This window comes from Ascaphus truei, chromosome 1 (genome assembly GCF_040206685.1).
Source record: "Ascaphus truei isolate aAscTru1 chromosome 1, aAscTru1.hap1, whole genome shotgun sequence".
Lineage (NCBI taxonomy): Eukaryota > Metazoa > Chordata > Amphibia > Anura > Ascaphidae > Ascaphus > Ascaphus truei.
This window is the reverse complement of record NC_134483.1, coordinates 143016937-143161115: the sequence shown is the minus strand read 5'-3', so window position 1 is coordinate 143161115 and position 144179 is coordinate 143016937.

Here is a 144179-nt window from a genome sequence, read left to right as displayed (position 1 = left end):
AGCTAAGTGCCAGTGGTTTTCTTTTCAAAATGGCTGTTAACTAGGCTGTCTCTGAGATTTCTAGATCTTATGCTTGTCATCTCAGGGAAATGCTGTAGTACCTCTCTGAAGTCCTTGTCTGCCCTGTGGACATGCCAGTGTCTCTGGAGTATTGATCTCACCTGCCCCCATTGTGCATTGAATATTCCAATGAACTTGATGGACTTTTTAGTCCTTCAGGAGATCCTCCCTCGGGGTATTCTTAGCTCTCTTGTAGGCTTTTTAAAATCATATTCTGACTGTACTCATGTTCATAGAATCTGCATTTCATCTGCTCTGCCTGTTTTTCAAACTCGGCAGCACTGGAACAGTTATGTCTGCTGCTGAGGAATTGACTGACTGGTATCCCTGGATAAGGCCATTTGGATGATGGCTATTAGCCTTCAGGATACTGTTTGTTGCTCTGGGGTTTCAAAAGATGGTTATGGATAGTTCTCCACTACTGTAGCTTTCTTAGCGATAGTCAAGTCATGTTTGTTTATCTCATAGGTTAAATTAAGGTTATAATTATTGGATTTTAAAAGTCCAATAAACTCATTGAAGAGGCCCGCTGGTCCATTCCAGAGCAGGTGCTTCCCACCACCATAGATACAGAATCACATAGGTGAGGCACATGTGGTCCCCATCACTGTTCACTGTATCTGGTGGTAGAGCTTGTTTTGGAACAGAAAATATTTTCTGGTCAGTATAAACCTCAAGAGGTTGGAGACAAAGACATTGTGTGGCCCAAATTGTAGCCTTCTTGTGCTGAGGAAGTATGAGACTGCCTGTATGCCTGTCTCTTGAGGGATACTTGCATATAATTCCACTACATCCAGAGATATCAGAAGGGTGTTATCATTAACCATAACATACTCTAGTTTTTTACTGTCTTTGCGACCTTTTAGATTGGATGGTAAATAAATAACAAATGGTATTAGCCCCTTATCAACATACTGATTTGCATGTTCGGTCAAGTTAACTATCCCAGATACAATCGAGTGACCTGGTGGCGGCTATGTGTTCTTGTGTATCTTTGGTAAACTGTAGCATGCAGCTATTTTAGGTGTTTTAACCATAATGAAATCTTTTTCATGTGGGATAATTACTTTAGAGCGTATGCCATTGTTGAGAATGATGTTGAGTTCACTACTATAGAGAATGGTGGAATCTTGGGTCAGAATCTCATAACAGCCTATGTCAGATAGTAATCTTTTGTTTTCTTTTATATAGTTGTCACTTCTAAGTATCACCAAATTGCCTCTTTTATCGGATGGTTTGATCACAATATCACCATCTCCCTCCAGGTCTTTGAGGACTGTGAGTTCATCTAGACAGGTTACTGTTGTGGTGTTGTGTAATGGTAAATGTAATTTGTTCCAAATCTTTGGTTACCAAATCAACAAACACCCTAACATTGGGGCTAAGTTCAGGCCATGCATCCATTAGGACTGGGGAACTGTACCAACCAGTGCCCTTCCTGGTTGGGGAAAGTTTCTCTCTGCAGGCAGCTGCCTGCCTTTGAAACCCCTGATCATTCAGGAGTCCAGTCTTCTTAATTAGCTGCAGGTACAGCTAGCTCCTACAGGGGAATGTAACCTCCTGCACGCTAGAACATACACACAGCAAGCAGCCTCCAGAGGCAGTGACTCCATCACAATGTTTACACTAAATGAAAATGTTTAAACATTATACTTAACAACATTTCATGAACATTTAAAAATAATATATGTTATGGGCGTATGTAACAGTTACATAGCAGATTAAATGTGAAACAGCTGAAATCTTGAAAGAATATAGAGCGGTAGCGGTTTTGAGAGTGTCTGGTACAGTAGACTGTGAGGTGCAAGGTAATAGAAAGAGGGCCGGCCAGATACTATGTTGAGCCTTGATGTTCTAAATAGTCATTTGGTGTCATATCTCAGGTGATATGGGCTGCATGTACTGTAGTATGGGTCAGGAGTTTGTTCAGATATAGTTGGTGGGTAGTGTATTGTATTGTATGTATTGTATGTATTGTATGTCTTTATTTATATAGCGCCAAAAGTGTACTCAGCGCTTCACAAAGAATACAGTACAGGGAATTATAATTATACAATAAGTGCAGCAAAATCAGACAATAGGAAAGGAAATTCCTGCCCCGAAGAGCTTACAATCTAAGAGGTTTAATGGGAAACTTACACAGACAGCAGGTAAGGGAGTAAGTGCTGTAGATCGCAGTGCTTGGTCACAATGGGTGGTAGGAGTGACTGAGTGTGGGACATTAGCCATGAGGGCAGGCTATTGGGATGCTTGATTTGTAGGGTAAAATGTAAGGACGGTCAGTGTTAAATGAAAAGGTTAACACCATTTACAAGGGAAATGTGGCAGGGAGACATGAGTGAGATCAGGTGTGTATGTCTGGCTTCAGGCTTAGGGAAGATCCCCAGCAGCAGGAAGGAGTAGCTAGAGGGTGTGAATAGAGGATTTGTGTGGGTGTTTTTTAATGAGGGGTAAAGAAGTTGTTGGGAGAGAGGTGTATAAATAATGGTGCAGTGGGGAGTGAGGATGTTGTAGAGAACAGAAATGCTCACAAAGGAGTGAGGAAACAGTAAACAGAAAAAGCAATATGGGGGGCATAGTGAGATGCAGGAGGAGAGAGTTCCAAGGTACTGGAGGATAAGTGTGTACAAATAAATCACAGATGTTAAAAGTTAATGTCTCACATTGGCAACGTTGTAATGCAGAGTCCAGATGTTCCTCCAATCTTCACCTCCAATTTCAACTCCAAAATTAACTCTTGTAGACACTTTTGATGTACACTTATGATAGTGTTCTGACTCATGCACAATGTGTCTAGTGAGTAGAGGCAGACAGATTAACTCAATCCATATTCCAAAGAAAGGTAGGCCTCTTTTTCTCAGAAATGTTTATTGGGGGAACAAAACAGATATAAAAGGGGAAAAAGTACTGGGGAAATACAACACTAAGGCTGCGCTTATAGTAAGCGTGAAATGACGCCGCAATGGATTGGTCGCGATCACTGGAAGTCTTCTCTATTTGATTTTCCAGTGACCGTCGCGTCGCTAGCACTATAAGCGTAGCCTAAGGGATAGAAACATGTAAAAGAGATAGGGATAGGTAAATGACAAAGCGTCTCACAGAGAAGTAGTGGTAGAACTGTGCACCATAGATGAAAACTCTTTAAAGGAAGGAAATTACCCAGAAGGGGGTAGGACTGCACACATGACAAAGGGAGGCGGGGTTGCCCAAGTCAGGGTTGCAAGGGTATCAGAATGAAATCAGGAAGTGATAAAAACAGGAAATAGAACACTCCCTGTGCTCTGTGCAGCAGAGAGGCAAACTCTGAAAAGGAAGGAAATCACCAGGCAGCCAGGAAACAGGGGGTAGCCAAGTGACAAAGGGAGGAGATAATATGGGCACGGTGCCAAGCTTTCTTCTCCCAGGTAATGCCTCGTGATAAGTTATATTCTGCCCTAAGCAGAAGCTCTCATCGCGATGTTTTACCTGCAGAACTCAGTCCCACACCCTTTTTATGTCAGGGTATTGTGAGATTATTATAAAGAAAGGTCACTCAGAGTTTGTATAAGATAAGGTTTGTTGTTTATTGTAATACAACAAAATAACCAGAAAACATCATAAGCAAAATTGCAAAGAAATTAGCTAACAGTAAGCTAACAGCTAACAGTAAGCTAACAATCCATTTCTACCTATGCAGAGATTATTTAGTTAGTATGCCTGTCATACTCACGAACACAAAGATATTATGATAGGTCACGCCAGTCTCATCTAGGTCTCATCTCAGTGTGGCTCGGCACTTGTTTCTAATTTAACATTGCGTCATGCTAACCTTTTATTGTGTATTTCGTATGTGGCGTACGTGATGTACGATTGACACGTGAACATCTTCTGTGGCTACTGACGTGTCTTACTGGCATTACAGTTTAACCACAGAGTGCTTACAATTCAAACAACTTCTGCTTTTATGCTAAGTACCTGCCTCTCAACGACATATGTCACAACAATATATCCTGGCCATTTCTCAGCAGATCAAAGACATTCTAACTGCAAAAAAAAAAATTCTGGTAACTGATATTATTTCCAAGGCAAGAAAAATAGCTAATATTCTGACAGTATGCTCTAAGTTGTACTATGACATATAATTATACTATATGTGTACCTTATGCTACCTGTAATCCATAACAGAGGGACTGCCCCAGTCATAGAGAAGATAAGGGGAGGGGGGTTGCCAGGGAAACAGAATGAAACCAGGAGGTGAACAAACAGGTAGCTTGTTCAGAAAGTATTTGAAAGCAAAAATGAGCTTTGCTCTTAGACTCAAGCGATAGCCATACTAGTTATTTAAGCATTTCACAGTGATGTGTGCTGTAGTTACATTGTAAGAGAAAGCAGCATATTGAGTTGTACTGTAGATGGTGTCTAGCTGCCTAACGTTAGTTTGGGGTGCTGTATAAAATACTATGATCCCATAGTCTATATTTGGCTTTGGTATCATCTGTGTGATGCATTTTCTGACCAGCTGGCCAAGGGAGAATTTGTTGCTATAAAGCACACCTAGTTTGGCATAGGTTTTGGATGTCAACGTATCAATATGCAACCCAAATGTTAAACGGGAGTCAAACCATGTGCCCAGATATGTTAAACTAGTGACAAGGGCTAGAATGGTGTTAGAGTTTGTTCTGATCTGTAGCTCTGTCATTTGTAGCTTTAGAAATATAGCCTTAGTTACATTTTTGTCAGTGTTTAAAAACAGTTTCTTTTTACAAATCCATTTTTGCAAGTCTTGAAAAATCAGATTGAATTATGTGTCAAAGGTCAAAGAGACTAGGGCTGTGTGCATATACAATGTTGTCATCTGCATGTATGTGCATTGAAGATCCCTTACAAGCTGTAGGTAGATCATTAATGAAGGCTGAAAAGATTAGGGGCCCCAGAACAGAGCCTTTTGGGACACCATAGGTAACACCCAATGGAAACTACTACTGAAAAAACGGGGAAAAAAGCAACAAAAAAACACAAAAAGATATGGTGGCTGTAACAGGGAAGTAATCCCTGTTCAAGTAATGTGCCTTTAATCTGACAGTGTGGTGGTTAACTGCTGGTAGTCAATTAATAAACACCACCTGCCCGATTGCTTACAAAAGCCTGTCTGTTGAGACAGGAAGTGACTCCTTAGCTCTGACTGAGAGCTGACCTTTGGAGAGACAGAGCAGGGTTCTTGAGACTCCCAGGAGAGTCTGACCAGGAGAACACACATCTCTGGAGCTGACCGGTCTTGAGCTCTGCCCAGCATAGCTGATTGCAAGACACCAAATAAGACTTCTAAACCTGGATGCTGATGTTATGTGCACGCACGGGTGCGGTTCCAGGAGAGCAGAGAAGCTTAATCTACAGCAAGAAACAGATAAGACTTTCATAATTAAGAGACTGCTTATATCTGCTTATTTCATGCTATATGTTTTGGGGCTGCGAGACATGCTTGACTTATGGAGTTGTGAATTAATTGCATGGTATTTTCACTAGAGATACTCCCAAGTGAATAGAAGCTTTGTTCCCCCCCCCCCCCCTGTGTTTGGATGATTTCCTGATGAAAAGGAAAAGGCACAATAAAGCCTATTATAATTTCACCTTATAAATATATATATATATATATCACAAAGTGTAATATGGTCATTGAAATAGGGGTTTTGCCTTTGCAGCACCGGAGGACATACACGGGATGAGGACAACATTCCTCGTGGCTGCCTGTCAGGGGTAAGTGCAAGATGTATTTACTTTATTTCTGCTGTTTATTGTATTTTAAATGGGCAAATGCACTATTATCCACATGTGGATAATAGCAATTTTGCACATTACTGTACTGTATGTGTTAGAGTGCAGGGGGGGGTGTATTTATTTTAAAGTATTTATGTATTTGTTAATTATTTTTGGGGGGCACAGAATTTGTACTGCAAGCAAGCAGGGACCCCGGACACCCGCGGGGACCACCCGAGGGCCACCGCTGGCCTATAGTATAATTCCTTTGAATTAAAAAAAAACTGATATTTGATGTATATTAGGGGGGTATAGGGGTTGTTGGGGGCACATGGGGTGGTGTATTAGATATTTCTATATTTATTGGGGGCCTAGGAGGTGGGTAGTGGGGCTGTTGTATGTATTGTTTTTATTGTGGTTAGCAGGGGTGGGTGAAGGGGGTATTAGCCCCAAGGATGGGTGTTTAGGTCTTGCGGGTGGGAAGCTGGAGGGGTTAACCCCTTCATTACCTTAGCGGTATTAACTGCTAAGGTAATGAAGGGGTTATGTCCACCCACAACCACCCCATAAGGCCTAAACACTCACCAAGGGCCAAATACCACCTTCACCCACCCCAGCTACCCACAATAAGCCTGGCACAGGCAGTTAACCCCTTCATTGCCGTAGTGATTAGCCGCTACGGTAATGAAGTGGGCTGTAAATGCATTTTTCCTGCATCTGATTCATGCCGAGGGTCTCCGGTGCTGTTATTAATGGGTATCAGCTCCGGAGACCCCCGGCATCAATCCAATGCAGGAGAAAGGCCTGATTTTTTCTAAGTGCCGCCATGCCACTCATCTGCCGCTTCTCCCCACCTTCTTGCCAACTTTTTGTGGCGGAACGATTTTGAGAGGAACTCTCAATTCTAGAGTGGCGAACAGCTGTGAACAGCTGCTCGGGGCTGCTAGAATTGAGTGAGTTGGAAAAGCTGGCGATGAGCGCGAAAAGTGGCTTATAGAAGCGCGTCTGCCAAAAACAATTTACGGCAGCTTCTCGGGGCTTACTGAATCGCAGTAGGCATTTTTTGCTAGAGCTGGTGAAAAGTGGCTTTTCGGCGCTTACTGCATGAGGCCCACAGTGTCCATCTTGACTTAAAAGTGTACCAGTTACTATTGCACGAAAGAATGCAAAAAACTGAGAACAAGAGGTGATTTTGTAGAAAAAAGAGGTATGTTTTCTATCAAAGGTGCAATTAAATAAAAAATAACAGAGGATAAAACTGAATCTAAAAAAACTGTGGGGTAATGAAACCTACATAGGAAAAAGTTACCCGGTGAGTTGTATTCAAACAAAAAAGAAACAATGTTTCAATGTTTATATACTGTATCTATATTGTTTAAGTGCGAGTGGCCTGAGCTCAAAAATGGAACCTAGTGAGTTATGTGCAACATTGCATTGGAATTTCTAAAATCCACCAGCCTGTGGTGGACTTAAAGAGCCTAGGGAGCATCACTGCTGACTGAGCTATTCAGACAGTTATGCGGCTGGGATTTGATGCCGATTTCGGTTCCAGAGAATCGGTGGTAGCTCGCGGTCAAAAGAGTCCAAGGTCTCAAAAGAGAAGGGAGCGGTGGCGTGTGGAACATCACACCGATTTGGGAACCAGGAGATTCCGGGCTAAGTCCCGGTCAGGGTAAAACTCTTATTTATAATTCCCTGCACCTAAAGAGTCTAGTTTTCGACCCCCAGTAAGTGTGTTTTTCATCTGTATTTTGTATTCCATTGTGTGTAAGCAAAATTATGCGATTAAATTACAATGTATTTAATTATCTTCTTTTGCCCAATGAATGATACTGGTAAAAAGGTGTAAACTGCCTGGTCTCTAATGACACCACTTTTCTGACTGTGTGACAGACAGCGAACTACCGGATCTCAGTGAGTGATACCGGGAGTTGGTGCAGGCAGATGCTTATTTGCGTGCAGGGATAAAAGAATGGTGTATATAGCGCTAACAATAAAATTATAGTGAATAATGCACAATATAAACACAATGTGACAAGTGACTAAATACAGGACGGCTGCCAAGGAAAAAACCTAACCCAAACACAGTTAGTAGAAACACGCAAATAACAATACAGACCGGCGCCTTAATGTCCAATAACGAAAATGAGTCCAAAGATGTACTGCAGGGTCCAATAACGGTGCTTCAGTAGTTAGACAGAAGACTCCACAGCAGCAAACATGGTGTTATGCAGGGGAGATAAAGAGAGAAATCATAGCGTAATATTGCATAAGATAAACATATAACTTACAGACAAGACATACACCACTAACAACACTGACAGAAAGGCTGACAATAAAACAGAGATTTATTAGACAATAACTAAAAAGGATGAGAACTAGGGAGCAGGTCTAGGATCCGGTGTGTAAAACCGGAATCCTACTTACAGCAATCCACAATATTCAAGCGGTGTTTGCAAGGTGTGCAGTGTTGTTTCAGCTTTTCTCTGGCGCATGGTGCTTCTGTAATGGCCGCCGGCGCTTCCTCCGATTCCTCTCGGGCTCGGAGTCCCTGCAGGCCAACCCTCGCGAGATTTTTCGTCTGCACTGACGTCACTCGCTGGGTGTAGCTACTCGCCGCCGCTTACTCCTGTCAATAACACAGGCTGAAGATCTCTATGCAGCAGGGGGTAGGCAATGTGAGGGGGGCACAGGAAAAGGGACTGTGTGTGTAGTGACGTCTGGTTATCTGGTTATCACAGCACAGACACACTGAGGAATAGGCTCTGCAGCCTCTAAGTCCCTTTTCCTGTGCCCCCCTCACATTGCCTACCCCCTGCTGCACAGAGATCTTCAGCCTGTGTTATTGGCGGACGGCAGAGACGTGCAGACAGGAGTAAGCGGCGGCGAGTAGCTACACCCAGCGAGGAGGAAGCGCCGGCGGCCATTACAGAAGCACCACGCGCCAGAGAAAAGCTGAAACAGGACTGCACACCTTGCAAACACCGCTTGAATATTTTGGATTGCTGTAAGTAGAATTCCGGTTTTACACACCGGATCCTAGACCTGCTCCCTAGTTCTCATCCTTTTTAGTTATTGTCTAATAAATCTCTGTTTTATTGTCAGCCTTTCTGTCAGTGTTGTTAGTGGTGTATGTCTTGTCTGTAAGTTATATGTTTATCTTATGCAATATTACGCTATGATTTCTCTCTTTATCTCCCCTGCATAACACCATGTTTGCTGCTGTGGAGTCTTCTGTCTAACTACTGGAGCACCGTTATTGGACCCTGCAGTACATCTTTGGACTCATTTTCGTTATTGGACATTAAGGCGCCGGTCTGTATTGTTATTTGCGTGCAGACCATAGTAAGCGTTTTGCCTTGGAACCAGCCTCATGAGCTCCGGCTAGTTAACAGACAGCAAGGGACCAGGTAGTTGTTTCTTAGAGGATTAGAGAAGGCTCTGTGAAGAAGGGGGAGACAGCTCCCCAGCTCGCGGCTCCCCTGTGGGAGTGGAAGTGAGAGACGTTAGGGAGACAGAGGGTCCCTGCTATGAGTTAGCAAAGCAGGACCCAGTGTTGTGACCGCCTGGTAGACCCTGGGGGTCAATAGCCCCTCTATAGACTGATTGCAGTGTCTTGATGGAGAGGAAAAGGATAGAGAGGGAGATTAGGGTCATGCAATGGTACTATAGGGATTTAGTGACCCATAACAGTGTTCTGACTGACCTCCTGATGAAGGTGACTGACCAGAGGTCACTGGTGCTTGCAGCCTGGTTCCCAGATTATGGACAGGCATCCACAACTCTGCAGATCTGCCTTGCTACACTCAGCACCCCAAAAGTCTAGCAGACTTTTGTGACCCCAGTGGTCAGAGTCCCAGCCCAAAGGGTGGCTACTAAAGGTGGCAGGGGGAGACAAATGTTTTGCTCCAAAGGACCCTGGCCCTGTTGAACTTGGACTATGGAGTGGGCAATGGTCCAACCATGCTGGAGAACTTTACCAGCCAGAGAGACTCGATTTACTCCCTGCAACTTCAATTCTTTTCAGGCTCAGCAAGCCACCTGATATGGTAACTATCCTGGAGCCTTCAACTTGAGGGGGAGAGTGGCGATGAAAGGGTTAATCAGGCCATTAATAAAGGCATTATACCTGGCTGATTAACCCTAAATCACATTGACAGTGAAGGGGTTAAATATATGTGCATCACACTGATATGTTTGCCCCTACACCAGCCTTCTTGTCCCCATTTTGCAGTCTATTCCCTGACTGTAATAATAGGAATGAATACAAACTGTGCCCGTTGGTTTTTAGACACAAGATGGTGCTGTGAGCGCTTAACCAAGCGCTGATTGAAGATGCGTGGTTATGTACTGGTGGCCGTGCTGAAAGTATGGGTATCTATTTCTGAGCTCCTGACCTCGCAACCGCAAGGTTAAGTGAATAAGTGGTTTGCGTTTTAAACTGAAGTGGTTTCTGACAAAATGTATCCGTTGCCTTTTTAGCTTCTTAACTTGAAAGGGGGAAAGTATATTGACGTGGGAACTAGGTTAACCACAGAAACCACAGCAAAGCCCATCAATTAAGTAAGCTAACTTGCGAACTGAGTGAGCTAGCACTTTAATTTTTGGAGTGCAGCTCGGGATAAAGAAACCATACACACACATATGAAATTTACAGTTGTGGCACAGACAGAACATATTGTTTTAATCAACGGTTTTGTACTGTAAGGTTTTAAATGTACAGGCAAGGAAACTTTTTCTGTAAGCTCGGGAAAAATCCTTTAGCAATGCAAATATGCTAAGGGTGAATGAACTGAGGGATTTCTCAACTCTGTACTTCAAAGGCACCCTGCAAAGAGGGCACCTTAGAGTCTAGTGAAGTCCAGAGTTGAAAAGCCTCAGAGATCCAAAGTGTGAAAGTGGCTGGGATGTTGCTGAGTGCAAGATACCTGTACTCAGCATGGGCCATTCACACTTTTTGACCAAACCCCAGACTGAGCATCTCCAGGTAAGGGATTGACCCCGGTATGGTAAACCGCCTAGGTGTCAGGCTGACACATGCCCTTTTTGCCCATTCTGCAAACTCCGGGCAAATTGGTGATAGGTGAGTTAAATGTTCCGATGGAGGGGATTGGGCACGCATGTTAAGGATAGGACTGTCAACCCTATAAACCTGCCTGCTGAGCTATCCCATGTGTGATTCAGGATGTATCCAAGAGTGGTTCAAGATTCCGTCAAGTACAGCGGCAGCGGTTCTGGAACGCAAGGGGTTAAAACACCGTAACCAAGGATTTACCCCTACTTCAGGAATTCGTTAGCGCTGGGGATCTCAGAACAAACCCAAATGAACCAGAACAAACTTTTTACATTTGGTGGAAATATCGGGCAGGCAAGTTGCGCCCTAACCAAAAGGATTGTAACCCAGAGACTTTGTTTCTTCATCTTTCGTTCAATGGACAATTTTTTTTTTTTACCATCCCAGTAAGTGATTATTAAGTGTATTCTGAGGTTGTCGTGTGTTTGTCTGCAAAGAACAATATGACAATTTATTTTGCCCGCCTTGTTATGCTCAATCGAGAATCCCAAAAATATAAAATTGTTAATAAGTACTGGCTTATATTAACTGGTGGCAGCGTGTGGAATACTGATTGAGCCTATGCTATAGTCTCCTGCGGGTTTCTGTAGTATAGTGGGGGACCTCTTGGCTTGCGAGCTCCCCAGACAAGTGGCAACTTACACACACTTCTAATGAGCATGAGATATTTCACTGTCCCCTTTGCCCATACCCCGATAGCACCATGAGTCACCAATAAAGCCTACACTTGAGTGTCATTGTCCTGGTCTGTGTCCTTACCTGCATGGGAGTTGCACCGCTTCGTTTTTCCTGGATCTTTTGCTACTCATCTAGCAGGAGCACACCAGAGCAGCTAATCGTCTCAGTATCCTAACAGTTAGTACTTCATTTACTCAGGTCCCGTACCCCATACAAGACTTTCCTCACTCCAGAGGCTATTGGGGGGACTGTAATACTGTCTTCTATGGATATGTGGATAATTGATATGTGACGCCGATGGCTGTTCAACAAGCAGTTTCAGATTTCATTATTGCTATATCATTACACATGGCCTGCACTGGGAAGTGCGTACAGTTGCTGGCAACAGTGATTGGAAGAGCCCCCCTCTCAACTTGTAAATGGGGAACAGGAGCTTCCCTGTGCAGACCACTAGAACTTCAGCAAGTTCGTGGATGGCACAGATGACACTGATGCCTTTCTCAATTACTTTGAGACGCAGTGTTCCCGGTTCCGAATTCCATGCAGGGGCTGGGTGGTCCGACTGCAACCACTGTTATCTTGTAAAGCCAAATTGACTGTGCAGGGTATTCCACGAGTGGGTGCCGTTGATTACAGTCATGTGAAAAGTAGATTGCTGACCCAGTACGCCCTGACCCCAGAAGCATACAGGGGCAAGTTCCGGACGGGGGAAGTACTCCCGGGGAATCCTTTGCTGATTATGCCGGCCATTTGGCCTTACACCGGACTCAGCGGGTGGAGGGAAATGGGGTTACAAATTTCCATACCTTTCTCGACTTGTTCTTCCAAGAGCAGATGCTGCAGCAGCTTCCCTCGGACATGAGGGCATGGGTCTTTGACCATGAACCTCAGACCTATGAAGACACTGCGAAAATGGCAGACGAGTATGTGGCCAGCAGGGTTGTGATGGATGACCCAACAGCTACCAAAGGAATGGCCTGTGTGGCCAAGGGAGCTAAAACTACCCCTCAGTGGACACAGAAACCTGCAGCAGCCATCAACGCACCCAAGGCTGCAGAGTTTAAACACAAGAGGCAGTGTTTTTCCTGCAATGAGGTCGGTCATCTCAGGTCAGACTGTCCGGACCGTATCAAGGGACCCCATCAGGGGCAACGATCATCAGCTGCGAGGCCAGTCGCCCGTGAGTGACTGGCACACAGAGGAGCCAAGTACAGCCATGGAACCAGTCCACAGAGGGATGTCCAGCAGAGAATCTTCACTTTCAACCTCGGGACCAGCAGTGGAGATCGGAGGACATCAGGTTGCTCCAGTCGGGATGCAGCCCAATGATGTCCGGCAGAAGCATCTGTGGAGGTTGACCATCAGAGACCGGCAGGTGGATGGCTTGCTAGACTCTGGTGCCACCGTTACCCTGGTTCGCCCTGATATGGTGCGGCCAGAGGATTTTCTCCAGGGCACCCAGATGCAAGTGACCATGCCAGACGGAGGACCGCGGTCACTCCAGGTTGCCCGGGTTTTTTGGATTGGGGTGCCGGATGTGGTATGAGGGAAGTGGGGATTTTCCCCCGGTTAGACGCCGAGGTCCTACTTAGCAATGACCTGGGGCATGTAACCTGCATTTTAGGTACCTAGTTTAGGGATGCAGTGCGATCAGACCCCAGCTTAGAGGGCATGAGACTTCGGGCGTCCGAGTCTAAGTCAATTTAAGGGCCTGATTACTTCTTGTGGCACTGCAGGCTCCTGTATAGAGAAATATAAGAAAAGGAAACACCCTTTAACATGCACTCATTGTAATGATTGATATGATGAATAAAGATTAATACGTGAATACTTTATTATAATAATTAAAATAAAAGGTGATACAACTAAACAAATACTATTGGTAAACAACAGTGACACAACGTATAAAACAAACCGACAGACATTTACACGTAAACTGGAACAAGGGGAAAATTGGCTAACAGGTAAGTACTTATTAGTAGTGAGAAAGCTCACAGTAGCTTATCAAAAGATCCCTAAGTCCAGCACTGAAAAATTTGTTAAAAACCTGTATTATTTAGACAGGTACAGTACTAAGGACTGACCATCACGACGCTTTAAATACAAAAAACACACATATATATAGATCCTCCCACAGAAAACCACAATCGGTACAAGAAAAATATCCAGCCGAATATATCAATCTAGTGCGTTAAATCAAAAACTAGTAACACAATCAATGTTTACACAACTTTAGCGAAATAATCACAATGGCTATGAAATATACATGAATGTGGTGCATCACAGTGCAAAATAGATGTAGAATGGCCCACAAAGTGTGTTAACGTGGCCCTGAGGCTCGGGTCTTTGCCCGTATCAAATTATAGCCTGCTATGCTAGACTAAAGCACTGCACTGTTACAAAATCACACAATGGTTACTGAGGAGCAATCTATCAATGGGTGGGGTGAGGGCCGCATGAGTAACAGATACATAGTATCTAGTAAACTGCTACTTTGAAACCAGCAGTTACAACATACAAAAAGCTTCTGCTCATAGCACGAAAATATAGTGCCAGATGGCTAATATACTTAAAATACCGTCGTCACGATGTAGTAATCAGAAGCAGAAGACATGCGCATATAATGCCCTGAGATCGTTTTAAGCTACAAATAACAGTTTAGGGAGTATGTGTAAATCAAACCTGCAAGGTAGCGGCTCAGACCGGCACTCAGCAGTGCCTCTCACTCACAACCCGATGGAGATGCGTCATGACGTCATAACGTCAGCCTTATGGTCCCGCCTCCCACCTGACGCACGTTTCGCGGAGGCTTTTTTAAAGGTGGTGACGTGGGATACTACAGGGGGGGTTTTATATGCAATCGGTCACCAAAGGACAAATACAAACCGACGGCAAGAATTTACCTCTTAGTTAACTTGACAATACATGGCAATACAGACTAATGGTTGCTATGCAAATATTACAATATGAAATGGTGGGAAATAGGTCATAGTAGGAAAATATACAAAACTGAGATGTAAAAAACTGAGATGTATAGACTGTAAAGTATAGTCATGATAGGGATACACCGTAAACAAGAATGTATGCAGAAATGATGAAAGGGGTGAGCTAAAAAAGCCACAATAGCATTCCTTAAATAAAGGGGGAGAACAGGAAACCCTCATTTATGCCACCTGGTGTTAAAGTGCCCAGAACATTAATCCATTTTGATTTCTTCTGCAAAATAAGGCGATTCCAGTCACCACCCGAGAGTTAATTGGATAAGCGTGGCACGGTCTCTTTGTTACAATGAGAGGCATAGGTATCCATTACTGAGGCTGGAAGCCGTAACCGCAGAGTCAATTGAATCAAAGGGTTGCGGTTTTCAGACTCAATTGGTTCTCGGATACAATGTATCTCCGTCCCGGTTAGGGGAGTAACTTGAAAGGCAACCGGCAATTGGCATGGGAACTCGGTCAATTGAAGTGGGAATTCCGTAATCGCAAGTCAATTGACGTGAGAAGCCCATATCCTAGCATTGCCAGCTCAAGGAGAAGCCATAACTCGGGAACGGAAAGGGCTAGCAACCTGAAATGTGGTGTGCAGCCCAATAGTAACACCCCAAGCATACACATATTAAAAATATAATTTTAGGACAAGTGAAACATGTATTTTTAATAAAGTGTATTTTTTGCTGCAGTTTTAAATGTACAGGCAGGATGAGGTTTTTTCTACTGTCATTGTAATGCACCCAGGGACCAAATGTTTTAACACCCATGAGCTGGGACACTTTCCTATGTAGACTTCATAGACCCCACGCTGATGCAGTGTCTGTGAGTCAAGGGAAGTATTGAATATGAAAGCCCCAGAGTCAGAATGTGTGAATTAGCCGGGATGCCCGCTGAATAGGAGATCCTGTTTGCCATCTCGGCTAGTTCACACCCTGAGTTCCCCTCCAAGCCTGGGAGACACCAGGTAAAAAGGAGAGTACACATAGGGTAAGCAGCCAATGTGGCAATGTTGCACAGACACTGTATTAACCCGAAATCCCTATAGTGCCCACTCTGCAAACTATGGGCAAGTTGGGGATTGGTGAATGGGAAAATTCCCACGAGAGGGATTGGGTGGGTATGTTGGAGATATGATCTCAGACCCTATATACATGCCCCCTGAGCTATCCCCGTTGTCTTTTCGTTTTTGTTCAACAATGTGAACGAATTTCCACTTTGCTTCTACAAGCGGATGAGAGCAGCAGCAACGATTCCTGAACGCAACAAGTTAATTACAACGGAACCAAGGACACAACTCTGCTTCAGGATTTCGTTAGTGCTGGTTTCTAACGAACCCCAACGGACCAGAACGAACTTTGCAATTTTCACGGACTTATTGGGCTGGCAAAGTGCACCCCTTGTAACAGGACTGCATTTTAAAAGACAATATTCCGGTGCTTTCTTTTTCTTCTGGACAATCTATCCCGCTCTCTCCCTCAGTAAGTGTTTTGTCAAGTATAATCTAAGGTTGTCTTGTGTCTGTCTAGTAAGGAAATATATCAGTTTATTTTGCTCAAATTGTGTGCTCAATCTCGTACCCCAAAATATAAAATTGTTGATCAGGTCAGTCCACCGTGACAGACGCGAGCCCAGCTGTTGCAGCATTACTACTGGCCGGAGGCATCCAGTGCAGTGGCAGAATTTTGCCGGTCCTGTGATGCCTGCCAGCGAGTAGGTAAGGCGGATGACCGTTTGAAGGCGCCCCTGAACACGTTACTGGTAATAGGGGAACCCTTCCAGCGGGTAGCCATGGACCTCGTGGGACCCCTCATGGTTCCCTGCTGGTCAGGGAAGCGGTACATCCTCACGGTGGTGGATTTTGCCGGTACCCTGAGGCGGTAGAGCTTGCCACTATTGATGCTAGGGCAGTAGCGAAAACCTTGCTAACCATTTGTCTAGGGTAGGATTCCCTAGAGAGATCTTAACCGATCAGGGGTCGCATTTCATGAGTAAATTGCTCCAGTGTCTCTGGGATGAGTGTGAGGTGAAGCACCAGAGCACGACCCCTTACCACCCCCAGAGCAACGGATTATGTGAGAGGTTCAATGGGACCCTGAAGCAGATGCTTAAGACTTTTATACAGGCAGAGGGAAAAGACTGGGAGATTTACCTGCAGAACTTGCTGTTAGCTTACCGAGAGGTACCACAAGAATCTGCAGGCTTCTCGCCCTTTGAGCTGCTATGTGGTTGCAGGGTACAGGGGCCTCTGGACCTATTCTGTGAGGGATGGGCAGGGGAGACTACCAATACTGATGCTTCTGTGCTTCAGTATGGGATATATCTCAGAGACCAGCTACAGATGCTCATGGGATTGGTACAGGACAACTTTAGGGCTGCTCAGACCAAGCAGAAGACTTGGTATGATCAGAATGCCAGTAGCAGGGGATTCATCCCAGGATATAAAGTGCTTGTTCTCAAGCCCACTCGGGAAAACAAATTAATGGCTGCCTGGTCGGGACCATATCCGGAACTCCGAAAGCTGAATGAGTGCAACAATTTGTGTACAGGTAGATGCTGAGGCAGGAAGGAATAAGACATTTCACATAAATATGCTCAAGGAGTACATAGCACTGAGTGTGGCATCAGTGCAGGTCATTTGCAGCCCACCGATGGGGGATCCGGCGAGCAATGCTCTGTCTGATTTCCTGTGGGAGGCTAGGCAGGGGGGTACAGTAGAGCAGCTGAGTTTCAGGCAGAGATCAGAAGCCAGGGCTATTCTAGAGAAGAATAGGGTTCTGTTCACAGATAAGCCAGGCAAGACACACATCAGATCACCCAGTGCTTACAGGGGATCTGAGACCTCTGCATAAGCATGCTTACAGAGTGTCAGCCGAGATTAAGGGCAGTATAGAGAGGAGGTAGAAGAGATGCTGGCCCTTGGGGTATTTGTACCGTCCCAGAGTCCTTGGGCTTGTCCGGTATTCCTGGTACCTAAGAAGGATGGGACCACCCGGTTCTGTGTGGACTACAGGCAGCTCAATGCGGGAACGATGTCAGATGCCTATCCCATGCCCTGCATGGATGAGTTGTTAGATGAACTCGCGGGGACAAGGTATCTGACTACCATGGATCTCAGTAAAGGTTACTGGCAGATCCCCTTGACCCAGGAGGCTAGGGAGAAGTCGGCATTTATTACCCCAAGTGGCCTCTATGAAATTCTAGTGATGCCATTTAGGATGAAAAATGCACCGGCTACCTTCCAACGCCTGGTCAATCGCTTGCTGGAGGGTATGCAAGGGTTTGCAAGGGCATACCTGGACGACATTGCCGTCTTTAGTAATTTGTGGGACTCACACTTAGTGCATGTAGCTGTGGTGCTTGCCAGGATTAGGGGAGTGGGACTCACCTTAAAACCCACCAAGTGCTTAGTAGGGATGGCAGAGGTACTTACCTAGGGCACCGGGTGGGTGGCGGGCACCTTAAGTCAGAACCAGCTAAGGTGGAAGCAATAGTGAAGTGGCCCATTCCCAAAACCAAGAAGTTGGTTATGGCTTTCCTAGGCACCGCCGGCTGCTACAGAAAGTTTGTCCCTCAGTATAGCGCCATTGCCAAACCCCTGACTGACTTGACAAAGAAGCGACATTCTGTGCTGTTAGTCTGGTCTCCTGCCCAGCTTTACAATACCGGCAAATTGGTGATTGGCTGGCAGCGAAATTCCCACGCTCTGATAGGCTGTAGAGGTTGGTGAATGAGAGCCTGAAACCCTTAATAGGGTTGGCAGCCAATCAGGAGCGCAGATTCCAAACGCCAAACCAACAGCGGCAAATTCAAATATGCTCTGTACTGAACAGACGCGAGCCGGCTTCAAGGATTTTCAACTCAAAAAAGTTTCTAAGTCCTGCTTTTGAGAAGGTAGTGGTCGCGGTTTGCATTGCATGCCGAAATCAGTTCCAGGACTTTCGTGAGTACCTACCGGCCAATGAAAAGGGCACCAACAAAGGTCATTTTTGTGAATTTCATTAGGATAGATTTATTTATTAGCCGCGTTCCCAGTAAGTGTGTTAACCTTGTAAATTGTGTTACATTGTGTGTATGTCTTTTCCTGAAATAAATTTCAATTTATTTTACAACCTTGCTTTTCTCAATCAATGGTCCCGGTATAATAAAGGTGTTAATAAACCTGGTCTCCCGTGATAATGTCTCTCTGCGATATCATCCTGGATGGCCCTCTGCCGACTTAAACTTAACATCGCAAAAACAGAGCTCCTCATACTTTTTCCCAAATCTGGCCCTACTACTGTACCTCCTTCCACATTTATGTTGGAAGTACTATCATTCACCCAGTAGCCCAAGCACGCTGCCTAGGAGTCACACTCAAATCCTCTCTCACATTCTCCTCTCACATTCTCCTCTCACATTCAAAACGTATCTAAAACCTGTCATTTTTTCCTCCGCAATATTACAAAGATATGCCCTTTCCTCTGATGCTCAACTGCTAAAACTCTGACTCAGGCCCTCATTCTCTCCCGTCTCGATTACTGTAACATCCTGCTGTCTGGCCTTCCTGCCTCTCACCTGTCTACCCTACAATCTATCCTTAACGCTGCTGCCAGAATCATTCTAATTTTTCCTAAATCTATCTCAGCATCTCCCCTGCTGAAATCCCTCTCCTGGTTTCCCATCAAATCCCGCATCTTGCACTCAATTTTCCTCCTCACTTTTAAAGCTTCAGACTATTCTTCCCCTCCCTATATCTCAGCCCTGATTTCTTGCTATGAACCATCCCGACTCTTGCGTTCTGCTCAAGGATGCCTTCTCTCTACCCCCTTTGTATCTAAAGCCCTCTCCCGCCTTAAACTTTTCTCACTTTTTACCCCGCACCTTTGGAATGCCCTTCCCATCAATACCCGACTAGCACCCTCTCTATCCACCTTTAAGGCCCACCTTAAGACACACCTGTTTAATGAAGCATATGAGTAGCACAGTGGCTAATAATAAACACATGATACATAAAGCTTGGCCCCCTGCAGACGCACTTACCAGAACATCCTCCTACTGTCTCTGTATGTTCATCCTCCCTATCAATTAGATTGTAAGCTCTTCAGAGCTTGGACTCCTATTCCAAAATGTTACTTTTATCTGAAGCATGTAATTCCCATGATCTGTTATTTGTATTATTTGTTATTTATATGATTGTCATGTATACTGTATTACTACTGTGAAGCGCTATGTACATTAATGGCTGAATATAAATAAAAACATACATACTGTACATGCATACATGGGTAGAGGGTGGGTATAGTGGTCCCAGGGTTTTTTGGTTAGGCCTCCCAGGTGGGTATCAAGGGAGGGTGGGTTAACCCCTTAATTAAATTACTAAAGCGGTTATTAACCACTAAGGTGATTAAGTGGTTAGGGGGCGTTAGATTGTATTTTTTCTCTCCCTCTCCCGCCTTAAACTTTTCTCACTTTTTACCCCGCACCTTTGGAATGCCCTTCCCATCAATACCCGACTAGCACCCTCTCTATCCACCTTTAAGGCCCACCTTAAGACACACCTGTTTAATGAAGCATATGAGTAGCACAGTGGCTAATAATAAACACATGATACATAAAGCTTGGCCCCCTGCAGACGCACTTACCAGAACATCCTCCTACTGTCTCTGTATGTTCATCCTCCCTATCAATTAGATTGTAAGCTCTTCAGAGCTTGGACTCCTATTCCAAAATGTTACTTTTATCTGAAGCATGTAATTCCCATGATCTGTTATTTGTATTATTTGTTATTTATATGATTGTCATGTATATTACTACTGTGAAGCGCTATGTACATTAATGGCTGAATATAAATAAAAACATACATACTGTACATGCATACATGGGTAGAGGGTGGGTATAGTGGTCCCAGGGTTTTTTGGTTAGGCCTCCCAGGTGGGTATCAAGGGAGGGTGGGTTAACTCCTTAATTAAATTACTTAAGCGGTTATTAACCACTAAGGTGATTAAGTGGTTAGGGGGCGTTAGATTGTATTTTTTCTTGTACTGTTGCTGCCCACGGAGGACATGGACCTGGAGTTTTGTAATCAAGATGCCCTTCATCATGGCAGGAGTAAGTAGAAGTTTATTTATGCTGGTTGGCTAATGTTTGATTTTATATTTGGCAAATGCACAATTATCCATATGTGGATAAAAGTAATTTTGCCCATTACTGTACTGTATGTGTTGGGGGGGGGGGGTGTTGGGGGTAGAGAAGTTTGGTATTAATGTTGTTTTTTTTATGTTTCTTGGGGGTAGAAGGATTGGGTGAAGGGGGTAGTTCCCTCAAGGGTGGGTCTTTAGGCCTAAGGGGGGGTAGAGGGACTGTTAACCCCTTCATTACCATAGTGGTTCCTACCGCTTTGGTAGTGAAGTGGTTAACTCCTTGCGCAACCTTCCAGACAGGTGTAACCACCCAACCTTAGAAACAGGCTATTGAGGTTGAACCCGTTAATTGCCGCTAAGATAATAAAGCAGTTTTAATAAAAAATGTAATACTAGTGTGCGTGAGCAGTGTCTCCGGAGCAGAATCACGTTGATTTCAGGTCCGGGGGCCCCCTAATTCTCGAGATACAGGCCCTGTTATGGGATGCCAGTATCTCCTATGCATTTAAATCCTACGGTCACATAACGCGAGACATTCAAATACATAGGAGATACCGGCACCCCATAATGGGGCCTGTATCTCGGGAAGCAGGGGATCCCCGGACCTCAAATCAACACAGTTCTTCTCCGGAGACTACCTGCTCCCGTACACTAATATTATATTTTATATTAAAACTTGCGATCGCTGGTGACATATGTGCAGGGAGCGGAGGCTCTCTCTGTGCAGCTGGCCCACCCATATCGCTGCATATCACCAGATGAGCCCTTTGGAGAGAGGCGAACATCACAGCACTGGTTACTTTCCAGTTTTGTCATTTAGCTATCGCAGGTCTCCGGAATCTTTCTGTTAACCATGTTAACTACACTGACAAAACTGGCGGCGTAACCGGCCCAACATTTCTTTTTATGAAGGCTACTAGAATAGGCCCCTTAATGTATACACGTAGAACAAAAAAGCAAACAGTGCACTGCCAGGGAGTCAGGTGGTGAGAAAATAAAATCCATTTATTTCAGAACAAATCTGATAAAAAGCATCACCCCATCTGCCAATTTATGGTACCCTCAGTCCAATTTGAAAGTGCTTCTTCTGGGCATTCATTTCCGATCAAAACATTTATTAATTGTGACACACAATACGTGATATATCTTCTAACGTGCAAATGGGGAATTAATTATGTAGGAAGAACAACGAGATCCCTAAAGGTTAGGATATTAGAACACATAAGGTTAATTAAAAAACAAAACTGTTCACACCCAGTTTCAAAGCATTTTTCAACTTGTGATAAAGGAGGGATAAAAGGACTAACAGTGAGAGGTATTGAAAGGGTGTTTCTGAATGAGAGGAAAGGTGATTTGCTCAACCTTTTGGACCGCAGGGAGGCTTACTGGATATTTATGTTACAAACTAGAGCCCCCTGCGATCTGAATATTGAGTGGAATCTGAGCCACTTTTTGACCTAAATAAATCTGTTCATATATAGTTCTGCTTAAGACTGAATCCTAGCCTTTATATTGTCTAGATCATAATGATTGTGTCTATTTTTCCACATAAAGGTCTATTTATTATCAGTCAACACTAGGAGTTATTCTGATAAATTGACTTAATTAATTAATGGTGTATTTATTAACATTATTCATTTTAAATAACATTGTGGGTTCACTATTGCATCTTCCAGGGAGGATGTACACATTCCTGGAGCAGTGTGATATCCATAGAATTTTTTCATTTATTGTATTATTAAGGTGTTTAAAAACTATAGGGATATCACTCTGCGCTGGTTAGAATTCATGTATATGTTTTTATGTAAAGCTAAGGATTTTTTGATGTATATGTTTAATGTTGTTGTATATGTTTCTTTTGTGGAACGTGAGGCAACAAGGGGGTTTCCTGCCCCTAGTGTTTACAGTATTTGCGCTTTTATACCCTATGTATATTTATTAACATGGGTGTTATGTTTATATTAAGAGCGCTAGTATATACTTTCATGTATCCCTGACCTTTCAGGGCCGTCAGGAATGGCGCTGAGTAGGGGGGAGTGTGCTTCACTCATTACAATCTTTGATTGGTTAAGGAGTGGCATCTCTACACCTATGGGTAGCCTGTAGGGGCGGGCCTTGGGGGCGGAGCATTTTTCTGTCTACATTAACTTATGTATACACCCATTGGGTGTCCTTCCCTGCTATGCGCATGTGCGTGGCAAGCGGGGGGCGTGTCCATCTGCCGATGCTTGGCTAGCGACGGTGGCGCCTCGCGTGATGTCACGCGCATGCGCAGTGAGGAATGGGCCGAGTCCTTTAGATTGCTACATAACTTAGGGCTTTTTTAATCTATCTGAATGAGCAGTATGTCTATTAGGTGCTCTTCTCGTGGGTGCACATGCACGTGACGAGCAGGGGGTGTACCTACCGATGGAAATTTGATCGCCGACGGTGGCGCCCCTCGTGACATCACGCGCATGCGCAATGGGTTTTGAGACGATTTTTTGCAGGTGATTCATATTTCCTTTTCTAGTGAGGGGTATATAGGACACCCTTATTGCCATATGTTCCACATTCCTTGATAAAGGACCTACCCGTCCGAAACGCGTAGGAGGCTGTTTGTTACCCCCTGGGGTGATGCTTTTTATCAGATATGTTCTGAAATAAATGGATTTTATTTTCTCACCACCTGACTCCCTGGCAGTGCGCTGATTGCTTTTTTGTTCTACGTGTATCTGGATTACCTCCATGGCTGGAACGACACAGTGGACCCCTAGAGACAGCAGAAGTGGGTAAGGATTATATATCTTTATGTTTGACCATTATAGTTGAGTACTCTAACTTGGACTGTGTAAGCTACCATGAGGCAATAATTTTACATATGGTTATGAGTGACTCACAGGCCATTTCATTTAAACCCACTCTGCTATATTGGGGTTCTTGAAGATTTATACTCTATGAACTAGTTGTCACAAGATTGGCGCACCCCTTGACTGTCTACCCCTTAATGTATACAGTATACTGACTGTGTGTATTGGTATTAACTTTCCCATCCCATATGGAGTGCATGCCCTATTTGTAGTCTCTGTCTTAATTAAAATGTAAGTGAAATTAAGAACATTTTTTAACCTTTTGCCTGTTCCCTGAACTCTGTTGACCATTTTGAGCATCTCTACTCCATCCCCTCATCCAGGTACATAAAAAAAAGTTTAAGTGCCTTCCTTTAATAATATTTTATACTCAAATTAGATAACCAGTTTTTAACTAATTGTAAATCATGCACCCAGGTTCAATCCTGTTATGACATGAGCTGAAATTAACTGCAAAATAATCAGCTTTATAATTTAAACATACAGTAGACATCTTAAAGTTTTGGCTAGACTCCACAAAAAATAAATATCAATAATAAGTAAAGAGTATATCAAGTAAAAAAGTTGTATTAAATGCCTTTTGGCAAATAATACCTTAAAATCCTGTTTCATGTCTATTGTGAACAAAAAAAAAGAAATCCATGCTAGTTATTAACCATTCTAATAACTTAAAGGATCATTATAGCTATGAGAAGGAGAGTGTCTATAAAATCTTGATTTCCAGAAACGAGAACAGGCTTTAATAAATACACACTCCTGAAAGGGCAGCCAGATAATGCTTCCAACCTTAGTTGTGCCAGCGTGCCATTACACAGTAATTCCAAACTGATTAAATTGTTAGAGAGGAAATAAACAGGGTCATACATTTTCTGAGAATGCCTCTTTTTATTATTCCCTGCCATTCCGTGGAAATTGCTTTTGCAACTAATGAATATATTGGACATTGAATATTGTGTCTCCCATTCATGTGGAATCCCAAAGAATAAAAACTCTACTTACACACACATATATTCAAATACTAATCATTGTGCTCGCCACCTCGCCCCCTCCCTTCTCTCCCTCACTCTCTTTCTCTGTTTCTCTCTCTCTATCTGCAAACTCATATGAAAAGTTCATGAATATGTAATGTTGCCATTTCCATATGGTTTGGACCCGTGATAAGGGATTAATGAATACAGTGAGATGCAACATCTTATTTCAAACATAAATGCACTAATTTGAGGTGAATGAATATGCTTTTGTGTATTTTACAGCAAACATTTCAATCTTAACTTTATTAAATTAATTCTTACAAATGAAAAAGTATATTGTATTATATATTTTCACAGACATAATTCATTAATAATAAAAGGACAAATGTTGTTGAGCAGAAATCATAACTCAAAAACAAAAATGAATTGTTGTTTTCTAAATCATCATAACCACGTTAGACACTTTATTAGGTTGGGTATTAAACCAGGTCTCTTGAAATACTATGTAAAGCATAAATACTTGCTTTCTTAGTGCACTTGTATTGCAGAAAAGTACATTAGATGTACAGCACTGTATACAATTATAAAACTATATTTAAATAAATACATCTGTGATAATGCTTTGCAGTAGAATTTCACCAGTTTTTGCACCAAATACATTTTGACACCTGACTTCATTGATGTGTATTTTATTTTGCTGATACAGAATGGCACTACAATAGTTTGAAAATACACAACAAGCTGGGCATATTCTAGTAACCTAAGGTGCACCAAGGCAAAGACATACTAGACGTTGGTTGGTCTTCACTTCTTCCAAATGTAAAACATATTAAATACAAAGGAAAAGCTTAAACATACCCAAAATCTCAACATAGAAAGCTTCAGCAGTTCTCTATAATTATGACATATGGTTTGGTGAATTGTCAGATAAAGGGGCCTACGCAGAATGTTCTTCTCAAATAATCTGCCGCTTGTTTTAATTCGTAATTTTTTGCCGTTTTTTCACGTTATGCAGAAAGGCACGAATCCCTGTAAGAGTAACATTGGTAAACATGGCGATTACTCAGCGGCATGATTCGCGTCAGCGGGAACAGGAGGAAATGGCGTTTTATGTAAATGCCGTATTTTTTTGGGGGGGGGTTGCATTGTGCGCGACTCTCGCGAGAACTTCAATTAGTTGAGCGGCCTATTTAAATTGTTTATTTTGATTAATCTTTCTCTGCGTTGTTTGGAGTAGTAAGTGAGAGGCAGACAAAGCTAGTATTTGTGAGAATTTAAGATTGTTGTTATAGTTGGATTGAATTGGCTTGAATTGTGATAGTGTTGTCTTGTTTATTGTACATTTATTTAATCAATTTTTTGTCTTGTTAGGTTGAAAGTGTTTGACAGTGTCATTTTATTTATATTTGTGTTCTTTGTGAGTGTTAGATTTATGGAAGAGAGGAGTGGAGTAGGCATGGGAGTGATGGTGGTGTGAATGGTGGGGTGAGTTGTACTGCTGGGGTGAATGGTGGTGTGACTGGTGTGGTGCGGGGTGCTGCTGGGGTGAGTGGTGGTACTGGGGTGAGTGGTGGTGTGACTGGTGTGGTGAGTGGTGGTGCTGGGGTGAGTGGTGTGAGTGGTGGTGTGACTGGTGTGGTGAGTGGTGTGAGTGGTGGTGGTAGGGTGAGTGGTGGTGCTGGTAGGGTGAGTGGTGGTGGTAAGGTATCTGGTGGTGGTGAGAGTGCAATTCTAATTCAGTCTCTTGAATTGGATGAGGGAGAAAGCAGTCAGCAGCAAACGTCAGTGGTTGGATCTGGCCAGGCAAATACTATTGCCAAAAAAAGGAATTTAAAATTTAATGATGAGGAAAACAGAGTGCTCCTGACCTGTATTTTGGAGCATTATGATAGCCTGTTTGGTCATTTAGTAGGTATGAAATTAATTCTCAATGAATGTCACTGTTTATCTTCGAATCAATTATATTTTTTGTACTCGTTCACATAGAACTGACATTAACATAACTTTCATTGGGTATATGTACAAACATGTTATATTATAGTGTTAGCAGCCATGTTACAAATAGATGCACTGTTTTATATTTGTAAATATTATATTTACATCTATATTGATTGTAGACGTATGCCTACAAATAGTTTATAGATACATGTATTTAATATACACTCTGTTAAACATCATCTATCATAAATTGTAGCTGAGTTCAAACATTTACATTACAAACAAACAGAGATAGAAAGATATGTTAATGATCAAGGTTATTTTATTGTATATTTCAAGGCAAGACATCAGCATTGGTGAAGATGGTATTGTGGAAACACATTAGAGTGTCTGCATCTGGCTGTGGGAATCAAGTTCGAAGTTGTGATAATAACGCAAGAGGTTTGACGATATAAAAAGGAGATTGAAAGAAAAAATACAAGCAATACATTTACATGCTTCAGGCACAGGGGGAAGCCCACCTGCAGCCAATTTAAGCCTCATTCCCTTGAAGGAGCAGTTGAGTGCGAAATTGCCGCCCATCCAGGTTGAAGGCTTGCCAGGGGATCTGGATATCTGGGTGTATGATCATCAGTTTCCACAAGTTATTATTAGTGTTGATAAAAATAAAGTGTTGATTCTAATATAGTTTGCTTGTTCTCAATACTCTTTCATCAATTAGTTGAATTTGTAGTCATAACATGTAATTTATTCATAATACAAGGCAACATTAATTTATGTCATCATTTTATATTTATTATGTGATTATAAATTTACACTATTGCACACACGTTATTAGATATCAATTATTATATCATAACATATTTACATAATTAGAGAAACTTAATTAGTTATATACAAACATTCTTGCTACAATGTGTAACAAAAAAAGGTGATGATTTTCCCAATTCAATTAATGTAAATATTTGCATAGGTGATACTTTAATTATATTAATTTCTCACTGTTTCAGAGAATTAAACGTTCATATACTTGCTTAGTAACAAAATACTAGGTTTGGCTCCAAGGTGCGAATGACTCATGCTGGGTGCCCGGATATAGCACTCCGCAACATCCATGCCATTTTCACACCTTGGATCTCTGAGGCTTTCCATCTTAGAGGCTCCCACTTAGCGGAACCTCTTTGAAATGCAGGTAGGAAAATACCCTCAGCTCATGCACCCTTAGCATATTTACATGCCAAAGGATGTCTTCCCGGACTTACAGAAAACAGTTCCTACCTGTACATTTTAAATTCACAGTATTACACACTTATTAAAACATCGTGTTCTGGGTGTACCACAACTGTAATTTTTATGTGTAGCCTGTCATGGTGGACCAGAACTTATCAACACTTTTTATATTTTTGGAATTCTCGATTGAAAACGACAAGGAGGCAAAATAAATTGTCATTTATTTCCTTGATTGACAAACACACAACAGTTTCAGAATACACTTAATAATACACTTACTGGGATGGGAAAACAAAATAAATTGTCCTTTGAAAGAAAGCACAAGAAATGCAGTCTGTTTAAAGTCCGTTTCGCTAGATCGCAAGTTACCGATCTAATAACTCCACCAAATAAAGGAATTTTGTAGAAGTTCATAAGAATTAGTTCGGGAGTCACCAGGGCTAATGAATTCTGGAGTTTGGTGTAAATCCTAGGTTGCGATGTTATTAACCCCTTGCGTCCTGGAACCGCTACCGCTGTACGCGAACAGAATCTTGTGCATAGCTTGGTTACGTCATGAATCACACTGGGGATAGCTTGGCGGGCAATTTTATAGAGTTCACAGACCTATCTCTAACATGCCTGCCCAAACCCCTCCGTGGGAACACTTAACACTACAATCTCTGATTTGTCCGTAGTTTGCAAAATCGGGCAAAAAGACTTTCCTGTTTGCACTGTGCATGTGTTCGCTTGACACCCATGTGTCTTAGCATACCTGGGGTACACCCCTTTCCTGGCGACCCTTGTCTGGGGTTTGGCTCCAAGGTGTGCAGGGCTCATGCTGAGAACCGGGATCTGGCACTCAGCAACATCCCGGCCACTTTCACACTTTGGATCTCAGAGACTTTTCATTCCCGGCACTTCACTAGACTTACAGTCGCCCACTCGACAGGGGGTCTTAGAAGTGTAGGAAGGAAAATACCCTCAGCTCATTTACCCCTGGCATATTTACATGCCAAAGGATTTCTCCGGGGCTCACAGAAAAAACTGTTCCTGTCTGTACATTTTAAACTTACAGTATTATACACTTTATTAAAACCATATGTTCTGGGTGTACCACAACTGTAATTTTTATATGTCTGTGAGTGGTTTATTTATTTAGACTTGCACACCAAAAATCAGGCTTCTAGCTGTCCCCATTAACGAGTTAGCCTGCTTAATTGAAAGGCTTGCTGGTGGGAAGCCAAGTTCACCTACTTCCCACGTCAATTGACCGACTTCCCATGGCAATAGACTTTCGGCCTTTCAAGTTACGGGAGCTAACAAGGTATGGATAAATTTTATCGGTACACCACTTCAACCCTATCTGCAAGCCACTTATTGAACTGACTTGCGGTTACAGAGTCGAATGCTTGGAAATGGATACCCATACTTCAAACAGACCTCCCATAGCCAGCCACGCTTATTCAATCAGCGCAGGCTCCAGCGCTCACAACGCCATCTTGTGCCTAAAAACATTATAGCACACTTTGCATTTATTTCTATTACTGCAGGCAGGGAGCAGCCAGCAAAATGGTGATAAAAATGCTGGGACAGGGGCAAATACATTAGTTTCATGTATATACTTTTAACCCCTTCGCTCCCAATATGAGTTGGGGTTAATCAGCCGGGTATAATACCTTTATTAATGGCCTGATTAACCCCACTCTCACCACAATGTCCACGGAACGATTGACTTGAAAACAAATCTCTGGACACCCCTTCACGCATGCAAGAGGGTGCATGATTTGAGCCGTGCGATAGTCCTTTACTAGTGGCGCAATTTGCCACCACTATATCTCCGCCAAAAGGAATAATTTCGTTAAGTCCTTACATGATTCGTTCAGGAATCCTTACCTGAAACGAATTCTGAAAGAGGGGCATGATCCTTGGTTTCGATGTTGTTAAACCCTCACACTCTGGAACCACTGACGCTGGAACTTGGATGTTTCTTAGACGAATCTGAGATGGAACTAATGGGGACTGGGCTGCAGGCATCTTTATTAGGTTAAGGGTCCTATTTCTAACATACCTAGCCAATCCTCCCATGGGAACAACTTTTCACACCTATCCCAGACTTTCCAAGAGTTCAGAGTACGGGCAGAAGTTGCTTCCCGGTCAGCGAAGAGCATGCACTGACCTAACACCTGAGCTGTTTAGCATACCGAGCCCAACCTCTTACCTGGCGACAGCAAGTCTGGGGTTTGGCTACCAAGTGTGAAGCACCCATACTTTGTGCCGGTATCTGATACTTGGCAATAATCCAGCCACCCTAACACCTTGGGTCTCTGAGGCTTTTCAACTCTGGACTTCTCTAGACACTGGGGCACCAACTTATCTGGGTGCCATTTGAAGTTGAAGATGGAGATGAAAAATCCCTCAGCTCATTCATCCATAACATATGGGCATGTTAATGGATTAATTGCCGGGATGACAGGAAAGGGTTCCTGCCTTTACAGTTAAAACACCATTGTATTACAGTGTATTTTTATATGTGGGTTCTGTATATGCAACAAATATAAAACCCATATGTATGTTCAGGTTAGATTTTTAACTAGCTGCACTCCAAAAATTAGAGTGCTAGCTCTTTCCTAGCGCAAGTTATCCACTTAATTGAATGGGCTCTGTGATGTGGGTTGCGGTTTGACCTATAATCGGTCTTGGTTACAAGACGGCATACAATGTATCCGTGCTGGCTTTTATCGGTAACCACAGACGCGTGGCACCAATTCACCTCAAGTGGATTACGAGACGGCTGGATACAATGTAACGAGAAGGTACTTTAGCTAGACCGCAGACCACGTATTCAATTGACTTTGCGGTTTCGACGTCTGCGGCTTAGAAAGTAAAACCCATCTTCATGGCAGCCCTTACTCGCAGGCATGCTTATTCAATCAAGGCCTGGCACAGCGCTAGAAGCTCCCCCTTGTGTCACGAATACAATTTGCACAGTTCACATACATTCACATAACTGCAGCTAGCTTCTGGGCTGCAAAACAGGGACAATAAAGATAGTGTAGGGGAAAACATGGCATTATGATGACCATAAAATTTAACCCCATCAGTCCCAACAAGGTTTAGGCTTAACCAGCTTTGCATAAAAGCTTTATTATTGGCCTGGTTAACCCTTTCACAGCCACAGAGACCCTGATATTTCCCGAGCTTCGGGAACACCCGAGTGCTCCCATCATATTGGGGACCAATGCCGATGTGGTATGGGCCATGTTCCAGGCATATCTTCATAAGGCAGGTGAACTACCCCTATCCGCTCCTCATATCCACCCGGCATTCAAAGATGAGTGCTATAAAGTCGCTGCCCAAGAGGAGTATGGTGAAATCTTCAATCATGAGAGAGTGTTGATCGAGATTCCACCAGGGGGAGTGAGACACCTGACAGCAGTGGTCAATTACCTAGGACGTGATGAAGCAGATCATTACTTTTCTCTAGAGACCACACACGGAAGACATCAAAAGAGGGTACAAGATGCAGGGGCAACCAGCATTCATTTAAAGTAGCATGTTTTAAGTAGAATACAGTGTAAAGTTTAACAGGGAAGACCATTGGAGGACTGGACTGATCTCTTACCCTAACAGACATCTTTTTCTTCTCTTCTCTTTTGGGTATAGCCCAAATTTGATTCTGCTGTCTCTTAATCACCCCTTAAGTGTCCATTTGACTACATTCAACTTATAACTCTCTGGTAAAGCCCACATTTGATTCTGCTGTCTCCTAATCAACCCTTAAGTGTCCATTTGACTACATTCAACTTGTAACACCTAGACAGGACTACACAATGCTTAAAAATGTACCAATAGTTTAAATGGGCGTCACATGTGCTAATTGAGCTGGTTGGGCTGAAATTAATTCAGTCATGTGATTTGTAAGACATATATAACTAAAGACACAATGGGGAAGCAGCAATGCAAGCAGCATTAATTTAAAGTAGCATGTTTTAAGTTGAATACAGTGTGGAGTTGAACAGGGAGTTCAACAGGAGTGAAACAAATGGACAACACCTACTGGCCCTGATTCCTGGATTTTGAACGGCGCTGGAAAGGATCACATTATCCATCCCAGTCTGTGTTTCTTGGCACTAAACTATTGCTGCCATGCCAACACTACTGTTTTTATTTGCTTTGACCTCACTTCTATTCAACATACGCACCTCCTTCTTCGAGCCACTTTATGTCTCTAACTCTATTCATATATCTCCATCTCTCTTTCCTTCACCACTTATCAGTTCACATGAACTCCTTTTTTACCTGCACCCTCTAACACCACACAGCTATATCCCCTGCACTAAAACGCACCCCTACAAATCAGCCTCACACTTTCTCTTTCTATCCATGCTTCTCCTTCGCATTTCTGTAACGTGTAGCTCACCACAAACAAAGTGCGACCATGGGGCTGAGGTAGGGATTAGCGTAGAATAAAAAAACAGTTTTAATAAAAAATATATAATCCAATAACAGTAGGTAAAAAACTCACACTTTGTGAGTATGACAGCTTTTTCGACCTTAATGGGTCTCATCAGTGTGTGTTTTTTACTTACTGTTAATGGATTATATATTTTTTATTAAAACTGTGTTACACTATTCTACACATCTTCCTAATTCTCCTCCTGCATTCCTTGACTTTTTATCCGCTGTCACGGAGGAGGATGTGTCACTGCTGATCTCCTCTTCACCCTCTACCACATGCTCTCTTGACCCCATTTCCTCCCATCTCCTAAAACCTCTTGCTCCTACTATAATCCCTACGCTCACACACAATTTAACTCCTCCCTCTACTCTGGTACCTTTACATCCTCCTTCAAGCATGCAACAGTTATACCACTACTCAAAAACAGCAAGCTTGACCCTACCTGTCTTTCTAACTATCGACATGTATCCCTCCTGCCTTTTGCCTCTAAGCTCCTTGAACGTCTTGTATTCTCTCGCTTGCTCCAATTTCTCAACACCTATTCTCTCCTGGACCCTCGACAATCTGGCTTCTGCACTGCTCACTTTATTGAGACAGCCCTCAGTAAAATAACGAATGACCTCTGCCAAAGACAGAGGTCATTACACTCTTCTCCTATTGCTCGACCTCTCTGCAACATTTGATACTGTGGACCACTCTTTTCTCCTTCACATTCTCAATACTCTTTGTATTCGTAACAAAGCTCTTTCCTGGATCTCCTCTTACCTCTCCCAGCTTACTTTCAGTGTCTCTTTTGCAAACACCTCCTCGTCTATCAATCTCTCTGTGGGGGTTACCCCAGGGCTCTTTCCTGGGACCTCTTCTCTTTTTTTCTTTACACACTCTCTCTAGGTGACCTAATCACTTCTTTTGAGTTGAAATATCACCTCTATGCTGATGACACATAAATTTACTTTTCTACCCCTGACCTTACACCTGCGGTACAGACTGAAATTTTTGAATTTCTGTCGGCTATATCATCCTTGATGGCCCTTAAAATAAACATGGCAAAAACAGAGCTCCTCATACTTTCTCCCAAACCTGATCCTATTCCCTCCTTCCACATTACTGTTGGAAGTACCATCATTCACCCAGTAGCCCAAGCACGCTGATTAGGGGTCACACTCGACTCCTCTCCCACATTCTTTTCTCACATTCAAAACGTGAAATCTAAAACCTGTTGCTTTTTCATCCGCAATATTACAAAGATACGCCCTTTCCTGTGCTGCTCGAATGCTAAAACTTTTACTCAGGCCCTCATTCTCTCCTGTCTTTATTACTGTAACCTGCTGTCCGGCCTTCCTGCCTCCCACCTGTCTCCCTTACAATCTATCCTAAACGCTGCTGCCAGAATCACTCTGCTCTTTCCTAAATCTGTCTCAGCGTCTCCCCTCCTGAAATCCCTCTCCTGGCTTCCTGTCAAATCCCGTATCACACACTCAATTCTCCTCCTCATTTATAAAGCTTTACACTCTTCTGCTACTCCTTACATCTCAGCCCTAATTTCTCGTTATACACCATCCCAGCTCTTGAGCTCTGTTCAAGATGTCTTCTCTCTACCCCTTTTGTATCCAAAGCCCTCTCCCGACATCAACCCTTCTCACTGACTGCCCTACAACTTTGGAATGCCTTTCCCCTCAATATCCGACTAGCACCCTCTCTATCCACCTTTAAAATCCACCTCATACATTAACCTTGCCCCCTTGCAAACACACTTGCCAGAATGCCCTGCTACTGTCTCTGTATGTTCTTTCTACCAACCAATTAGATTGTAAGCTCTTCGGAGCAGGGACTCCGTTTCCTAAATGTTTCTTTTAGGTCGGAAGCACTTCTTCCTTTTGTGTTATTTATATCTTTATTTATATGATTGTAACTATTACTGCTGTGAAGCATTGTGTACATTAATGGCGCTATATAAATAAAGACATACAATACAAGATGGTACCAGAAATACGGGAGTGGAAATCCTCTATTCCAAAGAAAATTACGGTGTCCATCCAAAATATCTTGCCGTTTGGAGTCGGTCAGAGACTGGGAAAGATATACTCGGTCACCACCGTAGAAATTACAGTGCACGTAAATGCCACTATTGCGCGAGATTAACCTGCTGGGATACAGTTTTATTTTGGAGAATTGACCCTGTCAGAAGACTGGAAGAGACGGATAAGTGTCCAGTTCTAGGAACACCGAGAGGTGTTCTCCACTAGTGAGATAGACGTAGGCTGCAGCAAGAACGCCAAGCACACGATTCGTCTGAATGATACCATGCCTTTCCGGGAGCGGTCCAGACTTATAGCCCCCAGAGATATGGAGAAGGTGAGAAATTTCCTAAATGAGATGGAGAAAGCAGGCATTGTAACTGAATCCCGAAGTCCCTACGCCTCTCCGATTGTGGTTATGCGAAAGACAAATGGGTCCGTTCGCTTGTGCTTGGACTACCGGACTCTGAAGAGGCATACCATACCTGATCAGTACACTCTGCCGTGGATAGAGGATATCCTAAATGCGCTGACGGGAAGCCAGTGGTTCAGCGTGCTGGACCTGATATCTGGGTACTACCAGGTACCCATGAGGTCTGAAGACCAGGAGAAGACGGCGTTCGTCTGTCCCCTTTGGTTCTATCAGTTTACCCGAATGCCCCAAGCAGCTGATGGAGATGGCCATTGGGGATATGAACTCTCGCGAGTGCCTGGTCAATCTCGATGATATAATCGTGTTCGGAAGAACTCTCAAAGAGCACGAGGAACATCTCCTGAAGGTTTAGATAGACTGGGCAAAGAAGGACTGAAGTTATCCCTGGACAAGTGCTTGTTCTGCTGAACATCCGTCACCCATGTGGGCCACATATTGTCCACCAACAGAGTGGCTAGCGACCATGTCAAGGTTGAAGCCATGGTGAGCTGGCTGACACCAGACAACGTGATGGAGTTTCAATCCTTCCTACAGTTCTGCGGATACTACCGCCGCTTCGTAGAAGGATACTCCAGTAAAGCCAAGGTTCTCAATGGAAACTTGGCAGAAGGCTACATTCCCACGAACACCCTACGGTGACAAGTGGAAATCTGCCTGCGAAAGGGCCTTCACCGGACTTAAGAAAAGCCTGAAAAAAGCCCCGGTCCTGGCTTACGCTGATCCGGAGAAACCATACATTCTGCATGTGGATGCCAGTTTTAATGGGCTGGGAACTGTGCTACACCAGAAGTATCCTGATGTCCTCACCCAGTGGCGTATGTGAGCTGAAGCCTAACTCCCAGTGAGAAAAACTACCCGGTTCACAAACTGGAGTTCCTCGCTCTCAAGTGAGCAGTAGTCGAAAAACTCCATGACTACCTATACGGAGTCACATTCGAAGTAAGAACAGACAACAACCCGTTGACATATATCCTAACGTCAGCCACACTGGATGCCACCAGTCACAGGTGGATAGCGGTACTCTCAAATTATTAATTCACCTTGAAATACAAGCCAGGGCCTCTAAACATAGCAGCCGATGCTTTATCCAGGAGAACTGGACTGAGTACGACGCAGGACGATGGTCTGTGGGAAGAAATCCCTGCGCCTGAGAATCGGGCGATGTGCTCCACCGCTATAATCGTAGAAAACAAAGTCGCGTTCTCTGAATTGTGAGTTGCCAATTCCTTGAGATGCTGACCCCAGGCACTCCTCGCAGCCTACTGCCATCCAGACGGTCTGGAAATCCTCCCAAACACTCTCCTGGAGTGGAAGGAGATAGTACAGGCGCAGATACGAGATCTAGTGATTAACGCTATCCACAAGGCCCTACATTAGAATAATCCATCCCTGGTGAAACGGGCTCCCATCGACACTGTCGCAATCCTCATGAGAGAGTGGAACAAATGCGAAATAGAACATCGCCTCCTCTATCGGGTCATCCCTGTCATGGGAGACCAGGTCTCATTAACACATTAATACCGAGATTCTGGATTGAGCACAACAAGGAGGGTAAAATAAATTGTAATTTATTTCCTGTTAAGACAAACACACAATTCTTCACAATTACACTTAATAAACACTTACTTGGATGGAGAAATGAAATAAAATGTCCACAGAACGAATTACTTGAAAACAAAGTCTCTGGGCACCACTGCATGTGTACAGGTTGGTGCACGAATCGAGCCATGCGACAGTCCTTGGCTAGGGTAGCGAGCTGCAACCCCTATATCTCTGCCGAGGGAAAAATTTTGTTTAGTCCTTACAGGATTCATTCGGGAATCCTTAATTCAAACGAATTCTGGAAGAGGGGCATGATCCTTGGTTACAATGTTTTTAACCCCTCACACTCCGGAACTCCGCTAAAGATGAATCTTAGATGGAACTGGTGAGTCTGACTAAAAATCGGCCTGCAGGCATTCTTATAGGGTTAAGGGTCCTATCTTAAAGCTACACAGCCAATCCCCCCTGGGAATAACGTTTTCCACCATTTCAGACTTGCCAGTAGCTCATGAACATGGCAGAGGTGGCTTACCGGTCTGCTAAAAGAATGTATTAATTTGGCACCTATGCTGCTTAGCATACGGGACCCAACCCCTTACCTGGTGACAGTAAGTCTTGGGGTCAGCTACCATTTGTTGATATCCCATACTTTACACCGGTATCTGGTACTTTGCTATATCCCGCCCGCCCTAACACTTTAGGGTCTCTGAGGCTTTCATCACCGGATTTCTCTAGACACTGGGGAACCAGCTCAGCAGGGTGCCCTTTGAAGTACGGAGATGGAAATCCCTCAGCTCATTAATCCCTGTAACGGATCGAGGGACTCACGCTCCCCAGCGTGTCCCCGTCACCTCTGTTCCCACATCTTCTAGCTCTCCCTCTTCCCTGCGTCCTCACTTTCTCTCTTCCTTTCCTCGCGGCCGATCCTCTGCGGCACGGTTAGCATACCCTGATGCGCGTTTGGCTCATGTGCGCGGCCCCCGCACTGTGCACACACGTTCCCGGTCACTCACACCCCTCCGCGGCACCCGCATCCCTCCACGTGCCTCTATTCCCCCAGCCTCTACATTACCTTGTCCTCCGCCTCTCCTTCCCTCTCACCTTCGGTGCCGAGCGTTCCTGCGGCGGTACGTCCCTCTGTGACACGCGTGGTGCACACGCATAGTACTCTTACAGAGAGCGCGCGCAACCGCTCCAGTTATCTGCCATCCCTAAACTCTAGCTCCGCCCCCCGTGGCTTACAAGCCATCTCTCTTGATTATTTCCCCGTCTCCTCCCCTGATCTCTCAGACCTATACCTGCAAACTCTTACTCAAGCTTCTGCTCCTCCTCTCTTCCCTATTGGTTCTCCTTCCTTTATAACCCCACTCTGTCCTCTTACTCATTGCTCTGCATAGCTTTCCTGTGGCTCCTGTATGCAGTGTCTATGCCTAGCTCCCTTGTTTGTTTCAGCGCTTGTTCCTGTCCCTACCCCTGTTTGAATTCCCCTGGCTTGAACTTGTGTACTGCTTTGGATTTGACTACTCTGCTTTCTCCTGCCCTTGAATCTTGGCTTACGGACTTCCCTATGCTGCTTTCTCCAACCCTTTGAATGCTTACGGACATCACTACTCTGCTCTCTCCAATCCTTGAACTCTGGCACACGGACATTACTATCCGATCTCTGGCACCCCGGACTCTGCAAGTATACGTTAACCCTTTCTTATCAGGCCCGGCAATGCATTACCACACTCCGGGCACGCCCTCACTGTTGTGTGTGTGTGTTATACCCTTACCCACCTCAGTACTGGGGACTGGCCAGGTCTGTGGGCATACAGGCATTACATTATGCAGAGCCCAACAAATGCAGACCCCCCTGAGGTGGGCCAAGGTGTTTCCGTGGAACATTTGCAATTTGTAAGTAACCAACATACCACTGTGTCACAACAACTTGCCAATTTGTCTCTCCGGGAAATCCCAGTTGCCCCGTAACCATCTGTTCCTGTAGCTACAAGTAATCCAGGACCACGTATCCCAGCTCCCAACCGGTACGATGGGGACCCCCTTGCTTGCCGAGGATTCTTGAATCAATGCGAAGTTCAATTCGAGATGTCGCCCTCCCTCTTTCCTACTGGTCGTACCAAGGTGGCCTACATTTATGCATTTCTGACTGGCGACGCACTCGCTTGGGCTTCTGCCCTCTGGGAACACAAACCTGAGTTAACCCAAGACTACCCCAAGTTCAGGCATGAGTTTCAACAGGTGTTTGATACACCAGCACGTAGGGAAACTGCTGCTTTTTCTTTGTTCCATATCACCCAGGCTCGGAGGTCAGCTGCAAGATACGCGGTGGAGTTCTGCACCATCGCCGCAGAGACCCAATGGAACGACGAGGCTCTTGCCGCAGCATACTGGCACGGTTTGTCCAACACTCTAAAGGATGATCTCGAAGCTCATGCTCGGCCTTCTTCCCTTGAAGAACTCATTGCTCTCAGCATCTGAATGGATCAACGCACCCAAGAACGACGACACGAGCGTCACTGTTCTCGTTCTCTCCCGCCTCTGTCTGTTTCTCATAGGTCTCCTCCTTCGGCCTTCCCTGCGTTGGATGCCCCTGAGCCGATCAAATCGGTAGCCAACAACCTCGGGCTGATGAGAAAGCATGATGTCGTGAGGAGGGCCTCTGCTATTATTGCTGTTCCCCAGAGCACCGGCTCCGAAACTGTTGCCTGAAGCCGGGAAACGAGAACGCCCAGTAAAGGTACAGGGGCTTCTACTGGGCACTATCTCTCCCTGCCCCTCTCTCCCTAAGGAATTACCTAAGAAGCTAATGCTCCCTGTAACGCTGGCGGGTCCTGATCTTCAAATAGAAGTGAAAGCTTTTATCGACTCCGGGTCTGGTGGTGACTTTCTTGATCACACCTTCGCCTGCAAGTACCGAATTCCACTGGTCAAGAAGAGATCACCCATTGGCCTGGAGGCTATCGACGGACGCCCGCTCCAACCAGCCTTCATCATTTGGGAGACTATTCCTCTTACCCTGACCACCGCGGATGGTCTTCGATATTTTTCACTCCCCTACTGTCCAGGTTATTCTAGGATTGCCATGGCTGCAGCTTCATAATCCTCGTATAGATTGGACCGATGTGTTACTCATCCAATGGGCTACCACCTTAGAGAAGACAGTTACTCCTCCTCCTGCTGCCATTCTCGCTGGCCTCGACACCACTTCCTCTAACTTTTCTGCTCTGCCGACAGTGTATCACGAGTATTTAGATGTCTTCAACAAAGTACAAGCTGAGGTATTACCTCCCCATCGCCCCTACGATTGTCCTATTGACTTAATTCCTGGAACTATTCTCCCTAAGTCGAAGTCGTATCCCTTATCTGTGCCAGAGACAGAAGCTATGACGTCTTATATCCAAGAGAAACTGGCGAAAGGGTTCATCAGCAAATCTAAATCCCCCGCCGGGGCAGGCTTTTTCTTCGTGAAGAAGAAGGATGGCTCCTTAAGACCCTGTATCGACTTTCATGGGCTTAACAAAATTACAGTAAAGAACCGATACTCTCTCCCTTTAATTTCTGAACTCTTCGACCGTCTACAAGGAGCATCTATATTCTCCAAACTCGATTTAAGAGGGGCCGATAATCTTATTCGAATAAGAGACGGGGATGAATGGAAAACCGCGTTTAACACGCGTTCAGGACATTATGAGTATTTAGTGATGCCGTTCGGTCTGTGCAATGCCCCTGCTGTTTTCCAAGAATTCATGAACGATATCTTCCGGGTCGTTTTGGGGACGTTCGTCATCGTGTATTTGGACGATATTCTAATTTTCTCTAAGGACTTAGAGGAGCACATTCACCATACCAAACTGGTACTCTCTAGGCTTCGTGCTAATCGCCTCTACGCAAAAATAGAGAAATGTCTGTTCCATCAGACTTCCACAGCCTTCCTAGGCTATGTTATCTCTAACCAAGGCTTTACTATGGATCCCGAGAAATTGAAGTCTGTACTCGACTGGCCCTTGCCGAATTCTCTCAAGGCCGTGCAACGCTTCCTTGGCTTTGCCAATTATTATCGGAAGTTCATCCGTAATTTCTCTACCATCGATCTGCCTATCACCGCCTTGACCAAGAAGGGTGCTGATCCGACTACTTGATCTCCCGAAGCCATAGAAGCCTTCAAATTTCTCAAACAAGCCTTTGTGTCTGCACCCATCCTACGGCATCCCGATACTTCTCTTCCTTTTATGCTAGAAGTTGACGCCTCCGATGTGGACGCCGGTGCAGTACTCTCTCAGAGATCCACTCCACAGGAAAAACTCTATCCATGTGGATTCTTCTCTCGGAAGTTCCCTTCGGCTGAGAGAAATTACGATGTTGGGAATCGAGAGCTGCTGGCCATTAAATTGGCTCTCCTTCTTGAAGGTACCACGGAACCTATCCATACTCACCGATCACAAAAACTTATTGTATTTTGAGGGGGCTCGTCGATTAGGATCCCGTCAGGCTCATTGGGCACTGTTCTTTTCTCGATTCAATTATACCATTTCTTATATTCCCAGCACCAAAAATATCAAGGCTGATGCTCTCTCTCGCCAGTTCTCTACGGAGAACGACTCTAAAGAATCCTCAGAATCAATTCTCAACGCCAAATTATAATTTCCGCCAATAATTTCGATGTTTTGGATGAAATTAATAAAGCCCAGGTTCACATCCCCAGGAGATTTAGGGTGCCAGAGGGACGCTTGTACACAGCTCCACGTTTTCGCCACAAGATACTTCTATGGGGGCATTCTTCAAGATCGGTCGGTCATCCAGGCTTCAAGAGGACAGCAGACCTTATCAAACTGACCTTTTGGTGGCCTAAGATGAACAAGGACATTTTCAACTTCACCAGTGCTTGTGCCCAGAGCAAGTCCGCCCGCCACAAACCCTCTGGTCTCCTCATGCCTCTCCCCATTCGGTGCAACCATGGAAACATATCTCTATGGACTTTATTGTGGAACTCCCCAATTCTAAAGGGATGAATACCATCCCCGTTGTAGTAGATAGGTTTTCCAAGCATTCACACTTTATACCCCTCAAGGGTCTTCCTAATTCAGCTGCTTTGGCCGACATTTTTTCTAAAGACATTTTCAGATTACACGGTGTACCTATTTCAATGGTTTCAGATAGAGGTTCTTAATTAATTTCTAAGTTTTGGCATGCGTTTTCCCAGAGACTTGGGATTTCTCTTCTATTTTCCTCGGGTTATCACCCTCAAACCAACGGTCAGACGGAAAGAATGAATCAGACCCTGGAGCAGTATCTCAGATGCTTCATCTCCGAATCTCAAGACAACTGGGTGGACCTATTACCTAGGGCCGAGTTTGCTATTAACTCCTTAAAAAATGAGTCTACGCAAGAGTCGCCTTTTTTCATTAATTTTGGATTCCATCATAGCAGTCTTCCCCTCTCCTCCCTCCCTTCTGGTGTTTCCGCAGCAGATTCGCAAGTCTCCACTCTTCAAAACTCTTGTAGAAAGATTTTAAAAACCTTACAAACTGCTGTTCAAAGACAAAGAACGAAGGCAGATCGGCGACGTCAAGCTGGCCCATTATTTAAACCCAGAGACAGAGTTTGGTTATCCTCTAAAAACATAAAGCTCAAGACTCCTTCTCAGAAACTGGCCCCGAGATTCTTGGGTCCTTTTAAAGTCCTCGAGAGGATCAATCCGGTCGCATACCATTTGGCACTTCCTTCTACCATGAGGATTCCCTCGGTGTTCCATGTGTCTCTACTTAAACCAGTGATCCAAAATGCCCCTTTTCCAGATCGTCCCCAAAGACCCAATTCTGTCGTCATTCAAGGACAACAAGAGTATGAAGTCCACTCCATACTCGATTCTCGTTGGACCAGAGGCAGATTGCAATTCCTTGTTCATAGAAGGGATATGGGCCGGAGGAACGTTCTTGGATACCGTCTCACCACATTCATGCCCCAACGCTCCTTAGGCAGTTTCGCTAGAAGTTTCCTTATAAGCCGTGGGAGGATCGTCCGGAGTCCGATCCTCAAGGGGGGGATACTGTAACGGATCGGGTGACTCACGCTCCCTAGCGTGTCCCCGTCACCTCTGTTCCCACAACTTCTAGCTCTCCCTCTTCCCTGCATCCTCACTCTCTCCCTTCCTTTCCTCATGGCCGTTCCTCTGTGACGCGGTTGGCATACCCTGATGCGCATTTGGCTCACGTGCGCGGCCCCCGCACTGTGCGCACGCGTTCCCGGTCACTCACTCCCTCTGCGGCACCCGCATCCCTCGGCGTGCTTCTATTCCCCCAGCCTCTACATTACCTTGCTCCTCCGCCTCTCCTTCCCTCTCACCTTCGGTGCCGTGCATTCCTGCGGCGGTACGTCCCTCGTGCTCTGTGACACGCGTGGTGCATGCGCATAGTACTCTTACAGAGGGCACACGCACCCGCTCCAGTTATCTGCCATCCCTAAACTCTAGCTCCGCCCCCTGTGGCTTACAAGCCATCTCTCTTGATTATTTCCCTGTCTCCTCCCCTGATCTCTCAGACCTATCCCTGCAAACTCTCACTCAAGCTTCTGCTGCTCCTCTCTTCCCTATTGGTTCTCCTTCCTTTATAACCCCACTCTGTCCTCTTACCCATTGCTCTGCATAGCTTTCCTGTGGCTCCTGTGTGTGCAGTGTCTATGCCTAGCTCCCTTGTTTGTTTCAGTGCTGGTTCCTGTCCCTACCCCTGTTTGGATTCCTTTGGCTTGAACTTGTGTACTGCTTTGGATTTGACTACTCTGCTTTTTCCTGACTTTGAACCTTGGCTTACGGACTTCACTACGCTGCTTTCTCCAACCCTTGAACACTGGCTTACGGACATCACTAATAAGTATCTTAATAATAACGAACTAAATCTTAGATTCACCTCCATTGCTAGTAAAACCACTGTAAACTTTCTGGACTTAACAATATACATAGAAAATAATGTTATAAAAACAAAAAATTTCTTCAAAGATGTACCTGTAGATGCGAACAACTACATACATCCTGCAGTCAAGTTGCCATCTTAATAAATGGATTAACAACATCCCATATGGCCAATACTGCAGACTTAAACGAAACTGCACCGACAATGATGTGTATGAAGAACAATCAACTATATTGTCCAGAAAGTTTTCAGAGCGGAATTACAAACCCAATATTATTCAAAAAGCATTGGATAAAACAAGACATGTGTCAAGAGAGTCTATGTTAACCCCTAGGGTAAAAACTAGTGGGAACGATAATTTAAAGGTACCCTTTATTACCCAATACAATAGGGATGCACATAAAATAAATAACATACTGAACAATCACTGGTCCATCCTAAAAAATGATCCCATCATAGGCACTTCTTTACCTGATAAAGTTCAAATGGTGTATAGGAAAGCACCAAATGTAAAGAAATTTGTAGCACCTAGCGCTTTGAGGGGTTCCCCAATTACTAGAAACCCCACGTGGTTAGAACCACCGAAAGGGTTCTTTGATTGCAAATTCTGTACTGCTTGCCATTACAGTTGTAAGACTACTAATACCTTCCAGTCTAACATCACAAAGAAGGTATATAGTATAAAACAGCATTTAAACTGTAGGTCTAACTTTGTTATCTATTTGATTGAATGCGAGTGTGGTCTACAATATATAGGGAAAACTATAAGACCCCTGAAAACACGCATTTTGGAACACATAGGGAACATAAAAAGGAGAATGACAACCCATAGTGTTCCAAACCACTTCCTGATGGCACATAATGCGGACCCTAAGGGGTTAAAATTTAAAGCAATCGAGCAAGTTATGCTCCATTGGAGAGGAGGGAATAGACACACAGCACTGATTAAAAGAGAATCTTTCTGGATGTTCGAATTAAAAACTATGTCCCCATCCGGTTTGAATTTAGATTTTGATCTTAAACCTTTTTTGTGATTTTATAATGAACTAACACTTTGTTTTTGCTTCCATTTTAGAAATTGCCTTTGCTCAAATGATTAATGCTATGCACTTTCCACCCATATTCCCCCAGTGTAGGGACAGCATTTCCCTTTCTATTACCTGTTTTTAACATTGTATAGTAGTTTTATTAATACTGCGTTTTTATATTTAGATTAATTTTAAAACTATTTTATGGATTTTTTATTGCCAATCTTGTATTGAGGATTTTATTTAAATAAACCTATGCATTTTAAACTGATTGTATAAAGATGTGTATTTTATGATGGATTGTATAAAAACTTGTTATTTGCACTGTAGAATTGTTAATCTATGATTTTCAAACATGTGCAATATAGAGACAGAAATGTTTCAGTCTCATTATAGCTTTAAGTGCACACGATTAACTCAAGTAGAATCAGGTGAACTATTGACCAATGAGAACCCAGATTAGGGTATATATATCTCTCCCAATCACTAAAACGTCACTCCTGATGAAACCTATGTGGTGAAACGCGTAGAGTGACGTTTTTTTTCCTGAGCCGGCCGGAACCCCAGGAAGTGGACGCAGCGGATGACATCACTTCCGGTTGATTGGAACGCACCGGTGGAATGCACGCCACGAGAGAGGGGAAGCGGAGATACCATCCACCCGGCCAGAGAGATCCATTGAGATCTAAATGCTTGCTTGTATCTGAAACCATGTGAGTGTAATTTGATCCACCTATAATATATAAACTATATATACGGTCTGCACTATGTCCAGTTGTATCTTTTAAACAAGGTCCCTGGGAGTCGATCTATTCGGGGAAATATTGATTTCTGCATCTCCTGGTGATTGAGTGACAACTAAGAGCGTCCCTAAAAGATACCTTTATGTGCCTGCAAAACCTCTCACGTTTGTGAGTATATAATAGAGAGCCGAGTCATCATTTTCTGAGCTTAATTTTTACAATATTGCACTATCACTATTTATTTTTCTTTACATATATTGCGCTTCCCAGAGACTTCATCGTTACGGACATCACTACACTGCTCTCTCCAAACCTTGAACTCTGGCACACGGACATTACTATCCGATCTCTGGCACCCCGGACTCTGCAAGTATACGTTAACTCTTTCTTATCAGGCCCGGCAACGCATTACCACACTCTGGGCATGCCCTCACTGCTATGGGTGCGTGTTATACCCTTACCCACCTCAGTACTGGGGACTGGCCAGGTCTGCAGGCATACAGGCATTACAATCCCCAACATATGTACATGTTAATGGGTTCATTGCCGGGCTGACAGGAAAAGGTTTCTGTCTTCATATTTCAAAAAGTACCTTGAACAAAGTTTATTTTCATATATATTTTCTATATGAGTGGGTGATATTAAAAAAACATATATGATTTATTCGGAACTAGCTGCATTTCAAAAATTAGAGTGCTAGCTCCCTCCTAACCCAAGTTAGCCACTTAATTGAATTAGCTCTGTGATGTGGGCTGCGGTTTGACCTATAATCGTTCTGGGTTACAAGCCGGCATACAATGTACTATTGCTGGCTGTGATCAATAGCCGCAGATGCACTTCACCAATTGACTTTAAGTGGATAACAAGACCGCAGGATACATTGTTGCACTTAGGCACTTCAGCTAGACCGCAGACCACTTATCCACTTGAGTTTGTGGTTCAGGCTTTCTCTCAGCCATCTGCGGTTTAGGAAGTAATACAGAGCTTCAATGTAGCCGCTATGCGCAGGCACGCTTATGCAATTAACTCTTGGCACAGCGCTAGGAGCTCCCACAGGTGTAGTGGACACATTTTGCACATACAGCATACATTAATAGGACTGCAGCTACAGTAGTTCCCGAGCTGCAGAACTGACACTTCATTTTCACAGTATGGTCAAGGGGACATCACAGATGATATATAGGGGAAACATGGCATTATGGTGACCATACAATTAACCCCTTCAGCCCCAACAGGGTTCAGGGGTAAACAGCCGGGCATAATCCCTTTATTACTGGCCTGGTTAACCCCTTCACAACCACAATCCCCTACCACAATCATCCTGACAGATGACAGCTGGTTTTGCCCCGAAGCATGCGGTACCATGTCCTACGATACTTGCACGACGACCACCGACACCTGGGGGTGGATAAGACTTTCAGGTTAGTAAGGGACAGAATCTTCTAGCCAAAATGTGGGAGTCCATAGAATGGCATTGCCGAAAATGCCTAAGGGGCATTCAAAGAAAGAGACTGCCCAACCGTGCAGCCTCAAAAACTCTGGCCCAATCGACCTAGTCTGCATGGACTACTTGTGTATTGAACCAGACTCAAGAGGCATCAGCAATGTGCTGGTAGTGACAGATCACTACACCCGCTACTCTCAAGTGTTCCCAACAAAGGACCAGAAAGCTCTCACAGTCGCGTAAGTAATGTGGGAGAAGTATTTCATACACTTCGGTCTGCCGAATCAGATGCATTCCGACCAGGGATGGGACTTCAAAAGCAAGCTCATCAAGGAGCGTCTCACTCTACTAAATATTAAGAAATCAAGAACTACTCCATATCATAAAGAGGGAGATGCTCTCCCCGAGAGGTTCAACCGCACATTGTTAGACATGCTAGGCACTTTAAAGGGCTCTCAAAAGGGAGAATGGAGGAAGCACATTGAAGCACTGGTGCACGCATACAATTGCACCCGACATGAATCTACAAGTTACACACCATACTTCATGATGTTTGGGCAATAGGCATGGCTGCCTGTAGACATCCGTCTCAGGGTATCTACCGATGGGGTACCCAATACGGATCACTACCGATATGTGAAGAGACTTCAGGACAGCCTGTACCATGCAAACCTGTTGGTGGAAAAGACCGCAGCTCAACTGAATGTGCAGAATAAACAAAGGTATGACCACAAAGTCCGATGTCAGGAGCTTTGTCCTGGAGACGCCATTCTCCTACGCAATTTAGGGATCCCCGGAAAACACAAGCTGGCCAATCGCTGTAGAGAGGTACCCTTTGAAGTAGAGTCCCAGATGCTGGGCCTACCTGTCTGCCGCATACATGATGTGGATGGCAGGGTAAAGGTCTGGCACAGTAACCATTTGTTGCCCATTCCACAAGTGGCAGACAATGACTCTGAACCAGAGACTGTAGTATCAAACAGAGTGTCCAAAGAGTCTCCAGAGACTCCAGATTCAGTAACCAGACCACTCGAGATCCTTCGAAGGGAACCCCCACCAACTTCACTGGAGAGTGGTGGGCACCTCCCGAAGGAGCACCAGGTAATGGGCCTGCGCCTCAAGCACCATCACCAGTGGCTTCAGTTAACCAGCCGCTTGACCCGCGAAGTTTTAGCTCCGTCCCTATAAGAGACACTGTTCACCAGAGCAGAGACTTTGTTCATCCCAATTCAACCTTTATGAGAGAGACGGGACCTCAAGCTCATGATCACCTCTCCAACAATGAAGCTATCGAGACAGAGACTCGCCAGAGTGAAAGAGTGAAGCGCCCTCCCACAAGAGTGGCTTATGATCAGTTAGGGGCACCGCCCTATGAGTCTCAGCAGCCAGCTAAAGATAAGCTGGCCTCTGTTATCAGCATGTTTACCGTGTTGCATAACATTGTTTAAAGTTATACATGGGCAAGTTGTATATATATATATATATTCACATACACATACACACACACATATATATATATATATATATATATATATATATATATATATATATAAACTCTGCATTTTTATTACAGCCGCGGCCCCTTTAAACCTCCAATATCCCCGTAAAAATTCGGGATGTTTTCCGTTTCTCGTGGACTTGGCCATGTGTCAGCCGCATTGTGTAGACAGCGCTAATGGCGCTTAACATTGAAAGCGCCCGCGGCGCCCAAAATGGCCAAAAATGGCACGCATCTGCCCGCGATTTCAAAAATCGCGGGGAAACGGCCGCAGAAGGTTAAAGGCGGCCGCCACTCTATATAAAACATGTTTCTGTCATGTTGTTTCCAAGCGGGGACGTTGGAGTTTCCACCAGGGGGAGGATGTAGCCTCTCTCTCTTGCCCCCCCTTACTTCCGATGCGGGCACTGGGAAGGGGGAAGCTGTGATGGATGCAGGAGTGATCTGGTGAGACGGATAATCGTTGCTAAGTTGGCCGCACCGAGTACTGGAGTACTCGGCAGGTACCTCAACAAAGTGCACCAACAGTTCCACAGGATAGCGCTACTCCCTACTCTGTTGGGTGGGCTGGACATTGGGAAAGGGACATCAGGGTATTGGTGCCTAGCACCCGATGTACTTTGGGACACTCACTTCTAGTACTGGGCTGTGGATTCACTATACTGTGTGGTAGTGTTATGTTATATGTGCTGTCAGTAAAGGTTGTTATTATACAGTATAACATATGTTTACTATTACTATTAGTTCCTGTGAGGGGCTTCTCCCACTGTCATGGAAGACCAGCACTTTTAAAACTTAATACCCATATCCTTTGATTGAGCAAAGCAAGAGATAAAATAAATTGTAAATTATTTACAGAATGAATATACACAGCTTGATTTACAATTAAACAAAAAAATATACTTACTAGTTATGCTGTTAAGTCTGGTTACAGGATGGATCTTTCACTGCATGACAAATCTTGATACATGATGGGACTGCTTCCTGATGGGCTGCAGTATTTTTTTTATGCACTAAACAGGCCTATACTTAACCCATGCAGCTGATCTACTCTGTGTGAATAATCCCTTAGTCCTATCACGGACTTGCAGTACCTTTCAAACCTGACAGAGGGGCCTCTCAGTCTGCTCTTGGCATGTGCCAACTTTGCACCTTGGCCGCTTAGCATATGAGGCCTGTCCCCTCTACCCAGCACCGTTCAGTCTGGGTAGAGCAGCCATCTGCCATGGTGTTTTTGAAATTCTCTTCCTTGGTAACAAATGGTTTAACACCGCCATATCCTGGACTGCCTTTGAAACTGCTCCTTTGAAGCTTAGAGGGCAGAGTAGCTCCCTCTGCTTCCAATACAAATGAATTTTTATCCATACTGAATGACTTCCTCTGACCATTACTTTAATAAAAATCTAAACCTTGGGACTTTTATTCATCAATTTTTTATAAATCTTTATAAAATTTGCGCTATAAGCTTTTAATGATTTTACCTGACCAGCACTCACAGCAAATTTCAGCATGCTAGGCCTTTCCTAGCAGGAGCTAGCTAAAATCTGTTCCCTGTGTGCAGGCTTCTGTGTTTTAAGTGAGAAAAAACTTCTAACAGCACTCTAAGGAGATAATAACAGTGATGGGTAAAATGTGACTTAGACAGTAATAGTGCATAAATAATATATATACAATATTGTGCAAATAAAGTGCAAATAAAGTGCAAATAAGTGAAATAAGTAAAATGAAAAATGCTGCTCAAAACCCTTGGAAGGATGGTACACAGGAATCCCTCTTGCTGGAACGTGTGGAAGTTGAAGGGGAGCGCAACTCATTCGGTGGTGAATATGTGGAATGAAAAATAAAAACAATAGTGCAACACAGTCTCTATAGATGTATCTCCAAATTCAGTAAGCTTCTATAAATTCAGAACTCACATTTTATCTGAAATCAACGAGCATGTAACCCAAACTCAAGTGGGTAGTGAATGGCCGTCATGTATAGATGAGAAAACGAAAAGCCAAACATAGTGTATACCATATAAAAGTAACAATTTTAATCTCTAAAAACCATATAGATGTATGCTTACATCAATAAAACATGTACTGGGCATATAAGAAAAGTGTCTGGACTCCTGACAAAGCGAGAACAGCGAAACGCGTTGAGTCGGAAGCGCCCTGCTGACACCACTCATCTGCACTGGTCTGTACCTGGGATCCCCTTCATTCGGTGAATTCACCCGCGCCGCGATACTGGAAACGAAACGCCGGCAAACCGGAAGTGACGCGACGGGAGATTAGTGCAGAGGGGGTGAGAATTGGGAGGCAGAGTTCGCTTTTCTTATGTGCCCAGTACATGTTTTATTGATGTAAGAATACATCTATATGGTTTTTAGAGATTAAAATTGTTACTTTTATACGGTACACACTATGTTTGGCTTTTCGTTTTCTCCTCTATACACGACTGCCATTACATCATTCTGAGTGACATCCAGACATCCCCAAGAACCCTAGGATACAGAGAGAGAGACGATCTACACGATCATAACACCTCATTCACTACCCACTTGAGTTTGGGTTACATGCTCGTTGATTTCACAAAAAATGTGAGTTCTGAATTTATAGAAGCCTACTGAATTTGGAGATACATCTACAGAGACTGTGTTGCACTATTGTGTTTATTTTTCATTCCACATTTTCACCACCGAATGAGTTGCACTCCCCTTCAACTTCCACACGTTCTGAGTTTTAAAACCATTTTTTCTTAGCGTGGTTAAAGGGAAACACTGCTACAGTAATACGTTTCATAGCTAGACACAACAGGATTTTCGCCACCTTATACCTGGTGGGAGACACACATACATGTTTATTGAATGCACAGTGTTTTTGCCATTACTGGGCTGCAGAGCTGACAATCTACATTTTACCAATATGGCTCAAGAGCCCCCTCAGTTAGGCCAAATACCTTTATTAATGGCCTGGGTACTCCCTCACCATCACACCCACTATGCTGGGATCCTTCGCAGGTAGAGGCGCTACAAGTGTGCCCTACATGACAAATGAATATATAAGAAATATTTTGTGAAAAACACTTTTAAAGCATGACATTTAATTTAGAATCAGTGTGATTTTAGCAGCAGAGAAATTGGCTGATCTGTTAGCAATTGCACTCTGAGCAGTAATCAGTCTGACCTTTGTATTAGCCTGTGTTATCTGCAAAATTACAATAGAGTGCTCCTAAAAACATACCCAAAGTTATATATAATATGCTTCTATGAATGTCTTCAACTTTTCAACCTGCACTGATGATCCCTAAAATGCATGAATAATAATAATAATAATAATAATAATAATAATAATAATAATAATAAAATGCATTTTGCCAGCCAGAACTTGTATTAACCATTAGTGCTCCACTGCATGGGAGCTGAAAATAAAACTACCCCTCACAAAATTATGCATTATACTGTATGTAGGAAGACACGGACTGGAACTGAGAGTTTGATGCAGGGGAGCCTGGTTCAATTCCCGGTGTCAGCTCCTTGTAACTTTGGGCAAGTCACTTTATCTCCCTGTGCCTCAAGCACCAAAAACATAGATTGTAAGCTCCACAGGGCAGGGACCTATGCCTGCAAAATGTCTCTGTAAAGCGCTACGTAAAACTAGCAGCGCTATACAGGAACATGCTATTATTATTATTATTATGTAGGTTAATGCTTTTGTATCTCCATCATCCCAAAAACAGATCTTAACCTCCTTGCCCACTGCCCTTACCCACCTTGAAGCCCTGCATTGCTTATTAACCAGCCTGTGGTGAGGAAGATACTCTTGTTTTCTCCTCATCTGTTAGTTTCAACATTGTTAACCAGCTCTATGTAAACAAGTTTCCAACAACCTTCTTTGATCACAATTTACGAATCTGCCAGAGATAAGAGGAAGGGGCCACCCACTAACTTCTGCCCAAATACCATCCTGAATACTTCCCCCCACCCATTCCTGAATCCCCTAACCTTAACCCCTAACAGCAACCACTCAGGGTCTACCAGTGGGGCCGGGGGATGGGTAAAGGGGCACCACAGTCATAGGTGTCCTATGCCAATAGCTCTTGGCTTACTGTAAAATTGGAAATAGTTAAATATTTATGTATGCTGACAGCCTAACTAGTCACTAAATAAAGCTTAATATAACTTTAAAAAATGACATAAATAAATGATTTCTTGCTCATTACTAATGCAAATCCATGTTTTTCTGCATTAATTTGTGATGTCAATGAGGATTGATAGCTTCCTACTCCTCAACAATTTGTTACAACGTAAAAGGCTGTTAGCTAAAAAGTGCTTTGGTAAGTGATGCTAGTGGGATCAAGGGAAGTTAAACCAATCCTTTTAAAGTAGGGTCACTATGAAAATACATGCTATCTTTAAATGTTCATCATTTATGCATAGCTGATCCTTCACATTTCTCTATCATAGAAACAGTAAATACTCACGCAATAAAGCCTTTTATAATAAAGTTTAATTCTGAATAAATCAGAAATGCTAACATTGTATTGAGCTATTGCAATGTTTAAATAGAGGATAAAAAGTAGTAAAGTGCTAGCAAACCAATCCTATCTATCTAAGATGCTGGAGATCTCGATGAAAGGTTGACACCCTCAAATTTAGATTGTAAGATCATTTATAGAGATGCATTGTTCCTAGGCACAGATATAGAGACAATAAATTCAATGAGTATATTTTTTATTACTGAATAAAATATTATAAATTATGCTAATGTTTGCATTGAATCAAAAGTGTACAGTATATGCTACTTCTATTATGCAATTTGAGCAATAACTACACACAAATTGAAGTAGTACCCTGGTAATAATGCTATGATCAATGGAATCATTCTTTTGCTATGTTTCAGCTGATTCTTTTATGTCACAATCATAAGGTTTTACCATAGTAAGCTCTGTTTGCTTAATTCTTGTGAATTGCAGCAGCCACACAAATGGATAATGTGTAGACATAGCACTCCTTCCTCTTTAAACTTCTGTTGTTGAGATAGTCAGCACAATACGTTCTTTAAAATCTTCGAATTTGCTTTCCAAACATATAAAAATTGACAAATGAATCTAAAGGGGAAAAAATAGCATTTCATGCTATACACAAAGCACTTCATTAAAGGTTCTAAAAGATTCAAATAGGAACCAGAAGTGTATATCTAATTCTTACCAGAATTAAAAACATAACCTTACATAATTAAGCATATTTAGTACAGTCAGGATCACTTACACAATAGAAAATAGTTATAACATACTGTATCTATTTAGATCCTTAGCTAAAAAAGAGCGAATAAGGACAGTTACTGTATAACAATTGTCCCAGCTCTACCCCCTGTTGGCTGCAGAACCACAGTTAAAAATCACTGTTCTAGACGTGCGGCCAACATATTGTACTCCACACTTACAATTAAGTACATGAACAATATTAGATGAATTGCAATTAATATACTGTATCGTTTAACAGGATACGAAAGTGCAGTTACAGTACTTGAGAAATAGTTTGACTTAACAACATATTTACAACATTTGCATATTTATGAACCACATCTAAATATACCTGTATTGGTTAACCAGCATGACATAGGCAAGTCCCTTGTTTGATACAAGCTTGGTGATAAAAATGTACTTAAAGTTGCCGCTTTTCTTGCTGCAAATTGGAAGTCACTCAATAATAAAAGTCTCAATTTCATATGTAATCATAAACTTGGCAAATGTTTATTAAAAACTTCACAAATAGTCCCAAATTCCAAACTGTAATTAGTAATGAATATGAATTTGTTAAAAGTTGAATAGACAGTATTTCAAAAGTACTTATTAGATTTCTTGTCATACAGTAGTTAGTATTTTGCATTTGACTATTAACAATTAAATAATCTTGGTTAAGCTTACTTGCTCTATCAAAAGCTTTATTGAGCAATGAAGGAGAGGTGTGGAGAGGTTTTAAAGAGGAGAAATATTTTTTAGGGGGGAAATCAAATAAGATTTTATTAGCCACAACTTTCATAACAAAATCAATTTGTGATCAGCAAAAATAGGGTTAAAGAAAAACAAAACAGACCTAGCTCCTATAGTGAGTACTGACTAAACAACAACATAGACCCTATCTATGGGTTGAGGTGCTTAGACGCTTGCCAACAACAAACATAACAGAGTTGAGATCAGTTACCATTGTCGCGGGGTAGGGGTCTGAAAGTCTGTGTGCAACTTTCTCTCCACAGTGGTCCCATTTTCTGTACCTTCCTGGGCCAGAGAGAATTCAACTGCAGCCTGCTCTCTATAGCAGTCCAGTGTGTGGGTCTGGATTAGAGAGACACCCGTAGACTGCTGTCAAGCAGACTTTTAAAGTCTGGTAATGAGTCAGGTAGAAGATGGCTAATTGCCACATGCTGAGATTAACCAGCTTCTCGCTGTACTCAAAAGCTAGAGACAGACTTTTCTTGTGAAGCCTTCAGACAGGGGTCTGCAACCTTTCAAGGAAGAACAGCCATTTGGCAGGATGGCCTGACAGGAAGAGTCCCAGGAAGGGAGGTTTAAATAGCGGGAGCTTGTGGGAGGTTTAAATAGGTTCCTCCCACTGCTAACGTAATACTCCTTGAGAAAGGGCAGTCTATGCCTGAAACGCGTGGGAGGAGGTTTCTCATTCTCGTTTGTCTTGAGTGTTCCCTTCATGTAATTTAAATAAATATCTCCTGTTTTTAAACTATCCTGGTGAGTCCCTGTCCTCTTGAGTGGCTGCAGCATCAATCTTTTCTTTTTTCCCCTGGGTAGCTAATCTACTTCCAGGTCAAACAATATTATGCAAATGTCTGGCATGAAAATATAAATGTTCTTAACTGTGTTTGGGGAGCTCTGCCCCAAGAAAGGCTAAGAAATCCCTTCTGGATACTGCAACAGCAGCTTTAATTACTCTGCAGGTTTGGAAGGCTGGTTCCTTGTAGACAAACCTATGTCCAGCAGGCTTGTCTCAGTTCATGACAATCCTCTGTCTGGGGCACCAGAGACTCCGGCATACTTCCTGGTTTGGAAAAAGATCTCTAATTTCCTGCTCAGTTCTGGCACCTTATACATCTGCTTGACAGCTGCCTTACCTCAGCCGTGAGTGTCCAGGTACCTCTGACTGGGTTAAACCTCTGACTGCTGGTTTCAGCCATCAGAGGTATGTTTCCCAGGCATTATTCTCAGTGAACGACTTCACCCTGTCACATACCTTCCCTGTTTGTGTGTGGCAGGGGCCCCACATGGCTGAAGCCTGACCCTCCACTCTTTCTCGCAACAAAAAAATCTGCATTTGCATGCTCCTTCTCAGGCCTATGCTGTATGTCAAAAGAGAAGGGCTGAGGGCCATATACCAATGTGTTAACCTGAGATTTGTGTCCTTCATGGTATTTAGCCATTTTAAGGATGCATGGTCAGTGTCCAAGGTGATGTGCACCCCCGCTACATAATGTCTCAATGCCCCAAATGCCCCTTTTATGTTGAGGCACTCCTTTTCAATGACAGAATACCTCACCTCCCTTGGGAACAGCTTCTGGCTGATTTATAATATGGGGGTGTTCTACACCTTCAAATTGTTGAGATAGAACTGCTCCCAGTCCTACATTTACCTTTCGGAGGTCAAGGCAAAACGTCACTTTCTTATCTGGTTATGGACAAAGACTATGAGGCTACACAATTCACTGTGGAACTCTTCATTCACACCCAATTCCAACATAACTAGATACTTCCCTCTCTACAATGGCTTTGCAGCCTTCTGGCAATTTGTAGGGACTGTACGTTAACCTCATGTTCTGTCTCAATCCTATTGGACACTAGATCAGTTTACCTTGGCAACTCTGAAAACAAATCTGGTAATTGGTTATACAATTTCAGTAGGTCTGCCCTTTGTTCCGTGGTTAACTGTTCTCCCGTATGGACCTTTACAAGCATTACCCTGTGGCGGCTGTGGTCCCAGATCTGTCTCCTCTTCCAGAGGGTGAATGAATAGAGATCTCATAATTTTTCATGGTTTCAGGAGGTTCATATAGTAGATTTTTTTACCCTTCCTGGACCCTGGTTGAGACGTTTCATAATTCACCTCCCTTGTGCCGCGGAGAATTTGGAATGGACCTTGCAACTACCACTTTTCTAGGCGTTTGCTTTCCAAAGTCGGTAATAGAAGCATCACTTGGTCCCAAGGTTGGAAGACCCCATGGGGGATTTTTTTTGTTATACTGCCTCTCTTGACAAGATCTAAGATCTTCCTTAGAAAACTGACCTACAATGTCTAAGTGATTTCTAAGGTCTATTACATTTTTAAGGGCATTCTTCGAGGGGGGGGGGTTGCTCCTCCTCCCAGTATTCCTTTAGTAGGTTCAGAATGCCCCAGGGTTGTTGTCCATATACATAAAAAACATACAACTACCGGTGCGCCTGGTTCAGGATTCTCTGTGATGATCCAGCTTACAATGGAAAGTATAAGAAACAGGGCTCCACGGAATTTTCAAGATTCATTTATTGCCAACAAATTGACTGACATTTCAGCCACAATTGGCCTTTCTCAAAGCAGAAAATTCCGAGAAACATGTGGAGGCTTGGGGAACTTATCGTACTGCCTATAGCAGGAAAGGGAGCAGTTCATCCCAAGCTTGCTTTTCAGTGTCTACAAAATTTCTAAGCATGGTTTTTAAAGTCCAGTTAAACCGTTCTATCAATATGTCAGTCTGATGATGATAGACCGAGCTCCGGACAGATATAACCTCTAACAATTTAAGGACATCTTGCCTTAACTTAGCCATGAAGTTTGTTCCCTGGTCGTTCAACATTACCTGGGGCAGTTCAACTCAGGAGAACAGCTCTAACAGCCTGTGGGCCACCTGTTTAGCAGTCGCTGTTCTCAGAAGGAAGGCCTCAGGATATCTGATGGCATAATCCACGACAACTAGTATGAATTTATTTCCCTTCGCAGAGGGTTCAAAAGGTCCTACCAGGTCTATGTCAATCCTCTCGAATGGGACCGAGAGCAAGGGTAGAGGAACCAAAGGGGCTGACTTGTGGCCCTTCTGGCTAGTCAACTGGCATTCAGGACTTGTGTGACAGAGCGGCCTTGTCGGTATGGTCAGAAAAGAGCTTACACACCACTTTCTTGCAATGAAAAATGCTTTATTTACCTTACTAGACAAGCAGGTTGTAGTTGCACGGAGAATAAAACAATGAAAGTAAATGGCATCCAGGGATCCCTCCACACAGCTCTTCCGCCCTCAACTTCACCCAACCGGAGGTGACGTAAATGAGAGCCGAGACGCGAAAATAAGCTTCACAGCGTGTACACCGTTTGAAAGGCTTACAGAGGAAAGTCGGGATTTCGTACCACGAATCAATATAATGTAGAAAATGTGAGTGTACATCTATGTGTTTTTACTGTTCTATTTTTAATACATATTGAAATATACTGCGCAATTAGTATTTTTCATTATTTTCCTGGGTATACCAACCCCTGATGGGAAGGATTCACTAACAAGGGGTCTCATATGTGGAGTTCCTGATCCATTGCTCGATTCAGAGACAGAAAAGTGTCTCTGTACTGCTTTGCTGCTTTATTGAGAAGGAGAAAAGTGTAAGTAGAACTATTTTTCACTAAAACAACGATTATTCTGGTTGAAATTGTACCACACTAGGTCGTTTCTATTGTCTCTTTCATGACGTTGATGTGAACACTGGCGCTCCCCTGACCTTTCGAAGAACATTTGGATCCAACAGACTAGAGAACAGTCTTTTAAGGGTTGTCTGTGCCACATTTCAATTAGCACTATACACTGGGTGGTGTAGAGGATTATTTTGTAGACATTTATGTCACTATTTATATTCACAAATTGATCACAGTTCACTTTATTATTTAAGTCACTTTAATATTGTATTTTATAAGTTTTCTTTCACATACATGGACTTAATGCACTAAGTAAGCGCTGAAACAAATATTTCCTTATTTTTTTTGGTTCCACCCTCAGCCAGGCTCTCTGCAACCTGTTTCCTCACAGGTTGAGAGCAAAATGACAGCCTGGAAGAAATCTGCTGTATTGCTTTTAAACCTCCCCTTTCCAATCAGCTAGCAAACCTGCCAGCTATGGTATGGTTCTTTTGGTCTGCTAAAGTGAGAGAGTTTTTTAACCTCTAGTATACTCCCTCATATACCTCCCCCCTGAGACTGTTGCTCCTCGCACACTCGCTTTTTGAAACAATCCCACCCCCCCTTCCAGGGACAAAAAATCTGCATTCGCATGTAACTTTCCAACCCTACATTGACTACCGGGGTCTCAATCTCATTACTGTCAAGAACCTGTATCCCCTGCCTCTGATTTCAGAACTGTTTGATAGGCTTCAAGGGGCCAAAATTTTTTACAAGCTAGACCTCTGAGGAGCCTACAACCTCTCACGTATTCGAGAGGGCGATGAATGGAAAACCGCTTTCAATACAAGAAGCGGACACTATGAGTATCTCGTGATGCCATTTATTTATGCAATGCTCCTACTGTCTTTCAGGATTTTATGAATGATGTCTTCTGCGATGTCCTCAATTCCTTCGTAATTATTTGCAAAACAGAAAGTGAATCCCTGCGCTTCTCCCAAAGGGATAGCAATCAATGGGGAATATAAATAAATGAATGGTGTAAATACCTATAAGAAAAAAGGAGACTTTTGGTATACATCCTTTGATCAAATAATGCCAAGCCTGCTAACCACGTCATGGTAAGTCTCTTTAGCAGGTCCCTACGCTAAATGCATACTAGTTTTATTTGAAATAAGCCCAGAAGGGGTTAAAATATCAAAGCATATGCTTATATAACCTAGTGCAATTAAAAACTGGGATTCACTGGGATTCACTTTCTGTTTTGAATTTTTGTATGGCCAGTTTCTTCACTAGCTGCATGCTCTTTACATGGAGAAGCGCAGTGATTATATATTTGTTTTACGTGCTTCGTAATTATTTACCTTGACGATATTCTAATTTTTACTGGGAATCTTCAAGATCATGTCCAGCATACTAGACTTGTCCTCTCTCGTCTCCGTGTCAATAATCTCTAGGCAAAACTCGAGAAATGTCTTTTTCATCAGTCTTTAACCGCCTTCTTAGGCTATATCATTTCGGATAAAGGATTTTTGATGGACACAGAATTGGCCCCTGCCCAATTCTCTTAAGGCCATTCAGCGTTTTTGGGCTTTTCCATTTACTATAGGAAATTCATCCGGAATTTTTCCACCACTGTGGCTCCCATCACTACGCTTACTAAGAAGGGAGTCGACCCATCTGTGTGGCCTCTGGAGGCCGTCTCTGCCTTTGAAACCTTGAAGCAAGCTTTTGTTTCGGCACCTATCCTTCATCATCCTGATACAAGTCTTCCGTTTACGTTAAAAGTGGACGCCTCTGATTGTGGAGCGGGTGCCATTCTCTCCCAGAGATTCTCCCCTCAAGATAAATTGCACCCATGTGGATTTTTTTCGAAAAAGTTCTTCCCTGCTGAAAAGAACAATTATGTCGTAAATAAAGAACTCCTGGCCATCAAGATGGCTTTACAGGAGTGGCGACACCTCCTAGAAGGCTCCCGAGAACCGATTGCTATCGAAAGTGCACGTCATCTAGGATCTCGTCAAGCCCGCTTGGTACTTTTTTTTTCAAGATTTAATTATACTATATCATACATCCCTGGCACAAAGAACATAAAAGCTGATGCCTTGTCCAGACAATTTTCCCCTGAGGAAAAATCCGAAGAAATCCCAGAAACAATTCTACCTTCGAAATGCATAGTCTTTGCCAACTCTTTTGATATTCTTGAAAAGATCGTAGAAGCCCAGTCACAGATTCCGAGTGGTCTAGAGGTACCGGAAGGAACCCTTTATGCCGCCCCCAAGTTACGTAAGAAGATCTTAGAATGGGGTCACTCCGTCCGGTCAGCCGGCCATCACGGCTTCAAGAGAACTTTGGATCTCAACTAAGCGCACCTTTTGGTGGCCTAATATGGCAAAACTCATTCACGCATTTACACGCGCTTGTTCAGTTTGTGCACAGAACAAGACTCTTCATCAAAAGCCTTCCAGGTTACTCATGCCTCTTCCAGTACCTGATCGTTCATGGTTACATATTTCGATGGATTTTATTGTAGATCTTCCACCCTCCAAAGGTATGACTACTATTTTGGTCATAGTAGACCGATTTTCGAAACAGGCCCATTTTGTTCCCCTCAAGGGTCTTCCCTCCTCTCCCACCCTGGCAGATATTTTTACCAAAGAAGTGTTTCGTATCCACGGGATCCCTACGTCCATAGTTTCTGACCGAGGATTGCAATTCATATCAAGGTTTTGGCGTGCTTTGTCCAATAGGCTTGGTATGGCCTTATCCTTCTCTTCAGGCTATCATCCCCAAACTAATGGGCAAACTGAGAGACTTAATCAAAGCCTTGAACAGTATCTACAATGCTTTATTTCTGATACCCAGGATAATTCGGTTGATCTACTGCACCGACACACTTTATTCGAGCAAATACCCAGTATGTACCTGGCAGATACCTGGAATGCGCCGCTCCTCACCTCTGACAAGCCCCGTTGCGTTTGCCTTCCCAGCCTGGGTTCATGCCTGGCTGACGGGCGGCTGATCTGTTAAATGATAATGATTAGGATTTAATAGGCTGCAATGCTTCGCGTGTCTACCAGATGGCATAAATTCATGAATTGTAATGCAGTATATATATATATATATACTGTGCAGTATTGCAGCCAGCGGGAATAAAATGCTTCAATCCCTGCTTGGAAAATACCTCAATGCACTCGGGCACAAAACAGTCACAAACCTCAATACACCCGGGTATGCCCGAATTCGTGGGACTAGCCGAGCTCGAATAAAGTGTGTCGCCAGTGTATTACCATGGGCGGAATTTGCTTCCAATTCTCTCCGTAATGAATTTACGCAAGAATCTCCGTTTTTCGTGAATTACGGCTTTCATTGGATCAAGATCCAATCTGCACTCCGTAGGGCAGCTCAGAGGGTCAAATCTCAAGCAGATCGTCGCCGTCAACAGGCTCCCAATTACAAGCCATGGGACGAGTCTGGCTTTCAGCAAAGAATATAAGACTGAAGACTCCTACCCGAAATTGGCGCCTAGGTTTTTGGGCCGTTCTTGATTCAGGAACAAATCAATCCTGTCATGTTCCGCTTACAGTTGCCTTCATCCATGAACATTCCCAATGCGTTCCATGTATCCCTGCTCAAGCCTTTCGTTCAGAGCAATCACTTTCCTGCAAAAGCCCATAAACCCAACCCTGTAACGGTCCAAGGACACTCTGAATTTGAGGTACAGTCTATTGTGGATTCCCGTATATCCAGGGGAAAAGTACAGTTCCTTGTACATTGGAAGGGCTGTGGTCCAGAAGAGCGTTCCTGGATATCAAGGGAAGACATTCATGCTCTAGCTCTACTCAATCACTTCCACATGAAATTTCCACAGAAGCCTTGGATGGATCGTCCTGAGGTCGATCCTGAATGGGTGTGTACTTGAAGGAATCGTGGGCCATGTCCCTTGTGTTGTGACCCCTCTTTACCCACTACCAGTACTGCAGCAGCTGCTGCCCCTGCCCCTCGTCGCTACCCATGCCGCCGCCCAGCGCATACCTTGAACTCGGCCGCGGCCGCCATCTTGGATTCTGGCACTGGTGTTACAGACTCTCAGCTGTGCTATACTACTTCCTGGTCTGTCAGCCACTCACGAGCAACTCCTCGACACCCCCCCGCCATGCCCCTCGTCCGGATTGGTCACTGTCGCTTTAAATATCCTGCTTTGCCTTCACTTCCTTGCTCTGCATAGCTCCTTGCTACCTGTTTGCCTGGAACCTGTGTCGTGCTCTCTTTGTGTTTATTCCCTACAGCTATTGACCCGGCTCGTCTGAATACACCCTCTTGCTCCTGAACTCGGCTTTCCTACTGACTACTCTAACCTCTAAGACCCTCGGACTCTGCTACGGATTTTGACTACGGAACTTTCTATACCCTCTGACTCGGCAAGTACTTGACCATTCTTTAGCTACATCCAGGCCTGGCCACGCTACTATGCCACATCCTGGACACGCCCCCTCTGCTGTCGGTGCGTATACTCTACATCCCACCTCAGTACAGGGGACTGGTCTGGTCTGCGGGCTGCACAGCATGACACATTTGGTCCTATACCCTGCTTAAGGAATCATATTTTTTTTATTCTACCAGGACATTTGAAAACCCAGACAACATCTCGGCCTCCAATTAGGGAGGGTTATCTACTCTCTGCCCCTTCACCTGTTGGGGAACACATTTCTGACTAGTTTGGAGTGTACACACAAAATAGAAGCTCACAAGGTCTCCCAAAGATCCCTACTGATTGTACTCAATAGCTGCTGGAATATAGGTGGTTAAATACTCCCCAACATAATGTCAACTTGGCTGTATAAGTACATTTTTAGATACATGAAGTAACTGCTCCCAACACTGTGGGAGGACAGTACCACTAAAAACCTGATAAGGTTGAAAACAATAAAACTTTATTAATTGAACCTTCAACAACGATGCAAACACATAGAAACCAATTAAAAATTGGTGATATAGTATCTACCACAGGGATCAGAGAGTAATCTCCAGGTAACCCTATATGTGTGGTCCTTAATAAGGGACACTACTCTGTTCCATACCAGTATGGCTATAGGGAGGATGTTATGTGACATCAACTATAGATACCATAATTAGTGTCCGAATATAGTAACAAGGTCACTAGTAGTTAATCCTGTCATAAAAAACAGGTAGGCAATGGGTGATAATCTATTATAGTATACAGATACATCTAAAATACATAGAGGATATATCAGGTCTAATGTGGTGCCAATGTACAGTGGCAGCCGCCTTTAGCCTCGTGCGGCCGTAGCGGCGCAACTCTGATAACCGCGGGCAGATGCATTTTTGTTTTTTGTCCGGAGTGTATTGCGGTATTTTACGCTCGTAAAATTAGCATTTTATTAGTGCTGTCTGGAATACTGTAATACCATCTAAAAACTCAGGGGGCGTTCGCGAGCTGTTGTCTTCGAAGTCTAATACTTTAGCAGTTCAACCTACGTCAGTACACAGTCTGCCTGTGCGCGTGCAGTAATTGTAAATTTGCATATTTATACATGCATTTGCAGTGCAGTATGTTTAATTTGAAAATTGTTGAAACGCATAGGCGTGTACAGTACTGTAACAGTATCACATTTCGGCATATACAGCGCTCTCCCCTCGCTCGCCCCCGCACACAGACAGGCTAATTTACTGCACTGCAGTATTTCAACTTCTTATCTTATCTACAGTACAGTACACCTCTCCCACACCATTCCTTTGAATGTGTGTCTTTCTGGTTTCAATCATATTCCTGCTTGATAGCTTATGATTACTGTGCATGCGTCTGTAAGTTCACCACTGCTTGCTTACGAAGTTCAAGAGTGAGTGACCAAAAAAAAAAAATATTTTTTTTTTCTCCTCATTTTTTATTTTTATTTTATCCACAAGCCTGCCTAAACCATCTTGATATTATGATATTCAATCTGTGCTGTAGCTTTTGACTGCGACACTGTGTGTTTGACTGCACATGGTTGATTTGTGTGCTTTTATGTACAGTATTTTGGGGTGTAGGGATCAAATTATTATGATGACCTGCCTTTTGAAAATATGCCATTTCCTTGAACTGCAGTACAGCTAATCCTTCATGCAGCTGTACCCTGTACCCCCTCCCCCCACACACACACACAAGGCTCGCTCAAGGATTTGATCCTCTTTTCGACAGACACCTATCCAGAGCCATTCCGTTTCTAAAGTTTGCCATTGTGTTTTTAATCGTCTGTCCCTAGCCGAGCATCACCTCTCTGCGCCTGCGTGTAATCCTCTTTGGGATGGAGCTACAGTACATAGCTGATGATTACTGCGCATGCAGTCCTCAGTCATCTCTAGTCAAACTATAGTCTAACTATATCTTCTCACTTAAAAGCTCACTTTAAGATGCCTCACTATATCATGCCAATACAGTCCCTGCTAATGCAGGGGGGGTATTGGTTTTATACAGCTAAAACAGTCACATGACCCCCCCCCCCTCCCCAATAAATCAGCTTGTTCCAGTTGTTCAATTAGCAGGACACAGTTAAGAGGGGGGAAAAAAACCCACCTTTTGATATTCAAACATACCAAATTATCAATTCTAAAGGCCGCTGGGTAAATCTTTTAAAACAGGACTTGCAGATCAGGGACATACCAAATTATCAATTCTAAAGGCCAAAAACTGTGTCCGTGTTGTGTTTACTGCTCTGTTGTATGTTTTCCTGAGACTTCCCCTTGGGTGTCCATGTTCAATGAATCTATTTTTCATTGCTTTGGCTTGCTGGTTATATTCATTTAGAGTTGAACAATTAAGCCGTAGGCGAAGATATTGTCCCGTGGGTATGGCCCGAATCACATGTTTCGGGTGCTGGCTATCAGCCCTCAAGAGGCTGTTCGTCGCTGTACTTTTTCTAAATATAGTTGTCTCGAGTTTACCATCCTGATCTTTAGTTACAGTGATATCTAGAAAATCTACGGTGAAATTGTTCAACTCTAAATGAATATAACCAGCAAGCCAAAGCAATGACAAATAGATTCATTGAACGTGGACACCCAATGTGAATCTCAGGAAAGCATACAACAGAGCAGTAAACACAACAGGGACACAGATTTTGGCAAATACGTATCTACAAAATTCTGCCAATGAATGTAAACCCATTCGATTTATAGGAACATTCAATGATCAATGGGGTGCGATTTATCACATTTTTAATAGCCATTGGCACATTTTGTTGGATGACGAAGATCTGAAGAAAGTATTACTGCATACTCCTAAACTTACAAGCAGAAGAAGTCGTAATTTAAAAGATATCCTAGTGAAAAGTTACTACCAAGAAAAATCACAGAGAACTTGGCTTGACCACAAACCTACTGGTTCATATGCCTGCGGTCGATGCAAGGCCTGTAGGTAGTCCCTAAAAAAACAGAATTTATGGACTCCACACAACAATAGACATTCAAAATCAAGGAGTTCATAAATTGTGTTACTGAGGGGGTCATATACCTGATTGTTTGCCCATGTGAGAAACTATATGTTGGCAAAACCTTTAGACAGTTCAAAAAGAGGATCCTTGAGCATTTGGGATCAATAAGAAATGCTACCGATACTCCAGTAGCACGGCATATGGTGAATGAACACACTGGAGAAAGTGAACAATTAGGGCATCATGCAGTAAGCAGCGAAAAAATGCATTAGCCAGTTTAGCAATTAGCCATGTTTTTGGCGTGTTAAACTCGCTGTATGCTGTAAGGGGCGAATCCCTGGCGAATGAATTAGCCACCACCATTTGATAAAATGGCTAATAACCGGTGGCGAGACGGCTGCCTGGCGAGAAGCTGCCGAGAAGCCGTCCCCTGCCGAGATGTGTTTGCAGCAGAGAGAGATCCGCTGCTCTCTCAGCGCAAACATCGGCACATTAAAAATTATTGTTAAAACCATTTTTATTCATAGTGTACATGTGCAGGGGGTCTCCGGAGCTGAACCGCATTGGTTTCAGGTCCGGGGACCCCTGTTCCCGAGATAAAGGCCCCTTTATGAGGTGCCGGTATCCCTCTGCATTTAAAGGTCCCGATCAAGTGACCGCGGAATGTAAACAAAGCAGGGGGATACCGGCACCCCATAAAGGGGCCTGTATCTCGGGAAGCAGGGGATCCCCGGGCCTAAAACAAAAGCGGTTCAGCTCCGGAGACCCTCTGCACATCTACACCATGAATAAAACACACATATCAATAAAGACTCGTTCCTTACCTTTGCGGCTATCTGCTATGGTAGCGAAGAAGCATGAATATTTTTTTAATAATACTGAACAGTGAGCAAGGGGTCCCCTGAGCTGAACCGCGTAGCTTTGTGGACCAGGGACCCCCTGGTTCCCGAGTTACAGGCCCCAGTATGTGTGATCGGGTGGGCAGTGTCGCCGCCATGTTTATAGCGTCCCATACGTTACGTGCCCGCAATAAACATGGCGTCGACACTGTAACCAATGCCCCAAACCGGGACCTATAACTTGGGAAGCAGGACACAATATTATTAAAATACATAAATGCTGCTTCATTACCATAGCGGATAGCCGCTAAGGCAATGAAGGGGTTAACGCATAATAGTATGTTTATTGGGGACAATTGCCCCCAATAAACATAGCAATACACAACATACAATACAGTAATGGGCAACATTACTATTATCACAAATGGATAATAGTGCAGTTGTCCATTTAAAATACATACAGAAAAATAAATACATTAAATACTGTACATATAGCACTCATCCATGTTCGGCTGCCACGATGAAGGCCATCCTCATCTTCATCCTGCTAATGCCCCGTCCACTTCTGCAAAACAGACACAAGAATGAAAACATCCAATGTAATGTCCCCTAACCCCTTAATCACTATAGCGGTTATTAACCGCTACAGTCATTAATGGGTTAACCCACCCTCACCCACATAACCTACCCCACTACCCCCCACCCCATGAGGTCTAACCACCCTCACCCACTACCCACAAGTGAGGCCTACCCACATACCCTTGGGGCCAATACCCCCTCCCCCCACCCCAACACATACAGTACAATAATGTGCCAAATAACTATTATCCAGATAGGGATAATACATTATTTGGCCATTATTAAACACATTAAATACCATAGTAAAATAAAGAAAATTCTACTAACCTCATCAATAAGAAGGCCCCGTTGCCAGCATCATCCTTGTGGTCCGTTGCCAAAATAATACATAGCCAATACATTAAAATGACATTCACATATCAATGAACCCCTTCATCACCTTATAGAATACTAACCACAAAGGTAATTAAGGGGTTAAGCCATCCTGGCCACATACCCACCCTTCACACATTCCTTTGTACAGTGGCTTCATCATGAAAAAATACAATAAAAATAAAATACATATATATACACACATATATATATATATATATATATATATATATATATATATATATATATATATATATATATATATATATACACACATGATGAACCAATATACAAATAAATGTCTCCGGTTAACAAAAACATGCTCCAATAAAAATACCACTTATCCATAACATCCTCAATGAAATACAATGTTATTTCGTAAACAAATCAAATGTAATCATTCAATCTAAAGCATCAAATGCCAATCTAATCATTGCATACATGCTGCATAAAATGATGATGTCACTTAAAGGCAATGAAAGCACAGCCAATCAGAATGGCTTTGCTTCAATTGCCTTTAAGATGACGTCATTAAAAGAAATTATATTATTAACTTAGTAAATGTACTGTTTGTGCTGTGTCATGACTCATGAAAGAACAATGTAAAGATACTTGACTATATTTACAAAGTGATACTAAGCCCTTTCAAGTGACCCTGCACTGCTTGGTAAATGTGGCTCATAATGTTATATACCACTGAAATAACAGAGAATGCTAAACATGTTTCAAAAACTATTTGTATTATTTCTCCAATAACAAAAACTTTTTAAAGTACTGTACAATATTTTAAGGAAGTACAGTACATGATGTTATATCTGTTTAATATAATTAAAGTTAATAATTAAATTACAAGTGCATTTTTTGACCATTTACTATTACATAATTTTTCAGGTCTCAGAGAAGCAAACATTGGAACAAGCAGGATTCCATGGGTTGTAAAAACAGAGCACAGCAAGCAGGAAAAACGAACAAAGAAAAACATATGAACAATAATGAGAAGCAGGAACATACAGCCAACAGATACAAAAGATAATGAACTAGCTTACGTTTTCATTTTTAATCGCTTAAGATTAGATTAATTATTTAGATATATTATATAAACAATGCTTTCAAGAAGCAGGGCCAGGTTTCAAATGATATTGACTTCCAAAGTGGGAGAGTGGTAAAGTATTACACTTTTAAATATTCTTATCTTAATCTTTACATTAGATGCTATCAGTTTATTGATTTGGAGAGTTTGCTCTCTGGCTTTCAGTAAAAGCCATTATTTCAAACAAGCTGTCATTCTGGGAAATGCATTATTGTAACATCATCAAAAGTCTTCTGCAGCCTGTGTTGTCAATTGAAAGAAAACCACAATGCTGGTTTTGGAATTTCATAAGAAATGGCATTTGTTTTACAAATCCAATGAGTATCCTGATGTCTGTGCAATGTGCATTTATTCTATATTTACATAGTCAAAGATACTTTATATGTCTCTTCAAATGACTAACTCAACAGGAGAGAGAGTCAAGGTCACCTTGAGTATAAAAAGAGATGCTTGATAGAAAAAGCTTCATTTTTATGGAAGAATTAGGATTTGACATTACTGCAAAAAGACTATTGATTGCACAGAACTGCTACATCAGCTTCTGACTTAAATTATAAAAACGATCTTGTGAGCTATAAAAGCTGATTCTCTGTATTTTTTCAGTGTACTAAAAATTAAAAAAAATATAAATCTATTTAACTATAACACTGATAAAAATAAAGGATTTTAAAACATTACAAATGCAACATTTATATACCAATATGCATGATGCTATTCATGTAATAGGACTAGGTTATGCCTAAGGTTATCAATCACCAATTGAGAGTTTTTCAAGCTATTATTTATTACTGGTTACTAATATATTTAAAATAAGTGTAAAGCAAAATAAATGACCATTATAATATGAGGTGGGAAGAAATAGTATATATAAAGTATATACAGCAGACTAACATTCAAGAGTATTGAAATGTTGTAGTGATAATATATTTCTATAGTTGCCACCTATTAAACGGGTAATTATTCAGTATGGCAGTTAAGAGTTGGAGTTAATACCTTGGTGAGAGTAACCATTTCAATGTTACCTTAGTCAAGTCATAAGTAGTTTATTATCTTAGGTAGTCAAATACTTCTATATTTTCAGATTTGTACTGTGTGCGCAAACTAAATGCACTGTATAAAAAGTATATCTTCACGTTACTATCAAGTAAAACCATTGTACAATATGTAATACTACAGTACTCTATTAAGAGACGTCATATAATGTTACATGTTCTGTACAGTATATACTCATCTTCAGTGAAGTAATCCACATAGACTCCATTAGATGCAAGTAAAATATTTCTTAGATAATGCTCTTTGTAGCCCCCAATACAGTATTATAAGGTTGACCACACAAACTCCCAACCCTGATGTGTCCTAAACTTCCCTTAAATAACTTTTAAACTGTTTATACGGCATAATACTTACCTCTCTCATATCCATAATGTTGTAAAGCATTGCTCCTCTTCCTTGTGGCATGAGGCATGACAGCAGGTGGGAATGATGTTTACTGTAGTTAGGCCAAAAATGATCATGTTAAAGGGGAAATAAATTATAGTTTAGATATGACTGAGATGGAAAGTATTGGGCTAAGTGGGGAGACATCTGTGGGTGAAGGGTGGAGCCCAAGGTGGAAGGAGGTAACAAAGTGAAATATGTTAGTCTTCCTAGATCTAAGCAGGTGGAAATACCCTCAGACCCACCATTAAAATTAAGAATTAAATAATAGTGTATATAGTGTATATCAGTGTATATATTGTATTAGTGTATATAGTATTAAAATAATAATAAAATAATGGGAAAACAAATGCAGGGTTTGGCAATGATCTGCTGTGTACTGTGCTGTGTAACAAGGTGTGGTATTGTCATCTTATGATGGGAGAGGCAGCGCTATAAACTGACAGTGAGTGGTGGGGCATGGTGGTATCTGCTCATGAAGGGAGAGGTGGTGCCACAGCCCATATTTGGTGTACATTTTATGTGCTGTCTAAGGGGGTCATGCAGTAAGCGGCGAAAAGGCACCTTTCACCCGTTTTGTGCCAAAAATGCATACCACAATTCAGTAAGCCCCAAGAACTTGACGAAAAGCAATAAAAACATCAAGTTTTTTGGTAGTTTTCTTTTTTCCACCAGAGGCGCGGCGAAAAGGCACTTTTCGCCGCAACTAGCCATGTTTTCAAACCCATTCAATTCTAGTAGCCCCGAGTAGCTCTGCGCCGCTACGCGCTGTCATGGTAGCTAATGAGAAGATATAATGAACACCAAATATCTGGGTTGAACTGAACGAGGCTTAGATATAATAAAATATATTTATTCCTTAAAAAAGGTGAACACAGCAATATAGTACAATTAACAGACAAGAAGGTAACACTTACTTAGGGTTGGGGGATGGAGAAGTATCAGCTAGCAATTCTCCAGCAATCCGGTGACATTCAAGGTGGAATCAGAAGCACAACTAAAAACTGTAGGGTTGACACAGTTCATATACCTTTGTAACCGAATTCTTAACATTGAATACAGACTATTGGTGAACAATTATCTGTATCCAATCCCTAACGTGGAGACACAGATTAACCCATGCCCCCCAGCTAATTAGCCCATATGTACTGTTACTCTATGGGTAGCCCCATAATTAAATCAGGGGCGACGACCAGTCTATCAAATGAAGTATCTGCATTGTTTGTAGGTGTAGACATAACACTTACAAACCATTCCAGTTTGATGATTCTCCACCCTCAGGTAACAATTAGAGTGGCAGAGTCTGTTGATTAGTACTTGATCTGTTGATTAGTACTTAGTGTAAACAATCAGGCAGTTAACTTTTGATCACAGTGCTTAGGCTCAATCAGCTGGCTGCCCTTCATGACCTATTAGCATAGCAGATGGAGTCTGCATTTTCAGGGCAGATCCAAAATACCATACATATACACTTTAATATCTACACATATTAATAAGTTCAATTCTGGTCGGCTCAGTGGGTCGAAATTTGCCAGTTCTTAATGCCTATAGTGACTCCACATATTGTCCAAATATCAACTCTCTGCGACCTCCAGAACTGGAGATACAAAAATGCACTTTAAAACATCTTTAAAATACAGGATTCTAATGAAACATGGGAACAGTGGAACATACATTTTCATGACATGACAAGATGTAAACCACCTTCCTGGACCACAGTCCAGTTAACCCCTTGCCTCCCTGATGAGGTCAGGGAGTGGCCATATGGGGTGCAACCCCTTTAATACAGGGCCAACCCCCTCTCTCTCTACACGCACCGCCCTAGAATTGAGATTTTCACGCCAATCCGTTTCGCGCCAAAAAGTTGGCAAGTTGCTGGGGAGAGGCGGCGGATGCGCAGCGGAACGGCACTTAGAAAACTGCACTTTTTCCTGCCTGGGATTGATGCCGGGGGTCTTCGGAGCTGATACAAATTAATACAAGCACCGGAGCCCCCAGGCATGCATCCGAGGCAGGAAACATGCATTTACAGCCCACTTCATTATCTTTGCGGCTAACCGCTATGGCAATGAAGGGGTTAACCAGCCGTGCCAGGTTTATTGTGGGTAGCGGGGTGGGTGAAGGGGGTATTTGGCCCTTGGTTGTTTTTTAGGGCTTGCAGGGGGGTTGCGGGTGCACTTAACCCCTTCATGACCTTAGCGGGTAATACCGCTGCGGTCATGAAGGGGTTAAGCCCTCCCGCTAAACACCCGCAAGCCCTAAACACCCACCATTAGGGCTAATATCCACTTCGCCCACCACCGCTACCCACAATAAAGAAAATACACACACAACAGCCCCACAATAAATAAATATATATATATATATACAGTGGTTGACAAATCACCAAAAAATCTACTCGCCACACAAAAAAATCTACTCGCCACCTAGTACCAAACGTGTGCTGCTTGGGCCAATATTTACTCGCCCGGGGGTTAAATCCACTCGCCCGGGGCGAGCAAATGTATAGGTTTGTCGAACACTGTATATATATATATATATATATATATATATATATTTATATATATATATATATATATATATATAGCAAAGAATGACCTAGGCGCACATGTGCAGGGGAAGAGAAAAAAAAAGAAGAGGAAAAAATCATAGGGCAGTATATCAATACAAACAGATTAGAAATCGGTAAGATATGCACTTACACTAGTAAGATCAATAAAGGCCTTTAATCCACTTAGGGACTCTCGAACTCAGCTCCTGTAGGTCGTCTGTTTCTTGGCTCCTGGATCTTGGGAAGGGCTTATCCTGAAGGCTCTTTGCAGCAGTCACGTTGAGTCTGTTTTAGCAGACTATACCTTGATGTGGATCTCATATAAGGGGAGGGGTAGGGAATAAAAGGAGAAACATACTGCTGCGACACACTTTATTCGAGCAAATACCCAGTATGTACCTGGCAGATACCTGGAATGTGCCGCTCCTCACCTCTGACAAGCCCCGTTGCGTTTGCCTTCCCAGCCATGGTTCATGCCTGGCTGACGGGCGGCTGATCTGTTAAATGATAATGATTAGGATTTAATAGGCTGCAATGCTTCGCGTGTCTACCAGATGGCATAAATTCATGAATTGTAATGCAGTATATATATATATATATACTGTGCAGTATTGCAGCCAGCGGGAATAAAATGCTTCAATCCCTGCCTGGAAAATAACGCAATGCACTCGGGCAGAAAACAGTCACAAACCTCAATAAACCCGAGTATACCCGAATTCGTGGGACTAGCCGAGCTCGAATAAAGTGTGTCGCCAGTGTATGTGTAAAACCTTTTAATTAAACATCTAAGGGTAAAAAACAAAGGTAATTAACTCACATTCTATGAGTTAAAAACGGGCAGTAGAGAGTGTTTTGCGAGTCTCTCACTCTCGTGGTATAGAACGCCGACTTCCAGACCTCCTCACACTGGCGAGTGCTTCCGCATCAGGTGATCCGGTCTTGTACGGCTCTCGCGAGATTTCCCTCTGTGTAATTCACTGCCAATGCTCCGTTCGGCTCACACTAGAAAACAGTCTCTCGGCGTCACTCTCCCTGCTCCAATCACGCTGGCCCTACGCGTTTCTCCACTCGGGCTTCGTCAGGGGCTGCTATGGTTACCTTACCCCCACCCTGGGTATTTAAACATACCTCCATTGACCGATTGGCTGATATTTAATTAGCTGGCATATAATTAATTAAACATTTAGCAGGCACATCTAGACCATAGTAACACATTAGAGCTGACCTGCATTAAAGTTTAGTTTTATTCAATGGCCCTATATACATAATACGTGCCATATATAGATTACAAATATATTTTACTTAATTGAAAATCGCTCACGTATTCCGATTTAGGGGATAATTATATACCCCATCTAAGGATATTATTGGAGCTCATATACATTTTGGCAGTTATTATGCATTAGCAATTGATCTTAGAAAGTTGATTTCATTTATATTACAGAGCAGGTTGGATCTCTTAGATATCTCAGATATATAGTTTATAGATCGTTACTTGTTACAGATTTTTTGAAAGAACATGAGATACATATAATGGTGCAACCCCATGTTGCCAATTGATTATTACCAGAATTGCATTAAATGTTATCATAATCTCTAGAGAGGGATAATTTATCTACTTATAATTTTTTATACCACATATTATATTTCCATTATTAGGTAGATAAAGATAATGGATCTTTTGAGTAGTAGAGAGGATTATATTTGTAGATTGCATCAAGATGCACTTAACGATTTAGTCCGTTTTAATATATTCACCATACATATTCCAATGTTCAGAGCATATTGGGTGATACCTATTACGGAATATAATGAATTATAATATTGGCACATACTGCTGCGGCCAAGTTTATTCGAGCATTTGCCCGTTCTTGGCCGCAGCAGTAGCCTGGCGCGCGCCCGAGAGTGACGGGCGCGCGCCGAAGCAGCGGAAGAGCGCCCTCCGATCGGGGCGCTCTCCCTACCGCTGCCGGGTCCGCCGGGTCCCCCGGAACCCCCTGCCGCTGTCCCGCGATCGCGGGACACCAGGGCTCCCTCGGGGAGCCCCTGGACGCGCGAGCAGGGGGCGCACGCTCCCGAAGACGCGTGACCGCGCGTCTATGACGCGCGGCACGCCGAGGGGCGGCCACTAGCAAGCCGGGAAATCTCCCGGCTTGCGGATCTGGCCGCAGAGTAATAAAGCGTGTCGGTAGTGTATTGTCTTAACAATTATTGTCTTAACAAATAAATAAAAACCCGTGTGTTTATCCTAATTAATCATAAATAACTAATACGTGTACTATTAATATAAAGTTAATAAAGCATTATTAAATTTGTTCAAAAAGTGACTAATGTAAGAGTGATATAAATTTATATAAACTTTTTTGTGATTATTACGATATATGTTGACTACATCATATATATTTTATCTTTAACCCATTGACCTAACCAATATATATTGGCCATATTATATATTTGGTACCCAATATGTACCAGATTAATACACCGTTACTCTAATCATGGACAACAATATAATTTGTGAAAATGAACATAAACATATGCACTGATCACATATATACGTGACCCAAATCATTCCAACTCAGTCATATGTATACGGATGATGGGTCTATACATCTCTATGCATACGTATAACAGCACCACAACTATGAATCCTAATTGACCCACACTCCAATTTGACAAATGTATCTTAGTTGATATATATAGCCAATCGTTATATTGGGCTATTCCTCTATTTTTATCAGACTAAAATAATCTTCTTATGATGTTATTAAGGATACTACTTTGAAGGATACCATTTTACATCATGTACTTTAGTCTATGGTATTCCATTATATATGGGAAAAATGGATAATAGTGCATTTGCCCAGTTAAAATACATAAAGAACAATAAATACATTAAATACATATTGCACTCACCCATGTCCGGCTGCCACGATGAATGCCATCCTCATCTTCATCACCGTCCATGCCCCCTCCAATGCTGCAAAATATAAACAAGAATAACAAAAACCAATGTAATGTCCCCTAACCCCTTAATGACCTTAGCTATTATAAACCGCTACAGTCATTAAGGGTTAACCCACCCTCAACCACCACTCGGGAGGCCTATACACCCTCCCCCACTACCCCCCAGCCCCGTGAGGCCTAAACACCCTCACCCACTACCCAGGCGGGAGGCCTACCCACATACCCTTGGGGCCAATACCCCCTCCCCCCACCCCCAGTACCACATTAAAAACAATACACAGCCCCACAATAAACATCATTATATTTATTAAATACATAACCCACCCCCTGTGCCCCCCCATAAATACATGATTTATTATTTTACATACAGGGTTAATAACCCAGGCCCACGAGAGTACCCGTGGCCCTGACGGGTGTCCGTAAGCCTCACAGTGGCCCAGCAAAAGGTTTCAAACAGGGTCTGGAGGCCTACGAGTGGTCCCCGCCAGGCGCCATGGTCCACCAGGTGGTCTCCGCGGGTCACCGTCGGCCACAATTGGGTCTCCATGGGTAGGCCTGTGGGTGTCTGGGGAGCCCCAGGCCAGACCCACAGGTGTCTGGGAGGCCTCGGGTGGTTCCCACGGGGGTCTGGGGGACCTCGGGTTGTCCCTACGGGTCCGCTGTGCCCCCACAGGTGGGGCCACCGGTTCTTCCCCGCAGGTGTCCCCCGTGGACCCGCCAGCCTGGTACCCGTGAGCGTCCGAGGAGACCTCAGGTGGTCTCCAAAGGTCCCAGCAGACCTAAGGGATCAACTCTGTATGTAAAAATAATAATACGTGGCTAGCAAATAGATCTACTGGCAATTTTATAGAATCTATAGATAGAGTCTGTAGCCTATTTTTGGAAATGCAGGAGCTGCAAATTCGTCACACATAATCAATTGGTGTTGGACCTATTGAGGTTCATATTGACCCATAACTACTTCACCTTTAATGGTACCATTTATCAGCAACTCAGAGGTACGGCAATGGGGACCACCTGTGCCCCCACATATGCTAATTTTTATCTTGGATGGTGGGAGGCGGAGGTGGTCTTCCAAGAAGCCAATGAGATATTCACTACACATATCTCTCTATGGGTCCGCTATATCGACGATTTCCTGATCCCGTGGCAGGGGACACGGGCATTGTTTATTGAATTTGTTAAGGTACTCAACACCAATGATTTTAATCTTCATCTGACGTTTGAAATTGGCACACAGGAGATTACCGTCTTAGATCTTAAAATATCGAAAGGACTTGATGATAAAGTAGAAACGACTGTTTACCGTAAAATGACATCTACTAACAGCCTTCTACGCTATGAAAGTCATCATCCTAGACGATTAAAAGAGGGTATCCCGGTTAGCCAATTTCTCAGGATTCGCAGGAATTGTTCTACTCTAGCAGCTTTTGAGATTGAGGCTGTAAAAATGAGAGAAAGATTTAGGGCAAGAGGCTACAGCCACAGATCTATTGCTAAAGCTTATCGGAGAGCAAAGTTCAGTGATAGGAACAACTTATTAAGTGACAATCGGGTACAAACTGAGGACTCCAAACTTATAAGGTTTGTGGGAACATTTAACAACCAGTGACCTGAAATTAATACCATTCTAAACAGGCACTAGTCTATCCTCACTGAAGATCCGGACTTAAGAGAAGTCCTGAGATCCACCCATACCCTGGTCATCAGAAGGGCACTAAACTTAAAAGATAAATTGGTCCATAGCCATCTGAGACCCACTGCACTCAATACGTGGCTAGCAAATAGATCTACTGGCAATTTTAAATGCCAGGGCTGTAAAGCATGTTCACATCTGTCCCTAAGTAAAACCTTCCATAATTGAAATGATACCAAATCTTCCACGGTAAGGCAGATTATCAACTGCAGGACGAAGGAGGTGATTTATCAAGCTATTTGTCACTGCAACAAAAAATACGTTGACAAGGCAATCAGAAAATTTTGCCAACGTATTTTAGAGCATTTGGGAGCTATTCGTAACCATCTGGATACTCCCCTAGCCAATCATATACACCAAATGCATGAATGAGATATGACTAATCTCCGCTTTGTGGGAATAGAATGTGTCCCCCCTAACCTAAGAGGGGGTGACTGGAATCGCCAACCGTGTGGGTTAGATTGATTATACTTACCTGCACCAGCCGATTAATATTGTAATCTATCCACCTCAGGATGCTTTATATTCTCAGACTCTTTAACCACACAACGTTTTGATATCATTTTATTGTTACTGATGTACCTTTCTTCCATCCGTTCAATAGTCCATTCCTTTCCTTTGTCATTCACTACCTGTTAAGAAATCAAGTGGATAAACTCTTTCTGCTCTGACTCCATTGGTCCCACGGTGGCTCAATGCATATAAAAACCTCCTCCGTAGTATCCTACATCACCACCTTTGACAAAGCGCCTCCGCGAAACGTACGTCAGGTGGGAGGTGGGACCAGGCTGACGTCATGACGCATTCACGTCGGGATGAGGGTGAGAGGCACTGCTGAGTGCCGGTTCAGCCGCAAGTTGCTATTAGGCAGTTTTGAATCTCACACACTCTGTTAATGGCCATTACGGGCTCAATATCACCTTAAGTAAAGGTTTACTCACTATATTTGTTTACTACACCATGACGATGGTGCTAGTAATACAGTAGCCTCCAGATTTTGATACTACTGGTGTGTATATATCAGAGTGTCTCGTGTGTCACTACATTTGATCTGCACTGTAGCTGGCTGCTGATTTCAGTATGTGTGTTACACTTGCGGTTCCACCCCATCCCTTGATTCTCAATTTGACTGTTCCTCATCTATTACCTATTGTTACTTTAGTGCATTTTTTAGTTTTAATTTAGGAGGCGATAATTTGATACGGACGAGATCCGTGCCTCAGGGCCATTTCAACACACTTTGTGGGCTCTTATGCACTTTATGTATCAGGATCCACCATGTTCATGTTTATTTAACAAATAGGTAATTAGCAGGGATTTGCTGTTATCCTGGACCAAGCATTCTAGGTGCCTTTATAGTAGCTGTGCACCTATTCAATATTGATTGTATTATCTGACATATAGGTTTGGGAGTACTCAATGCTATTTGTGGCTTTAGGAGGAATATTTTTATGTCATTTATTTACAGTTATTATAATGGTCAGTCTCTTGCTACCTGTTTAGAATGCACAGGTTTTTAAACATTTTCTAGTGCTACACCTAGGGGTTCTCTTCTATATCAGTTGCGAGCCATCTTATTACTATTAAGTAATTGCTTGTCACGGATTTCCCCTTCGTTTCAGTTTTTGTATTGAGCATGTTGGTTTGTTTTATATGTTAGGTCACCCGTGCTAGTTGTTTATTATTAGTTCATCTCAATACCCATTTATTTTAAGTCATTATTAATAAAGTATTACTTATTAAATTTATTCATCATATCATATACTACAATGAGTGCTTTCAAAAGGGTGTTCTTGTCTCTTACTTTATAATTACTCCCTATGCCCTATTGCACCTTTGTTACTATATCATTACACTATATATTAAGCTGATGCGAGAGTCACCTTTCCCCTACCCTCCTATCCCCCATTTTGTAACTATTACCAGTGAACTTTGGTTCATTAGGACTCTCAGCTCGCAATTCAGTATTTTACAATGACAGGATTTTTGTCCACTCAATTGGACTTTGCCATCTGGCAGAATGAGGCCACAAATCTGTTTTCAAATGAGACTGACAGTGTCCCAGCTTCCAGTGATGACTTACTCTTCTTTTTTACTAAACTGTAGACACTGTTCAAACAACGAGCCAGATTATGGTAGGAGATTACTAGTCTGGAGAATTATTTAAGAACTGAACGCATCCCACGAGGACTTAGAGCAAATATAGCTCCCTCTCATATGTTTCAGGATGAGGCGTTCATTAAAAGCTGGGACACCATTTTTAGCAAATGCTCAGTCTCACTAATGAAACTATTGATAGAATATCAGAGTGACAAACTCACCATTATTAAAACAGATTTAAGAACACACTTACACGATTTAGACAAATGGAAAGATAAAGTGGACTTTATTGAGTCTCAGAATAAATTACAAATTAATATAGATAAATTCACTAAAGAATTAAAGGAACGGAAATCAAAAAAAAATTCTCAGGGACACTAAGGACTATGAAGGTGGCAAAATCTATCGACATCATTTCACAAAAAAGAGAACTAGACTTACCTATAATGATTCTTCTACCGATTGGGATACCTCAAATGACGAGGGGGATAGCAATGAAAGACCAACTAATAGACCTGATTTAGATTGTATGCATTTTTTAGAACCAGGCCCAAGCTACCCCTTGTTCCACGAAAAGGGAAAACCCGCAGAGGTCAAAAAGGATGGGCTAAGAGACAGGAACGTTTGTGCTTACAGAGGCAGGTCAAGACGACGCTACAGGAGACGCAGGTAGACACCTCTATATCCAATACCAATCAGGTTATTAATCTTTCTGATAAACTACTAACTATAGATCAGATTAATGCCTTGAATAAGGGCTTGTCATTCTCTCCATCAGAAAACTTTCATATTTTTGACATGGTTAAAGACACTAACCTTTTTGGGAGGAAACTCCTACTTCATAAATTTTTTAAACGAAGAGAACTGTTTAAACTTAAAAATGAAGGTCTTATACATCTAGATCAGCTACACGTTGACAATATGAGAGATCTTACCGCACTCCTTGAAGATTCTAATAGAACTGAGGGAGAAGGCCCATTCTCATACTTAAGACCAAGGTCCAAATTTACTCTACCTTTGACAACCAGCCCCAATGTTGAAATGTTTATACGGTTGGTTACCAGAGATTTGGAGAGTCTGACCCCTCACAATAAGCCTGACAATTTGACCCCCTCTGAACGTCAAGGGTTAAAAGATCTACAAAATTATGTGATGATCACTGTAAAACCTTCTGATAAAGGAGGCAATACAGTGATCATGAACACTGATGATTATATCAAAGAATGTACCCGACTTCTCTCTGATACAAAATGTTATAAGATACTTAAGAAAAGCCCAACCATTCAGTTCCAAAAGGAAATTAAGGACATATTAGATAAGGGTCTACAGTCTAGGATTATTTCTAAGAAAGAATATGACCAACTGTTAACACCAGCACCAGTTCTATCAACTTTTTACTGCCTGCCGAAATACATAAGGGCATTTTGCCCCCACCTGGCAGACCCATAGTTTCCGGTATTTCCAATCTGACCGAACAGAGCAGTAAATATATCGATCAAATACTGCGACCGTTTGTCAACACTTTACCATCTTTTCTGAGGGACACGAAAGATGCTCTAAATAGACTTAATGATATTGTTCTAGATGAAGACACCCTATTAATCAGCCTTGATGTTGAGTTTCTCTACACCTACATCATACACAAAACAGGGATAGAGTCTGTAGCCTATTTTTGGAAAAGCAGGAGCTGCAAATTCGTCACACATAATCAATTGGTGTTGGACCTATTGAGGTTCATATTGAGGTTCATATTGAGGCCACAAATCTGTTTTCAAATGAGACTGATAGTGTCCCAGCTTCCAGTGATGACTAACTCTCCTTTTTTACTACACTTGAGACACTGTTCAAACAACGAGCCAGATTATGGTAGAAGATTACTAGTCTGGAGAATTATTTAAGAACTGAACGCATCCCACGAGGACTTAGAGCAAATATAGCTCCCTCTCATATGTTTCAGGATGAGGCGTTCATTAAAAGCTGGGACACCATTTTTAGCAAATGCTCAGTCTTACTAATGAAACTATTGATAGAATATCAGAGTGACAAACTCACCATTATTAAAACAGATTTAAGAACACACTTTAAGTTCCACCCCATCCCTTGATTCTCAATTTGACTGTTCCTCATCTATTTCATGATTTAGACAAATAGAAAGATAAAGTGGACTTTATTGAGTCTGAGAATAAATTACTACTTCACCTTTAATGGTACCATTTATCAGCAACTCAGAGGTACGGCAATGGGGACCACCTACGCCCCCACATGTGCTAATCTTTATCTTGGATGGTGGGAGGCGGAGGTGGTCTTCCAAGAAGCCAATGAGATATTCACTACACATATCTCTCTATGGGTCCGCTATATCGACGGTGTCCTGATCCTGTGGCAGGGGACACGGGCATTGTTTATTGAATTTTTTAAGGTACTCAACACCAATGATTTTAATCTTCACCTGACGTTTGAAATTGGCACACAGGAGATTACCTTCTTAGATCTTAAAATCTCAAGAGGCCTTGATGATAAAGTAGAAACGACTGTTTACCGTAAAACCACAGCTACTAACAGCCTTCTACGCTATGAAAGTCATCATCCTAGACGATTAAAAGATGGTATCCATGTTAGCCAATTTCTCAGGATTCGCAGGAATTGTTCTACTCTAGCAGCTTTTGAGATTGAGGCTGTAAAAATGAGAGAAAGATTTAGAGCAAGAGGCTACAGCCACAGATCTATTGTTAAAGCTTATCGGAGAGCAAAGTTCAGTGATAGGAACACCTTATTAAGTCACAATCGGGTACAAACTGAGGACTCCAAAATTATAAGGTTCGTGGGAACATTTAACAACCAGTGACCTGAAATTAATACCATTCTAAACAGGCACTAGTCTATCCTCACTGAAGATCCGGACTTAAGAGAAGTCCTGAGATCCACCCCTACCTGGTCAGCAGAAGGGCACTGAACTTAAAAGATAAATTGGTCCATAGCCATCTGAGACCCACTGCACTCAATACGTGGCTAGCAAATAGATCTACTGGCAATATTAAATGCCAGGGCTGTAAAGCATGTTCACATCTGTCCCTAACTAAAACCTTCCATAATTGGAATGATACCAAATCTTTCACGGTAAGGCAGTTTATCAACTGCAGGACGAAGGGGGTATTTATCAAACTATTTGTCAGTGCAACAAAAAATACATTGGCAAGACAATCAGAGAAGTTCGCCAACGTATTTTTGGGCATTTGGGAGCTATTCGTAACCATCTGGATACTCCCCTAGCCAATCATATACACCATATGCATGAAGGAGATATGACTAATCTCCGCTTTGTGGGAATAGAATGTGTCCCCCCTAACCCAAGAGGGGGTGACTGGAATCGCCTCATTTTGCACAAAGAATCCAAATGGATTTATGTCTTAGGAACACTGACACCAGGCGGTATAAATGAAGGCTTTTTATTCTCCCTTTTTATCTGAACAGCCGATTAATATTGTAATCTATCCACCTCAGGATGCTTTATATTCTCAGACTCTTTAACCACACAACGTTTTGATATCATTTAATTGTTACTGATGTACCTTTCTTCCATCCGTTCAATAGTCCATTCCTTTCCTTTGTCATTCACTACCTGTTAAGAAATCAAGTGGTTAAACTCTTTCTGCTCTGACTCCATTGGTCCCACGGTGGCTCAATGCATATAAAAACCTCCTCCGTATTATCCTACGTCACCACCTTTGACAAAGCGCCTCCGCGAAACGTACGTCAGGTTGGAGGCGGGACCAGGCTGACATCATGACGCATTCATGTCGGGATGAGGGTGAGAGGCACTGCTGAGTGCCGGTTCAGCCGCAAGTTGCTATTAGGCAGTTTTGAATCTCACACACTCTGTTAATGGCCATTAAGGGCTCAATATCACCTTAAGTAAAGGTTTACTCACTATATTTGTTTACTACACCATGACGATGGTGCTAGTAATACAGTAGCCTCCAGATTTAGATAATACTGGTGTGTATATATCAGAGTGTCTCGTGTGTCGCTACATTTGATCTGCACTGTAGCTGGCTGCTGATTTCAGTATGTGTGTAACACTTGCGGTTCCACCCCATCCCTTGATTCTCAATTTGACTGTTCCTCATCTATTTCCTATTGTTACTTTAGTGCATTTTTTAGTTTTCATTTAGGAGGCAATAACTTGATACGGACGAGATCCGTGCCTCAGGGCCATTTCAACACACTTTGTGGGCTCTTATGCACTTTTGTATCAGGATCCACCATGTTCATGTTTATTTAACAAATAGGTAATTAGCAGTGATTTGCTGTTATCCTGGACCAAGCATTCTAGGTGCCTTTATAGTAGCTGTGCACCTATTCAATATTGATTGTATTATCTGACATATCGGTTTGGGAGTATTCTATGCTATTTGTGGCTTTAGGAGGAACATTTTTATGTCATTTATTTACAGTTATTATAATGGTCAGTCTCTTGCTACCTGTTTAGAATGTACAGGTTTTTAAAAAATTTCTAGTGCTGGACCTAGGGGTTCTCTTCTATATCAGTTATATCATATACTACAATGAGTGCTTTCAAAAGGGTGTTCTTGTCTCTTACTTTGTAAAAAAAATAAACCTGTCCTATACATATAAATACATAAATACCCCCCCCCGCCCCCTCCCCCACACATACAGTACAGTAATGGGCAAAATAACTATTATCCAGATATTGATAATAGATTATTTGTCCATTAATAAACACACCAACTAGCATATTAAAATAAATAAAGTTCTACTAACCTCATCAATATGAAGCCCGTTCACCAGCAAATTCCCTCTGTCCTCTGTTGCCAACAAAATACATACTGTATAGTGAACAAAAAGTGATTTGCGCTCATAAAAATGTGATCAAGTGCTTAAATTGCAAGTGCAAATAATAACAGAGTGACCCTTAAGTAGTGGTAAAGTCAATTATGACCTGATTATGATGAGGTTGATGCTGCTGTAATCATGGAATGGCTCCACATACCAGAACTAATACAGAAACAAAGAGAAAAACAGCACAAAAAACCTCATAGTGTAATATATTAAAAAGAAATTTATATCTTTAAGGTGAGTATTGCACGTACATCAAAAAATAAAATAAACAGCATGACATGTTTGGGACATGTTACCATTCGGCGAATTGCGACTCTGGAAAACACAGTGACAGCTTGTTAAAAGGATCAGGTCTCTCTCATCCGTTGGTGTTGGCTGGATGGATATTATCCCCCCTCCGGTTGGAGTTCTCACTGTGTAGTGAGGATACGACCACTGCTGCTGTTGAGAGGAGGAATCCCCTTGCCGGTTCCGGCTCACCTCACGTGTGCTTGTGACGTCATCCAATGGCGCCGTCCAGGTACTTGCGTCGCATCGCATCTTTAGCGGTAAGCCAAAGGAAAAGTCCCAAATACAGTCAATGCTGGTACTAAAAATGCATCTCAATAGGTAATGGGTTGGAACGCGCCCTCGTATTCCTACGCGTTTCGTATAAATGAATGGGTGAAGGGTGGTTATCGGGCCAGGGTGGCTTAACCCCTTAATTACCTTTGCAGTTATTAACAGATAAGGTGATTAAGGGTTTAATTGATATCAGAATGTATTTGAAATATATTGGCTATGTATTTTGTTGGCAACGGAGGACAGAGGGAATTTGCTGGTGAAGGGGCTTCATATTGATGAGGTTAGTAGAACTTTATTTATTTTATTATGCTAGTTAATGTTTTTAATAATGGACAAATAATCTATTATCCATATCCGGATAATAGTTATTTTGCCCATTACTGTACTGTATGTGTGTGGTGGGGGGGGGGGGGGGGCGGTATTCATGTATTTAAATGTATAAGACAGGTTTATTTTTTTTACATATAGGGCTGGTTCCTTAGGTCTGCGGGGAACTCTGGAGACCACCAGAGGTCTCCTCGGACGCTCACGGGTACCAGGCTGGAGGGTCCGCAGGGGACACCTGTGGGGGCACCACGGACCTGCAGGGACCACCCAAGGGCCCCCAGACCCCCGTGGTAACCACCTGAGGCCCCTCAGACACCTGTGGGTCTGACCCGGGGCCCCCCAGACACCCGCGGGCCTACCCGTGGAGACCCCATTGTGGCCCACAGTGACCCGCGGAGACCACCTGGCGAACCACGGCGCCTGGTGGGGATCACCCGTAGGCGTCCAGACCCTGTTTGAAACCTTTTTCTGGGCCACTATGAGGCTTACGGACAGCCGTCAGGGCCACCGGGGACTCCCTGGGCCTGGGGTATTAACCCTGTATGCAAAATAATAAATCATGTATTTACAGGGGGGGGCACAGGGGGTGGGTTATGTATTTAATAAATATAATGATGTTTATTGTGGGGCTGTGTATTGTTTTTATTGTGGGTACTGAGGGTGGGGGAGGGGGTATTGGCCCCAAGGGTATGTGGATAGGCCTCCCACCTGGGTAGTATGTGAGGATGGTTAGGCCTCACAGGGTGGGGGGGCAGTGGGGGAAGGTGCAGAGGCCTCCCGAGTGGTGGTTGAGGGTGGGTTAACCTCTTAATGACTATAGCGGTTAATGACCGCTAAGGTGATTAAGGGGTTAGGGACATTACATTGGTTTTTGTTATTCTTGTTTATGTTTTGCAGCATCGGAGGAGGGCATGGACAGTGAAGAAGATGAGGATGGCCTTCATCGTGGCAGATGGACATTGGTGAGTGCTATATGTATTTATTGTATTTATTGTGCTTTATGTATTTTAAATGGGCAAATTCACTATTATCCATATGTGGATTATAGTCATTTTGCACATTACTATACTGTATGTGTTAGGGGGGGGTGTATTTATTGAAAAGTATTTATGTGTTGTTTAATTTTTTTGGAGGGGCACAGAATTGGTACTGCAGGCCTGCGGGGAACACCCGATGCCACCGCCGGCCTACAGTAGCATTGCTGTGCATCCCAAAAATGTAAAATTTGTACTGGGGGTATAGGGGTTGTTGGGGGCACAGGGGGTGTTTGTTGTTTTTTGCAATGTTTATTGGGGACAATTGTCCCCAATAAACATGCTATTATGCCTTAACCCCTTCATTGCCTTAGCGGCTATCCACTATGGTAATGAAGCAGCATTAATGTATTTTAATAATATTGTGCGGGAGCAGGGGGTCTCCTGAGCTGAACCGCATTGATTTGTGGCTCAGGGACCCCCTGCTTCCCGAGTTACAGATTCCGGTTTGGGGCATCGGTGCCAGTGTCGCCGCCATCTTTATAGCGGGCACGTCGCGTATATGACACTATAAAGATGGCGGCAACACTGGCAACCGATGACCCATACCGGGGCCTGTAACTCGGGAAGCAGGGGTCCCTGATCCACAAATCAATGCGGTTCAGCTAAGGGGACCCCCTGCTCACAGTACACTATTATTAAAATACATTCATGCTGCTTCGTTACCATAGCAGATAGCCGCAATGGTAAGGAATTATTGTTTATTGATATGGGTGTTTTATTCATAGTGTAAATGTGCAGAGGGTCTCTGGAGCTGAACCGCTTGGTTTTAGGTCCGGGGACCCCCTGCTTCCAGAGATACAGGCCCCTTTATGGGGTGCCGGTATCCCTCTGCTTTGTTTACATTCCACGTTCACGTGATCGGGACATTTAAATGCAGAGGGATAACGGGGCCTGTATCTCGGGCAGCAGGGGGTCCCCGGTCCTGAAACAAATGCGGTTCAGCTCCAGAATAAAAATGTATTTAAAAGATTTTTTTATGTTGCCGATGTTTGCGCCGTGAGAGTGGCGGATCTCTCTCTGCTGCAAGCTCATCTCGCCAGGGGATGGCTTACCGGCAGCTTCTCGCCAGGCAGACTGTCTTGCCACCGGCTACTAGCCATGTTTGGCAATGTTGCTCTCGCTGTGATTCGCCAGGGATTCGGCCCTTCCTGCATACAGCGAGGGCAACATGCCAAAAACATGGCGAATTCAAACACCTGGCGAATGCAATTTTTCGCCGCTTAATGCATGACCCCCTAAGTGTCAGGGGCATCCCTGACAGGCTCTGTTCTATCTAGTTCCCCGCCTGTGGTTCTCCTGCTCATCCACCGGGATTGCTGTTTCTCCACTTAGTGCTCAAGGAGCCTACTCTCTGTAACCTTACACCCTGCAACTTTCCTCTCTTTCTAGCGTGCCCTATTCAGACCTTCTCTTTCTATCTGTTTCTGCCTGTTTATACTTGTTTGTCCCTATATCTGCCTGGCCCTGGTTCCTGCCCCTGCCCTGGTACTTGTCCCTGTTATTGCTTTCTGGTGTTTATGTCCTGGTATGGAATACAGTAGTTCTTGTCCATAGCCTGCCTTTCTCCAGTCCTTTTTTCAGTCCTTGTTCCAGTCCTTTTCTAGTCCTGTTTCTAGTTCCTTCTCTTGGTGATGGTCCAGATAATTCCACGTCACTGCCTGCCCTGGACCTCTGATTTTGACCCAACTACTCATCCACTACCTACCCTGCTGTTGCAGCCACTTGGATCAACCCATGCACCAGACACCCCCTTGACTCCAAGGCTGCCAACAGATTTTCCAGGCCCCTGTACTAGAGTCTCTAAGTGGACCCTGGGTTTCAGAGTGTGGAGGGGAGGGGTGAGGTGTCCACTACCCCCTTTCAGTGGCTCTGTAAGTCCTCTTAGATGCTCACAAACGCCTCTCTCTACCTCACTCCCCCATGTCACATACCGCCTCTTTCACTCACTCCTCTCTCGATGCACATCTTTATCTCTCACTCCACCATGTCAAACACACCACTCTCTCCTACGTTTGCATTTGTCACGTTGTAATGTCCACGAGACAGACCCGTTAGTCAGATGTGGAGAGTACAGACTGATCCATACCATATCTAAATCCTGAATCAGTAGAATAGTGGGGACCAGTTTAGGGGTCAAGAGATTGGCAGAATAGTCTGGCAGATGGCAGGGGTCTGAGGCAGGAATAACAGCAACAGGGCTTCCAACAGAAGACAAGGCAGGGATAACCTTGCACAAGCAAGGTGAGAGAGGAATGGAAGCCTTATAAAGGGAGAAGGCAGGTGTGAGCAATCGAGGTCAAGATGTTGGTAGAGAGCGAAGTCAAGGGGCATCCATGATAGAGATTTTCACACCTTTTCACTCTCTTTCACGCCTCTTTCTTTTTCTCTTTCACTCCTCTCTCTCTATTTCACTCCTCTCTCTATTTCTCTTTCACTTTCACTCTCACTCCCCCTCTCTTTCTCTTTCACTCTCACTTTTCCATCTTTGTCTTTCACTCTCACGCCTCCCTCTCTTTCACTCCCTCTCTATTTCTCTTTTCATTACCCCTTCTCTTTCACTACCTCTCTCTTTCTCTTTCACTCTCCCCTCTCTTTTTCTTTAACTCCCCCTCTTTTTCTCTCTATCTCCCCTCTCTCAATCCCCATGTCTTTGTCTCTATCACGCCGTCCTCTATCGCTAATTTCTCCCTCACTTTCTTTCAGTCCCCCTATCTCTCCCATTCCCAATTCTCTCTCCAAATCTCCCCTCTCTTTCACTTATTCTTTATCTCTCTCTCACTCCACCCTCACTTTCTCTTATTCCCCTATCTCTCAAACTCTCCCTTCTTTACCCCACCCCCTCATCTCTCACACTGCCTGTCATGTCTCCTTTTGTCTCTCGCTCTCTCTCTCTCCCTCTCTCTCTCTCACACACACACACACACACACACACACACACGCACACACACACTCCGCACACGCACATACGCACACACACACACTCTCTCTCTCTCATTTCTTCAGTCATACCTCTTCTCTTCCTCCCTCTCTTCTCTAAGACTCTCCCTTCTCACTCACCCCCTCCCATGCCCTACAGTACATGTGGAGAAGAGGTGCAGGGTCAATCAAGGCCCTACCCAGCAGCAGAGTGGATCCCACTCAGAAGGCCAAGAGGGGAAGTTGGGCTAGACTTTAAGGTAGGCCTCACTTCCATGTTCAGAATTCTGGGACAGGCCCCCTTGGTCACAAGGATAGATTTCCGTGTGCACCCCCTTTCAGTATCCCTGGTGCTTTCCTCTCATGCAGGTAGAGGCAGTGCTAATACTTAATGGATAGTGGCAGGAAATGGTGGTATCTTCTCAAAGAAGGTTAGAGATGGTATTTTGTTTGGCCCACAGGGTTGGTGGCTGGTATACAAGTTTGTCTGGAACTCAAAAAAAAATATCAGTTGTGGGTATATTTTCATGTCTCGGACAGGTCTGAAACCCTGTCTATTTCCCATTATCGATTAGCAAACAGCGTTTCCACAGAAGCCGGGAATTCTGTGTAATGACATGCAAATTAGTACTTACAGGTGCAACTGCCAGTTTTTAACTGCTTGCCTTGCGAATTCTGCATTTAATCCCGTCCCATGTCGCGAGATTCCAGCGGGACTCGCGCTGTGTGAATCCTACCTGGCTTCACCTGTCTGTAAGAGATGGGCAGTAAGAGTTAGACTGAATCAGTCACTCTACCTGCATGCCTCTAATAAGCGATCGCAGGACTTTTATTTTATTTTAATAATACAGTATTATAGCAGAGGGTCTCCGGGGCTCAATCGCATAGATTTCAGGTCCAGAAACCCCCTGCAACAATAATATGTTAATAAAATAAACTAAAAGCACCGCGATCGCCTATTAGAGGTGCGAGGTAGAGTGACTGATTCAGTCTCTCTTACTTCGTGTCTCTTACAGACAGGTGGAACCCAGAAGGATTCACACAGCGCGAGTCCCATTAAAATAGAAGGACCCCCACTGTGTTAATCTGATGGTCCATTCCAGCCTGCTGTGGACCATCTAGCACAGTATTTGCGAGATGGCCGCTATTGTGTCCCATGATGCGGTCGACACCTGTACAGTGAGTCACTCTTTACTTTTTATCCATTTTAACATGGATCCCTGTAAGCTTATGCTTGCCGTATTACACAGCTTTTCAACACAGCATGGTTTAAAAAATGCATAGTGTGTATGCATATCTTTATTTATATAGCTCCATTAATGTACATAGCACTTCACAGGAGTAATACTGTACATGTGGTATAATCATATAAATAACAAATAATAAAAAATAATATGTAATGGGAAGAAGTGCTTCAGACATAAAAGTAGCATTTAGGAAAAGGAGTACCTGCCCCAGGGACAGGTTCATCTAGTTGGTGTTCAGCCTCCAGCCCTATGTACTGTACACTCAGCACATGACAGATGGTGAGTGACAATATATCCACTAGAATATTTAACTCAAAATGTAATGATACTGAAAATCACCTGAGCCTTATGGAGTAGAGGACTTTTGTATTTCATCAGAGAGCAATGAATTTTAATATACGCTTTACATTGACACAGAGCACTTTTTGAAGCACTGATATTGGATTTGATCTTTTTTTTTATTGCAAAAGTTAAGTTAGGTAAAAATAAGTTACAATATCTGTTCACCATAAAGTGCAGAGTAAATAAAAAGATCACTTGTGGGTACATTTGCATGCCTCAAATAGGTCTGCAACCCTATATTTCCCCATTATCGCTTAGCAAACAGTGCTTCCATTGCCTACAGGGATATTGCCTCTGGGATATTACATGCAAATGAGCACTCACAGTGAGTCATAGGCCTGGGACATAGTGGACTTGAAGCTCGCTGAGGCTCGCTCCTGCTCTGCCTCGGCTGCTGAAAATGGTGCTTTTCCTGTCCTTGCAGGCGAGGCAGTGAGCGCGCTCGGGGGGTGGGGCGGAGACTGAGCAGAGGCGAAGTGGAGGCGTGCCAGGAGGCGGAGCGGGAGGTGGGGCTTGTCCCCCTCTCCCATTGGATGGGAGCAGTCACATGACCGGTCCTCCGCTTCCCCGAGCGGCAAATTTGAAACTTGGGTGTCTGTTCCAAGTTTCTCAGCCTCCGCACGCATCAGCGCGCATGCAGAGGGGGAAACTATAGCCGCGCTGATGACAGATGCAGGGGCTTTGTGCATCTGCTCAGCGCGGCTCAGCCCGCCTAGCGAGCTTCAACTCACGATGTCCCAGGCCTTACTCTCTATTTCTTATCCATTTTATCTATGGAATTCTCCATACACATGCTGAAAAAAGCCATTGAAATGAAGGAAAACATTGTAAAGAGGAATAGTTTCTAAACAAATGAAATTGGATAGTTATAGACAGGCTACATGATGATACATATAGTTAGAAGTCGACAACAGTATTGTGGCATAATGCATTATTGTTTTACAAACAATCAATGAGGTCTATTGGATATAACATTACTTTTTGATGACCACTGTGAAAACAGAAACTGCTCAAGTAATTCTTCACACACAAATTGATTTTTCTCAATATATTTTCAAAGCGCAGAGAGAGGATTGTAGGAGGTTTAAATGATACTTTTAATTAAAATTGTAAGGAATCCACTACTGGCTTTGACTGCAGCCTTGCAGACCTGTGCAGTTGCAAGCTTCCTCTGGCAATATATGGCACAGGTGCTGCCTCTCATTGCAGCTTCTGCCCTGTGCTCTTTCATTGGAGGAATTCTCACACACCCTCCTCCTGTGATTGGATCTCCGCCCTTTATATTCTAGGCGTTGGCTCTGAACCAGCGCCGAGCATAACTATTCATTTCTCTATGTTACTGACTCTGCCACAAACCACCCCAGGCCTCTCTCCTAGTGTTCTTACCTTCAAGTTCCTGAGTATCCAGAGGCCTGGTCCTGGACGTCTGTGCTGAAGCGTTGTTGCCAGCACTGGCCTGCTGCTATCTCCTTGCAGTGGCCTACCCTGGACGTCTGTGCTGAAGCGTTGATGCCAGCACTGGTACTGCTGCATTCCCTCCTAGCAGTGGCTACCCTTCCTTTCCTGCGGCCTGCTGCTATATCCTTGCAGTGGCCTGCCCTGGACGTCTGTGCTGAAGCGTTGATGCCAGCACTGGCCTGCTGCTATTCTCCTGCAGTGGCCTACCCGGGACGTCTGTGCTGAAGCGTGTTGCCAGCACCGGTACCTGCTGCATTCCCTCCTAGCAGTGGCTACCCTTCCTTTCCTGCGGCTTGCTGCGATCCTCTTGCAGTGACCTGCCTTGGACTTCTGCGCTTAAGCGTTGGTTCTTCCCGACGCTGCCCTGCGGTGAACTTCGTCCAGCCTGCTGTCTCCTCCTGCTGAGATCGGCGTCATGGGCCGAGGCCGCTCCTCGCGCAGAAGCCACCCCCGCACTCACGCTCCTAAGCTGAAGCGGGGATCTCCTGACTTCCTGTTGCCGAACTCCTGCTTCATTAACGACGATGCTGCCTTCTCCAATCCTGACCCTGCGATGTACGACTACGAACTGCGCACTCCGGATCAGTCTGCGTGGACTAAGGTCGGTGATTATATAACCCCACCTCAGCCCCGCGGTCCGGTCCCGGTTTGTGGCGAGCAACGGCGTAACAGTATGCTCGGCCCATTAAAACCGGACCGCGCCGTGGCGGGGGATGGTAAATGTTTAACTGTACCTATGTCCCAGGCTGCGGACCAGTTCCTGTTTGAAAAACAGTATCTGTTTGAAAGACTGCCTCCACCTAATCTTGAATGTATGTATGAAGGGTTAACCTCTGCAGAAAGACTAACTCGTAAAGAAATACTTACACGGTCTCAGGAATGTAGAGAGGTGAAGAAGATGTTACAAGCCCAGTACTCCCAACTACTCCTTCTTATGTCTACTCCAGGTCTTGAACCTGCGGATTTTGGGGTACCGGCTCAGGCTATAGACACCACCCTTAAATTATTCCTGGAATTTGACAAAAACATAAGCGAGCGTGAACCTCTACTTGCTGCCCACGCACAGACTATTCACAAACCCTTTTCTGTCAGTTCTGTTGCTAAACCTGTGGGGGTACCTCTCTCTCCTAAGAATGGTCAAACCATTTCTCTGTCGCTGCCCGCTAAGGAAGAAGCTGCCACACTCCCTAATCCCGAGTTAACCTCCCTAAATTCTGTCCCTGAGGTTATTTCGGTCTTAACCCCTGCTAGTCAGGCTTATGCGTCCCCCACTGTAAATCCCTGGAGTCCCCAGGTCAGTGTGTCTTCCCTAGCACCAGAGAATGAATCCTGTTTGCCCTCTTTTCCTAAACCAAAAATTCTAAGCTCTGTTTCCAAGGTTTTTTCTGTATTAACCCCTGCTAGTCTGCTCTGTGAGGTCCCTACTGCTAACTCTAGTATTCCGCAGTCTAATGATAGGTCCCTAGGGAAAGAGGCAGAACCCCCTATGACCCCACTCTCGGAGACTAGCTTCTATTTCTCTGATTCTCAGGTACAGAGTAATTTAACCCTTGGGGTTTTTCCTATGTTAACCCCTGCAGGTCAGCCCTGTGAATCTTCCTTGGTAGATCCCTTTAGTTCGTCAGTCAGGGACACCTCCTTAGCCTCAGAGGATCAACCCCTTTCGTCCTCTGACTCGGCTAAAATTCTCGGGGCTATGCCCACTGAACTTTCGGCAAATATACTGGCTCCAGTAAAAAGTATTCTGGAGCCGTTTGTTTCTCTAAACCTGTTCGCAGAATCCCTACTCCTAGGTATTTCACTCACCCCATCTGCCACTCAGAGAGCTGAGACCCCTGCTTCTGAGCATAGACCCCTTTTCGTGGAATCTGTTGTCGTTTCTGATGTCCCAGACACTCTTTCCGAAATAACCACTTCAGAGGCCAGCACAGACGTGGTTGCCCCACTTGCACTGTCTGAGTTCTCCTTTTCTCAAATCCTAGGGTTTAAAGTGAACAGTACATATTATGCTCCTTTCCAAGTGACCCCTACTGAGATCAGCGTATCTGCTGTTGCTCTCTCAGTACCATTAAAGTTAGGGCCCTTCTTTTTGAAGGATCAGGCTTTCAAGTTTGAGACTCCCTTTATCCCTGACTTTGTAAATCTGCAGTCCCTTCTCACTGTAGTTAAAAGTTCTCCAGCAGCCGCTGAGTTAAGCTTTGCCGCTGTCAAATCTTCTGTTATAGAAGCAACCTTGCCTAGCTTACTTCTGTCTGTCCTATCTGTGATGCCTATCATCTTTACTAAAATTTCTGTTTTGCAAGGTATTTCTCCTATTAAATCTGTGATACCTGCAATTCCTTTAATCAGTTCCAAAACCCCTGTCACTAAGTCTCCCATGGAGTCTGATGCCCTCACTAGGGATTCTCAGGGACCCAATTCTGTAACAAGCAAGATGTCCCTTGTGTCTGTTGGAGAGTTTACCCCAGTTTCTCTCACGGATCATGCCACAGGATGATTAAAAATGATTAAAAATGACTTTAAGTCTGGGATGCCCATTCCTGTAATAATACTGTTTCACGCTGATTCGCCCACAGTATTCGGGGTATCCACTACTGACTGTATGTCTACTACCACGAACTCAGGGGTATTGCATTTGGAACGTTCCCTTTTTTCAGAAGATCCCGTCTTTAAAATGGACTTATTTTTCTCTGTGTCTTCCACAATACTTGGGGTACTTGCCATTGACTGTCCTGTCCCAGAACTAGGGTTACCTCTCAAAAAGGTGCCTGGAGCTACCGATGTTAAAGACCCTATGTTTAAAACAGTAACAATTTGCAAAGCTTCTCCCACAGTATCATGTGAGACCTGGGTACCTGGGATCTCCACTCCGAAGCCAAGCTCTAGTTCTCTGTCTTCTTTCTCTGTGTTGGAGGCACCCAGCTTTAACCCCAAGACTTTTTTCCCTAAGGTTGATGCACCGCGTAACCGCCTGCCTTGTTTTTTGGATAAAATCTGTTTTCTCACCTTTCAAACAGACTCCTTACTCGCAGGTCTCTGTGCGGTGCCCAAAGTGCCCGTTCTGTATGGCAATTGGCCTCTCCCTAAGACGAAGACACCCTTACTGGATCTCGTCGCTTTACCTGAAGCGTCCGTTCCTGTTCTCTATGGGTCCACTATGGGTATAGACATGCTTATTATGTCCTTCGCCAAGGCCACAAATTCGGATTTCATTCTCTCTAAAGATCACAAACCAAAGGAAGCGGATCCTTCTTCAACTGCCAGTACCATGAGTTGCATACACACTGCTACAGACTCTCACAAATTGCTTGGGATAGCAACCCTGCTTGGTATCAAAAGTACCACTGCAATAGTGTGTAGTGAACCCTCCCGCCCCATTCCCTTGCTAACCACCACCCAGAATTCCTTGGAAGCTAAAGACTCTCGAAACTTCCTCCGTGCTGATTTCACCAAAGACATTGCCTTATCTGAAGGTCCCTCTGCCATTTTTGTCCGACAATCTGTGTCCTGTGTCCCGTACTCTTGGACTATTACTATGCACCGGACACCTGGCTACTGCCCTTCTGATGTTCCCATTCCGGAGCCCTCAGGTCCCATTGTTCATGTACCAAGAACTGCAGTACCACTGCTGTCTTTTATGGCACTCGCCAATGTACACCTGGATTGTGGACCTAATTCTCGCCGGAGACACTTCAGGAACAACTCAATGTCTCCCAAAATTATGAATGGTCCTGTTCACCCAGGCTTCTCACCCAGTGGTGGGGGTACTGTAAGGAATCCCAACAAACTATGGGCTTTCAACGCCACCTCTCGCCTAAGGAAGTTTAGGAACAATTCCATGTCCCCCAAATCTGTGATGGATCTTGTTCGTCCGGAGGTCTCACCTGAAGGGGGGGGGGGGGTACTGTAAGGAATCCACTACTGGCTTTGACTGCAGCCTTGCAGAGCTGTGCAGTTGCAAGCTTCCTCTGGCAATATATGGCACAGGTGCTGCCTCTCATTGCAGCTTCTGCCCTGTGCTCTTTCATTGGAGGAATTCTCACACACCCTCCTCCTTTGAATGGATCTCCGCCCTTTATATTCTAGGCGTTGGCTCTGAACCAGCGCCGAGCATAACTATTCATTTCTCTATGTTACTGACTCTGCCACAAACCACCCCAGGCCTCTCTCCTAGTGTTCTTACCTTCAAGTTCCTGAGTATCCAGAGGCCTGGTCCTGGACGTCTGTGCTGAAGCGTTGTTGCCAGCACTGGCCTGCTGCTATCTCCTTGCAGTGGCCTACCCTGGACGTCTGTGCTTAAGCGTTGATGCCAGCACTGGTACTGCTGCATTCCCTCCTAGCAGTGGCTACCCTTCCTTTCCTGCGGCCTGCTGCTATATCCTTGCAGTGGCCTGCCCTGGACGTCTGTGCTGAAGCGTTGATGCCAGCACTGGCCTGCTGCTATTCTCCTGCAGTGGCCTACCCGGGACGTCTGTGCTGAAGCGTGTTGCCAGCACCGGTACCTGCTGCATTCCCTCCTAGCAGTGGCTACCCTTCCTTTCCTGCGGCTTGCTGCGATCCTCTTGCAGTGACCTGCCTTGGACTTCTGCGCTTAAGCGTTGGTTCTTCCCGACGCTGCCCTGCGGTGAACTTCATCCAGCCTGCTGTCTCCTCCTGCTGAGATCGGCGTCATGGGCCGAGGCCGCTCCTCGCGCAGAAGCCACCCCCGCACTCACGCTCCTAAGCTGAAGCGGGGATCTCCTGACTTCCTGTTGCCGAACTCCTGCTTCATTAACGACGATGCTGCCTTCTCCAATCCTGACCCTGCGATGTACGACTACGAACTGCGCACTCCGGATCAGTCTGCGTGGACTAAGGTCGGTGATTATATAACCCCACCTCAGCCCCGCGGTCCGGTCCCGGTTTGTGGCGAGCAACGGCGTAACAAAAATCTAGTACAGTGGCGGCCGCCTTTAGCCTTTAGCTTTCAGAGCAACTTCTAAAACCGCGGGCAGATGCAGTGTTTGATGTGGCATGTTCCGGTATTTAAAGCCGCGGCCGCGTGCATTGTATTAGTGCTGGCTCGGCATGAATGCGGCATGAACGTGGTGAAGTGCGTGGCATTCGAAAAAAATACCCAAACAAAATCGGAGATGTTGGAGAATAAAAGGGGCCGTGACAGTAGTTAAAAAGAGTACAAGGTTTTAGGACTATTGCCTGTAGGACCATACTAGTTCTTAAAGCTTGCACTCCTTCAAACCACTAATCAGCCCCCTAAAACACAGGTACTGTATCACTCTACTTTATTTTATTCTGTAATTTTTTAATTGTTAGTGTCAGGGAATGCCCCACTCCCAATGGTTTTCACTGGTCAATCAGAGCCATGGGAACCATTTGCCGAAAATGTGATGTCATAGGCCTATAACAGCCTATGCCTCCTCATTTTACGGCAAGAAGCCGAGGAGAAAGTACCTCCTCTTCCAATAAGCACAAGGGCATTCCTACAGAAGATACAAATGAAGAAGAAGAGACATATGAAGGCCTCAGAAGACCCCGAAAGTGACGAAAATGGATGACAATTTACAGAAGAAAAGTAATTTGAAATTTTTTACCTGTGGGCCGTTAGTGTTTCGGATCTTTGATTGGTTCGAGAGCATGCGGTAACCACGGGAATCGGAGGGTGAAGACATCTAAAGGAAAGGAAAAATATTGAATGTATGTTATTTTTATTTTACAGGTTATTAAAATTTTATTTTGATTATGATTGTATCTTTTTTGGATGACCATTCTTTGCCATTGTGTCTCTTTATGGATATACAGACATATATATAGGGACAAGCAATTGTTGTTTTGACAAATGCTTGCTTTTATGTACTGCTGCGGCCAAGTTTATTCGAGCATTTGCCCGTTCTTGGCCGCAGCAGTATCCTGGCGCATGCCGGAGGGTGACGGGCGCGCGCCGAAGCAGCGGAAGAGCGAACTCCGATCGGGGCGCTCTCCCTACCGCTGCCGGGTCCGCCGGGTCCCCCGGAACCCCCTGCCGCCGTCCCTCGGGGAGCCCTGGACGCGCGTGCAGGGGGCGCTGGCACCCGATGATGCGTGACCGCGCATCGGTGATGCGCGGCACGCTGAGGGAGTGCGGCTCGCAAGCCGGGACATTTCCCGGCTTGCGGAATGAGCCGCACTCGGATAAACTGTGTCGGCAGTGTATTTTACATGTATTTTGGAAATTTGTTTTTTTTTAATTTTTATGCTCTTTATTTAGTGTTTGTATTTAGTATGCTGACATTTTTGGTGGTGTTTTAAATTGTTTATTTCTGGCTTTTGATTGGTGTTTGCTTTTTAATGTTGTATTATTTTGCGACTTTTGTTTTAGAATAATGCAGTTTATTTGGATATTTCATGGTTTGGTTTTGATGTTTTAATTGTTTATTCTGGTCTTTATTTTGTATTAGATTAATTCATTGGTGTTAATTTTGTTGTGTTTACTTCTTAATTTGTTTTTATTTTGTGATTCTTTGAATGCATAGGAGATTGTTTGTGATTGTTTGGAATGCATAGGAAATTGTTTGTAATTGTTTTTTTTAAAGTTGACCATTGACTGGCATAGTGTTAAATCATGCTCATATTCAGTCTTTGACAAATACGGTCCCATGGACGCCCGGGGCGAGTGCATTTTACCCCCTGACGAGTTGTTTCAGAGTGGCGGCATTTTGGCATTCTCCTCCTCCAACTGCACTTAAAATGGCCGCGCGGCTAAAGCAGCACGCCACATGAGCAGTGTCAGCCTCCTCTCCCCCTTAGCCTCATCCTACAGGAGAGTGGGAGGAGCGGGGCACCATCAAACAGGAGCCACCAGGAGGGTTGCGAGGCCTGAGGGGAGAGTGCTGATGCCAACATGAGGCAGAGGACATGAGGCGGAGGCAGCGGCAATGGGGACTGGACCAGGTACTGGGGGGAAAGGGGACACACGCAAACCACCGCACCCCCCCTGCAGAGTCGAGGTAGCTATCCCGGTGCTGTGTTCCACCAGGTCCCCACTTCCCCCCATCCCCGTGTCAGCCCGCGGGGCGGGAGATGGGAGCGGGGAAGTCCCCTCAGGTCCCCGCTTCCCCCCGGTCCCTGTGTCAGCCCGCGGGGCGGGAGATGGGAGCAGGGATGTCACCTCAGGTCCCCATTTCCCCCTGGTCCCCGTGTCAGCCCACAGGGCGGGATATGGGAGCGGGGATGTCCCCCCAGGTCCCCGCTTCCCCCCAGTCTCACGGAGCGGGAGATGGGCGCGGGGAGCGTGGTGGTGGTGCTGCTGGTCCCGGCCTTTCCTCTCTCCCCCCCGTGTGTGTGTAGAGAGAGAGAGTATATGTGTGTGTATATGGGAGAATGTGTGTGTGTGTGTGTATATGGGAGAATGTGTGTGTGTGTGTGTGTGTATATAAATGGGAGAGTGTGTGTGTGTGTGTGTGTGTGTGTGTGTGTGTGTGTGTGTGTGTGTGTGTGTGTGTGTGTGTGTGTGTGTGTGTGTGTGTGTGTGTGTGTGTGTGTGTGTGTGTGTATATGGGAGAATGTGTGTTGTGACACCAGAGGTACCCCCCCAATCAGTCACCCCTCCCCAACCAGAAGCCCAGCCAGTCACCCCCCCCAGTCAGTCAGTCACCCCCCCCCAGTCAGTCAGTCACCCCACCCCAGTCAGTCACCCCCCCAGTCAGTCAGTCACTCCCCCAGTCAGTCACCCCCCTGTTAGTCAGTCACCCCCCAGACAGTCAGTCACCCCCCAGTCAGTCAGTCACCCCCCAGTCAGTCAGTCACCCCCCCCCAGTCAGTCAGTCACCCCCCGTCAGTCACCCTGTCTCTCTCTCTCTCTCTGGTCTCCCCCGTCTCCCCTCTCTCTGGTCTCTACCATCTTTCCTCTCTCTGGTCTCCCCATTCTCCCCTCTCTCTGGTCTCCCCCGTCTCCCCTCTCTCTGGTCTCCCCCGTCTCTCCCCTGTCTAGTCTCTCTCCCCTGCCTCGTCTCTCTCTCCTGTCTTGTCTCTCTTGTCTCTCTCCCCTGTCTCGTCTCTCTCCCCTGTCTCGTCTCTCTCATCTCTCTCCCCTCTCTCATCTCTCTCCTCTCTCTCCCCTCTCTCTTTCTCTCTCCTCTCTCTCTCCCCTATCTCTTTCTCTCTCCTCTCTCTCCCTCTCTCCCATCTCTCTTTCTCTCCCCCCTCTCTTTCTCTCTCCTCTCTCTCCCCTCTCTCTTTCTCTCTCCTCTCTCCCTCTCTTTCTCGCTCCTCTCTCTCAAGGAAAAAAGAGGAAGGAAAAACGGAGCACTATATCCAGTGCTGAAAAATCATCAAAGAACCACCAGGAATGTGTTCCCATAAAATAAAGCTAATTTAATGGATCCAGAATAGAATATAACACACACCAATGCGTTTCGGACTATTGATAGACCGAAACGCGTTGGTGTGTGTTGTATTCTATTCTGGATCCATTAAATTAGCTTTATTTTATGGGAACGCATTCCTGGTGGATCTTTGATGATTTTTCAGCACTGGATATAGTGCTCCGTTTTTCCTTCCTCTGTTTTCCTTGATGTTCATCTACTGACGGAGGCACATTCAACTCTGGGTCAGTGGATATACTGGACGTGCTGCTCATCATGGACAAGAACCCCAAGTGAGTTTATTCCAGTTTGACCCCATTCATTCAATGTTTTCAAAGAAATAGGATGTTTTATCTACTGGTCACAGGCAGGTGTAAATGACTTTATCCTTACTGCTTTGCTTTGTGGGATCATTTTTTACCAGGTTTCATCCTATTGGACATTTACACAGTATAGGGTTGTTTTTCCAAGCATCATTCTGCTACTACAGTTTTTTCTTCAGAGCACCATACAACACACTTTTTTATCTCTCCTCTCTCTCCCCTCTCTCTCTGTCTCTCTCCCCTCTCCCTTCCCTCTCTCTCTGTCTCTCTCCTCTCTCTGTCTCTCTCCCCTCTCTGTCTCCGTCTCTGTCTCTGTCTCTCTCTCCCCCCACCCTTTCTCCCCTATCTCACTCCTCTCTCTCTCTGTCTCTCTCCCCTCTCTGTATCTGATATCTTATTTACCCTGTATATCTCAACTGTCATATACTACACCAAAATAACCTATACTGCTTTTTTCCAGATTTGACTCTCAAGCTTCAGACGGGAGACATCAGAATCCCCCCTAACCCAGAAGACAGGTAGGGAACGCCTCCCCTCCAACTTATAACATTGCGGGAATGAGGTACCTGGACATTGAGGGACTGCGGATCAGGTAAGATCCCAGTGGGATTGCTGCTTTAGATATTCTGAAGCAGGGGCATCCAGACAATGGATAAAGGGTGCAGGAAACTAGTCATTCACATCTGGCTATTTTTTGTAAATCCAACATTTACACACACATACACACACACGCACATGCGTAACCAGGACTAATTGTAGTATAATGTAATACAATAAATAAACTTATGTCAAAAACGAATGTTGTTCTTACTAGGAATTTATTCAATTTATTTATTTTTTAAAGCGGGGCGGGACAAGGTGGCGAGTAGATTTTTTTGTTGGGTGAGTAGATTTTTGGGTGATTTGTCGACCAGTGCTCATATTATATAGACATGATGTACCCACTGTGCCATTCAATTGTTTTATTGCCATTTGTTATGTATTTTGTTGGCTATGTGCTGTGTTTTATTTGGCAATGTTATGTGTTTTATTTGGGCCTGTTTTATTATTCCTTCCACATTTCTTGTTATAGTGGGACATCATTCCCATATTATATGACCATGATGTACCCACTGTACCAATGCAATGAATGGGTGAAGGTTGAGTGTTGTGTGTTTGGCATTGGTGATTAGGCCTCCTGGTTGGGTAACGAGGCAGGGTTAATTGCTATAGCGGTTATTACCCGCTAAGGTGATTAAGGGGCTAGGGGATATTAGAGTGTATGTATTATGTATTCTTGCTGACATCGGAGGACATGGCCCTGCAGTATGATTACGAGGATGCCCTTCACATTGCCAGGGGTAAGTAGAACTGTTTTTATTTAATTTACAGCTGTGACAGCCTTTATTCTAAATCAGCCGAAGCCGCGCCGCTCTGATAACCGCGGCCAGACGCGCTCTGTTTTCTTATTTTTCCAAGCGTTTTTTGTTATTTTAGCGCTCGCTTTTTTAGCATTGTCTGCAATACTGCAATACCGTCTAGAAACTCAGGTGGGAGATCGCGAGCTGTTGTCTTAAAAGTCTAATAGCAGTTCAAAATGCCGTACATTTCTGCAAGCCTGTGTGCGCGAGCAGTAATTGTTCTGTATATTGGAAGATTTATATTTCAAGCAGAGATTAATTAACGTTCCGAGTTACTACTGTATATAGTAGTAGTATTGTATGAGGCTCCTTAGGGAAAAGAAGAACAATATTACAAAAATATAACGTTGCGTCTTCTTCCGAAAATAACATTATAACATTTCAATATGTATTATTTATTAATCGAAACTTTTACTGGGCTTGCTCTTCTTTTCATACTGTTTTTATTTTATGCGCATGCGTATAAAAGTATCACATTTCTGCGCATTAAATATTATGATGTCCTTTTGAAAATATTTCTTTGAACTGATAATCCATCATACAGCGCTCTCCCCCTCGACCCCGCACACACACAAGGCTAAAGTATTTCAACTTCTTATCTACTGTACACCTCTCCCACACCATTCATTTGGAATGTACAGTATGGCTTTCTGGCTTGAATCTTCCTGAGCGTGGCATCACATTCCTGCTCATGCGCGATATTTAAAAAAAAAGAATAAAATACGGCAGCCGTACTCACCGTTGACTTTGTCAATCGGTTGGCACCGAGCCACTGCCACAAGTCCCGTATTCTTGATTATACACGTAGTTGACAAGTGACAGCGGGCCTGCTACACCTGTAGTTGACAGCTGATGAAGCTGGAAATCTTTTTGGTACATGCAAGCTTGCTGGTATCTCTATGTGAAATCCTGCTCAGGCTGCCGGTATCCAGGCAGGGACAGATTGCAAGGGTTGCCGGTCAGCAGGTTTTCACTGACGGTTGGACCGTTATTGGAAGCTGGTGCTGGCGCTTGTGCTGGTGCATTGCTTGCCTGGGATTGATGATTCTTAGTTGGTTTTACCATGACATTTCACCTTTTGAAGTCTCCATGATCAAAGACACTGGAAAAATCTGGCGCAACACACCAATACCCTCCTCTAACTCAGGGTGCAGGATCAATACGAAAAAAACACAGATCGATACAATAACTTTTTCCTTTTTGCACGCTTCCACACACGAGCATCTGGTGAAAATTTGTAAAAGTCATACTTTTCGATAAAATATTGATAAATTTGACCAACTGTGGCCATCTTATCATCTGCTGCATTCATTGTGGATCATATTAAATAAGTGTACGTTATGTTGGGCTTTTTGAACACCTACTGCGGTGGTGTACTCATCTCACAACTCTCTGAACAATAGAACACCAGACACTGTGCATTGAGTTTTTAATATGAAACGCATAAATTGATACAGTATTGTAACTTCTTCAGTACCAAGGTCAATTCACAATGGACCACTGTGGTATTTTTTAAATACCTGCAAGTCGACACATTACTGAAACACATGTACAATTCATGAATATCTGCCAACTGGCGGATACGCGAAGATTTGTACCTACTTAAATCCGAACCATTATCATTAAATAGATTAACCGCGGGTGACGGCCGGCATGAATGCGGAATGAATATGGCATGAATGTGGCATGAACGCGGTGAAGCTCGTGGCATTCTGAAAAAGCTACTGCAAAATAACAGAGAAATGTTAAAATAAAAGCTGCCGCGGCTGTATTTATGCTGCATGGCTAATGTTGTGTTTAATAATGGGCAAATAATCTATTATCCATATCTGGATAATAGTTATTTTGCCCATTACTGTACTGTATGTGTTGGGGGGAGGTGTATTTATTGAAATGTAAGCCATGTTTTTATCTTTTACATACAGGATTGGTACCGCAAACCAACGGGGACACATGGGGAACCCTAAGGACCCACGGACACCTGTGTGGAGAAACTAGGGACATGTTTGAGGCCCCCGGGAACCCATGGGGACCACTCAAGGGCCCCAGACACCCCTAGGAACTCTCTGGGGTGTACTGTGGGGCCTGTGGACACGCGTGGGGACCACCTGAAGATCCCCGTTGGCATGTGGTGTCAATCCTGTATGTGTGGGCACAGGAGGTGGGTGGGTTGTGTCTTGGTGTTTATTAGATATCGTAATGGTTTATTGGGGACCTAGGAGGTGGGTAGTGGGCATGTTGTGAGTATTTTGTTTTACTGTGGGTAGCAGTGGTGGGTGATGGGGGTAGTAGCCCTAAGGATGTATGTTTAGGCCTACTGGGTGGGTAGCGGGAGGGGTTAACCCCTTCATTACTTTAGCGGTTGTCACAGTGGACACAAACTTATCAACACTTTTTATATTTTTGGGTTTCTCGATTGAACACAAGGAGCAAAATAAATTGTGATTTATTTACTTGCTAGACAAACACACGACAACTTCAGAAAACACTTAATACAACACTTACTGGGATGGGAAAACGAAATAAATTGTCCTTTGAGAGAAAGCGCAAGTAATGCAGTCTCTGTTTAAAGGTCCTGTGGCTAGATTGCAACTTGCCGATCTAATATCTTGGCCAAATCAAAGAATTTCATTAAAGTTTGTTCGGGAGTCACCAGGGCTAACAAATTCCGAAGTTTGGGGTAAACTCTTAGTTTCAATGGTATTAACCCCTTGCCTACTGGAACCGCTATCGCTGTGCTTGAACGAAGTCCTGCGTAAAGCGTAGTCACATCATGAATGGTATCTTGATCACCCTGGGGATAGTCCGGCGGGCACAGTTATAGGGTGATCAAGGCAATCCTTAACATGTGCACCCAATCCCCTCCGTGGGAATACTTTACCCACCAATCTCTGTTTTGCCCGCAGTTTGCAAAACTGGGCAAGAAGGCTTTCCAGTTTGCAAAGCGCATGTCTCAGCCTGACACCCATGTAACTTAGAATACCTGGGATACACCCTCTTGTTGGCACCCCTTAGTCTGGAGTTTGGCACCAAGGTGTCAATGACCAGGGATCTGGCACTTATCAGGATTCCGGCCATGTTTATATTATGGTGCTCTGAGAATTTTCATCCCTGCCACTTCATTAGACTGGGGACCTCCGGCTCAGCGGGACCCCTTTGAAGTACAGGAAAGATAATACCCTCAGCTCATTCACCCCCAGCATATTTGCATGTCAGAGGATTTTTCCCGGGCTTAGAGAAAAAACTGTTCCTGCCTGTACATTTTAAATTGACTGTATTACACACATTATTAAAACTTCATGTTCTAGGTGTACCACAACTGTAATTTTTATGTGTGGGTGCATGTTTTATTTATTCATACTTGCACAACAAAAACCAGGATGCTGGGTGCCTCCGTTCGCGAGTTAGCCTGCTTCATTGAACCGGCTTTCTTGTGGGAACCAAAGTTCACCCGGTTCCCACGTCAATTTACCTACTTTCCACGGCCTTTGGCTTACTGCCTTTCAAGTTCTGCAGGCTAACGAGGTACCGATACATTGTATCGGTAAAACCACTTCAAATCTAACTGCAAGCCATTTATTCAATTGACTTGCGGTACGGAGTCAAGAGCTTGAAATGGATACCCATACGATACAGCAGACCTCCCATACACAGCGCTGGCTATGGCGGTCACTACTCCATCATGTGTCTCAAAAGAATATAGCAGGCATTAGATTCACTTCTATTGCAGCAGGCAGAGAATGGCCTGCAAATGGGGGTTAAGAAGGCTGGGACAGGGCAAAGACAGCAGTGTAGTGCAAATACTTTAAACCCCTTCATTCCCAATGCGAATTGGTGTTAATCAGCTGGGTATAATACCTTTATTAATGGCCTGATTAACCCTGTTTTCGCCACACCTCCCCCACTCAAAGCGCAAGACTGCCCTGACCACCTTGTCTGGTGGCTGGGCTGACATGCTAGCTCTTGAGGTTAGTATGTCCTGCGGGCTGTCCTGGCGGGAAAGGCCATCAGCATTGCCATGCACGCTTCCCTTCTTGTGCTGGATGGTAAAGTCAAATTCCTGTAAAGCAAGACTACAGTGCAAAAGTTTAACATTTCCCCTGACACCCTCTGTAACCAACTCAAGGGATTGTGGTCTGTAATAACAGTAAAAGGTCTGCCATACAAATAGGGCTATAACTTCTTTAGAGCCCATACTATGGCCAGGCACTCTTTTTCAATGGTGGCATATTCCACCTCTCTGGGCAGCAGCTGCGGCTCAGATACACCACTGAGTGTTCACTGCCCTCCTCCCCCACTTGGCTGAGTACAGCACCAATGCCATAATCCAAGGCATCAGTCCGCACCAAGAACTTTTTTGCATAGTCTGGTGCAGCAAGAATTGGGGCACTGGCCAGTGCAGTTTTTAATGCATGAAAGGAGACCTCACAGGCAGGAGACCAGACTACAAGCACAGACTGTCGCTTCTTGGTCAAGTCAGTCAGGGGTTTGGCAATGGCGCTATACTGAGGGACAAACTTTCTGAAGTAGCCTGATTAGGCCTGATTAACCCTGTTCTCGCCGTAGCGGTATTAACTACGGTTATGAAGGGGTTAACTCAACCCGCAACCCCCCGCAAGGCCTAACGAACCATCAAGGACAAAATACCACCTTCATCCACCCCCACTACCCAAAATAAACATGGCACTGATGGTTAACACCTTCATTGCCTTAGAGGATATCAGCTAAGGTAATGAAGCTGCTTAAATGTAATTTTTATTAATAGTCTGTGGGAGCATGGGGTCTCCTGAGCTGATCCGCTTTTATTTCAGCATTAGGGATCCCCTGCTTCCCAAGATACAGGCCCCGTTATGGGGTGCCGGTATCTCCTATGCATGTAAATGTCCCGCGTCACGTGATTGTGGGAATCAAATGCATAGGAGATAACAGCACCCCATAACTGGACCTGTATCTCGGGAAGCAGGGGGTCCCCAAACCTGAAATCAATGCGGTCTTGCTCCAGAGACCCCCTGCTCATCTACACTAGTAATAAAATGTACATAAAATTTTCTTTTTCTGTTGTATTACATAAAGCAAGCTGTATTGCAGGCAAGAAATGCTTTATGTATGTATGAATGTATGTCTTTATTTATATAGCACCATTAATGTACATAGCTCTTCACAGTAGTAATACACGTGACAATCATATAAATAAAAAATAATACAAATAAGAGATCATGGGAATTCAGACATAAATGTAACATTTAGGAAAAGGAGTCCCTGCTCCGAAGAACTTACAATGTAATTGGTAGGAGGACCATACATATACAGTAGGAGGGTATACTGGTAAGTGCGTCTGTAAGGGGCCACACTTTATTTATCAGGTGTATAGTGTTAGCCATGGAGCTACTCATATGCTTTGTTAAGCAGGTGGGTTTTAAGGTGGTAAACTTAAGAAAAAGAAGCCGGTATAATTGAGCACTCAAAAGACACTGAGTAGAGAATGATAAATTTGTAGGTAATAAAATCAAGTCTGATTATAATTAGAGCAAAATAAGGTGGTACTGTACATATAATTGACAAACAACCAACAAAGGTTAAAAATAATAGAGTGAACTAAATGATCACTAATGATCACTATAGAGTTGTGGCTAATCATTGGAGGTTAGTTGCCCGTTAGGACTACAGACAAGACCATGAGTATTCTAAAGCTTGCCTTAAACTAGCCCGGTTACATTCTGGGAATGTGCTGGGTGTAACCTGGCTAGTTTAAGGCATGTTTAAGGCATTTATGCATTGACTAATGACCCATAGGATAAACACAGCAGTGTTTGAATGGGACTGACAGGGACCCCCGCTGTTAATCTGATGGGCCATTAATCAATGCAGAAATGCTGTGTTTAGTTTAAGGCAAGTTTAAGGCATGTATCCAGCATGTACCTGGGTGAACCTGGGTCTTTTTGGCGATTTCCACTGGTTTGTGTTAGAATAACCGTGGGCACTTCAGTAAGTGCCTCTCATATGATCAGTAATAGGTTGCAATAAAGGGTTAATCTCCGTAATAACTTTATGCCAGTGGTAATGTGTATCTAACCCAGTTGTTGGTACAATTCAGTGAATTACCTATATAAAGACCCAAGCGGCCTCTTTTATTGACACTGAGATCATCACCTGTAGGTGTAGTTCAAAACACATGTATTTTTAGAGCTCAAGACAAGATTTAGATGTAATCCATTCTCTTTGCAGAAATTTGAATGAGGATCCGTGTCAGTTTTTTACAGCAAAAGTTGCACTGATGTGCAGACTATGGGCCTCATGCAGTAAGCGTCGATTAAGTGAAATCGGCAAGTTTACCGATTAGTCATGTTAATGGCGATTTTTCCTCTCCGTATGCAGTAAGTGCCGAATACATTCAAAATGAACCCGAAAACAAATCCGCCCACTCTCACGATGATTATCCGATCACACACAGGTGTATCGGCGTGCGTGGCGGGGTGCTGATAGGTTGCCCAATCACAAATCTTGCTGAATCAGGCGAAACAAGCATGTATTGGATTGCGCGCCATATTTAAAGGCAACGTGTACTGCTAATCATTCTCTGTGTTGTTGGGAGTGAGAGAGAGAGAGAGACGCACAGAGCTGGCTGATTGAACATTTGCATATTGACGGAGAGACTTGTTGTGTATTGGGTGAGCTTTGTCCATTGTTGTTTTGTTTACATCTTTGTCTTGTTTTATATGTGGAAGTGTTTCGTGTGATTGGCTGTACATTAGTTGTCTGTTTTTTGTGAGTGCTGGAAGTATGCCCGCAAAGCGTGGGAAGAGTGATGCTGGTGGGAGTGGGAGTGCTACTCGTGCGAGTACGCGTCGGAGTGAACGTACTGTTCAGGGGAGTGATGTTGCTGGTGCACCGAGTGGTGTTGCTGGGAGTGGTGTTGCTGGGAGTGGGAGTGTTGTTGCTGGGAGTGGGAGTGCTGTTGCTGTGAGTGGGAGTGCTGTTGCTGTGAGTGGGAGTGCTGTTGCTGTGAGTGGGAGTGTTGTTGCTGGGAGTGGGAGTGCTGTTGCTGGGAGTGGGAGTGCTGTTGCTGGGAGTGGGAGTGCTGTTGCTAGGAGTGGGAGTGCTGGTGCTAGGAGTGGGAGTGCTGGTGCTAGGAGTGGGAGTGCTGGTGCTGTGAGTGCTGCTGGTGGCGCAGTTGCTGATGGGGTGGATGGTGGTGGCGTGCTTGCTGGTGGGCAGCTTTTGGAGGCTCTTCCATTGGAAGAAGGAGAGTCCAGTCAGCACCAGCCAAGATCTGACCCTAAACCTGCTCGGAAGAAACGTGTGGAGAAGCCACGTAATCCTCGCTTCAATGACCAGGAAAATACAGCTCTTGTCACTGGCATTCTGGAGCACTATGACAGTATCTATGGACATTTACTAGGTAAGTGTACCTTTACATTTATTATTCAAATACATGTGATCCTAGGTCATCTGAGTTTTGTTCATATGCAAATATGGGTTCAGAATATCTTTCTATGTTAATTAGTCTGGAAACACAGCTTTTTATCATGCCTTACAAGGACAACTAAACACAGGCGGTCAATTTGCCATAACTGCATACAATATGAATGCAACCTTGCTTACATGTATAGGTTTAGTAGTGAATGCTCATGTGCTTCACATATTACACATAAAACAGCATGTTTGCTATCTCTTGGAACAGCTAGCAGTGTAGGAAACTGGTGCTTCTATTATTAATCATTTACCTCATATATTTTATATGTTTTTCAAGGGCGGACAAGTTCAGCAAGCAGAAAAGAAATGTGGGACACAATAGTCATTGGTGTCAATGCGTGTGGGAATCATGTGAGGGACAAGCAGAATTGTCACAAGAGATTTGATGATATTAGGTCCAAATTGAAAAAGAAAATACAACACCAACGCGTGCATGCTACTGGCACTGGAGGTGGGCCGACACCACAACGTCTCATATTAAGTCCATTGGAGGAGCTGCTTCGGGCAAAATTACTTCCCGTCGTCGTGGAAGGCTTACCTGGTGACCGTGATATAGGAATTTACCCCTCACAATTTCCACCAGGTGAGAAATATTACTGTACTAGGCGTGTCGTTGCTTACAGTTATTTTGCATAGTTACACTGCTTTTTATACTGTCTTCACAATATAAGCATACCTGCATCTATATATGTATATGTCTGATTCTGTATATATATATATCTCAAAATAGACATATATGTTGTAGTCCTACTAAAAGCAGTAACTAATATAGCACGTGCCATTGCGTGCTCATTTACATGTGAATTCCCAAAATGCATTGCTGCAGTGGAAGCAATTGATGGTGGGCGAAGATGGGGAACAACAGGGTAGTACACATGTGTAACACATGTTAATGAGAAATTATTACTAGCTACAGGTACAGAACAGAAATATGTATAATATTATTGTGTATTTTATTTATTTTACTCCGACAAACATGACATTACTGCCTATTTTAAGCATGCATCAAATATATTGCATGCAACGGCCTACAAACATCACTTGCACTAACACATCTATAGTTGTTTATGAAAAGGTCCATTTTTGCTTTAAGTCATATACAGACAGCATAATGAGGCACACGTATCATATTTTATGTCATTGTTTTCATAACTTAAAAACTGCACACGACTATTTAGCTCATCTACCATTGTGTTAAAGCAGCTGCAATTAATATCTCATCACAGCATACACTTCAACAGAGGGGGTGGGGTTCAGCACACACACTAATTACAGCCTCATTTTAGGGTCAACTTAGTTCACACCATTTTCACCTGTTTCAAGTAATTGAAAGGTGTGGCTGATTAGGCTTTTTGGGGAAGGGAATACCGTTCTTACAACCTGACTAGCACAACTGAAGTTAATCACACTCATTTGAAAGCTTCACTTTAGCTACTAAATGCCCCAACAACTCATTACTTATCAAACCGTACGTCACACATTAGTTCACTCATATCTATAGTTGAACTACTACTATCAACGACACATTATCACACACTGCATGTGTTGTCTTGTTTAGTCACAGCCACATTCATGTGTGCCACATCTTATATTAATGTACCACACATATCCTCTACCAAAAACAACACTTTTTGCAATATGACCACCTTCATGATAACCATTGTGAATGGTCATCTCATGATAGTTATGTACATTATGATACTGATATCACTACACAACATATGATTTTTATGTACAAATTTTATCTATTTATCCTCACGCATTACTGCAGGAACATAGTATGTTTTATGTTAGGGAACTCAAAAGTTCTAAGTACACAGGCATGTACATTGTTATTACAACTATTTATGTTCACTTTCACACACACATTTTGGGTTAAGGAAATGATGCTGTTAGGTACTCATAAATACAGAACATACAATAACTGTTTGTTCAATATTTACACATGTAAATGTAAAACTTATGTTATTGTTATATATAGTTGCCCCTGAAGGACATGTGTCACCTGAGACTGAACAAGTGTCTTCACCTGGGTCAGCCAGCTCAACACACCTAGAAGGTGAGTGTATCAGTTGGTGGCCATATAATATGTGCTCTTCTATATGTTATGTTGTCATGTTCATTATTTGTTTTGCACATCTTCTTTAAATAGGATTACTTAGTGTCAGTGAAAATGAAGTGTAAGGCAACTTGTATTGTGTTAGTGATGTTAACTATCATGTAGGAGTTGTGAGTTTACAGCAAGTTTTCATTCACTCATATTTCATACTGAGTCCAAACATTATTCTTAAGTCAAGGTAGTTTTTAATGTGAGGTTATAAAACGTATGGAAACATGTTAGTTGTTACTTATGACACAGTACAATTACATAGTAACACAGCAGAGATTAACATGCCATTTAATAATGTGTACATTTATTTGTAGAACATGATGAAGAGGATTTTGATGATGATGATGATGATGATGATGATGATGCCGCCGCCGCCGCCATAGACACACAAATACAAGCAAGTGACCATGAAGAGGTTCCAATTGAAACTGTTTTACCGCCAAAACGTCCAGCAAATACCACATACAGCACCGACATTGTTTATTGAACTAAATCACGACGGCACGCCGAGATCTACCCCAGCTGCCGCCAGTAACAACCGCGCGCCGCCGCGTTTCCCCCACGCACTCCCCTCCACTTCGCGCGCAATTTACCTCCCTTCCCGACCCCGTACCCGGCTCCTGCTCTGCCCCTCTGCTTCCCCGCATCCCCGCTTACCTTCATTTGATCTCCAGGGGTGTCGGGGAAGCCAGGGGAAGCCGGGGAAGACGGGGAAGCCGGGCGCGCATGTTACTGTGACGTCACAGTGCGCCGCCACGCGCCGCGGCTACCCGCTTCCCAGCCGCATGGAGCCGGCGGCTTTTGCTTCAATAAGCAATGTCGCCACTGTATGATGCAATTGTAGCTTCTGAGGGAAAAATTGTGGAAGCAGAAAATCGTCGCCATTCTGACCTGATGACAGTGCTGGAAAGGATGATTGCACTGCAGGAAGAAACAGTTTCACAATTGGCACATCTCCACAGAGTCTTCATTGAAGTGCCTAAACAGTTGCAAAAAATCAACACCTCATTCGAAGCATTAGTTGTTCAGCAAACACAAGCTAATTACTGGAGAATGACTAATGTACCACAATTCAACACCTCACAGGCAGGATCTGTTCATGCAGGTCAGTTTTCACCACATTCATCTGATATTCATTCACCAGGCCCAAATGTTACCGGTCAAGTAGCAGACATTGCTGTGCAGGTTCCTGATGACATCCTACCGCTGCCATCTGTACAAATTCAGCAGCAGACACCTACAAAGGAGGCGACAAAAACAAAACAAGACACACATGAAACAGACCAACCATCACTTGTGCAGTGTCTACCAACTTGCTCACATGTGTCAGTGGGCACAAGCCCTGTCCGTGAACAGTCACTACCCAAAAGCCCTGTAGGTGAGTCACTGCCCAAAAGCCCTGTAGGTGAATCGCTGCCCAAAAGCCCTGTAGGTGAGTCACTGGCCACAAGCCCTGTAGGTGAGTCACTGGCCACAAGCCCCGTAGGTGAACAGTCACTGCCCAAAAGCCCTGTAGGTGAGTCACTGGCCACAAGCCCTGCCCGTGAAGTGCCAGAGGCCACTCAAAGTGGCTCTGTTGTGCCTAAAGTTGGTGGCAAAAGAAAAAGGAAAAGGTGTGTTAATTGATGTAATCATTGCATGTGCATATTATTTTCATGCAATTATAAAAGCACCTATTTAACTGCAAACATCTTTCTTGTACGTGTACAGCAGGATTTTGTGTTAAATATTACTTACCTTTGGTGGCCATTGTAATGTTGTCCTTTAATCATTTATGTGTTCTTGTTTCAAGAACATCTCTGAATTGATACTAATATATATGTAGTATGTATTGATATATGCACACACACACACACACACACAGACACACACTGTGTGTGTGTGTGTGTGTGTGTGTGTGTATATATAGTACTATCTAAACTGGTATAGATGTATTTACAAAAAACATACACTTCATGCTTCCTTGTGAAAACACACTATTTTAATAATACACGCCTAATGTTTGACAACTATACTAAGTGTGAGCCTCTAACATTATTGGGTGCAAACAAATGTTTATTACTTAATTCACTCATGTTTATCACCATTTAAATAGGTTTCATACAAGGCCTACTTACTGCCATCAATATGTTGTGTGTACTCCTGCAATATAAAAAAAAAGAAAAAAGATACATTATATATATATATATATATATATATATATATATATATACATATACATATACATATACACACACACACACACACACACACACACACTATACATATAGTACAATATACACTTTATATATATATATATATATATATATATATTTTTAAGAGAGAGATATATTTATATATATATAGATACACATGTATTTAAACTCATGCAGACAGGTAGTTAACCAGACTTTCAAATACACACAGAAATGTATGTGGGAAAAAAACATTTCATTTTGCAGGTGTGTGTATTTACTGATATGGCTGTCTAAGCACTATTTTCACACAGTGCTCTTTGTTATTTTTCTAGAAAACTCAATGTTACTGAAATAAGTGTAGGAATGTTTTCACAAACGAGATAAAAAAATGATACATGTTTTTCCCACATTCGCCTATCACTAACCACAAAACTTAAACCAATTAAAAGGACACATCCAATTGGCAAGTGGAAAAGGTGGGGAGTAAACCCCGAATGTCCTGTGCTCTAACTGATGCAAATGTTCGTTTGTGTTGGGTAATATGCTGCTTCTATATATAGAAGATGTAGGCAATGGTGTTGCAGAATAAAGAGATGAATGGATAAAGTCCAGAGGGGGGTGGGGGGAGGTATGGATGCTATAAAACCACGGTGGGGGGGCCCAATTGGCAGGATATAGATAGAGGCAGGAGAAAAAGCCCTGTTGGGAGCCTTTCTCATGAACTCACGGCAGTCTATATCTGCTGCCCTTACCCGACCTGGTCACCTCGCCGCTCGTCTTTCCTCGCTGTCCCCACTTCACGAATATCCCACAGGGTGGACGTCGTCTGGCAAGCTCTCAGGGACAGGAATCCACCGTCTGAGATCGTCTTCTTGCCTCTCACCGCTCCACGGGTGCTCCGTGCGGAGTATGGCGTTCTCCCCCTGCCGCTCCAGGCAGGTCCCAGCAGGCCGTGCGCTCCGGCGCTGCTGACGCTCGGGAACTGACGTCAGACGTTGGGAGGGATAGTAAAATCCCCTGCAACACGATGGCCGGCGTGCTCCAGCCGATTAGGTAGAAATAGCGATGTAGAATGGTGGCGGTCACTGCAGAAACGGAGCTCAGTCAGGATACCATAAAATCAGCTTTATTTCAGGGTGCTGCACATTACAGAGAGACCATCTCTGACGCGTTTCGTCTCGTGGCTGAGACTTTATCAAAGAGTACAATCTCTCAACATTGCAGGAAATCTAAATAGACCGCCCTTGTTCGTCATTGGTTAAGGCACTAATAGGCCACAGTGGTAGATAATAACCTTGATTGCACTGTGAAAACAATGATGTAGCTGGGCAGTATATACTAGAAAGCCTGCATTGGATGGAATTGACACACATGCAGAAAATTAAAACAAAAAACAATAATAATACATTAAAAACAAAAAACAAAAGTAACAAGCAGCATCCATATGAATAATTATATGAACATATCACATCTTGTAATAGAGGTACTATCCTTGCAGAGGAATGGAAGTGCTAAATACATTGAAATAATACATTATAACATGCCTCTTTTGATCTGATGGACTAATAGTATACAAAAAATCTCAAGAAATGAAATACATACATTCTAAATGCATAAGACTGTATGTAAATTGCATTGACTCCATGGAGATACATATTTTATGAATGGTATAAAACCAATGAGTAGAGTTGATGTATTTTATCAAATATACACTCCCAACACTCCCCAGACAATCAACCCTGGAGGAAGTGTTTTAATTCCCAATCCAGGTTAATGCCATACGGTTGGAGAGTGTTGAGAGTGTATATCCAATACATCTCTTGTTTATTTAAAACATTCTCTCTGTTGCCACCTCTGGCATGGATTGGTATGTGTTCAATTGCTGAAAATGTAAAGTTATTAATACCACCATTTAAACATTGGGAAAAATGCCTTGCCACTGGATGGTCAAGATTCTTCTTTTTTATCAGGCGTACATGTTCAGCTATCCTGACTTTGAGGGGTCTGGTGGTACGACCCACGTATTGATGTCCACAGCCGCAATACAGAACGTAGATGACGTAGCAGATATTGCAATTAAGAAAATTCTTAATAAAATATTTTCTATTCCTGGTATTATATGTGATGTATTTGGTTGGACGTGCATACTGGCACATGGAGCATTTCCCACATTTGAAAAAACCCGTTGGTATACCTTTAACGTTAGGAAATTTAGATCTATTGTCAAACATACTGGGAGATAGATGAAACGCTAAAGTATTCGCTTTACGGTAAGTGAATCTTGGTCCCTTCTGTATGGCCGATTGTATATCTCTATCTAACAACAAGGTATGCCAATGCTTTGATATGATGTTACAAATTTGTTGTGATTGAGCGTTGAATGTTGATATGAATAGTGGACTTTGTGGTTTTTGGTGACTTGAGGGTAAAACCTTATCTCTTGTCACTTTGTCTTGTTTCTTGGGGTTGCGTATAAGGGTATCTCTGTCTAAGGCATCTGCTTTAGCAAAGGCTGCTGATATGTCTTTTGTAGCATACCCTCTGGCTAAAAATCTACCTGACATCTCTTTAGCTCTAAGTAGGAAAACCTCATTGTCTGAGCAGAGTCTTTTTAGTCTGACAAATTGAGCCCCTGGAATGTTCCTAATTAAGGAGCGGGGATGACAACTATGTGCATTGAGCAACATGTTCCTTGAATTTGGTTTCCTATAGATGTCCGTCTGTATTGTCATCTGCCCGTCAATGTACAGGAACAAATCTAAATAATTAATATGATGAATGTTGTGCTCAAAAGTGAATTTTAAATTAAAAGAATTGGTGTTTAGATAATCAATAAAGGAAAGAAGTGAGTGCTCATCACCTTTCCAAATTAGGATCAGATCGTCAATATATCTCTTGTAGTAGATGATATGTTGACGAAAAGGATTGTTAACTGTTAACTTATCAAATTCTAATATTGTGCAACCATTGAATTTTCAGGAATCTTGTACCCTTTCAGACATGGACTCTTTATTGGAGAGTCAAGGTGAACCTTTGAATAATTACACACAACCGTTTTTTGGTCATCAAGACTCTGGGTACCGACAGAAATCTGTATTTTGTCCCAACTTTAGTAAGGGACCATCAATCACAATGTTTGAACGATTGGTGGAACGGGATTTGCGTATACTATCTCAGGGTATCTCATGTTCCCATGTTAAATCAGGGAACTTATCATACACTGAAATCCAACAAATTGACTGTCTCAAAAAAGACTATGACATTGTCATTAAAAGTGCTGATAAAGGGGGGGCACTCGTTGTTCTGTCTACCGATCAATATCAACGAGAAGCAATGAGACAGTTACAGGATGCCTCCACTTATCAGCGCCTTACTGGCAATCCCACTTCCAAATATCGTTTGGAATTGTTGGAATTACTAGACACGGGCAAATTGCTCTGTGTTCTCAATCACAAGGAAATTATCTTTCTTTCCTGCCCACATCCCGTGATCCCTATATTCCATCATCTCCCAAAGATCCATAAATCGCTGGTGGACCCTCCAGGTCGACCCATTATTGCGAGCATTGGATCTTTGGGAGATGGGCTATCACGGTATGTGGACAGGTTTCTGCAACCTCTGGTTTCTCACTGCCGTCGTTCATCAAAGACACGACGGATTTCCTCGTCAGTGTACAGGAACTTGCATGGCACACTGAATACAGGTGGGTCACCTTAGATGTGACCTCCCTGTATTCTATTATCCAACACGAGCAAGGTCTCAAAGCTGTTAGGCACTTTTTGGATTTATCCACTCTATCTATAACACATTGCACTTTCTTATTAGATTCTATATTATTTTTACTCTCTCACAATTATTTTTTGTTTGATTCACTATTTTATTTACAAAAAACGGGCACTGCTATGGGCACGAGTTTTGCACCATCCTATGCTAATTTATTTATGGGTTTTTGGGAATCACGTTTCATTTATCACATTAACAATCCTTTTCGTCAACATATCATCTACTACAAGAGATATATTGACGATCTGATCCTAATTTGGAAAGGTGATGAGCACTCACTTCTTTCCTTTATTGATTATCTAAACACCAATTCTTTTAATTTAAAATTCACTTTTGAGCACAACATTCATCATATTAATTATTTAGATTTGTTCCTGTACATTGACGGGCAGATGACAATACAGACGGACATCTATAGGAAACCAAATTCAAGGAACATGTTGCTCAATGCACATAGTTGTCATCCCCGCTCCTTAATTAGGAACATTCCAGGGGCTCAATTTGTCAGACTAAAAAGACTCTGCTCAGACAATGAGGTTTTCCTACTTAGAGCTAAAGAGATGTCAGGTAGATTTTTAGCCAGAGGGTATGCTACAAAAGACATATCAGCAGCCTTTGCTAAAGCAGATGCCTTAGACAGAGATACCCTTATACGCAACCCCAAGAAACAAGACAAAGTGACAAGAGATAAGGTTTTACCCTCAAGTCACCAAAAACCACAAAGTCCACTATTCATATCAACATTCAACGCTCAATCACAACAAATTTGTAACATCATATCAAAGCATTGGCATACCTTGTTGTTAGATAGAGATATACAATCGGCCATACAGAAGGGACCAAGATTCACTTACCGTAAAGCGAATACTTTAGCGTTTCATCTATCTCCCAGTATGTTTGACAATAGATCTAAATTTCCTAACGTTAAAGGTATACCAACGGGTTTTTTCAAATGTGGGAAATGCTCCATGTGCCAGTATGCACGTCCAACCAAATACATCACATATAATACCAGGAATAGAAAATATTTTATTAAGAATTTTCTTAATTGCAATATCTGCTACGTCATCTACGTTCTGTATTGCGGCTGTGGACATCAATACGTGGGTCGTACCACCAGACCCCTCAAAGTCAGGATAGCTGAACATGTACGCCTGATAAAAAAGAAGAATCTTGACCATCCAGTGGCAAGGCATTTTTCCCAATGTTTAAATGGTGGTATTAATAACTTTACATTTTCAGCAATTGAACACATACCAATCCATGCCAGAGGTGGCAACAGAGAGAATGTTTTAAATAAACAAGAGATGTATTGGATATACACTCTCAACACTCTCCAACCGTATGGCATTAACCTGGATTGGGAATTAAAACACTTCCTCCAGGGTTGATTGTCTGGGGAGTGTTGGGAGTGTATATTTGATAAAATACATCAACTCTACTCATTGGTTTTATACCATTCATAAAATATGTATCTCCATGGAGTCAATGCAATTTACATACAGTCTTATGCATTTAGAATGTATGTATTTCATTTCTTGAGATTTTTTGTATACTATTAGTCCATCAGATCAAAAGAGGCATGTTATAATGTATTATTTCAATGTATTTAGCACTTCCATTCCTCTGCAAGGATAGTACCTCTATTACAAGATGTGATATGTTCATATAATTATTCATATGGATGCTGCTTGTTACTTTTGTTTTTTGTTTTTAATGTATTATTATTGTTTTTTGTTTTAATTTTCTGCATGTGTGTCAATTCCATCCAATGCAGGCTTTCTAGTATATACTGCCCAGCTACATCATTGTTTTCACAGTGCAATCAAGGTTATTATCTACCACTGTGGCCTATTAGTGCCTTAACCAATGACGAACAAGGGCGGTCTATTTAGATTTCCTGCAATGTTGAGAGATTGTACTCTTTGATAAAGTCTCAGCCACGAGACGAAACGCGTCAGAGATGGTCTCTCTGTAATGTGCAGCACCCTGAAATAAAGCTGATTTTATGGTATCCTGACTGAGCTCCGTTTCTGCAGTGACCGCCACCATTCTACATCGCTATGACACATCCAATTGGCGTTTGAAATAAGGAGTAAAAGTAGTTACTTTTGTTGACCTTGAAAACGAAACACAGGAATTTGTTAGCCATTGAGCAGAATCATTTTGATGAGCAAAGAAGACAGAACTGCACACATCTTTTGTGCTACTCTGACATGGCTGATGAATTCGTTAACCATATGAATCCCCTCTTAGGTTATAAGTACATGGTTTCAGAAGCAATTTTAAACAGTCGCGGACACAAAGCAAGCACACGCCAAATCTATGATTTGATTCGAGCTAAATATCCTTATTACCAAGACCGTAGGCATGCGCGGAATTTTAATTCCTCAATAAGATTCACTTTATCAACTAATGACTTTTTTGAACGTGTGCAGGATAAGCTAGAACACACCTATGGTTTCTGGAAGATTGCAAAGGAAAAGCATTTTACCCTGAAAGAGGGCACATATATTGTTGTGAAAGGCATATTTATTCCTAATGCCAATAGCAATGGATCCGCTACTACTGTTCCGTGTGAATCGATACCTACTGCAATATCTGCACCCTCCATTCCTGAAACCCACATTGTACAACAACAAAAGTACTATGATTATGTACCAAGCCTTTCAGCTGAAAATGCATTGGAATGGGAACCAGAAGAAATGAACCTACCTCCCGACCAATTGTTTGAAGAAAGCAGTGGCGATTCCTATGAGCGCTTCATGGAGGAGATGTGTGTCATACTGGATTCAGCGGGTGGGTCAAGCGTGGATGAAAATGCCTTGCATTTCTGGAGCGACCAGTTGCAGCCAGACGAACAGTTAATTCTAGAAGAATGGTAAATATAACAACCGTTATGCGTTGACTGTGCGTTTAAATGTTTTTTTTTTTTTTTTTTTTTTTTAACCACCATTTTCCCTTTCAATGCGTGGATACAGCGTAACATTGCAGACTGCATAACATGTAGCGATCACAAAGAAATTGTTGCCGAATACAATATAGTATAACCTGAAAGAGTAGTACACATTGCTGACGGAATAAATATACGTACTTTCCTATCCCTTTAACCATATTAGCAACATTTTAACATAACTCTAACACATACCTGTTTTGTTATCATGCAACATTTAAAAGCGGGTCCACCACGTATGACGTGGGACCCTTGTCATGGCCCAAGGCGTCCTTAAAAAGGATTACGGATGTAAGTCCCGCCCCCAAGCGACGTGCGCGCCTCAAAGCCTATTGGCTGTCATGTTTTGTTATAGTAACGGTAACTGCAGTGTGTCATGTGTGCGGCTCAGTGTTTGTAGGCGTCAACTGGGCGTTAGCCGAATGTTAATTGAGTGGGAGGAGTGTTAGCGTGCGTTTCACGCTGGTTTAACATGACGTCACACGTATTGCATTTGCGCATTGTGTTATCGGCCGTCCTTTCTGTCCAAACACGTCTGTTTAAAAAGAATACAGATGTACTCGTTTAGAACGAATGTAGTTTCGTATTCATTGTATTTGAAATAAAGATTTTATGTTTAATGGTATTTTCAAGATGTATTGAACGCACAACGTACGCTTTGTTTTGCGCATGCGCTAACAGTTAGTGCAGCCAAGCCTGAAGTGCGTGCGCACACTAAGATGTGCGCGCACATTTTTCAGTATACAGGCAACGTTCACATCATATACATAGTTATGCCTGCTACAAATTTAAAGAAACATTACATACTGATGTACACTTGTACTTCTAACATATAAGTGAGTGACGTGTGTATGTACACAATCATATAGAGCTGTGTAATGCGTTGTCACGGATACATATATAGTAAGGTGCCATATTTGACCATCATGTGTTTGCTGTATTTCAGAGATGTCGGGGAAGATACAATCGGATCAATGTATGATTTCAGAAGAGTCTACCTTTATATGAGATGATTGTGAGGAGGAGCCACCGACTACTATACTACATATGGAACTAATTTTATATTACTTGCAGCGCTTATTAACAAACATTTAATAATGTGATACCCTTATGCCTATATTGCATAAGCACTTAATTAACATAATGATGTTGCAAAATAGTGCCTCATGAATTTTTATTGAGTGTTCTTTAATGACTACTATCATTTTATGGCATGGTGTGTTTTATATATAACAACCATTCCCACTCTGCTAACACATTTGTGAATTCTATTGTGTAATGGAACGTATGACTGTCGAAACTATGTAACAATAATAATAAGAATAATAATAATATGAGCATGTTCATGTATAGCGCTGCTAGTTGTACACAGCGCTTTACAGACACATTTTTCAGGCTGAGGTCCCTGGCCCGTGGAACTTACAATTTATTTTTTGCCGCCTGAGGCACAGGGAGATAAAGTGACTTGCCCAAGGTCACAAGGAGCCGACACCGGGAATTGAACCAGACTCCCCTGCTTCAAACTCTCAGTGCCAGTGTGTGTCTTTACTCACTGAGCCACTCCTTCTCCCAATGTAAAGGACACTTACAACCAACTAGCCATTTATTGTTAAAAATCTCTTGTTACATGGGTATGTTGATAAAATGGTTTGGGACTGTAGCAAATAATGTTATTGGCCAGATGTTGTGGTCCCCTACAATGCATGATGTTCTGATTATGACATCAACATCATGTAATGAAGTACGTTTCTGTGTATATTTCATTAACCTAACTAACTATAGTTTACTGTGTTTATTAAACGTTCTAAAAATACATAGTATAGTCAATATGATGATATAAGCTACCATAATAAAGCTGGTGTTATCATTTGTCGGTGTTATACATGGATCCTACACAAATTGATACAGACACAAACAGTTGTCTTACAAAGTGTGTCTATGCTAATGTGCACGTGATTGACGTTACAATTGTGAGAATACTTGATAATTATCATCATGATAATGATGAAGTGACGTGATTTATATAGCAAAAATATTAGCAACATTGTCATATTGGTAAATTAGAAATGCTAAATGACAGTAACATTTGCAACAAAATTGTGTTTTCTGTTAACAGTTTTACACTTGGTACATGTAGGACACATCCACACACGTGTGACTTATACATACACATGTCACAAATGTAAATTAATGTTGACTATTAATTCCTAGCATTAAAAAACACCTACATTGCTAAATCTAAGATGTAGTACGCATTGTTGTGATTACAGGTATTCATGCATGGAGTGTTATGATCAGTCAATTTCATCCGTGATGAATGATCTCCCGTAAGTAAACACATAAGTACAGTTATCCCCTTTTCTCCAAACACCTCTATATTACATTAATGGAATTTATAAGGAAACATACATAAAATGTGATGAAATGTGAGTAATCATTTTCTAATACAATGCACATGAAAGCTCAAGAGTAGCTAAATGCATATACATGATACAGAAAGTACATGTATGTTACATTTGTGTTAAAACCAATATGTAGGGTTTTTACTTCAAATAATTATAGGAAGATTGAGGTAGGCACATCTTATGAGAGATGTCAGCAAATATACATACCATGATCAGTCATACTGGAGATATACCTATAATGCAAAGGAACAATATATAAATTGCAAACATTGACATGCCATCTTCAGTACCGTAAACAACACAGCAAAGTGTGTATTTGGTGTTAAATGTGCAACACCATGTATATTTCATGACATTCAAAATGTAAATCAGGCTGGTGTACACATCATATGGATGTAATGTTACACTGCACCAATAACATTGTATGTAAGCATACTAGAAGCATGAATGAGTATGGGCATAATATGTGTATTGTGTTAGCATAAGGAACAACACAATGCTAAAATATTAGTGCTTTGTTACCCCAGTTGTATTCACATACACACAACTAAAGTACAATTGAAGAGGGATTATATAACCTGTGCAACAATAACATACCGGTGCCACATCCCTTTGTGCACACAGCAGAGAGAAGAAAGGTGTGCAACCCATATTCATCTGTGTCCTACCAGAAGGGTATATAAAAAAACATTATTGTTAAGATAACATAATGTAAGTATAAAAGTAGAACTTGGAACATATATGTTTTTACTTACAAGAAAAAAATGAATTGATGAGATTCTGGCGTGTCTGGCCACCACTGGCTGTTTGTTCATTTTCAGCAGCTACATGGGTGGGATGCTCGTCTACCACAGGCTCAGCTAGGTCTGACTGTACATTGTGCCTGAGTGCAACATTGTGCAAAATGCAACAGGCAAGGATAATATCAGACACTTTTTGAGGCTTGTATAGAAGAGCCCCACCAGTTCTGTCCAGACACCTAAATCTGGTCTTGAGTAGGCCAAATGTCCTCTCTATAACAGATCTTGTAGATATATGGGCTGCATTGTACCTGTCCTCTGCTTCAGTTTGAGGGTTTAGCACCGGAGTCAAGAGCCACGGCCTAATTCCGTATCCTGAGTCACCTATAATGAATGGAGCACACATAAGCTGACATTAGTGATCAAATTGTACAATGCCAACATTCCTAAATAAAAATGTGTTTTGTGTTATAACATGTAAATCTGTACTCACCCAGCAGCCAACCATGTTCAAAATGTCCCTCTTCGAACGCATGGAAGACTGAAGAGTTCCTCAGGATGGAGGAATCGTGACTGGAACCAGGGAATTTGGGTACCACATGCATTATCCTCATCGTCGCATCACATACCACCTGTACATTGAGTGAATGGTAGTGCTTACGATTGCGGTACACATGCTCACTCTGACTAGGTGCAATCAAAGCAACATGTGTGCAATCGATTGCACCCAGCACACATGGTATCCCTGCTATATTATAAAAGCCAGTCCTGACTTCCAGCCACTCTGTCGCCTCTGTAGGAAAATGAATATAATTCCTAGCGCGTCTATTGAGTGCATAGAGAAACTGGGTCAAGGCCCGCGAGAATGTAGATTGCGAGACCCCGCCCACTATGCCCACAGTTGTCTGGTATGACGCGGAAGCAAGATAATGTAATGAGCACAGCATTTTAACAAGCCCAGGGACTGCACGACCTCTGGCTGTGAAAAAATCTAAATCTCCCCTTATCTCCTGATAAAGAGATAAGATTGCTGCTGAACTCAAACGATAGCGACTTACAATCTCCTCCTCACTCATCCCATCTAACAGGGTTCTCTCCCTGTACAGACGCGGACGAGGCACAACTTGTCTCCTCTGTCTTCTCCTCTGATCTCCTGTCCCTCTCCCTGTCTCTGTCGTATCCGCGTGACTGTCCCTGTCACTGTCACTGTCCCTCGGTGTGTCCCTCCCTTGCCCTATATGATTGTCTTCATCATAAAGCATGTCATAGAAAAGAATGTTCCTCCGTCTCCTAAACAATCTCAACATTTTGAAATGAGTAGCTGTGAATGATCAGGTAATGGGCGTCCTTTAAATAGGTATGTGATGATGTCAGGTGACATAGTAAAATGCAAGGTGTTACATTAACATAATAAAGTATTTCTGTGGCAAGCTGTGTGCAGTTCTTGTTATAAGTATTTGTTGTGTGTATTCTGCAGGGAATGATGATATTTGGCAATGATGTGACGTGAACCTTTGTAGAAACATTGCTTGCAAATAAATAGTTGCATGTGCAATGCATGTAACACTTGTGAACGCAACAGTCAGTCATGTAATTAGGCAAAAAGGCTGAGATTGACGTGGGAAAAGTTTTGTGTAACATGTGTAATTAGGCATGTTATTGTGACATGTTGACAACAATGAATAGTCGTGTGCATATGCATGCATTTCTGTAATGAGGATAGTTGGTATAGAATGAGTTAACAAGGTGTCCCAATGCTGAATTACTGTACATGTGTGTATAAGTTAGGTTGAAGTGCTTGTAATGCTACGGTTACAATGTAAACATGCAATGTGATTGAGCGTCCAATAAGTGACGTCATGAAAATAGGGAGGACCCAAAACTATATGTAAACATGAGAAGACAGATGTACATGAACGTTTAAAGATGCGTGTCACATTTCAAGCATTGTGTAATGTAAAGGAAGATGAATATACTGTGTATGTGTGACATGTGTGACATGTGTAACATCATGTAAATAATTGTTGCTCAGTTCATTAAAATGTGTGATATGATGTGAGGTTCTCCTTTAAGAGTTGAGTATAGTATTTTCCCTTGGCACATCATCACATGATGAGTAATGTGACCCGCAAATGCTGCAAACATGTAAAAGTATAATGTTATGCAAATAATACACGTCAGCTGTGACACAATGCAGGGAATGCCCCCACACTGTAATGCAAATGACGTTTGTATTGTGAGCAATGAAACGTAAACAGTACTATACTGTTATACGTCCCCGCTCCATTGACTCCATTGATGTACAGAAGTTTTTTTTTTCTAAGTGCCGTTGCGGCAGCCTTAGCGATCGTTCTCCCCTCCAAACTTTAGTTGGCGGGAGAAATTGGCCATAACATCTCAATTTCGTAGTGCCGATCAGGCCCGATAAGCTGTTTTTTTTTGTTGAATCCAGCCGATTTAAAAAAGTGGCGATCAGTGGCGAAAACAGGCTTATCGGCAGGCGAATGGCCATAACAAAATAATCGGCTCCGAAACCTGGCGAAATCAAGCACTTATCGGCGCTTACTGAATCTCAAACCCAATTTTGCCTATAAAATGGCGATAATTCCCTTATCAACGCTTACTGCATGAGGCCCTATGTATAGTAGTGATTGCTCATTAAAGTGAACTAAATGATATGTTTGCGGTTTGGCATGTCTCTATATATACCTAGAGAAAGAGAGGAAGAGAGCTAGTAAGTAGCAATAGTTAGATTATCCCATGCCTCCCCACATATTGGTATCACTGGTCTTGCAACTATATAGCTAGCAAAAGTAACTCTGTAAGCAAGAGTGACTGTGTTAAAAAAATTGGGTCGGATCCTGCTTGTTAAAGCTGGGAACATGACAGGTAAGTGGTTACTGACAATCATATTAGTATCCAAAATTTCCCATTTGTTTGTGGTTATTTATTTTCAAAGTATTTCAAACAATGTAAATAAGGATTGGTGTAGTCTGAAGCACAAATAGATTTTTATGTGGTGTTACGAACCACTCATCTCATTGCACGCAAATCTAGCTGGATTAGCATCATGTATCAATTGCAAAGTTTGTTCTAGGTAATTAATTAAATAGCATACTGTGTCAGTAGAAGCTAGACTGATACTATATTGTGGTGTTACAAACCACTAGCCTCATTACACGCAGTCTTACCTAGACTCACATCATATGGATATCTGATGGTGTAGACCAGCTTGATGTATTAATGTGTGATGTACTACTAGACATTTCTTATGGTGTGTGGAGCAGAGGAATAATTACTGTCCATTTTCCTGAGTTGTCTAGTGCATAAATGCCAAATATTTTAAGGTGGGTCTTAAAGGTGGATAGAGAGGGTGCTAGTCAGGTATTAAGGGGCAGGTCATTCCAGAGGTGTGGGGCAGTCAGTGGGAAAGATTAAGGTAGTAGAGGGCTTTAGATACAATGGGGGTAGAGAGAAGACATCCTTGAGCGGAATATAAGAGTTGGAATGGTGCATAGCGAGAAATTAGGGCGGAGATGTAAGGAGGGGCAGAAGAGTGTAAAGCTTTAAATCTGAGGAGGAGAATTGAATGCGTGATATGGGATTTGATAGGAATCCAGGAGGGGATTTCAGCAAGGGAGCCGCTGAGACAGATTTAGGAAAGAGTAGAGTGATTCTGGCAGCAGCGTTTAAGATAGATTGTAAGGGAGACAGGTGAGAGGCAGGAAGGCCAGACAGCAGGAGGTTATAGTAATCGAGACGGGCGAGAATGAGGGCCTGTGTAAGAGGTTTAGCAGTCGGTAAAAGCGACAAGTTTTAGATATGTTTTGAATGTGAGAGGAGAAAGTGAGAGAGGAGTCGAGTGTGACCCCTAGGCATCATGCTTGTGCTACTGGGTGTATGACTTAACTTTCAACAGTAATATGGAAGGAGGAAGTGGGGCCAGGTTTGAAAGGAAGTATGAGGAGCTCTGTTTTTGCGGCGGCGGGGGGCCATCCAGGATGATATCGCAAAGAGACATTCAGAAACTTTGATCTGTACAGAAGGTGTAAGGTCAGGGGTCGAAAAGTAAATTTGTGTGTCGTCAGCTTAGAGGTGATATTTGAACCTAAGAGATCTGATTAGATTACCTAGAGAGTGTGTAGAGAGAAAAGAGGAGAGTTCCAAGGACAGAGCCATGGGGTACCCACACAGAGAGGTCAATAGAGGAGGAGGTGTTGGCAGAAGAGACGCTGAAAGTATGATTGGAGAGGTAAGAGGAGATCCAAGATAGAGCTTTGCTACAAATGCCAAGAGTACGGGGAATGTGAAGGAGAAGAGGGTGGTTCACATTATCAAATGCTGCAGAGAGATTGATTAGTATGAGCAGAGTGTCATGACCTCTGTCTTTGACAGCATGGAGGTCATTAGTTATTTTAGTGAGGGCTGTTTCAGTGGAGTGAGCAGTGTGGAAGCCAGATTGTAGAGGGTCTAGGAGAGAATAGATTTTTTTTAAATGGAGCAAGTGAGAGAATACAAGACGTTCAAGGAGTTTAGAGGCAAAAGGCAGGAGGGAGACAGGCCAATAGTTAGAAAGACAGGTAAGGTCAAGCTTTCTGTTTTTGAGTAATGGTAATACTGTAGCATGTTTGAAGGAGGAGGGAAAGGTACCAGAGTAGAGGAGTCTATATAACATAAAATACACAGCTATTAGGGGCTTAATGTGATCCTGTTGTGATTATTTATTTGTGACCTTGTATTATAGTAGGAGCAAGAGATTTTATGAGATGGGAGAGAATGGGGTCAAGAGAGCAAGTGGTAAATGGTTCCTCTGACAGCGGAAAAAGAGTCAAGGAAGGCAGGATGAGAGTTAGGAAGAGGTGTAGGATGGGATAGGAAATTGTGAGGATTCGCTTCTCCTTTATATACCTTCCTGCTGCATTCAGTCTTTGCTGAGCATAGTCTAGTGTGACGCCGTGCCTTGCTGCATTCCAGTTCCTGTGACCTTGCCTTGCCTGTTGAACTCTTGTTGCCTTACCCTGCATCTCTCTTGGACTCCGCACTTCTCCTCTCCTGATCCGGCTATGAACGACCATTCTCCTGTCTCCAGTCCTGACCTTGGCTAAGTACTCCAACGTTCTGCTACTCTCCTATCCTGAACCTGTCTACGTACCCCGATGATCTGCTACTCTCCAATCCCCAACTTGGCTATGCACCCTGACGATCCGCAACTCTCCACTCCAGACCTGGCAAGTACTTACTACTATTCTCAAATCTATAACCCTGACCTGGCTTGAACGACTACTCTACATAATAGGCACGTCTGCGTGGCTGTGGGTCGGCGTTAACCAATTCCCGACCTCAGCACTGCGGTCGCGCTTCGTTTGTGGTGAGCTATGCATTACAGAAACATAGGGGATGTTCTGATGTATAGATTCCACCTTTTCCTTGAATTAGTCACCAAAGTCCTGAGGTGAGATGGAGGAGGAAGAAGAAGCAGCTGAGGGTGGCCTGAGTAGGGAGTTAAAGACAGAGACGAGTCAGCGTGGATTAGACTTGTGTGTGTTGATTAGTGAAGAAAAGTAGGTTTGTGTACCCTGAGAAAGGGCAGAGTTGAAACAGGATAGCAGAAATTTGTAGTGAAGGAAGTCTGCGAGAGTATGAGATTTCCTCCAGAGGCGTTCAGGGGAACAAGTACAGGAATGCAGCATATGTGTGTGGGAATTTAGGCAGGGTCTGGAGTTAGAAGGGCAAGGACAGCAGAGAGAAAGCAGGGCATGTAGATCAAGAGAGGAGGATAGGGCAAAGTTGTAGTTCTTGATCAGAATGTCAGGGTCTGGAGCAGGGCGGAGAGAGGATAAGGAGGAGCGTAAAGTGGAAACAAAAGCTGGTAAGTTAAAAGATGATGTTTGATTATTAATTACTTACTTTAGACTGTGTCAGTGAGGTAGGGTCCTGATAATAAGAGGCATCAACCCTCTGAGTTGGCCTACTGTACATACTGGAATAGAGGGGAAAAAGCTACTTGCTATAAGAGGTGGGTAAGGTAAGTTAAGGTAGTAAAAATCCTCTTGTAGTTCTTCCTCATACCCCTTTCACAATAAATAAATGTCTTTTTTATAATAAATCTATGGTACTATTATTAGATTATTAACACAAATACATATTACTATTTTAAGAGATACATGTGTGTAACGTATATGCTTTCTTTTGATCAGTAGATCATTTATCATTTTGCTCTTAGTAAGGAAAAACATTGAGCTTTTTTGTCTTATTAATATTATGTATTTGTGAGCTCTGTAAAATAATTTTGCAAGTGATATGCACAAATTGTGAACATTTCTATATAATATTTTTTTCTTTCAGAGGGACAGTAAGCAGTCATTGAACAGCTTATTATATAACCAATTGAATTTAGATGTTGATGTTGCAGGAAATATTCACACTTTGAATTTGGTGTAATAAAAATATTATTTTTGTTCCAATGAAAAAAAAAAAAACACCTACATCCTTGTAATTGCCCTTGTAGTCTAAATTCAATAACATTTTAATCAGTAGGATGTTTTCTATGAATAGACATGTCCTTCTGTTGAAGTATAGCTTACTTTCAAGTACTGCAATTCAAGAGAAGGGAAAACATTTGGCATTAAATTCCCCAAAAAAATGGCAAAGATGCCTATATACTGTAGCTACATAGGAAATAAATAATACTCAAGCATTTAAATTGCAAACAGTATGAGCTTAGATTAATCAATTTAGAGTCAGACTCTTTGTATTTTTAACAGAAGGCCTACTAGTATCAGAGATCTGTTTTATATGTTTCAAAATCTCTAGTGGCTATGATAAAAGATGAATCATCTGATAAAAAAGTGGAGTGGCATATGAAATCATCAGATATTTCACCTGCAGAGAGGAAATCAATGAAAATGATGAAATGTTATATGTAGGAAGATATAATGATTATATTGAGATTTCTCGAAAAGGTTAATATGAGAAAATTCATTATGAGTACTGTGGAATTCCAAGGAGCAGAAAAAAGCGCAGACATTAAATTAGACATTACAATACCCAGAGATGCCATTAACGTATCTCCTTGTTTTGTAAAACTTGTACCATCTTCTTCTAGAATTATTGTTTAAACTTTTTAGGCCATTACAGTAATTTTAAAGGCAATATAGTCTACTTCCATGCTAATTGTGAAAACAAAAAACTCCATACAGTATATACATATTACTGCACAGATGAAAGAATTCCAAAATCAGATACTTAGCATGAATGTATTTTGTACTAGAAAAAAGTAGAGATGAGGAAAGCGCATGCATGGCACTTATGAGCACGGTCACAGAGGGAAAGGAGTTGTTACCAACAAGGGAGCACCCACAGTTAAAATATCACCAAATCCCAACAAAACTACTCAGAACACCAGTTGAAGGCTATCTGCACCAATTAAGCACCTAATGAACCCAGAGGAAGGAAATCAAACAAACAAGTTGTCTCACAATACTTCCAAAAAGACATGAGGGCTACACGTGGCCCTCACAATGGTGGTGACTCCCAAAGAGAGACAGCATAGATTCTGGAGCTGATGGAGAAGATGAACACAAGGGCCACTAGTCTCAACGAGGCAAGGAAAGGTTTGTCCAAGACATAAAAAATACACTGAATAAAGACTTAGAGAGATCTTTGGAACAGCTGCAGAGCGAGCTGTCCTCTCTGGCGGAGCAGACAAGGTATGTAGAGGGCCATCTCTATAAGGTAGCACAATTCCAGACTGCAGTGGACAAGGAGATCCTGTCACTTAGCAGAATTGCCAATCTATAGGAGAAAAGTAACGAAAGGTGAAAAAACAGAGCAGCATCCAATGCGAGGAAATAAAGATCCAGAGGGGGCTACCTCATAAAATAGACTTTATTGGACATACAAAAAAAACGAACCCCTACCGAAGTGGTGTGACTGTCATGCTGTTCTGCCCACAGACCAGACTAACCCCCAATACTGAGGTGGAAAGTGAGTAACCACACACCCGCAGTAGGGCGGCGTGTGCCCTGATTCCTGACAGTGACAGAAGTTAAAAGCTGGTAATTTTTCAATGTTGACGCAGGCGTGACGACAGCCGTTATTATCCAATAAGTCTCATGCTCCTATTCAGTCTGCAGCGGAGGGTGAGTCCCCGTAGGCTAAAGCTTTTTTTTTTTTATCCCTCAACTTTATTTACAGTGTATTACCCTAATTCCGCCCATTCATCAACATTGTAGCTTTATTCAGATGGGAGAGCAACAACACATACTGCTGTGCCGGCCTTTATTCTAAAACTTCTTGGGGTGTGGTGGTTCCAATCCTGAATGCCACGCGGAGTAAATGGTGCATCCCCGTGCTCATGCTGCATTCGCGTCGCCTGGCCCCACGGTTGAATTGCGGTTGATTCGTGGTTGATCTGTTTAATTATAATGGTTCGGATCTAATTGGCGAAAATTCTTCGCGTATCCGCCAGGTGGCAGATATTCATGAATTGTAATGAATTCTAATGTGTACACTGCCTGTGCTACAGTTATGTGTCTACTTGCAGGTGTTTAAAAAAACCCACAGTGGTCCATTGTGAATTGACCTTGGTACTGAAGAAGTTACTGTTCAAGTTCAAGTTCAAGATCCTTTTAGGAAGCAAGAGCGCGGTTTGATTTTATCATCTAAGCTGCCGTATTTTATTCTTTTTTTAAAAATATCCATATATTATGCTCAAAGACAAGTCATTAGTTACTGCAGATTGGTCCGTTCTCCTGTAATCAATCGCTTTGCTCATTGTTATTTAGTTCTATTATTTCATTCACAATTCTAGAAAATGTAGTCCAGCACTATGATTGGCTGAGCAGTTTCTACAGTACAGTACATACTGACCATACTGACAGCTAGGTGCATGCGTGTATGTCTCATGGTACCTTGTTGAAACGCATATGCGTATCATCACATCCCCACCCCAAGTCTTACTACAGTAACAAGACAACAGTAATGCAACCGCTTATCAACACCTGTGACAGAGTCACTGACTCAGTAAGCTGGAATGGAGGATGTGTGTACTTTCCAGCACTAAACCAGTTAACCTACAGTTGGAGAACTGCATACACCTGCAGCCTAATTAAGCAAGATGCCTTAGAGATTGCAGGTTTAAAAAACAGGAAGTGGCTCAAACAAGGAGAGCTTGTTTTTCCCCAAGAGGGTGGAGAGACTTCTCCCGGCTAGGAAGCCCTAGCTGTTGCTCTGGTCCCCTAGTCCTGCAAGGAGCTTTGCTGCTGTTTAAAACATAGATTTTCATATTTGCTTTTTTTCTAAGTGCCGTCCTGCTGCCCTTGCCGATACATCTCCCCAGCAACTTGCCAACTTTTTGTGGTGGGACGGATTTGCGGGAAAATCTCAATTCTAGAGTGGTGATCAGCTGTGAAAAGGTGCTCGGGGCTACTAGAATTGAACGTGTTTGAAAAAGTGGCGATGAGTGCCAAAAAGCGGCTTTTTGCCACGCTGCTGCCGAAAACGTTTTTTCGGCAAAAAAAAAAGACGATTTTTTTAGGTTTTGCCAGCTTTTCGGCGCTTATTGAATCACCAAGGCATTTTTGGCGTAAAAATTGCGCAAAATGGCTATTCAGTGCTTACTGCATGAGGCCCTAAGACTAACCTACAGTAGTATAGCTATAGTTATACAGTATATAGTTACAGAACAGTATACTGTATACAGTTTAGTATAAAAATACATAACAATACAGAGCGCAAACTTAAATCCTCACATACTGTATATAACTGTTTAAATAAGGGACTTACAGTAGTGCGGCCTACAGTAGTTTTACAGTTATACAGTAGTTATACAGTTATACTGTATATAGTTTGTCCAGTATAGTGTTATACACAATGCCTTAAATGCACTTTAATGCACTCATTTTTTCTTTTCAGAGCTGCAGCAGTACAGGAAGGGGGGCATGTGTAAAATTATTGAACTGTGTGTATACTTTAGCAACAGTCAGTAATGTACACAACCCCCCCTTCTCTCAATGACAAAAGAACTACAGCCATTATGTACAGTAGAAGATAAAGTCAAGATTGTAAATTTGGAAGATGAGGCGACCTACTGTATTTTTGTATTATTCATTTTTCCATGATTATCCTGTACAAATAAAATTGTTTCTTCTTTAAATTCACAAGAATCATTGAAACACCCCCACCCCCAAAGAAAAATTACAGTAATATATTGTACAGTACAGTATTCATTACAGTACAATTACAGTACATACAAAGGAAGTGATTGTAAGAAATGGTTAACTTATCAAAAAGACGGTTCACATAATGATTTTTTTAAATTAGTCTTTCAAAAAGGGATGTTTTTCTTTTTTTTTTTTTTACTTGAAATTCACTTTGAACGTGTGTATCTACACAGTCTGTAACAAACCCTGCGCCCCCCCCCCCCCCCCCGCCGGTAATCTAGCGCACCCAATGGGGGTCGCGCCCCCAACTTTACGCACCACTGTGTTAAGACATAATGAATTTAGGCAGTGACACTATTAGGTCAATAAGATCAACACTTTAATGTTAGCCAAAGGTTTTTTTATCAAGACCACGGAAGCAGTAATAAAAAGTAATATGTCTCAGCTCCATTGACTCTATGTTTAAAACATAGATTTTCACATTTGCTTTTTTTCTAAGTGCCGTCCCGCTGCCCTTGCCGATACTTCTCCCCAGCAACTTGCTAACTTTTTGTGGCGGGACGGATTTGTAACAAAGCCTCTCCATCATAATGAATTGCTTTGTGGGGAGTTGTGGATAAGCATTTCAATTCACGTTGGTTTGTTTGTTCATATAATGGTTTGTTTAAATCAGTCCTTCAAAAAGGGATGTCTTCTTTTTTTTTTTTTACTTGAAATTCACTTTTAATGTGTGTGGAGGAGTCATTCTCTAGCCAAATCCTCTCCAAGAAGGGCTTATCACACATGTGCATGCGTGTGTGAGAACGGCCTCAAGAATACTCTGTGACACAATTACTGTAAAAAAAAGCCTCAAAGACTTTCATGAATGGCTCTCGGGGGGAAAGGTGTCGATAAAAAGTTGAAAATACCTTTGGCTTTAGGCTTTGTGTGTGTGTGTGTGGGGTGGGTGCTTGCTACTACTCGCATTTTCAAGTTGGTTTGCAAGGCCGGGTGTGTATGCAGAATTATTTGTTCAAAGAAATCTTTTGAACAGTTCATCAAAATGTTGTGACCCTCCCTGCCACCCCCCACCCCTCAAATAAAAATGACAAAAGAACCACAGAATGCAATGCAGTCATTACAAAGAATATTTAACTTGAAATTCACTTTGAATGTGTGTGGAGGAGTCATTCTAGCAGTCATGCTACAGTAGCAGTGTGTGCAGGATTATTAGGTCAGCGAAATATTTTGAACAGTTCATCAAAATTGTGTGACCCGCCGCCCCCTCACCCTTAAAAGTCCCAGCGCTCTAGCACCTTCCTAGCCGAAGTTAGCTAAACGCTATGCGCTGTGCTGTAAGCTGGTGCTTTTTAAAACCAGTTTTCCTTTGCGCGGGTTACAGTGAAACATGGGTACAATTACTCATACATTTAAACCTGGATATTAGTATCACCACCTTATACCTGGTGGGACACACACAGACATTTTTAATACAATTACAGTGTTACTGCCATTACTGGGTCGCAGACCTGGCAATCTACAATTCCCCAATATGGCTCGGGGGCATCCAGCAGGCAAAAAAACTTTATTTATTGGTCTGTGTACCCCCTCACCGTCACATCCAGTATGAGTCCAAAAGATAGTGTGTGAGAGATAAGGCAGGTAGAAATAAAAGTACAACATCTTTCTTCTTTTTCCCCTGTACCCAGAGACTCAGAAGTATATCACCAACATACCTTAATGTATTAAAGTATACTTTATTAAATGTAGTGTGTTTTAAAATTTGGAACCGATATCCAAACAGACTGCCCGAGCTAACCCATAGGTGCCGGTAAGTCTGCTAGACTTCAAGGTTCAAAGCAGTCAGAGGATGCCAGAGTGAGAATAACATTTGGTCAACGTGGAAAGACAGAGTACCAGGTCCGAAGATCAATGGCAGTCGTCCGGGCTGCCACTTGCTCTGCCAAACCTTGTGGAGCCTGTCTCAGTGGGTGGCACTGAGATGGCCAGGGAGAAAAGTGGCAAGATTGCGCATGTACCTTGGCTATTTCAGATTTCCAGCTGACCCGGCTTTTCTAAGCGGCTTGGCTCTGATTGGTTGCTTTGGAATTTTCCCATGCATTGATTGGCTGCTGAGTTTTGTGAATGAAACTCAGAATACTATAAGGATCTTTTAGCCAATCAGATTGTGGTTCTCCTGTAGTAAGAGTGTGGGCAGGCTTTTTAAAGTTGCTTCTGCATGAATAGCAGAGCAACCGGCTTCGATTTCAAGCTTGAAAAGCCTGCCAGCCAGAGACTCAGTCCAGCCTTTTGCGCCCAAGTTCTCAAAATCAAACGTAGCGGATGCAGCTGGGATTTTATACTAATTTGAGTTCCAGAGGATTTGGAGTAACTCGTTGTCAGGAGGGATCAAGTTCTTAGAAGAGAACCTACCAGTGGTGTGTGGAATTTCATGATGATTTGTGTTCCAAGAGACTTCAGGCTAAGTCCCGGTCAGGGTTTAACTCCTTTATAGAGTTCCCTGCACCAAGGAAAGTCTAGTTTTTAACCCCAGTTCCGAAGTAAGTGTGTCTTTTTGTCTGTATTTTGTGTATCATTGTGTGTAAGCGAATTTATGAGAATAAACTTCAATTTATTTCATTACCTTGTTTTGCTCAATGAAAAGTCCTGGTAAAAAAGGTATAAGTAACCTTGTCTCCCATGTCAGTGGTATTCTGTGAGTTCTGTCTATACAACACTCATCATTGCACTCATTTTTTGCTTGCTGGGATTTCTCCTGCCTTGTTATTCTGCCAAGCCACCCCATGCGTCCTGTCACAGCGTCTCTTTTTACCCTGACAACGCATCTGCATCTCCTCCATGATGTTCATGCCTCATTTTAATTGGCCGGATCTATCTGATGACATCACTACAGGAGCCGATTAGCAGTCAAAAGTTGTCCAAACGACATATCAATATGCCACAACTCACTATTCTTCCTTGTTTGCTAGTAGGCCCATGTGATCACCAAGGGGCCAATCAATGTGCTCCTCTGGAGTGATTGGAAGTAGCAGGGCGCTCAAATGCCAGGTAATATAATCAATATGCCAGAACCAACAGCCGTGGATATAAGGAAGAAAATAATGATGAGTAGTAACAGCAATATAGCTAATATATAATATATTCCTCCTGGAGACAGTTAATAGGTGGGAATAAACCCCCCACAATCCATCTCATTGGCAGGTACTCACAATTCCTCAGTGTGGCTGGCTGGATGTGCAGCTTCCAATAGGTAAGTAGGATGTAGATAGTGAAGAGAAGCGCACCATCCGGTGGGAGCAAGGAAAGGACCCAAGTAGTGAAAAAATGAAAATTTTATTTGATCATGAGACCTTTAAAATCCAACGCATTTCGAACGCATGTGCGCCGTTTATCAAGGATAACAAACATTGAAATGCAATCTATTTTATACCCCTCTTACCTGCGGTCCGTTTACACCAAAAAAACACACATAATGACGTCATGACGCGACGCACGCGACTCGCGCATGCGCAATGCGTCAAAATCGCCAAATGCGGTAAGAGGGCGGAAATGGCAGCAGGAGGGGTAAAGAAGCTAAAACAAGTGAGGGCAATAAACAACGGAAGCCTAACAGCCAGAATATCTGAGGCAAAAATAATACAACAATAATGCTTATTGAATAGTCTACATATACCCAAAAAGAAGGGGGATGGGGGGGGAAATGGGGGGGGGGGGCAGGGAAGGGAAGGAGGATAAAAGGAGACAGAAAAGAAAACAAAAGAGAAAAGAAAAAAGGAAAGAAAAGGACAAAAAGAGGAAAAGAAAAAAAGAAAAAAGGAAAAAAAGAGAGAGAAGGGAGGACACAAACATAATAAAATAAAAAAATCAATGTTGAACAAAAAACCTGAACAACAAAAGATTAAATCTAAATACATTTCTAACTATTAAAAATTGGTGATATATCTATATGACATAATAAAATATAGTAATGACTATATACGACATAATATAATCTAACAATAACTATTATATAATAAGTAGCACCAATAAAATGTTATGAATAATATGTAGACAGTATGAAGTATTGATACATTATAATGAACATAAAAAAAGGCAAGAATATGATGAGTTGTACAAAAAATAATACTATAATCAAAAAGCATATTGAAATATTAAATATATTGCTTGATTCAAAGAAAATGGCTTAAATGCCATTCAATATTTAAACCAACAGGGAAGCGCGTCTTTAGAATAAAAATCCAATGCGCTTCCCTTCGGTTCAATAAATTGATGTGATCACCTCCTCTTGATCTATTACGAACCAACTCAATACCAAAAAATGAGAAGTTACTAACGCCCACCTGTCGATACTCAGAAAAGTGCTTGGACACTGGATGATTAAGGTCTCTTAATCTGATGAGTCTTAAATGCTCTAATATTCTAACTTTTAGAGCTCTGATATTCCTCCCCACATATCTTTTTCCACGTCCACATGTAATAATATATATTACAAATTGACTTTTGCAATTTATAAAATTATTGATATAATATTTCTTAGTATAATTATCAACTTGTGTACTATGTGGATGGGGAGAACTATCCATAAAGAAAGTGCAAGGTTTCGTGTGTCGACACACACTACAAGATCCACATTTAAAGGAACCTTTGGTAGAAAAGGATTTATTACTTTTATTATGGTTAGTAATGTCACTCTGGGAAATATATGAACCGACAGTTCTCGCCCTACGATACACAAATTTAGGACCTGACCCAATATATTAACTCAAGACTGGGTCCATAGATAGAACTTTCCAATGTTTAGAAATTATGGATTTTAAATTACCACTTTGCTTATTATATTGAGAAATAAAAAGTGGACATTTATTATCCAATTTGTTTTGTCCTTTGTTAGTTTTTTTTTTTTATATTAAGACCCCGATCCCTATTAGTTTCAATTAATGTATTAGGGAGAGATAATGTGATAATGGACGCTCTCTCCCTAATACATTCATTGAAACTAATAGGGATCGGGGTCTTAATATAAAAAAACAAACTAACAAAGGACAAAACAAATTGGTAAATAAATGTCCACTTTTTATTAGAGCATTTAAGACTCATAAGATTAAGAGACCTTAATCATCTTGTGTCCAAGCACTTTTCTGAGTGTCGACAGGGGGGCGTTAGTAACTTCTCATTTTTTGATATTGAGTTGGTTCGTAATGATCGAGAGGAGGTGATCACATCAATTTATTGAACCGAAGGGAAGCGTATTGGATTTTTATTCTAAAGACGCGCTTCCCTGTTGGTTTAAATATTGAATGGCAATTAAGCCATTTTCTTTGAATCAAACAATATTATTTAATATTTCAATATGCTTTTTGATTATAGTATTATTTTTTGTACAACTCATCATATTCTTGCCTTGTTTTATGTTCATTATAATGTATCAATACTTCATACAGTCTACATATTATTCATGACATTTTATTGGTGCTACTTATTATATAATAGTTATTGTTGGATTATATTATGTCAGTATATAGTCATTATTATATTTTATTATGTCATATAGATATATCACCAATTTTTAATAGTTAGAATTGTATTTAGATTTAACCTTTTGTTCTCCAGGTTTTTTGTTCAACATTGATTTTTTTTATTTTATTATGTTTGTGTCCTCCCTTCTCTCTCTTTTTTTCCTTTTTTCTTTTCCTCTTTTTGTCCTTTTCTTTTTTCTTTTCTCTTTTGTTTTCTTTTCTGTCTCCTTTTATCCTCCTTCCGTTCCATGCCCCCATCTCTCCCCGCCCCTCCCCCTTCTTTTTGGGTATATTTAGACTATTCAATAAGCATTAGTTTTGTATTATGTTTTGCCTCAGATATTCTGGCTGTTAGGCTTCCGTTGTTTATTGCCCTCACTTGTTTTAGCTTCTTTACCCTTCCTGCTGCCATTTCCACCCTCTTACCGCATTTGGCAATTTTCACGCATTGCGCATGCACGAGTCGTGTGCGTCGCGTCATGATGTCATTATGTGTGTTTTTTTGGCGCGAACGGACCACAGGTAAGAGGGGTATAAAATAGATTGCATTTCAATGTTTGTTATCCTTAATAAACGGCGCGCATGCTTTCAAAACGTGTTGGATTTTAAAGGTCTCATGACCAAACAAAATTTTCATTTTTTCACTACTTGGGTCCTTTCCTTGTCTCCCACCGAATCGTGCGCTCCTCTTCACTATCTGCTCCTCTGGAGTACCTGCCTCCGTGTCACATCATGGAATACCAATACTTAGACTGCCCCAAACAGCTGCACTATCAGGCGACCTGCAGAGGTCCATGTGCTGCTGCCAGAGACGTTTCTTGATTCGGGTGCACATAATACTCCTAAGCAGCTAAGTGTTGACCTTACCACACACTTGACTGACTTTGTTGTTACACCATTATTGGCTTTCCCAGCTTACAGCAGCCTATACTCTGAGTGTTCTTCTAGTGCAGGAGTATCTACGCAAGCTCTGTGTATTCCTAGTCCGTTGCTAGTCATTAGGCTTGATATTGTATTGTTATCCTTTCTGCCATAGGTATACTAATTTGACTTAACTTATAGCCATTAGCCTTGGGCTTTACTCTCATTAGGACTGTTGCTAGTCATTAAGCTTGATATTGCATTGTTATCCTTTGGTCATATGATACTTATTTCACCTTATTTGCTATTTCATATTTTATTTATTGGTTGACTCTGTCCTTATAGGACACAAGGGAAGTACCCTTGATCCCTGTGATCTTGGGGAAAAGGGCAGAAGAAGGGACATTACACTCCAAAACGTTACCCCCTCCCTTATTTTTGTCTTGTTCCCTCCCCTTTTCCCTTGTCTTTCTTTCTCCATTCCCTTACAATTTGTTCTCCCATTCCACATGTGGCACACAATTTGTATGTTTGAATTATATCTGGAAACTGACTTTTGCTATTTACATTAATCTGAGTAGCAGTACAGTAGATTTTATATGCCCTGGTATTTTGTGGCTATATTCGAGTAAAATCTCTTTGTGATATTTTGGCTTTTTTCTCCATTATTTCTTTTGAATGCTGGGTACCCTCCCTTTGTGCTATATATTGTTTTAAAAGTAGTGTAATCTTCCTTAAATGCTGGGGTACAACATAGTTCAGGCATCAGGCTGCAATTCACACTGATATCTCCCACCCTTTTTTTTTATTACTCAAAGTCAATTGTCAATTGCCTCTTGCTCAGTCCCATTAGAAATCTCCCCCTTGGGTGTGTAGAAGAGATCACACTCTGGCAGTGTTGGGGACCTCCTCCTAGATCTTGGTCTTGTGTGAGGCCTCAAAGCCCTATGCAGCTCTTGGCTACTTGCCCTTTATGCTCCCCTCAGAATTGCACAGAGACTCTCTCCCCCACCAGCTATCTGTGCCTTTTATCCTCTGGAAGAGCTAGAAGGGCAGTCCTGTGCTGACCTCTCACCCTTATGTTGGCGTCCTTGCCTGTAAGTGGTGTCAAAGAGTCTCCCTTTCTCTGCGGGTGGTCTAGCTAGTGGTTTGGGGATCACTTTTTCCACTGCGGCGACTCCGCAATGATATCCAGGGATAAGATGGCCGCCCAGCCCCTACCTTGCTCACCTTGTCTCTACAGCAGCTCCTCCACACCGTATCCGCGCGTATCCTCTTTCTCTTTCCAGTTGCGGCAGGCCTCGGAGTCCATCCCTATCTCTTCCTACAGCCTGACTCACCTCCTTATACCCTTATTGGGTCCTTGGCCTAGCGCCGTCGTGTTGCTCCATGTGCCATTTTGGGTCTCCACTGAGGGGCAGAGATGGGCTTGCAATCTCCAGATTATCTGCTACCTTCAGGACCCTTTTATTTTTGACCAGATGGGAGTATAAACCCCCTATGGTGCAGGTTCTCCAAGTCCTGTATGTTTTTTTAATATTTTCACCGTCGCTTTTCCTTTTTCCTTTATTTTATGGTTTACCACTGACGGAGCTGAGCTGACCCGTGACAATTTGAACAGCTTCCCAGGCATTCCCCCAATTATACTATCTTTTGCATTATACATATCTGCAAACCACCATTCTCATTTTGACATTCCTACATTGTATAAACATTATTCTTTAATTCTTATGAAACATTTATTATGATTAAAATGGCATTTACCAAAATTATCCAAAGCAATATTTTGAGGCTTTAGAGTTTATTATATGTATTTAAACTATAATTTTAAAAAATCACCAATTTTGTCTTTTCCTGTAACCTTCAAATTGGGGTTCTTATAGTTTTACGTTTTCACATTTTTCACAGAGATTCTTCCATTTCACTATTGCATGTGTGCAATTAATGGTTTATTCAAAATCATTTTTTAAATGTTTTTATTCAAAATATAATTTGTAATCATATTGCAACTATCAGGTCAACCCTGTTGGCAAAATCCTAGGACAACATGGGCAGCTAGTAGTTAACTCTTGCCAAGTGGACAGGAGAGCTAATGAGCCGCCTAGACTGGACCCTTTAAAATCAAACAGCCTACAGCCCAGTGCTGGCTGTTCCTAGTCTGCAGACAGACATTGGCTCTGAGGTTTATTAACATGTTACAGTATATATTTATCTCTGCTCTTACTCTGCTACATGTTTCTATTGCTCTTGATCTTCTTCCTTTTGAACTTTGGCTGAGAAAAATTGTATGAGTTTCTGCTGAACTTTGGATGAAAAAAAAACATTTATTTTCCAAGTGCTAGACATTTGCGGGCGAGTCATTTATCATTACCTCTGAGTGTGTTTCCTATATTTCATGTTAGAAGTGGGAAGCCAGAGGTGGTCCTTGGAGTTAATTATGGGAAAAATATGGAAAATTCCCACAACACCAAGCAAATATGCAGGCCAAGCACCTGCAACATCAAGCAGAGATGCAGGTCAAGCACCTTCAACAGCAAACAGAGATGCATGCAGGCCTAGCACTTGCAACCGCATGGTCTGCAAGCAGAGAGAAAGGCCCAGTAAAGAGAGGCTCCTTCAACTACTGAACCCAGCCTCATCTTTGGTAGAGACCAAAGCTTTGAGGAAACCTGCCACTACTGCCACTTAAAACGAAGGTACAAGATTATCCTGAGGCATTCCTTCTGACCTTTAAGAGTGTGCCCATCGCACATGACTGAGCTATGGATCACTGGTAAACTACTTCAGCCCTGCTTCTTACTGGAGAAGTGCAAGCAGATTACCAAGCTTTCTCAACAAAACAGGTTTTGACTATACACAAGTCAAGGCCACCATTCTGGACTGACTAGGTCTTACCCCAGAAACCTATCACCACAGGTTCCGGACCTATCAAAGTACACACAAGGACTGAACCTGGGCCTTCGCACAGCAATCTTGACATTTGTGTACCCGCTTGCTCCTACCAGACGACCATAGTAAAGAAGAGATAATGGAACAGGTTATCTTTGAACAGTTCATCCAGGTTCTGACTGTTCCTGAGCATTGGTTGAGAGTACGGCCCACCCATGCAAACTACCGCAGAACAGGAAGGATATAGTCTTTAAATAAGTCCTGGAAATGTTAAGTTTATAGAACAGTCCCATAGTGACTGGTGCAGTCTTTTTTGTTCTTGTATCCAAACCAGATGGGAAAGTATGGTTCTTTGTAGACTTAAGGAAAGTCATTGCGGTCTCCCAGTTTGGTGTAAAGCCTATGCCAAGAATATATGAGCTACTTGACTCCTTTGGAGAGGCAGACTACATAAACACTCTGATTTTGATGAATGGGTATTGGCATAATCCTTTGTAGAAGAAGTACAGACCTAAAATGGCTTTTGCCACTCCTATGGGTCTTTCAATTTACAAACATCCCATTTGCATTACATGGGGCACCAGAAATGTTTTGGAGGTTGATGGAAAGAGTGTTGCAATTCCATAGGCTTTATGCAGTGGATTATCTGGACGATATCATCAAATTTAGTACACAATCAGGGTCCAATAAGAACTGACTCAAGTTGCTAAGAGATGTGGGCCTGACTGCAAACCCCCAAAAATGCACCTTGGGAAAGACAGAAAAAAGTATCTGGTTTATTCTGTGGGAAGTGGTAGGGTAAGACATTAACTAGCACAGTAAATGCCCTAATAACAGCTCCTACGCCATGGACAAAGACACAGGTATACTCACTTCTGGGTTAGCAAGCTATTATCAAAGTTTTATACCACACTATTCCACAGTTACTGCACCGACACACTTTATTCGAGCAAATACCCAGTATGTACCTGGCAGATACCTGGAATGCGCCGCTCCTCACCTCTGACAAGCCCCGTTGCATTTGCCTTCCCAGCCTGGGTTCATGCCTGGCTGACGGGAGGCTGATCTGTTAAATGATAATGATTAGGATTTAATAGGCTGCAATGTTTCGCGTGTCTACCAGATGGCATAAATTCATGAATTGTAATGCAGTATATATATATATATACTGTGCAGTATTGCAGCCAGCGGGAATAAAATGCTTCAATCCCTGCCTGGAAAATACCTCAATGCACTCGGGCAGAAAACAGTCACAAACCTCAATACACCCGGGTATACCCGAATTCGTGGGACTAGCCGAGCTCGAATAAAGTGTGTCGCCAGTGTACATGGTTACTGTCTGACCTCACAAAAAAGTACCCCTACCCAGATTGTCAGGACAGAAAAGTGCCAGTGGGCTTTTGACAAGGTGACACAATGCTTGTCAGAGGCCCCCACTTCAAGAAGCCTTTTGTCGTCCAGATGGCTGCCTAGACATAGACTTGGGGGAAATCTTGTCACAGGAGTTCCATGGCATAGAGCACCTTATCCTCTTCTTTAGCCAGAAGTTGTTCCTAAGAGAGACAAAATATGCGGCCATTGAAAAAGAGGCTTTAGCATTGAAATAGATCATAGAAGTCTTAATATATTATTTAGCCATACACCTTGTCCTGGTGACTGACCCTTCCCATTAAAATGACTAAATGCTATGACAAGGTGGTATTTGTCCCCCCGCCCTTTCTCCTTTGAGATTTGGCACAGACCAGGTTGAGCCAATGGCAATGCCAATTACAGTATATGCCTTGAGAAGGAGCAGAGGGACAGGCTTCTGCCACATATAGCCTAGGTTATCCACAAACCAGGGATGGAGGGCGTGGGGGGTGGAGTTTACAGGATTAACTCTCTTGGCAAAAGCCTAGGACTATTTGGAG